This window comes from Chiloscyllium punctatum, unplaced genomic scaffold, assembly GCF_047496795.1.
Source record: "Chiloscyllium punctatum isolate Juve2018m unplaced genomic scaffold, sChiPun1.3 scaffold_54, whole genome shotgun sequence".
Lineage (NCBI taxonomy): Eukaryota > Metazoa > Chordata > Chondrichthyes > Orectolobiformes > Hemiscylliidae > Chiloscyllium > Chiloscyllium punctatum.
Genome location: NW_027309789.1, coordinates 611,898 through 751,673, shown reverse-complemented (window position 1 = coordinate 751,673; position 139,776 = coordinate 611,898).

The following is a 139,776-nucleotide window of genomic DNA, read 5'->3' as shown; positions in this document are numbered from 1 at the left end:
GCTGAATCGGAGGGGCTGAAACAGAGGGGCTGAAACAGAGGGGCTGAAACAGAGGGCAAGAAACAGAGGGGCTGAAACAGAGGGGCTGAAACAGAGGGGCAGAAACAGAGGGCGAGAAACAGAGGGGCTGAAACAGAGGGGCTGAAACAGAGGGCGAGAAACAGAGGGGCTGAATCAGAGGGGCTGAATCAGAGGGGCTGAAACAGAGGGGCTGAAACAGAGGGCGAGAAACTAAGGGACTGAATCAGAGGGGCTGAAACAGAGGGGCTGAAACAGACGGACTGAAACAGAGAGCCTGAAACAGAGGGGCTGAAACAGAGGGGCTGAAATAGAGGGGCTGAAACAGAGGGGCTGAATCAGAGGGGCTGAAACAGAGGGGCTGAATCAGAGGGGCTGAAACAGAGGGGCTGAAACAGACGGGCTGAAACAGAGAGCCTGAAACAGAGTGGCTGAAACAGAGGGGCTGAAACAGAGGGCGAGAAACAGAGAGGCTGAAACAGAGGGCGAGAAACAGAGGGGCTGAAACAGAGGGCAAGAAACAGAGGGGCTGAAACAGAGGGCGAGAAACAGAGGGGCTGAAACAGAGGGGCTGAAACAGAGGGGCTGAAACAGAGGGGCTGAAACAGAGGGCGAGAAACAGAGGGGCTGAAACAGAGGGCGAGAAACAGAGGGGCTGAAACAGAGGGCGAGAAACAGAGGGCGAGAAACAGAGGGACTGAAACAGAGGGTCTGAAACAGAGGGGCTGAAACAGAGGGCGAGAAACAGAGGGGCTGAAACAGAGGGCGAGAAACAGAGGGGCTGAATCAGAGGGGCTGAATCAGAGGGGCTGAAACAGAGGGGCTGAAACAGAGGGCGAGAAACAGAGGGGCTGAATCAGAGGGGCTGAATCAGAGGGGCTGAAACAGAGGGCCTGAAACAGAGGGCGAGAAACTAAGGGACTGAATCAGAGGGGCTGAAACAGAGGGGCTGAAACAGACGGGCTGAAACAGAGCGCCTGAAACAGAGGGGCTGAAACAGAGGGGCTGAAATAGAGGGGCTGAAACAGAGGGGCTGAAACAGAGGCCGAGAAACTAAGGTACTGAATCAGAGGGGCTGAAACAGAGGGGCTGAAACAGAGGGGCTGAAACAGACGGGCTGAAACAGAGAGCCTGAAACAGAGTGGCTGAAACAGAGGGGCTGAAATAGAGGGTCTGAAACAGAGGGGCTGAATCAGAGGGGCTGAAACAGAGGGGCTGAATCAGAGGGGCTGAAACAGAAGGGCTGAAACAGAGGGGCTGAAACAGAGGGCGAGGAACACAGGGGCTGAAACAAAGGGCGAGAAACAGAGGGGCTGAAACAGAGGGGCAGAAACAGAGGGGCTGAAACAGAGGGGCTGAATCGGAGGGGCTGAAACTGAGGGGCTGAAACAGAGGGGCTGAAACAGAGGGCAAGAAACAGAGGGGCTGAAACAGAGGGGCTGAAACAGAGGGGCAGAAACAGAGGGCGAGAAACTAAGGGACTGAATCAGAGGGGCTGAAACAGAGGCGCTGAAACAGACGGACTGAAACAGAGAGCCTGAAACAGAGGGGCTGAAAAGGAGGGGCTGAAATAGAGGGGCTGAAACAGAGGGGCTGAATCAGAGGGGCTGAAACAGAGGGGCTGAATCAGAGGGGCTGAAACAGAGGGCGAGAAACAGAGGGGCTGAAACAGAGGGGCTGAATCAGAGGGGCTGAAACAGAGGGGCTGAAACAGAGGGCGAGAAACAGAGAGGCTGAAACAGAGGGCGAGAAACAGAGGGGCTGAAACAGAGGGCAAGAAACAGAGGGGCTGAAACAGAGGGCGAGAAACAGAGGGGCTGAAACAGAGGGGCTGAAACAGAGGGGCTGAAACAGAGGGCGAGAAACAGAGGGGCTGAAACAGAGGGCGAGAAACAGAGGGGCTGAAACAGAGGGCGAGAAACAGAGGGCGAGAAACAGAGGGACTGAAACAGAGGGTCTGAAACAGAGGCGCTGAAACAGAGGGCGAGAAACAGAGGGGCTGAAACAGAGGGCGAGAAACAGAGGGGCTGAATCAGAGGGGCTGAATCAGAGGGGCTGAAACAGAGGGGCTGAAACAGAGGGCGAGAAACAGAGGGGCTGAATCAGAGGGGCTGAATCAGAGGGGCTGAAACAGAGGGGCAGAAACAGAGGGCGAGAAACAAAGGGACTGAATCAGAGGGGCTGAAACAGAGGGGCTGAAACAGACGGGCTGAAACAGAGAGCCTGAAACAGAGGGGCTGAAACAGAGGGGCTGAAATAGAGGGGCTGAAACAGAGGCGCTGAAACAGAGGGCGAGAAACTAAGGTACTGAATCAGAGGGGCTGAAACAGAGGGGCTGAAACAGAGGGGCTGAAACAGACGGGCTGAAACAGAGAGCCTGAAACAGAGTGGCTGAAACAGAGGGGCTGAAATAGAGGGTCTGAAACAGAGGGGCTGAATCAGAGGGGCTGAAACAGAGGGGCTGAATCAGAGGGGCTGAAACAGAGGGGCTGAAACAGAGGGCGAGAAACAGAGAGGCTGAAACAGAGGGCGAGAAACAGAGGGGCTGAAACAGAGGGCGAGAAACAGAGGGGCTGAAACAGAGGGGCTGAAACAGAGGGGCTGAAACAGAGGGCGAGAAACAGAGGGGCTGAAACAGATGGCGAGAAACAGAGGGGCTGAAACAGAGGGCGAGAAACAGAGGGGCTGAATCAGAGGGGCTGAAACAGAGGGCGAGAAACAGAGGGGCTGAAACAGAGGGCGAGAAACAGAGGGGCTGAAACAGAGGTGCTGAAACAGAGGGTGAGAAACAGAGGGGCTGAAACAGAGGGCGAGAAACAGAGGGGCTGAAACAGAGGGGCTGAAACAGAGGTGCTGATTCAGAGGGGCTGAAACAGAGGGGCTGAATCAGAGGGGCTGAAACAGAGGGCGAGAAACAGAGGGGCTGAAACAGAGGGCGAGAAACAGAGGAGTAGAAACAGAGGGCGAGAAACAGAGGGGCTGAAACAGAGGGGCTGAAACAGAGAGTGCGAAACAGAGGGGCTGAAACAGAGGGCGAGAAACAGAGGGGCTGAAACAGAGGGCGAGAAACAGAGGGGCTGAAACAGAGGGCAAGAAACAGAGGGGCTGAAACCGAGTGGCTGAAACAGAAGGGCTGAAACAGAGGTGCTGCAACAGAGGGCGAGAAACAGAGGGGCTGAATCAGAGGTGCTGAATCAGAGGGGCTGAAACAGAGGGGCTGAATCAGAGGGGCTGAAACAGAAGGCGAGAAACAGAGGTGCTGAAACAGAGGGCGAGAAACAGGGGGGCAGAAACAGAGGGCGAGAAACAGCGGGTCTGAAACAGAGGGGCTGAAACAGAGGGGCTGAAACAGAGGGCAAGAAACAGAGGGGCTGAAACAGAGGGCGAGAAACAGAGGGGCTGAAACAGAGGGGCTGAAACAGAGGGGCTGAAACAGAGGGCGAGAAACAGAGGGGCTGAAACAAAGGGCGAGAAACAGAGGGGCTGAAACAGAGGGGCAGAAACAGAGGGGCTGAAACAGAGGGGCTGAATCGGAGGGGCTGAAACAGAGGGGCTGAAACAGAGGGGCTGAAACAGAGGGCAAGAAACAGAGGGGCTGAAACAGAGGGGCTGAAACAGAGGGGCAGAAACAGAGGGCGAGAAACAGAGGGGCTGAAACAGAGGGGCTGAAACAGAGGGCGAGAAACAGAGGGGCTGAATCAGAGGGGCTGAATCAGAGGGGCTGAAACAGAGGGGCTGAAACAGAGGGCGAGAAACTAAGGGACTGAATCAGAGGGGCTGAAACAGAGGGGCTGAAACAGACGGACTGAAACAGAGAGCCTGAAACAGAGGGGCTGAAACAGAGGGGCTGAAATAGAGGGGCTGAAACAGAGGGGCTGAATCAGAGGGGCTGAAACAGAGGGGCTGAATCAGAGGGGCTGAAACAGAGGGGCTGAAACAGACGGGCTGAAACAGAGAGCCTGAAACAGAGTGGCTGAAACAGAGGGGCTGAAACAGAGGGCGAGAAACAGAGAGGCTGAAACAGAGGGCGAGAAACAGAGGGGCTGAAACAGAGGGCAAGAAACAGAGGGGCTGAAACAGAGGGCGAGAAACAGAGGGGCTGAAACAGAGGGGCTGAAACAGAGGGGCTGAAACAGAGGGGCTGAAACAGAGGGCGAGAAACAGAGGGGCTGAAACAGAGGGCGAGAAACAGAGGGGCTGAAACAGAGGGCGAGAAACAGAGGGCGAGAAACAGAGGGACTGAAACAGAGGGTCTGAAACAGAGGGGCTGAAACAGAGGGCGAGAAACAGAGGGGCTGAAACAGAGGGCGAGAAACAGAGGGGCTGAATCAGAGGGGCTGAATCAGAGGGGCTGAAACAGAGGGGCTGAAACAGAGGGCGAGAAACAGAGGGGCTGAATCAGAGGGGCTGAATCAGAGGGGCTGAAACAGAGGGCCTGAAACAGAGGGCGAGAAACTAAGGGACTGAATCAGAGGGGCTGAAACAGAGGGGCTGAAACAGACGGGCTGAAACAGAGCGCCTGAAACAGAGGGGCTGAAACAGAGGGGCTGAAATAGAGGGGCTGAAACAGAGGGGCTGAAACAGAGGCCGAGAAACTAAGGTACTGAATCAGAGGGGCTGAAACAGAGGGGCTGAAACAGAGCGGCTGAAACAGACGGGCTGAAACAGAGAGCCTGAAACAGAGTGGCTGAAACAGAGGGGCTGAAATAGAGGGTCTGAAACAGAGGGGCTGAATCAGAGGGGCTGAAACAGAGGGGCTGAATCAGAGGGGCTGAAACAGAAGGGCTGAAACAGAGGGCGAGAAACAGAGAGGCTGAAACAGAGGGCGAGAAACAGAGGGGCTGAAACAGAGGGCGAGAAACAGAGGGGCTGAAACAGAGGGGCTGAAACAGAGGGGCTGAAACAGAGGGCGAGAAACAGAGGGGCTGAAACAGATGGCGAGAAACAGAGGGGCTGAAACAGAGGGCGAGAAACAGAGGGGCTGAATCAGAGGGGCTGAAACAGAGGGCGAGAAACAGAGGGGCTGAAACAGAGGGCGAGAAACAGAGGGGCTGAAACAGAGGTGCTGAAACAGAGGGTGAGAAACAGAGGGGCTGAAACAGAGGGCGAGAAACAGAGGGGCTGAAACAGAGGGGCTAAAACAGAGGGGCTCATTCAGAGGGTCTGAAACAGAGGGGCTGAATCAGAGGGGCTGAAACAGAGGGCGAGAAACAGAGGGCGAGAAACAGAGGAGCAGAAACAGAGGGCGAGAAAAAGAGGGGCTGAAACAGAGGGGCTGAAACAGAGAGTGCGAAACAGAGGGGCTGAAACAGAGGGCGAGAAACAGAGGGGCTGAAACAGAGGGCGAGAAACAGAGGGGCTGAAACAGAGGGCAAGAAACAGAGGGGCTGAAACCGAGTGGCTGAAACAGAGGGGCTGAAACAGAGGGGCTGCAACAGAGGGCGAGAAACAGAGGGGCTGAATCAGAGGTGCTGAATCAGAGGGGCTGAAACAGAGGGGCTGAATCAGAGGGGCTGAAACAGAAGGCGAGAAACAGAGGGGCTGAAACAGAGGGCGAGAAACAGAGGGGCTGAAACAGAGGGCGAGAAACAGAGGGGCTGAAACAGAGGGGCTGAAACAGAGGGGCTGAAACAGAGGGCAAGAAACAGAGGGGCTGAAACAGAGGGCGAGAAACAGAGGGGCTGAAACAGAGGGGCTGAAACAGAGGGGCTGAAACAGAGGGCGAGAAACAGAGGGGCTGAAACAAAGGGCGAGAAACAGAGGGGCTGAAACAGAGGGGCAGAAACAGAGGGGCTGAAACAGAGGGGCTGAATCGGAGGGGCTGAAACAGAGGGGCTGAAACAGAGGGGCTGAAACAGAGGGCAAGAAACAGAGGGGCTGAAACAGAGGGGCTGAAACAGAGGGGCAGAAACAGAGGGCGAGAAACAGAGGGGCTGAAACAGAGGGGCTGAAACAGAGGGCGAGAAACAGAGGGGCTGAATCAGAGGGGCTGAATCAGAGGGGCTGAAACAGAGGGGCTGAAACAGAGGTCGAGAAACTAAGGGACTGAATCAGAGGGGCTGAAACAGAGGGGCTGAAACAGACGGACTGAAACAGAGAGCCTGAAACAGAGGGGCTGAAACAGAGGGGCTGAAATAGAGGGGCTGAAACATAGGGGCTGAATCAGAGGGGCTGAAACAGAGGGGCTGAATCAGAGGGGCTGAAACAGAGGGCGATAAACAGAGGGGCTGAAACAGAGGGGCTGAATCAGAGGGGCTGAAACAGAGGGGCTGAAACAGAGGGCGAGAAACAGAGAGGCTGAAACAGAGGGCGAGAAACAGAGGGGCTGAAACAGAAGGCGAGAAACAGAGGGGCTGAAACAGAGGGGCTGAAACAGAGGGGCTGAAACAGAGGGGCTGAAACAGAGGGCGAGAAACAGAGGGGCTGAAACAGAGGGCGAGAAACAGAGGGCGAGAAACAGAGGGCGAGAAACAGAGGGACTGAAACAGAGGGTCTGAAACAGAGGGGCTGAAACAGAGGGCGAGAAACAGAGGGGCTGAAACAGAGGGCGAGAAACAGAGGGGCTGAAACAGAGGGCGAGAAACAGAGGGGCTGAAACAGAGGGGCTGAAACAGTGGGGCTGAAACAGAGGGACTGAAACAGAGGGCGAGAAATAAAGGGGCTGAAACAGAGGGCGAGAAACAGAGGGGATGAAACAGATGGCGAGAATCAGAGGGGCTGAAACAGAGGGCGAGAAACAGAGGGGCTGAAACAGAGGGGCTGAAACAGAGGGGCTGAAACAGAGGGCAAGAAATAGAGGGGCTGAAAAAGAGGGCGAGAAACAGAGGGGCTGAAACAGAGGGTGAGAAACAGAGGGGCTGAATCAGAGGGGCTGAAACAGATGCCGAGAAACAGAGGGGCTGAAACAGAGGGCGAGAAACAGAGGGGCTGAAACAGAGGGGCTGAAACAGAGGGTGAGAAACAGAGGGGATGAAACAGAGGGCGAGAATCAGAGGGTCTGAAACAGAGGGCGAGAAACAGAGGGGCTGAATCAGAGTGGCTGATTCAGAGGGTCTGAAACAGAGGGGCTGAATCAGAGGGGCGGAAAAAGAGGGAGAGTAACAGAGGGGCAGAAACAGAGGGCAAGAAACAGAGGGACTGAAACAGAGGGGCTGAAACAGAGAGCGCGAAACAGAGGGACTGAAACAGAGGGCGAGAAACAGAGGGGCTGAAACAGAGGGCGAGAAACAGAGGGGCTGAAACAGAGGGCGAGAAACAGAGGGGCTGAAACAGAGGGCAAGAAACAGAGGGGCTGAAACAGAGTGGCTGAAACAGAGGGCGAGAAACAGAGGGGCTGAATCAGACAGGCTGAATCAGATGGGCTGAAACAGAGGGGCTGAAACAGAGGGCGAGAAACAGAGTGGCTGAATCAGAGGGCGAGAAACAGAGGGCGAGAAACAGAGGGGCTGAAAAAGTGGGGCTGAAACAAAGGGGCTGAAACAAAGCGCCTGATACAGAGGGCGAGAAACAGAGGGGCTGAAACAGAGGGCGAGAAACAGAGGGGCTGAAACAGAGGGGCTGAAACAGACGGGCTGAAACAGTGGGGCTGAAACAGAGGGCGAGAAACAGAGAGGCTGAAACACAGGGCGAGAAACAGAGAGGCTGAAACAGAGGGCGAGAAACAGAGGGGCTGAAACAGAGGGACTGAAACAGAGGGGCTGAAACAGAGGGGCTGAAACAGAGGGCGAGAAACAGAGTGGCTGAATCAGAGGGCGAGAAACAGAGTGGCTGAAACAGAGGGCGAGAAACAGAGGGGCTGAAACAGAGGGGCTGAAACAGAGGGGCGGAAACAGAGGGGCTGAAACAGAGAGCGAGAAACAGAGGGGCTGAAACAGAGGGCCAGAAACAGAGTGGCTTAAACAGAGGGCGAGAAACAGAGGGGCTGAAACAGAGGGGCTGAAACAGAGGGGCTGAAACAGAGGGCAAGAAATAGATGGGCTGAAAAAGAGGGCGAGAAACAGAGGGGCTGAAACAGTGGGTGAGAAACAGAGGGGCTGATTCAGAGGGGCTGAAACAGATGCCGAGAAACAGAGGGGCTGAAACAGAGGGCGAGAAACAGAGGGGCTGAAACAGAGGGGCTGAAACAGAGGGTGAGAAACAGAGGGGCTGAAACAGAGGGCGAGAAACAGAGGGGCTGAAACAGAGGGGCTGAAACAGAGGGGCTGAATCAGAGTGGCTGATTCAGGGGGTCTGAAACAGAGGGGCTGAATCAGAGGGGCGGAAAAAGAGGGCGAGAAACACAGGGCGAGAAATAAAGGGGCTGAAACAGAGGGCGAGAAACAGAGGGCGAGAAACAGAGGGACTGAAACAGAGGGTCTGAAACAGAGGGGCTGAAACAGAGGGCGAGAAACAGAGGGGCTGAAACAGAGGGCGAGAAACAGAGGGGCTGAAACAGAGGGCGAGAAACTGAGGGGCTGAAACAGAGGTGCTGAAACAGTGGGGCTGAAACAGTGGGGCTGAAACAGAGGGAGAGAAATAAAGGGGCTGAAACAGAGGGCGAGAAACAGAGGGGATGAAACAGAGGGCGAGAATCAGAGGGGCTGAAACAGAGGGCGAGAAACAGAGGGGCTGATACAGAGGGGCTGAAACAGAGGGGCTGAAACAGAGGGCAAGAAATAGAGGGGCTGAAAAAGAGGGCGAGAAACAGAGGGGCTGAAACAGAGGGTGAGAAACAGAGGGGCTGAATCAGAGGGGCTGAAACAGATGCCGAGAAACAGAGGGGCTGAAACAGAGGGCGAGAAACAGAGGGGCTGATACAGAGGGGCTGAAACAGAGGGTGAGAAACAGAGGGGCTGAAACAGAGGGCGAGAAACAGAGGGGCTGAAACAGAGGGGCTGAAACAGAGGGGCTGAATCAGAGTGGCTGATTCAGAGGGTCTGAAACAGAGGGGCTGAATCAGAGGGGCGGAAAAAGAAGGCGAGAAACAGAGGGGCAGAAACAGACGGCAAGAAACAGAGGGACTGAAACAGAGGGGCTGAAACAGAGAGCGCGAAACAGAGGGACTGAAACAGAGGGCGAGAAACAGAGGGGCTGAAACAGAGGGTGAGAAACAGAGGGGCTGAAACAGAGGGTGAGAAACAGAGGGGCTGAAACAGAGGGCAAGAAACAGAGGGGCTGTAACAGAGTGGCTGAAACAGAGGGCGAGAAACAGAGGGGCTGAATCAGACAGGCTGAATCAGATGGGCTGAAACAGAGGGGCTGAAACAGAGGGCGAGAAACAGAGTGGCTGAATCAGAGGGCGAGAAACAGAGGGCGAGAAACAGAGGGGCTGAAAATGTGGGGCTGAAACAAAGGGGCTGTAACAAAGCGCCTGATACAGAGGGCGAGAAACAGCGGGGCTGAAACAGAGGGCGAGAAACAGAGGGGCTGAAACAGTGGGGCTGAAACAGACGGGCTGAAACAGTGGGGCTGAAACAGAGGGCGAGAAACAGAGAGGCTGAAACACAGGGCGAGAAACAGAGGGGCTGAAACAGAGGGCGAGAAACAGAGGGGCTGAAACAGAGGGACTGAAACAGAGGGGCTGAAACAGAGGGGCTGAAACAGAGAGCGAGAAACAGAGTGGCTGAAACAGAGGGCGAGAAACAGAGTGGCTGAAACAGAGGGCGAGAAACAGAGGGGCTGAAACAGAGGGGCTGAAACAGAGGGGCGGAAACAGAGGGGCTGAAACACAGAGAGAGAAACAGAGGGGATGAAACAGAGGGCCAGAAACAGAGTGGCTGAAACAGAGTGCGAGAAACAGAGGGGCTGAAACAGAGGAGCTGAAACAGAGGGGCTGAAACAGAGGGCAAGAAATAGAGGGGCTGAAAAAGAGGGCGAGAAACAGAGGGGCTGAAACAGAGGGTGAGAAACAGAGGGGCTGAATCAGAGGGGCTGAAACAGATGCCGAGAAACAGAGGGGCTGAAACAGAGGGGCTGAAACAGAGGGGCTGAAACAGAGGGTGAGAAACAGAGGGGCTGAAACAGAGGGCGAGAAACAGAGGGGCTGAAACAGAGGGGCTGAAACAGAGGGGCTGAATCAGAGTGGCTGATTCAGAGGGTCTGAAACAGAGGGGCTGAATCAGAGGGGCGGAAATGGAGGGCGAGAAACAGAGGGGCAGAAACAGAGGGCAAGAAACAGAGGGACTGAAACAGAGGGGCTGAAACAGAGAGCGCGAAACAGAGGGACTGAAACAGAGGGCGAGAAACAGAGGGGCAGAAACAGAGGGCAAGAAACAGAGGGGCTGAATCAGAGGGGCGGAAAAAGAGGGCTAGAAACAGAGGGGCAGAAACAGAGGGCAAGAAACAGAGGGACTGAAACAGAGTGGCTGAAACAGAGAGCGCGAAACAGAGGGACTGAAACAGAGGGCGAGAAACAGAGGGGCTGAAACAGAGGGCGAGAAACAGAAGGGCTGAAACAGAGGGCGAGAAACAGAGGGGCTGAAACAGAGGGCAAGAAACAGAGGGGCTGAAACAGAGTGGCTGAAACAGAGGGCGAGAAACAGAGGGGCTGAATCAGACAGGCTGAATCAGATGGGCTGAAACAAAGGGGCTGAAACAGAGGGCGAGAAACAGAGTGGCTGAATCAGAGGGCGAGAAACAGAGGGCGAGAAACAGAGGGGCTGAAAAAGTGGGGATGAAACAAAGGGGCTGAAACAAAGCGCCTGATACAGAGGGCGAGAAACAGAGGGGCTGAAACAGAGGGCGAGAAACAGAGGGGCTGAAACAGAGGGGCTGAAACAGACGGGCTGAAACAGTGGGGCTGAAACAGAGGGCGAGAAACAGAGAGGCTGAAACACAGGGCGAGAAACAGAGAGGCTGAAACACAGGGCAAGAAACAGAGGGGCTGAAACAGAGGGCGAGAAACAGAGGGGCTGAAACAGAGTGGCTGAAACAGAGGGCGAGAAACAGAGTGGCTGAAACAGAGGGCGAGAAACAGAGTGGCTGAAACAGAGGGCGAGAAACAGAGGGGCTGAAACAGAGGGGCTGAAACAGAGGGGCGGAAACAGAGGGGCTGAAACAGAGGGCGAGAAACAGAGTGGCTGAAACAGAGGGCGAGAAACAGAGGGGCTGAAACAGAGGGGCTGAAACAGAGAGTGCGAAACAGAGGGGCTGAAACAGAGGGCGAGAAACAGAGGGGCAGAAACAGAGGGCGAGAAACAGTGGGGCTGAAACAGAGGGCAAGAAACAGAGGGGCTGAAACCGAGTGGCTGAAACAGAAGGGCTGAAACAGAGGGGCTGCAACAGAGGGCGAGAAACAGAGGGGCTGCATCAGAGGTGCTGAATCAGAGGGGCTGAAACAGAGGGGCTGAATCAGAGGTGCTGAAACAGAAGGCGAGAAACAGAGGGGCTGAAACAGAGGGCGAGAAACAGGGGGGCAGAAACAGAGGGCGAGAAACAGAGGGGCTGAAACAGAGGGGCTGAAACAGAGGGGCTGAAACAGAGGGCAAGAAACAGAGGGGCTGAAACAGAGGGCGAGAAACAGAGGGGCTGAAACAGAGGGGCTGAAACAGAGGGGCTGAAACAGAGGGCGAGAAACAGAGGGGCTGAAACAAAGGGCGAGAAACAGAGGGGCTGTAACAGAGGGGCAGAAACAGAGGGGCTGAAACAGAGGGGCTGAATCGGAGGGGCTGAAACAGAGGGGCTGAAACAGAGGGGCTGAAACAGAGGGCAAGAAACAGAGGGGCTGAAACAGAGGGGCTGAAACAGAGGGGCAGAAACAGAGGGCGAGAAACAGAGGGGCTGAAACAGAGGGGCTGAAACAGAGGGCGAGAAACAGAGTGGCTGAATCAGAGGGGCTGAATCAGAGGGGCTGAAACAGAGGTGCTGAAACAGAGGGCGAGAAACTAAGGGACTGAATCAGAGGGGCTGAAACAGAGGGGCTGAAACAGACGGACTGAAACAGAGAGCCTGAAACAGAGGGGCTGAAACAGAGGGGCTGAAACAGAGGGCGAGAAACAGAGAGGCTGAAACAGAGGGCGAGAAACAGAGGGGCTGAAACAGAGGGCAAGAAGCAGAGGGGCTGAAACAGAGGGCGAGAAACAGAGGGGCTGAAACAGAGGGGCTGAAACAGAGTGGCTGAAAAAGAGGGGCTGAATCAGAGGGGCTGAAACAGAGGGGCTGAAACAGACGGGCTGAAACAGAGAGCCTGAAACAGAGTGGCTGAAACAGAGGGGCTGAAACAGAGGGCGAGAAACAGAGAGGCTGAAACAGAGGGCGAGAAACAGAGGGGCTGAAACAGAGGGCAAGAAGCAGAGGGGCTGAAACAGAGGGCGAGAAACAGAGGGGCTGAAACAGAGGGGCTGAAACAGAGGGGCTGAAACAGAGGGGCTGAAACAGAGGGCGAGAAACAGAGGGGCTGAAACAGAGGGCGAGAAACAGAGGGGCTGAAACAGAGGGCGAGAAACAGAGGGCGAGAAACAGAGGGACTGAAACAGAGGGTCTGAAACAGAGGGGCTGAAACAGAGGGCGAGAAACAGAGGGGCTGAAATAGAGGGCGAGAAACAGAGGGGCTGAATCAGAGGGGCTGAATCAGAGGGGCTGAAACAGAGGGGCTGAAACAGAGGGCGAGAAACAGAGGGGCTGAATCAGAGGGGCTGAATCAGAGGGGCTGAAACAGAGGGCCTGAAACAGAGGGCGAGAAACTAAGGGACTGAATCAGAGGGGCTGAAACAGAGGGGCTGAAACAGACGGGCTGAAACAGAGCGCCTGAAACAGAGGGGCTGAAACAGAGGGGCTGAAATAGAGGGGCTGAAACAGAGGGGCTGAAACAGAGGGCGAGAAACTAAGGTACTGAATCAGAGGGGCTGAAACAGAGGGGCTGAAACAGAGGGGCTGAAACAGACGCCTGAAACAGAGAGCCTGAAACAGAGTGGCTGAAACAGAGGGGCTGAAATAGAGGGTCTGAAACAGAAGGGCTGAATCAGAGGGGCTGAAACAGAGGGGCTGAAACAGAGGGCGAGAAACAGAGAGGCTGAAACAGAGGGCGAGAAACAGAGGGGCTGAAACAGAGGGCGAGAAACAGAGGGGCTGAAACAGAGGGGCTGAAACAGAGGGGCTGAAACAGAGGGCGAGAAACAGAGGGGCTGAAACAGATGGCGAGAAACAGAGGGGCTGAAACAGAGGGCGAGAAACAGAGGGGCTGAATCAGAGGGGCTGAAACAGAGGGCGAGAAACAGAGGGGCTGAAACAGAGGGCGAGAAACAGAGGGGCTGAAACAGAGGTGCTGAAACAGAGGGTGAGAAACAGAGGGGCTGAAACAGAGGGCGAGAAACAGAGGGGCTGAAACAGAGGGGCTGAAACAGAGGGGCTGATTCAGAGGGGCTGAAACAGAGGGGCTGAATCAGAGGGGCTGAAACAGAGGGCGAGAAACAGAGGGGCTGAAACAGAGGGCGAGAAACAGAGGAGCAGAAACAGAGGGCGAGAAAAAGAGGGGCTGAAACAGAGGGACTGAAACAGAGGGTCTGAAACAGAGGGGCTGAAACAGAGGGCGAGAAACAGAGGGGCTGAAACAGAGGGCGAGAAACAGAGGGGCTGAAACAGAGGGCGAGAAACTGAGGGGCTGAAACAGAGGTGCTGAAACAGTGGGGCTGAAACAGAGGGGCTGAAACAGAGGGCGAGAAATAAAGGGGCTGAAACAGAGGGCGAGAAACAGAGGGGATGAAACAGAGGGCGAGAATCAGAGGGGCTGAAACAGAGGGCGAGAAACAGAGGGGCTGATACAGAGGGGCTGAAACAGAGGGGCTGAAACAGAGGGCAAGAAATAGAGGGGCTGAAAAAGAGGGCGAGAAACAGAGGGTCTGAAACAGAGGGTGAGAAACAGAGGGGCTGAATCAGAGGGGCTGAAACAGATGCCGAGAAACAGAGGGGCTGAAACAGAGGGCGAGAAACAGAGGGGCTGATACAGAGGGGCTGAAACAGAGGGTGAGAAACAGAGGGGCTGAAACACAGGGCGAGAAACAGAGGGGCTGAAGCAGAGGGGCTGAAACAGAGGGGCTGAATCAGAGTGGCTGATTCAGAGGGTCTGAAACAGAGGGGCTGAATCAGAGGGGCGGAAAAAGAAGGCGAGAAACAGAGGGGCAGAAACAGACGGCAAGAAACAGAGGGACTGAAACAGAGGGGCTGAAACAGAGAGCGCGAAACAGAGGGACTGAAACAGAGGGCGAGAAACAGAGGGGCTGAAACAGAGGGCGAGAAACAGAGGGGCTGAAACAGAGGGTGAGAAACAGAGGGGCTGAAACAGAGGGCAAGAAACAGAGGGGCTATAACAGAGTGGCTGAAACAGAGGGCGAGAAACAGAGGGGCTGAATCAGACAGGCTGAATCAGATGGGCTGAAACAGAGGGGCTGAAACAGAGGGCGAGAAACAGAGTGGCTGAATCAGAGGGCGAGAAACAGAGGGCGAGAAACAGAGGGGCTGAAAATGTGGGGCTGAAACAAAGGGGCTGAAACAAAGCGCCTGATACAGAGGGCGAGAAACAGCGGGGCTGAAACAGAGGGCGAGAAACAGAGGGGCTGAAACAGAGGGGCTGAAACAGACGGGCTGAAACAGTGGGGCTGAAACAGAGGGCGAGAAACAGAGAGGCTGAAACACAGGGCGAGAAACAGAGGGGCTGAAACAGAGGGCGAGAAACAGAGGGGCTGAAACAGAGGGACTGAAACAGAGGGGCTGAAACAGAGGGGCTGAAACAGAGGGGCTGAAACAGAGGGCAAGAAATAGAGGGGCTGAAAAAGAGGGCGAGAAACAGAGGGGCTGAAACAGAGGGTGAGAAACAGAGGGGCTGAATCAGAGGGGCTGAAACAGATGCCGAGAAACAGAGGGGCTGAAACAGAGGGGCTGAAACAGAGGAGCTGAAACAGAGGGTGAGAAACAGAGGGGCTGAAACAGAGGGCGAGAAACAGAGGGGCTGAAACAGAGGGGCTGAAACAGAGGGGCTGAATCAGAGTGGCTGATTCAGAGGGTCTGAAACAGAGGGGCTGAATCAGAGGGGCGGAAATAGAGGGCGAGAAACAGAGGGGCAGAAACAGAGGGCAAGAAACAGAGGGACTGAAACAGAGGGGCTGAAACAGAGGGCGAGAAACAGAGGGGCTGAAACAGAGGGACTGAAACAGAGGGGCTGAAACAGAGGGGCTGAAACAGAGGGCGAGAAACAGAGTGGCTGAAACAGAGGGCGAGAAACAGAGTGGCTGAAACAGAGGGCGAGAAACAGAGGGGCTGAAACAGAGGGGCTGAAACAGAGGGGCGGAAACAGAGGGGCTGAAACAGAGAGCGAGAAACAGAGGGGATGAAACAGAGGGCCAGAAACAGAGTGGCTGAAACAGAGTGCGAGAAACAGAGGGGCTGAAACAGAGGAGCTGAAACAGAGGGGCTGAAACAGAGGGCAAGAAATAGAGGGGCTGAAAAAGAGGGCGAGAAACAGAGGGGCTGAAACAGAGGGTGAGAAACAGAGGGGCTGAATCAGAGGGGCTGAAACAGATGCCGAGAAACAGAGGGGCTGAAACAGAGGGGCTGAAACAGAGGGGCTGAAACAGAGGGTGAGAAACAGAGGGGCTGAAACAGAGGGCGAGAAACAGAGGGGCTGAAACAGAGGGGCTGAAACAGAGGGGCTGAATCAGAGTGGCTGATTCAGAGGGCCTGAAACAGAGGGGCTGAATCAGAGGGGCGGAAATAGAGGGCGAGAAACAGAGGGGCAGAAACAGAGGGCAAGAAACAGAGGGACTGAAACAGAGGGGCTGAAACAGAGAGCGCGAAACAGAGGGACTGAAACAGAGGGCGAGAAACAGAGGGGCAGAAACAGAGGGCAAGAAACAGAGGGGCTGAATCAGAGGGGCGGAAAAAGAGGGCTAGAAACAGAGGGGCAGAAACAGAGGGCAAGAAACAGAGGGACTGAAACAGAGTGGCTGAAACAGAGAGCGCGAAACAGAGGGACTGAAACAGAGGGCGAGAAACAGAGGGGCTGAAACAGAGGGCGAGAAACAGAAGGGCTGAAACAGAGGGCGAGAAACAGAGGGGCTGAAACAGAGGGCAAGAAACAGAGGGGCTGAAACAGAGTGGCTGAAACAGAGGGCGAGAAACAGAGGGGCTGAATCAGACAGGCTGAATCAGATGGGCTGAAACAGAGGGGCTGAAATAGAGGGCGAGAAACAGAGGGGCTGAAACAGAGTGGCTGAAACAGAGGGCGAGAAACAGAGTGGCTGAAACAGAGGGCGAGAAACAGAGTGGCTGAAACAGAGGGCGAGAAACAGAGGGGCTGAAACAGAGGGGCTGAAACAGAGGGGCGGAAACAGAGGGGCTGAAACAGAGGGCGAGAAACAGAGTGGCTGAAACAGAGGGCGAGAAACAGAGGGGCTGAAACAGAGGGGCTGAAACAGAGAGTGCGAAACAGAGGGGCTGAAACAGAGGGCGCGAAACAGAGGGGCAGAAACAGAGGGCGAGAAACAGTGGGGCTGAGACAGAGGGCAAGAAACAGAGGGGCTGAAACCGAGTGGCTGAAACAGAAGGGCTGAAACAGAGGGGCTGCAACAGAGGGCGAGAAACAGAGGGGCTGCATCAGAGGTGCTGAATCAGAGGGGCTGAAACAGAGGGGCTGAATCAGAGGTGCTGAAACAGAAGGCGAGAAACAGAGGGGCTGAAACAGAGGGCGAGAAACAGGGGGGCAGAAACAGAGGGTGAGAAACAGAGGGGCTGAAACAGAGGGGCTGAAACAGAGGGGCTGAAACAGAGGGCAAGAAACAGAGGGGCTGAAACAGAGGGCGAGAAACAGAGGGGCTGAAACAGAGGGGCTGAAACAGAGGGGCTGAAACAGAGGGCGAGAAACAGAGGGGCTGAAACAAAGGGCGAGAAACAGAGGGGCTGTAACAGAGGGGCAGAAACAGAGGGGCTGAAACAGAGGGGCTGAATCGGAGGGGCTGAAACAGAGGGGCTGAAACAGAGGGGCTGAAACAGAGGGCAAGAAACAGAGGGGCTGAAACAGAGGGGCTGAAACAGAGGGGCAGAAACAGAGGGCGAGAAACAGAGGGGCTGAAACAGAGGGGCTGAAACAGAGGGCGAGAAACAGAGTGGCTGAATCAGAGGGGCTGAATCAGAGGGGCTGAAACAGAGGTGCTGAAACAGAGGGCGAGAAACTAAGGGACTGAATCAGAGGGGCTGAAACAGAGGGGCTGAAACAGACGGACTGAAACAGAGAGCCTGAAACAGAGGGGCTGAAACAGAGGGGCTGAAATAGAGGGGCTGAAACAGAGGGGCTGAATCAGAGGGGCTGAAACAGAGGGGCTGAATCAGAGGGGCTGAAACAGAGGGGCTGAAACAGACGGGCTGAAACAGAGAGCCTGAAACAGAGTGGCTGAAACAGAGGGGCTGAAACAGAGGGCGAGAAACAGAGAGGCTGAAACAGAGGGCGAGAAACAGAGGGGCTGAAACAGAGGGCAAGAAACAGAGGGGCTGAAACAGAGGGCGAGAAACAGAGGGGCTGAAACAGAGGGGCTGAAACAGAGGGGCTGAAACAGAGGGGCTGAAACAGAGGGCGAGAAACAGAGGGGCTGAAACAGAGGGCGAGAAACAGAGGGGCTGAAACAGAGGGCGAGAAACAGAGGGCGAGAAACAGAGGGGCTGAAACAGAGGGGCTGAAACAGAGGGCGAGAAACAGAGGGGCTGAAACAGAGGGCGAGAAACAGAGGGGCTGAAACAGAGGTGCTGAAACAGAGGGTGAGAAACAGAGGGGCTGAAACAGAGGGCGAGAAACAGAGGGGCTGAAACAGAGGGGCTGAAACAGAGGGGCTGAATCAGAGGGGCTGAAACAAATGGCGAGAAACAGAGGGTCTGAAACAGAGGGGCTGAAACAGAGGGCGAGAAACAGAGGGGCTGAAATAGAGGGCGAGAAACAGAGGGGCTGAAACAGAGGGCGAGAAACAGAGGGGCTGAAACAGAGGTGCTGAAACAGAGGGTGAGAAACAGAGGGGCTGAAACAGAGGGCGAGAAACAGAGGGGCTGAAACAGAGGGGCTGAAACAGAGGGGCTGAATCAGAGGGGCTGAAACAAATGGCGAGAAACAGAGGGTCTGAAACAGAGGGGCTGAAACAGAGGGCGAGAAACAGAGGGGCTGAAATAGAGGGCGAGAAACAGAGGGGCTGAATCAGAGGGGCTGAATCAGAGGGGCTGAAACAGAGGGGCTGAAACAGAGGGCGAGAAACAGAGGGGCTGAATCAGAGGGGCTGAATCAGAGGGCCTGAAACAGAGGGCCTGAAACAGAGAGCGAGAAACTAAGGGACTGAATCAGAGGGGCTGAAACAGAGGGGCTGAAACAGACGGGCTGAAACAGAGCGCCTGAAACAGAGGGGCTGAAACAGAGGGGCTGAAATAGAGGGGCTGAAACAGAGGGGCTGAAACAGAGGGCGAGAAACTAAGGTACTGAATCAGAGGGGCTGAAACAGAGGGGCTGAAACAGAGGGGCTGAAACAGACGCCTGAAACAGAGAGCCTGAAACAGAGTGGCTGAAACAGAGGGGCTGAAATAGAGGGTCTGAAACAGAGGGGCTGAATCAGAGGGGCTGAAACAGAGGGGCTGAATCAGAGGGGCTGAAACAGAGGGGCTGAAACAGAGGGCGAGAAACAGAGAGGCTGAAACCGAGGGCGAGAAACAGAGGGGCTGAAACAGAGGGCGAGAAACAGAGGGGCTGAAACAGAGGGGCTGAAACAGAGGGGCTGAAACAGAGGGCGAGAAACAGAGGGGCTGAAACAGATGGCGAGAAACAGAGGGGCTGAAACAGAGGGCGAGAAACAGAGGGGCTGAATCAGAGGGGCTGAAACAGAGGGCGAGAAACAGAGGGGCTGAAACAGAGGGCGAGAAACAGAGGGGCTGAAACAGAGGTGCTGAAACAGAGGGTGAGAAACAGAGGGGCTGAAACAGAGGGCGAGAAACAGAGGGGCTGAAACAGAGGGGCTGAAACAGAGGGGCTGATTCAGAGGGGCTGAAACAGAGGGGCTGAATCAGAGGGGCTGAAACAGAGGGCGAGAAACAGAGGGGCTGAAACAGAGGGCGAGAAACAGAGGAGCAGAAACAGAGGGCGAGAAACAGAGGGGCTGAAACAGAGGGGCTGAAACAGAGAGTGCGAAACAGAGGGGCTGAAACAGAGGGCGAGAAACAGAGGGGCTGAAACAGAGGGCGAGAAACAGAGGGGCTGAAACAGAGGGCAAGAAACAGAGGGGCTGAAACCGAGTGGCTGAAACAGAGGGGCTGAAACAGAGGGGCTGCAACAGAGGGCGAGAAACAGAGGGGCTGAATCAGAGGTGCTGAATCAGAGGGGCTGAAACAGAGGGGCTGAATCAGAGGGGCTGAAACAGAAGGCGAGAAACAGAGGGGCTGAAACAGAGGGCGAGAAACAGAGGGGCAGAAACAGAGGGCGAGAAACAGAGGGGCTGAAACAGAGGGGCTGAAACAGAGGGGCTGAAACAGAGGGCAAGAAACAGAGGGGCTGAAACAGAGGGCGAGAAACAGAGGGGCTGAAACAGAGGGGCTGAAACAGAGGGGCTGAAACAGAGGGCGAGAAACAGAGGGGCTGAAACAAATGGCGAGAAACAGAGGGGCTGATACAGAGGGGCAGAAACAGAGGGGCTGAAACAGAGGGGCTGAATCGGAGGGGCTGAAACAGAGGGGCTGAAACAGAGGGGCTGAAACAGAGGGCAAGAAACAGAGGGGCTGAAACAGAGGGGCTGAAACAGAGGGGCAGAAACAGAGGGCGAGAAACAGAGGGGCTGAAACAGAGGGGCTGAAACAGAGGGCGAGAAACAGAGGGGCTGAATCAGAGGGGCTGAATCAGAGGGGCTGAAACAGAGGGGCTGAAACAGAGGGCGAGAAACTAAGGGACTGAATCAGAGGGGCTGAAACAGAGGGGCTGAAACAGACGGACTGAAACAGAGAGCCTGAAACAGAGGGGCTGAAACAGAGGGGCTGAAATAGAGGGGCTGAAACAGAGGGGCTGAATCAGAGGGGCTGAAACAGAGGGGCTGAATCAGAGGGGCTGAAACAGAGGGCGAGAAACAGAGGGGCTGAAACAGAGGGGCTGAATCAGAGGGGCTGAAACAGAGGGGCTGAAACAGAGGGCGAGAAACAGAGAGGCTGAAACAGAGGGCGAGAAACAGAGGGGCTCAAACAGAGGGCGAGAAACAGAGGGGCTGAAACAGAGGGGCTGAAACAGAGGGGCTGAAACAGAGGGGCTGAAACAGAGGGCGAGAAACAGAGGGGCTGAAACAGAGGGCGAGAAACAGAGGGGCTGAAACAGAGGGCGAGAAACAGAGGGCCAGAAACAGAGGGACTGAAACAGAGGGTCTGAAACAGAGGGGCTGAAACAGAGGGCGAGAAACAGAGGGGCTGAAACAGAGGGCGAGAAACAGAGGGGCTGAAACAGAGGGCGAGAAACAGAGGGGCTGAAACAGAGGGGCTGAAACAGTGGGGCTGAAACAGAGGGGCTGAAACAGAGGGCGAGAAATAAAGGGGCTGAAACAGAGGGCGAGAAACAGAGGGGATGAAACAGAGGGCGAGAATCAGAGGGGCTGAAACAGAGGGCGAGAAACAGAGGGGCCGAAACAGAGGGGCTGAAACAGAGGGGCTGAAACAGAGGGCAAGAAATAGAGGGGCTGAAAAAGAGGGCGAGAAACAGAGGGGCTGAAACAGAGGGTGAGAAACAGAGGGGCTGAATCAGAGGGGCTGAAACAGAGGGGCTGAAACAGAGGGTGAGAAACAGAGGGGCTGAAACAGAGGGCGAGAAACAGAGGGGCTGAAACAGAGGGGCTGAATCAGAGGGGCGGAAAAAGAGGGCGAGAAACAGAGGGGCAGAAACAGAGGGCAAGAAACAGAGGGACTGAAACAGAGGGGCTGAAACAGAGAGCGCGAAACAGAGGGGCTGAATCAGAGTGGCTGATTCAGAGGGTCTGAAACAGAGGGGCTGAATCAGAGGGGCGGAAAAAGAGGGAGAGTAACAGAGGGGCAGAAACAGAGGGCAAGAAACAGAGGGACTGAAACAGAGGGGCTGAAACAGAGAGCGCGAAACAGAGGGACTGAAACAGAGGGCGAGAAACAGAGGGGCTGAAACAGAGGGCGAGAAACAGAGGGGCTGAAACAGAGGGCGAGAAACAGAGGGGCTGAAACAGAGGGCAAGAAACAGAGGGGCTGAAACAGAGTGGCTGAAACAGAGGGCGAGAAACAGAGGGGCTGAATCAGACAGGCTGAATCAGATGGGCTGAAACAGAGGGGCTGAAACAGAGGGCGAGAAACAGAGTGGCTGAATCAGAGGGCGAGAAACAGAGGGCGAGAAACAGAGGGGCTGAAAAAGTGGGGCTGAAACAAAGGGGCTGAAACAAAGCGCCTGATACAGAGGGCGAGAAACAGAGGGGCTGAAACAGAGGGCGAGAAACAGAGGGGCTGAAACAGAGGGGCTGAAACAGACGGGCTGAAACAGTGGGGCTGAAACAGAGGGCGAGAAACAGAGAGGCTGAAACACAGGGCGAGAAACAGAGAGGCTGAAACAGAGGGCGAGAAACAGATGGGCTGAAACAGAGGGACTGAAACAGAGGGGCTGAAACAGAGGGGCTGAAACAGAGGGCGAGAAACAGAGTGGCTGAATCAGAGGGCGAGAAACAGAGTGGCTGAAACAGAGGGCGAGAAACAGAGGGGCTGAAACAGAGGAGCTGAAACAGAGGGGCGGAAACAGAGGGGCTGAAACAGAGAGCGAGAAACAGAGGGGCTGAAACAGAGGGCCAGAAACAGAGTGGCTTAAACAGAGGGCGAGAAACAGAGGGGCTGAAACAGAGGGGCTGCAACAGAGGGGCTGAAACAGAGGGCAAGAAATAGATGGGCTGAAAAAGAGGGCGAGAAACAGAGGGGCTGAAACAGTGGGTGAGAAACAGAGGGGCTGATTCAGAGGGGCTGAAACAGATGCCGAGAAACAGAGGGGCTGAAACAGAGGGCGAGAAACAGAGGGGCTGAAACAGAGGGGCTGAAACAGAGGGTGAGAAACAGAGGGGCTGAAACAGAGGGCGAGAAACAGAGGGGCTGAAACAGAGGGGCTGAAACAGGGGGGCTGAATCAGAGTGGCTGATTCAGGGGGTCTGAAACAGAGGGGCTGAATCAGAGGGGCGGAAAAAGAGGGCGAGAAACACAGGGCGAGAAATAAAGGGGCTGAAACAGAGGGCGAGAAACAGAGGGCGAGAAACAGAGGGACTGAAACAGAGGGTCTGAAACAGAGGGGCTGAAACAGAGGGCGAGAAACAGAGGGGCTGAAACAGAGGGCGAGAAACAGAGGGGCTGAAACAGAGGGCGAGAAACTGAGGGGCTGAAACAGAGGTGCTGAAACAGTGGGGCTGAAACAGAGGGGCTGAAACAGAGGGCGAGAAATAAAGGGGCTGAAACAGAGGGCGAGAAACAGAGGGGATGAAACAGAGGGCGAGAATCAGAGGGGCTGAAACAGAGGGCGAGAAACAGAGGGGCTGATACAGAGGGGCTGAAACAGAGGGGCTGAAACAGAGGGCAAGAAATAGAGGGGCTGAAAAAGAGGGCGAGAAACAGAGGGGCTGAAACAGAGGGTGAGAAACAGAGGGGCTGAATCAGAGGGGCTGAAACAGATGCCGAGAAACAGAGGGGCTGAAACAGAGGGCGAGAAACAGAGGGGCTGATACAGAGGGGCTGAAACAGAGGGTGAGAAACAGAGGGGCTGATACAGAGGGGCTGAAACAGAGGGTGAGAAACAGAGGGGCTGAAACAGAGAGCGCGAAACAGAGGGACTGAAACAGAGGGCGAGAAACAGAGGGGCTGAAACAGAGGGCGAGAAACAGAGGGGCTGAAACAGAGGGCGAGAAACAGAGGGGCTGAAACAGAGGGCAAGAAACAGAGGGGCTGTAACAGAGTGGCTGAAACAGAGGGCGAGAAACAGAGGGGCTGAATCAGACAGGCTGAATCAGATGGGCTGAAACAGAGGGGCTGAAACAGAGGGCGAGAAACAGAGTGGCTGAATCAGAGGGCGAGAAACAGAGGGCGAGAAACAGAGGGGCTGAAAATGTGGGGCTGAAACAAAGGGGCTGAAACAAAGCGCCTGATACAGAGGGCGAGAAACAGCGGGGCTGAAACAGAGGGCGAGAAACAGAGGGGCTGAAACAGAGGGGCTGAAACAGACGGGCTGAAACAGTGGGGCTGAAACAGAGGGCGAGAAACAGAGAGGCTGAAACACAGGGCGAGAAACAGAGGGGCTGAAACAGAGGGCGAGAAACAGAGGGGCTGAAACAGAGGGACTGAAACAGAGGGGCTGAAACAGAGGGGCTGAAACAGAGGTCGAGAAACAGAGTGGCTGAAACAGAGGGCGAGAAACAGAGTGGCTGAAACAGAGGGCGCGAAACAGAGGGGCTGAAACAGAGGGGCTGAAACAGAGGGGCGGAAACAGAGGGGCTGAAACAGAGAGCGAGAAACAGAGGGGATGAAACAGAGGGCCAGAAACAGAGTGGCTGAAACAGAGTGCGAGAAACAGAGGGGCTGAAACAGAGGAGCTGAAACAGAGGGGCTGAAACAGAGGGCAAGAAATAGAGGGGCTGAAAAAGAGGGCGAGAAACAGAGGGGCTGAAACAGAGGGTGAGAAACAGAGGGGCTGAATCAGAGGGGCTGAAACAGATGCCGAGAAACAGAGGGGCTGAAACAGAGGGGCTGAAACAGAGGGGCTGAAACAGAGGGTGAGAAACAGAGGGGCTGAAACAGAGGGCGAGAAACAGAGGGGCTGAAACAGAGGGGCTGAAACAGAGGTGCTGAATCAGAGTGGCTGATTCAGAGGGTCTGAAACAGAGGGGCTGAATCAGAGGGGCGGAAATGGAGGGCGAGAAACAGAGGGGCAGAAACAGAGGGCAAGAAACAGAGGGACTGAAACAGAGGGGCTGAAACAGAGAGCGCGAAACAGAGGGACTGAAACAGAGGGCGAGAAACAGAGGGGCAGAAACAGAGGGCAAGAAACAGAGTGGCTGAATCAGAGGGGCGGAAAAAGAGGGCTAGAAACAGAGGGGCAGAAACAGAGGGCAAGAAACAGAGGGACTGAAACAGAGTGGCTGAAACAGAGAGCGCGAAACAGAGGGACTGAAACAGAGGGCGAGAAACAGAGGGGCTGAAACAGAGGGCGAGAAACAGAAGGGCTGAAACAGAGGGCGAGAAACAGAGGGGCTGAAACAGAGGGCAAGAAACAGAGGGGCTGAAACAGAGTGGCTGAAACAGAGGGCGAGAAACAGAGGGGCTGAATCAGACAGGCTGAATCAGATGGGCTGAAACAAAGGGGCTGAAACAGAGGGCGAGAAACAGAGTGGCTGAATCAGAGGGCGAGAAACAGAGGGCGAGAAACAGAGGGGCTGAAAAAGTGGGGATGAAACAAAGGGGCTGAAACAAAGCGCCTGATACAGAGGGCGAGAAACAGAGGGGCTGAAACAGAGGGCGAGAAACAGAGGGGCTGAAACAGAGGGGCTGAAACAGACGGGCTGAAACAGTGGGGCTGAAACAGAGGGCGAGAAACAGAGAGGCTGAAACACAGGGCGAGAAACAGAGAGGCTGAAACACAGGGCAAGAAACAGAGGGGCTGAAACAGAGGGCGAGAAACAGAGGGGCTGAAACAGAGTGGCTGAAACAGAGGGCGAGAAACAGAGTGGCTGAAACAGAGGGCGAGAAACAGAGTGGCTGAAACAGAGGGCGAGAAACAGAGTGGCTGAAACAGAGGGCGGGAAACAGAGGGGCTGAAACAGAGGGGCTGAAACAGAGGGGCGGAAACAGAGGGGCTGAAACAGAGGGCGAGAAACAGAGTGGCTGAAACAGAGGGCGAGGAACAGAGGGGCTGAAACAGAGGGGCTGAAACAGAGAGTGCGAAACAGAGGGGCTGAAACAGAGGGCGAGAAACAGAGGGGCAGAAACAGAGGGCGAGAAACAGTGGGGCTGAAACAGAGGGCAAGAAACAGAGGGGCTGAAACCGAGTGGCTGAAACAGAAGGGCTGAAACAGAGGGGCTGCAACAGAGGGCGAGAAACAGAGGGGCTGCATCAGAGGTGCTGAATCAGAGGGGCTGAAACAGAGGGGCTGAATCAGAGGTGCTGAAAGAGAAGGCGAGAAACAGAGGGGCTGAAACAGAGGGCGAGAAACAGGGGGGCAGAAACAGAGGGCGAGAAACAGAGGGGCTGAAACAGAGGGGCTGAAACAGAGGGGCTGAAACAGAGGGCAAGAAACAGAGGGGCTGAAACAGAGGGCGAGAAACAGAGGGGCTGAAACAGAGCGGCTGAAACAGAGGGGCTGAAACAGAGGGCGAGAAACAGAGGGGCTGAAACAAAGGGCGAGAAACAGAGGGGCTGTAACAGAGGGGCAGAAACAGAGGGGCTGAAACAGAGGGGCTGAATCGGAGGGGCTGAAACAGAGGGGCTGAAACAGAGGGGCTGAAACAGAGGGCAAGAAACAGAGGGGCTGAAACAGAGGGGCTGAAACAGAGGGGCAGAAACAGAGGGCGAGAAACAGAGGGGCTGAAACAGAGGGGCTGAAACAGAGGGCGAGAAACAGAGTGGCTGAATCAGAGGGGCTGAATCAGAGGGGCTGAAACAGAGGTGCTGAAACAGAGGGCGAGAAACTAAGGGACTGAATCAGAGGGGCTGAAACAGAGGGGCTGAAACAGACGGACTGAAACAGAGAGCCTGAAACAGAGGGGCTGAAACAGAGGGGCTGAAATAGAGGGGCTGAAACAGAGGGGCTGAATCAGAGGGGCTGAAACAGAGGGGCTGAATCAGAGGGGCTGAAACAGAGGGGCTGAAACAGACGGGCTGAAACAGAGAGCCTGAAACAGAGTGGCTGAAACAGAGGGGCTGAAACAGAGGGCGAGAAACAGAGAGGCTGAAACAGAGGGCGAGAAACAGAGGGGCTGAAACAGAGGGCAAGAAACAGAGGGGCTGAAACAGAGGGCGAGAAACAGAGGGCGAGAAACAGAGGGGCTGAAACAGAGGGGCTGAAACAGAGGGGCTGAAACAGAGGGCGAGAAACAGAGGGGCTGAAACAGAGGGCGAGAAACAGAGGGTCTGAAACAGAGGGCGAGAAACAGAGGGCGAGAAACAGAGGGACTGAAACAGAGGGTCTGAAACAGAGGGGCTGAAACAGAGGGCGAGAAACAGAGGGGCTGAAATAGAGGGCGAGAAACAGAGGGGCTGAATCAGAGGGGCTGAATCAGAGGGGCTGAAACAGACGGGCTGAAACAGAGGGCGAGAAACAGAGGGGCTGAATCAGAGGGGCTGAATCAGAGGGGCTGAAACAGAGGGCCTGAAACAGAGGGCGAGAAACTAAGGGACTGAATCAGAGGGGCTGAAACAGAGGGGCTGAAACAGACGGGCTGAAACAGAGCGCCTGAAACAGAGGGGCTGAAACAGAGGGGCTGAAATAGAGGGGCTGAAACAGAGGGGCTGAAACAGAGGGCGAGAAACTAAGGTACTGAATCAGAGGGGCTGAAACAGAGGGGCTGAAACAGAGGGGCTGAAACAGACGGGCTGAAACAGAGAGCCTGAAACAGAGTGGCTGAAACAGAGGGGCTGAAATAGAGGGTCTGAAACAGAGGGGCTGAATCAGAGGGGCTGAAACAGAGGGGCTGAATCAGAGGGGCTGAAACAGAGGGGCTGAAACAGAGGGCGAGAAACAGAGAGGCTGAAACAGAGGGCGAGAAACAGAGGGGCTGAAACAGAGGGCGAGAAACAGAGGGGCTGAAACAGAGGGGCTGAAACAGAGGGGCTGAAACAGAGGGCGAGAAACAGAGGGGCTGAAACAGATGGCGAGAAACAGAGGGGCTGAAACAGAGGGCGAGAAACAGAGGGGCTGAATCAGAGGGGCTGAAACAGAGTGCGAGAAACAGAGGGGCTGAAACAGAGGGCGAGAAACAGTGGGGCTGAAACAGAGGTGCTGAAACAGAGGGTGAGAAACAGAGGGGCTGAAACAGAGGGCGAGAAACAGAGGGGCTGAAACAGAGGGGCTGAAACAGAGGGGCTGATTCAGAGGGGCTGAAACAGAGGGGCTGAATCAGAGGGGCTGAAACAGAGGGCGAGAAACAGAGGGGCTGAAACAGAGGGCGAGAAACAGAGGAGCAGAAACAGAGGGCGAGAAAAAGAGGGGCTGAAACAGAGGGGCTGAAACAGAGAGTGCGAAACAGAGGGGCTGAAACAGAGGGCGAGAAACAGAGGGGCTGAAACAGAGGGCGAGAAACAGAGGGGCTGAAACAGAGGGCAAGAAACAGAGGGGCTGAAACCGAGTGGCTGAAACAGAGGGGCTGAAACAGAGGGGCTGCAACAGAGGGCGAGAAACAGAGGGGCTGAATCAGAGGTGCTGAATCAGAGGGGCTGAAACAGAGGGGCTGAATCAGAGGGGCTGAAACAGAAGGCGAGAAACAGAGGGGCTGAAACAGAGGGCGAGAAACAGAGGGGCAGAAACAGAGGGCGAGAAACAGAGGGGCTGAAACAGAGGGGCTGAAACAGAGGGCAAGAAACAGAGGGGCTGAAACAGAGGGCGAGAAACAGAGGGGCTGAAACAGAGGGGCTGAAACTGAGGGGCTGAAACAGAGGGCGAGAAACAGAGGGGCTGAAACAAATGGCGAGAAACAGAGGGGCTGAAACAGAGGGGCAGAAACAGAGGGGCTGAAACAGAGGGGCTGAATCGGAGGGGCTGAAACAGAGGGGCTGAAACAGAGGGGCTGAAACAGAGGGCAAGAAACAGAGGGGCTGAAACAGAGGGGCTGAAACAGAGGGGCAGAAACAGAGGGCGAGAAACAGAGGGGCTGAAACAGAGGGGCTGAAACAGAGGGCGAGAAACAGAGGGGCTGAATCAGAGGGGCTGAATCAGAGGGGCTGAAACAGAGGGGCTGAAACAGAGGGCGAGAAACTAAGGGACTGAATCAGAGGGGCTGAAACAGAGGGGCTGAAACAGACGGACTGAAACAGAGAGCCTGAAACAGAGGGGCTGAAACAGAGGGGCTGAAATAGAGGGGCTGAAACAGAGGGGCTGAATCAGAGGGGCTGAAACAGAGGGGCTGAATCAGAGGGGCTGAAACAGAGGGCGAGAAACAGAGGGGCTGAAACAGAGGGGCTGAATCAGAAGGGCTGAAACAGAGGGGCTGAAACAGAGGGCGAGAAACAGAGAGGCTGAAACAGAGGGCGAGAAACAGAGGGGCTCAAACAGAGGGCGAGAAACAGAGGGGCTGAAACAGAGGGGCTGAAACAGAGGGGCTGAAACAGAGGGGCTGAAACAGAGGGCGAGAAACAGAGGGGCTGAAACAGAGGGCGAGAAACAGAGGGGCTGAAACAGAGGGCGGTAAACAGAGGGCCAGAAACAGAGGGACTGAAACAGAGGGTCTGAAACAGAGGGGCTGAAACAGAGGGCGAGAAACAGTGGGGCTGAAACAGAGGGCGAGAAACAGAGGGGCTGAAACAGAGGGGCTGAAACAGTGGGGCTGAAACAGAGGGGCTGAAACAGAGGGCGAGAAATAAAGGGGCTGAAACAGAGGGCGAGAAACAGAGGGGATGAAACAGAGGGCGAGAATCAGAGGGGCTGAAACAGAGGGCGAGAAACAGAGGGGCCGAAACAGAGGGGCTGAAACAGAGGGGCTGAAACAGAGGGCAAGAAATAGAGGGGCTGAAAAAGAGGGCGAGAAACAGAGGGGCTGAAACAGAGGGTGAGAAACAGAGGGGCTGAATCAGAGGGGCTGAAACAGATGCCGAGAAACAGAGGGGCTGAAACAGAGGGCGAGAAACAGAGGGGCTGAAACAGAGGGGCTGAAACAGAGGGTGAGAAACAGAGGGGCTGAAACAGAGGGCGAGAAACAGAGGGGCTGAAACAGAGGGGCTGAATCAGAGGGGCGGAAAAAGAGGGCGAGAAACAGAGGGGCAGAAACAGAGGGCAAGAAACAGAGGGACTGAAACAGAGGGGCTGAAACAGAGAGCGCGAAACAGAGGGACTGAAACAGAGGGCGAGAAACAGAGGGGCTGAAACAGAGGGCGAGAAACAGAGGGGCTGAAACAGAGGGCGAGAAACAGAGGGGCTGAAACAGAGGGCAAGAAACAGAGGGGCTGAAACAGAGTGGCTGAAACAGAGGGCGAGAAACAGAGGGGCTGAATCAGACAGGCTGAATCAGATGGGCTGAAACAGAGGGGCTGAAACAGAGGGCGAGAAACAGAGTGGCTGAATCAGAGGGCGAGAAATAGAGGGCGAGAAACAGAGGGGCTGAAAAAGTGGGGCTGAAACAAAGGGGCTGAAACAAAGCGCCTGATACAGAGGGCGAGAAACAGAGGGGCTGAAACAGAGGGCGAGAAACAGAGGGGCTGAAACAGAGGGGCTGAAACAGACGGGCTGAAACAGTGGGGCTGAAACAGAGGGCGAGAAACAGAGAGGCTGAAACACAGGGCGAGAAACAGAGGGGCTGAAACAGAGGGCGAGAAACAGAGGGGCTGAAACAGAGGGACTGAAACAGAGGGGCTGAAACAGAGGGCGAGAAACAGAGTGGCTGAAACAGAGGGCGAGAAACAGAGTGGCTGAAACAGAGGGCGAGAAACAGAGGGGCTGAAACAGAGGGGCTGAAACAGAGGGGCGGAAACAGAGGGGCTGAAACAGAGGGTGAGAAACAGAGCGGCTGAAACAGAGGGCGAGAAACAGAGGGGCTGAAACAAAGGGGCTGAAACAGTGGGGCTGAAACAGAGGGGCTGAAACAGAGGGCGAGAAATAGAGGGGCTGAAACAGAGGGCGAGAAACAGAGTGGCTGAAACAGAGGGCGAGAAACAGAGGGGCTGAAACAGAGGGGCTGAAACAGAGGGGCTGAAACAGAGAGCGAGAAACAGAGGGGCTGAAACAGAGGGCCAGAAACAGAGTGGCTTAAACAGAGGGCGAGAAACAGAGGGGCTGAAACAGAGGGGCTGAAACAGAGGGGCTGAAACAGAGGGCAAGAAATAGATGGGCTGAAAAAGAGGGCGAGAAACAGAGGGGCTGAAACAGTGGGTGAGAAACCGAGGGGCTGAATCAGAGGGGCTGAAACAGATGCCGAGAAACAGAGGGGCTGAAACAGAGGGCGAGAAACAGAGGGGCTGAAACAGAGGGGCTGAAACAGAGGGTGAGAAACAGAGGGGCTGAAACAGAGGGCGAGAAACAGAGGGGCTGAAACAGAGGGGCTGAAACAGAGGGGCTGAATCAGAGTGGCTGATTCAGAGGGTCTGAAACAGAGGGGCTGAATCAGAGGGGCTGAAACAGAGGGCCTGAAACAGAGGGCGAGAAACTAAGGGACTGAATCAGAGGGGCTGAAACAGAGGGGCTGAAACAGACGGGCTGAAACAGAGCGCCTGAAACAGAGGGGCTGAAACAGAGGGGCTGAAATAGAGGGTCTGAAACAGAGGGGCTGAAACAGAGGGCGAGAAACTAAGGTACTGAATCAGAGGGGCAGAAACAGAGGGGCTGAAACAGAGGGGCTGAAACAGATGGGCTGAAACAGAGAGCCTGAAACAGAGTGGCTGAAACAGAGGGGCTGAAATAGAGGGTCTGAAACAGAGGGGCTGAATCAGAGGGGCTGAAACAGAGGGGCTGAATCAGAGGGGCTGAAACAGAGGGGCTGAAACAGAGGGCGAGAAACAGAGAGGCTGAAACAGAGGGCGAGAAACAGAGGGGCTGAAACAGAGGGCGAGAAACAGAGGGGCTGAAACAGAGGGGCTGAAACAGAGGGGCTGAAACAGAGGGCGAGAAACAGAGGGGCTGAAACAGATGGCGAGAAACAGAGGGGCTGAAACAGAGGGCGAGAAGCAGAGGGGCTGAATCAGAGGGGCTGAAACAGAGGGCGATCAACAGAGGGGCTGAAACAGAGGGCGAGAAACAGAGGGGCTGAAACAGAGGTGCTGAAACAGAGGGTGAGAAACAGAGGGGCTGAAACAGAGGGCGAGAAACAGAGGGGCTGAAACAGAGGGGCTGAAACAGAGGGGCTGAATCAGAGGGGCTGAAACAGAGGGAGAGAAACAGAGGGGCTGAAACAGATGGCGAGAAACAGAGGAGCAGAAACAGAGGGCGAGAAAAAGAGGGGCTGAAACAGAGGGGCTGAAACAGAGAGTGCGAAACAGAGGGGCTGAAACAGAGGGCGAGAAACAGAGGGGCTGAAACAGAGGGCGAGAAACAGAGGGGCTGAAACAGCGGGCAAGAAACAGAGGGGCTGAAACCGAGTGGCTGAAACAGAGGGGCTGAAACAGAGGGGCTGCAACAGAGGGCGAGAAATAGAGGGGCTGAATCAGAGGTGCTGAATCAGAGGGGCTGAAACAGAGGGGCTGAATCAGAGGGGCTGAAACAGAAGGCGAGAAACAGAGGGGCTGAAACAGAGGGCGAGAAACAGAGGGGCAGAAACAGAGGGCGAGAAACAGAGGGGCTGAAACAGAGGGGCTGAAACAGAGGGGCTGAAACCGAGGGCAAGAAACAGAGGGGCTGAAACAGAGGGCGAGAAACAGAGGGGCTGAAACAGCGGGGCTGAAACAGAGGGGCTGAAACAGAGGGCGAGAAACAGAGGGGCTGAAACAAATGGCGAGAAACAGAGGGGCTGAAACAGAGGGGCAGAAACAGAGGGGCTGAAACAGAGGGGCTGAATCGGAGGGGCTGAAACAGAGGGGCAGAAACAGAGGGCGAGAAACAGAGGGGCTGAAACAGAGGGGCTGAAACAGAGGGCGAGAAACAGAGGGGCTGAATCAGAGGGGCTGAATCAGAGGGGCTGAAACAGAGGGGCTGAAACAGAGGGCGAGAAACTAAGGGACTGAATCAGAGGGGCTGAAACAGAGGGGCTGAAACAGACGGACTGAAACAGAGAGCCTGAAACAGAGGGGCTGAAACAGAGGGGCTGAAATAGAGGGGCTGAAACAGAGGGGCTGAATCAGAGGGGCTGAAACAGAGGGGCTGAATCAGAGGGGCTGAAACAGAGGGCGAGAAACAGAGGGGCTGAAACAGAGGGGCTGAATCAGAGGGGCTGAAACAGAGGGGCTGAAACAGAGGGCGAGAAACAGAGAGGCTGAAACAGAGGGCGAGAAACAGAGGGGCTCAAACAGAGGGCGAGAAACAGAGGGGCTGAAACAGAGGGGCTGAAACAGAGGGGCTGAAACAGAGGGGCTGAAACAGAGGGCGAGAAACAGAGGGGCTGAAACAGAGGGCGAGAAACAGAGGGGCTGAAACAGAGGGCGAGAAACAGAGGGCCAGAAACAGAGGAACTGAATCAGAGGGTCTGAAACAGAGGGGCTGAAACAGAGGGCGAGAAACAGAGGGGCTGAACCAGAGGGCGAGAAACAGAGGGGCTGAAACAGAGGGCGAGAAACAGAGGGGCTGAAACAGAGGGGCTGAAACAGTGGGGCTGAAACAGAGGGGCTGAAACAGAGGGCGAGAAATAAAGGGGCTGAAACAGAGGGCGAGAAACAGAGGGGATGAAACAGAGGGCGAGAATCAGAGGGGCTGAAACAGAGGGCGAGAAACAGAGGGGCTGAAACAGAGGGGCTGAAACAGAGGGGCTGAAACAGAGGGCAAGAAATAGAGGGGCTGAAAAAGAGGGCGAGAAACAGAGGGGCTAAAACAGAGGGTGAGAAACAGAGGGGCTGAATCAGAGGGGCTGAAACAGATGCCGAGAAACAGAGGGGCTGAAACAGAGGGCGAGAAACAGAGGGGCTGAAACAGAGGGGCTGAAACAGAGGGTGAGAAACAGAGGGGCTGAAACAGAGGGCTAGAAACAGAGGGGCTGAAACAGAGGGGCTGAAACAGAGGGGCTGAATCAGAGTTGCTGATTCAGAGGGTCTGAAACAGAGGGGCTGAATCAGAGGGGCGGAAAAAGAGGGCGAGAAACAGAGGGGCAGAAACAGATGGCAAGAAACAGAGGGACTGAAACAGAGGGGCTGAAACAGAGAGCGCGAAACAGAGGGACTGAAACAGAGGGCGAGAAACAGAGGGGCTGAAACAGAGGGCGAGAAACAGAGGGGCTGAAACAGAGGGCGAGAAACAGAGGGGCTGAAACAGAGGGCAAGAAACAGAGGGGCTGAAACAGAGTGGCTGAAACAGAGGGCGAGAAACAGAGGGGCTGAATCAGACAGGCTGAATCAGATGGGCTGAAACAAAGGGGCTGAAACAGAGGGCGAGAAACAGAGTGGCTGAATCAGAGGGCGAGAAACAGAGGGCGAGAAACAGAGGGGCTGAAAAAGTGGGGCTGAAACAAAGGGGCTGAAACAAAGCGCCTGATACAGAGGGCGAGAAACAGAGGGGCTGAAACAGAGGGCGAGAAACAGAGGGGCTGAAACAGAGGGGCTGAAACAGACGGGCTGAAACAGTGGGGCTGAAACAGAGGGGCTGAAACAGAGGGCGAGAAACAGAGGGGCTGAAACAGAGGGACTGAAACAGAGGGGCTGAAACAGAGGGGCTGAAACAGAGGGCGAGAAACAGAGGGGCTGAAACAGAGGGGCTGAAAAAGTGGGGCTGAAACAAAGGGGCTGAAACAAAGCGCCTGATACAGAGGGCGAGAAACAGAGGGGCTGAAACAGAGGGCGAGAAACAGAGAGGCTGAAACAGAGGGCGAGAAACAGAGAGGCTGAAACACAGGGCGAGAAACAGAGGGGCTGAAACAGAGGGCGAGAAACAGAGGGGCTGAAACAGAGGGACTGAAACAGAGGGGCTGAAACAGAGGGGCTGAAACAGAGGGCGAGAAACAGAGTGGCTGAAACAGAGGGCGAGAAACAGAGTGGCTGAAACAGAGGGCGAGAAACAGAGGGGCTGAAACAGAGGGGCTGAAACAGAGGGGCGGAAACAGAGGGGCTGAAACAGAGGGTGTGAAACAGAGCGGCTGAAACAGAGGGCGAGAAACAGAGGGGCTGAAACAAAGGGGCTGAAACAGTGGGGCTGGAACAGAGGGGCTGAAACAGAGGGCGAGAAATAGAGGGGCTGAAACAGAGGGCGAGAAACAGAGGGGCTGAATCAGAGGGCGAGAAACAGAGAGGCTGAAACACAGGGCGAGAAACAGAGGGGCTGAAACAGAGGGCGAGAAACAGAGGGGCTGAAACAGAGGGACTGAAACAGAGGGGCTGAAACAGAGGGGCTGAAACAGAGGGCGAGAAACAGAGTGGCTGAAACAGAGGGCGAGAAACAGAGTGGCTGAAACAGAGGGCGAGAAACAGAGGGGCTGAAACAGAGGGGCTGAAACAGAGGGGCGGAAACAGAGGGGCTGAAACAGAGGGTGTGAAACAGAGCGGCTGAAACAGAGGGCGAGAAACAGAGGGGCTGAAACAAAGGGGCTGAAACAGTGGGGCTGGAACAGAGGGGCTGAAACAGAGGGCGAGAAATAGAGGGGCTGAAACAGAGGGCGAGAAACAGAGGGGCTGAATCAGAGGGCGAGAAACAGAGGGGCTGAAACAGAGGGGCTGAAACAGAGGGGCTGAAACAGAGAGCGAGAAACAGAGGGGCTGAAACAGAGGGCCAGAAACAGAGTGGCTTAAACAGAGGGCGAGAAACAGAGGGGCTGAAACAGAGGGGCTGAAACAGAGGGGCTGAAACAGAGGGCAAGAAATAGATGGGCTGAAAAAGAGGGCGAGAAACAGAGGGGCTGAAACAGTGGGTGAGAAACAGAGGGGCTGAATCAGAGGGGCTGAAACAGATGCCGAGAAACAGAGGGGCTGAAACAGAGGGCGAGAAACAGAGGGGCTGAAACAGAGGGGCTGAAACAGAGGGTGAGAAACAGAGGGGCTGAAACAGAGGGCGAGAAACAGAGGGGCTGAAACAGAGTGGCTGAAACAGAGGGGCTGAATCAGAGTGGCTGATTCAGAGGGTCTGAATCAGAGGGGCTGAATCAGAGGGGCGGAAAAAGAGGGCGAGAAACACAGGGCGAGAAATAAAGGGGCTGAAACAGAGGGCGAGAAACAGAGGGCGAGAAACAGAGGGACTGAAACAGAGGGTCTGAAACAGAGGGGCTGAAACAGAGGGCGAGAAACAGAGGGGCTGAAACAGAGGGCGAGAAACAGAGGGGCTGAAACAGAGGGCGAGAAACAGAGGGGCTGAAACAGAGGGGCTGAAACAGTGGGGCTGAAACAGAGGGGCTGAAACAGAGGGCGAGAAATAAAGGGGCTGAAACAGAGGGCGAGAAACAGAGGGGATGAAACAGCGGGCGAGAATCAGAGGGGCTGAAACAGAGGGCGAGAAACAGAGGGGCTGAAACAGAGGGGCTGAAACAGAGGGGCTGAAACAGAGGGCAAGAAATAGAGGGGCTGAAAAAGAGGGCGAGAAACAGAGGGGCTGAAACAGAGGGTGAGAAACAGAGGGGCTGAATCAGAGGGGCTGAAACAGATGCCGAGAAACAGAGGGGCTGAAACAGAGGGCGAGAAACAGAGGGGCTGAAACAGAGGGGCTGAAACAGAGGGTGAGAAACAGAGGGTCTGAAACAGAGGGCGAGAAACAGAGGGGCTGAAACAGAGGGGCTGAAACAGAGGGGCTGAATCAGAGTGGCTGATTCAGAGGGTCTGAAACAGAGGGGCTGAATCAGAGGGGCGGAAAAAGAGGGCGAGAAACAGAGGGGCAGAAACAGAGGGCAAGAAACAGAGGGACTGAAACAGAGGGGCTGAAACAGAGAGCGCGAAACAGAGGGACTGAAACAGAGGGCGAGAAACAGAGGGGCTGAAACAGAGGGCGAGAAACAGAGGGGCTGAAACAGAGGGCGAGAAACAGAGGGGCTGAAACAGAGGGCAAGAAACAGAGGGGCTGTAACAGAGTGGCTGAAACAGAGGGCGAGAAACAGAGTGGCTGAATCAGAGGGCGAGAAACAGAGGGCGAGAAACAGAGGGGCTGAAAAAGTGGGGCTGAAACAAAGGGGCTGAAACAAAGCGCCTGATACAGAGGGCGAGAAACAGAGGGGCTGAAACAGAGGGCGAGAAACAGAGGGGCTGAAACAGAGGGGCTGAAACAGACGGGCTGAAACAGTGGGGCTGAAACAGAGGGCGAGAAACAGAGAGGCTGTAACACAGGGCGAGAAACAGAGGGGCTGAAACAGAGGGCGAGAAACAGAGGGGCTGACACAGAGGGCGAGAAACAGAGGGGCTGAAACAGAGGGGCTGAAACAGAGGGCGAGAAACAGAGTGGCTGAAACAGAGGGCGAGAAACAGAGTGGCTGAAACAAAGGGCGAGAAACACAGGGGCTGAAACAGAGGGGCTGAAACAGAGGGGCGGAAACAGAGGGGCTAAAACAGAGAGCGAGAAACAGAGGGGCTGAAACAGAGGGCCAGAAACAGAGTGGCTGAAACAGAGGGCGAGAAACAGAGGGGCTGAAACAGAGGGGCTGAAACAGAGGGGCTGAAACAGAGGGCAAGAAATAGAGGGGCTGAAAAAGAGGGCGAGAAACAGAGGGGCTGAAACAGAGGGTGAGAAACAGAGGGGCTGAATCAGAGGGGCTGAAACAGATGCCGAGAAACAGAGGGGCTGAAACAGAGGGGCTGAAACAGAGGGGCTGAAACAGAGGGTGAGAAACAAAGGGGCTGAAACAGAGGGCGAGAAACAGAGGGGCTGAAACAGAGGGGCTGAAACAGAGGGGCTGAATCAGAGTGGCTGATTCAGAGGGTCTGAAACAGAGGGGCTGAATCAGAGGGGCGGAAAAAGAGGGCGAGAAACAGAGGGGCAGAAACAGAGGGCAAGAAACAGAGGGACTGAAACAGAGGGGCTGAAACAGAGAGCGCGAAACAGAGGGACTGAAACAGAGGGCGAGAAACAGAGGGGCTGAAACAGAGGGGCTGAAACAGAGGGGCTGAAACAGAGGGCAAGAAATAGAGGGGCTGAAAAAGAGGGCGAGAAACAGAGGGGCTGAAACAGAGGGTGAGAAACAGAGGGGCTGAATCAGAGGGGCTGAAACAGATGCCGAGAAACAGAGGGGCTGAAACAGAGGGGCTGAAACAGAGGGGCTGAAACAGAGGGTGAGAAACAGAGGGGCTGAAACAGAGGGCGAGAAACAGAGGGGCTGAAACAGAGGGGCTGAAACAGAGGGGCTGAATCAGAGTGGCTGATTCAGAGGGTCTGAAACAGAGGGGCTGAATCAGAGGGGCGGAAAAAGAGGGCGAGAAACAGAGGGGCAGAAACAGAGGGCAAGAAACAGAGGGACTGAAACAGAGGGGCTGAAACAGAGAGCGCGAAACAGAGGGACTGAAACAGAGGGCGAGAAACAGAGGGGCTGAAACAGAGGGCGAGAAACAGAAGGGCTGAAACAGAGGGCGAGAAACAGAGGGGCTGAAACAGAGGGCAAGAAACAGAGGGGCTGAAACAGAGTGGCTGAAACAGACAGGCTGAATCAGATGGGCTGAAACAGAGGGGCTGAAACAGAGGGCGAGAAACAGAGTGGCTGAATCAGAGGGCGAGAAACAGAGGGCGAGAAACAGAGGGACTGAAAAAGTGGGGCTGAAACAAAGGGGCTGAAGCAAAGCGCCTGATACAGAGGGAGAGAAACAGAGGGGCTGAAACAGAGGGCGAGAAACAGAGGGGCTGAAACAGAGGGGCTGAAACAGACGGGCTGAAACAGTGGGGCTGAAACAGAGGGCGAGAAACAGAGAGGCTGAAACACAGGGCGAGAAACAGAGAGGCTGAAACACAGGGCGAGAAACAGAGGGGCTGAAACAGAGGGCGAGAAACAGAGGGGCTGAAACAGAGTGGCTGAAACAGAGGGCGAGAAACAGAGTGGCTGAAACAGAGGGCGAGAAACAGAGTGGCTGAAACAGAGGGCGAGAAACAGAGGGGCTGAAACAGAGGGGCTGAAACAGAGGGGCGGAAACAGAGGGGCTGAAACAGAGGGCGAGAAACAGAGTGGCTGAAACAGAGGGCGAGAAACAGAGGGGCTGAAACAGAGGGGCTGAAACAGAGAGTGCGAAACAGAGGGGCTGAAACAGAGGGCGAGAAACAGAGGGGCTGAAACAGAGGGCGAGAAACAGAGGGGCTGAAACAGAGGGCAAGAAACAGAGGGGCTGAAACCGAGTGGCTGAAACAGAAGTGCTGAAACAGAGGGGCTGCAACAGAGGGCGAGAAACAGAGGGGCTGCATCAGAGGTGCTGAATCAGAGGGGCTGAAACAGAGGGGCTGAATCAGAGGGGCTGAAACAGAAGGCGAGAAACAGAGGGGCTGAAACAGAGGGCGAGAAACAGGGGGGCAGAAACAGAGGGCGAGAAACAGAGGGGCTGAAACAGAGGGGCTGAAACAGAGGGGCTGAAACAGAGGGCAAGAAACAGAGGGGCTGAAACAGAGGGCGAGAAACAGAGGGGCTGAAACAGAGGGGCTGAAACAGAGGGGCTGAAACAGAGGGCGAGAAACAGAGGGGCTGAAACAAAGGGCGAGAAACAGAGGGGCTGTAACAGAGGGGCAGAAACAGAGGGGCTGAAACAGAGGGGCTGAATCGGAGGGGCTGAAACAGAGGGGCTGAAAAAGAGGGGCTGAAACAGAGGGCAAGAAACAGAGGGGCTGAAACAGAGGGGCTGAAACAGAGGGGCTGAAACAGAGGGCGAGAAACAGAGGGGCTGAAACAGAGGGGCTGAAACAGAGGGCGAGAAACAGAGGGGCTGAATCAGAGGGGCTGAATCAGAGGGGCTGAAACAGAGGGGCTGAAACAGAGGGCGAGAAACTAAGGGACTGAATCAGAGTGGCTGAAACAGAGGGGCTGAAACAGACGGACTGAAACAGAGAGCCTGAAACAGAGGGGCTGAAACTGAGGGGCTGAAATAGAGGGGCTGAAACAGAGGGGCTGAATCAGAGGGGCTGAAACAGAGGGGCTGAATCAGAGGGGCTGAAACAGAGGGGCTGAAACAGACGGGCTGAAACAGAGAGCCTGAAACAGAGTGGCTGAAACAGAGGGGCTGAAACAGAGGGCGAGAAACAGAGAGGCTGAAACAGAGGGCGAGAAACAGAGGGGCTGAAACAGAGCGCAAGAAACAGAGGGGCTGAAACAGAGGGCGAGAAACAGAGGGGCTGAAACAGAGGGGCTGAAACAGAGGGGCTGAAACAGAGGGCGAGAAACAGAGGGGCTGAAACAGAGGGCGAGAAACAGAGGGGCTGAAACAGAGTGCGAGAAACAGAGGGCGACAAACAGAGGGACTGAAACAGAGGGTCTGAAACAGAGGGGCTGAAACAGAGGGCGAGAAACAGAGGGGCTGAAACAGAGGGCGAGAAACAGAGGGGCTGAATCAGAGGGGCTGAATCAGAGGGGCTGAAACAGAGGGGCTGAAACAGAGGGCGAGAAACAGAGGGGCTGAATCAGAGGGGCTGAATCAGAGGGGCTGAAACAGAGGGCCTGAAACAGAGGGCGAGAAACTAAGGGACTGAATCAGAGGGGCTGAAACAGAGGGGCTGAAACAGACGGGCTGAAACAGAGAGCCTGAAACAGAGGGGCTGAAACAGAGGGGCTGAAATAGAGGGGCTGAAAAAGAGGGCGAGAATCAGAGGGGCTGAAACAGAGGGCGAGAAACAGAGGGGCTGAAACAGAGGGGCTGAAACAGAGGGGCTGAAACAGAGGGCAAGAAATAGAGGGGCTGAAAAAGAGGGCGAGAAACAGAGGGTGAGAAACAGAGGGGCTGAATCAGAGGGGCTGAAACAGATGCCGAGAAACAGAGGGGCTGAAACAGAGGGCGAGAAACAGAGGGGCTGAAACAGAGGGGCTGAAACAGAGGGTGAGAAACAGAGGGGCTGAAACAGAGGGCGAGAAACAGAGGGGCTGAAACAGAGGGGCTGAAAGAGAGGGGCTGAATCAGAGTGGCTGATTCAGAGGGTCTGAAACAGAGGGGCTGAATCAGAGGGGCGGAAAAAGAGGGCGAGAAACAGAGGGGCAGAAACAGAGGGCAAGAAACAGAGGGACTGAAACAGAGGGGCTGAAACAGAGAGCGCGAAACAGAGGGACTGAAACAGAGGGCGAGAAACAGAGGGGCTGAAACAGAGGGCGAGAAACAGAGGGGCTGAAACAGAGTGCGAGAAACAGAGGGGCTGAAACAGAGGGCAAGAAACAGAGGGGCTGTAACAGAGTGGCTGAAACAGAGGGCGAGAAACAGAGGGGCTGAATCAGACAGGCTGAATCAGATGGGCTGAAACAGAGGGGCTGAAACCGAGGGCGAAATACAGAGTGGCTGAATCAGAGGGCGAGAAACAGAGGGCGAGAAACAGAGGGGCTGAAAAAGTGGGGCTGAAACAAAGGGGCTGAAACAAAGCGCCTGATACAGAGGGCGAGAAACAGAGGGGCTGAAACAGAGGGCGAGAAACAGAGGGGCTGAAACAGAGGGGCTGAAACAGACGGGCTGAAACAGTGGGGCTGAAACAGAGGGCGAGAAACAGAGAGGCTGAAACACAGGGCGAGAAACAGAGGGGCTGAAACAGAGGGCGAGAAACAGAGGGGCTGAAACAGAGGGATTGAAACAGAGGGGCTGAAACAGAGGGGCTGAAACAGAGGGCGAGAAACAGAGTGGCTGAAACAGAGGGCGAGAAACAGAGTGGCTGAAACAGAGGGCGAGAAACAGAGGGGCTGAAACAGAGGGGCTGAAACAGAGGGGCGGAAACAGAGGGGCTGAAACAGAGAGCGAGAAACAGAGGGGCTGAAACAGAGGGCCAGAAACAGAGTGGCTGAAACAGAGGGCGAGAAACAGAGGGGCTGAAACAGAGGGGCTGAAACAGAGGGGCTGAAACAGAGGGCAAGAAATAGAGGGGCTGAAAAAGAGGGCGAGAAACAGAGGGGCTGAAACAGAGGGTGAGAAACAGAGGGGCTGAATCAGAGGGGCTGAAACAGATGCCGAGAAACAGAGGGGCTGAAACAGAGGGGCTGAAACAGAGGGGCTGAAACAGAGGGTGAGAAACAGAGGGGCTGAAACAGAGGGCGAGAAACAGAGGGGCTGAAACAGAGGGGCTGAAACAGAGGGGCTGAATCAGAGTGGCTGATTCAGAGGGTCTGAAACAGAGGGGCTGAATCAGAGGGGCGGAAAAAGAGAGCGAGAAACAGAGGGGCAGAAACAGAGGGCAAGAAACAGAGGGCGAGAAACAGAGGGGCTGAAACAGAGGGGCTGAAACAGAGGGGCTGAAACAGAGGGCAAGAAATAGAGGGGCTGAAAAAGAGGGCGAGAAACAGAGGGGCTGAAACAGAGGGTGAGAAACAGAGGGGCTGAATCAGAGGGGCTGAAACAGATGCCGAGAAACAGAGGGGCTGAAACAGAGGGGCTGAAACAGAGGGGCTGAAACAGAGGGTGAGAAACAAAGGGGCTGAAACAGAGGGCGAGAAACAGAGGGGCTGAAACAGAGGGGCTGAAACAGAGGGGCTGAATCAGAGTGGCTGATTCAGAGGGTCTGAAACAGAGGGGCTGAATCAGAGGGGCGGAAAAGGAGGGCGAGAAACAGAGGGGCAGAAACAGAGGGCAAGAAACAGAGGGACTGAAACAGAGGGGCTGAAACAGAGAGCGCGAAACAGAGGGACTGAAACAGAGGGCGAGAAACAGAGGGGCTGAAACAGAGGGCGAGAAACAGAAGGGCTGAAACAGAGTGCGAGAAACAGAGGGGCTGAAACAGAGGGCAAGAAACAGAGGGGCTGAAACAGAGTGGCTGAAACAGAGGGCGAGAAACAGAGGGGCTGAATCAGACAGGCTGAATCAGATGGGCTGAAACAGAGGGGCTGAAACAGAGGGCGAGAAACAGAGTGGCTGAATCAGAGGGCGAGAAACAGAGGGCGAGAAACAGAGGGGCTGAAAAAGTGGGGCTGAAACAAAGGGGCTGAAACAAAGCGCCTGATACAGAGGGCGAGAAACAGAGGGGCTGAAACAGAGGGCGAGAAACAGAGGGGCTGAAACAGAGGGGCTGAAACAGACGGGCTGAAACAGTGGGGCTGAAACAGAGGGCGAGAAACAGAGAGGCTGAAACACAGGGCGAGAAACAGAGGGGCTGAAACAGAGGGCGAGAAACAGAGGGGCTGAAACAGAGGGGCTGAAACAGAGGGCGAGAAACAGAGTGGCTGAAACAGAGGGCGAGAAACAGAGTGGCTGAAACAGAGGGCGAGAAACAGAGGGGCTGAAACAGAGGGGCTGAAACAGAGGGCGAGAAACAGAGGGGCTGAAACAGAGGGCGAGAAACAGAGTGGCTGAAACAGAGGGCGAGAAACAGAGGGGCTGAAACAGAGGGGCTGAAACAGAGAGTGCGAAACAGAGGGGCTGAAACAGAGGGCGAGAAACAGAGGGGCTGAAACAGAGGGCGAGAAACAGAGGGGCTGAAACAGAGGGCAAGAAACAGAGGGGCTGAAACCGAGTGGCTGAAACAGAAGTGCTGAAACAGAGGGGCTGCAACAGAGGGCGAGAAACAGGGGGGCTGCATCAGAGGTGCTGAATCAGAGGGGCTGAAACAGAGGGGCTGAATCAGAGCGGCTGAAACAGAAGGCGAGAAACAGAGGGGCTGAAACAGAGGGCGAGAAACAGGGGGGCAGAAACAGAGGGCGAGAAACATAGGGGCTGAAACAGAGGGCAAGAAACAGAGGGGCTGAAACAGAGGGCGAGAAACAGAGGGGCTGAAACAGAGGGGCTGAAACAGAGGGGCTGAAACAGAGGGCGAGAAACAGAGGGGCTGAAACAAAGGGCGAGAAACAGAGGGGCTGTAACAGAGGGGCAGAAACAGAGGGGCTGAAACAGAGGGGCTGAATCGGAGGGGCTGAAACAGAGGGGCTGAAACAGAGGGGCTGAAACAGAGGGCAAGAAACAGAGGGGCTGAAACAGAGGGGCTGAAACAGAGGGGCAGAAACAGAGGGCGAGAAACAGAGGGGCTGACACAGAGGGGCTGAAACAGAGGGCGAGAAACAGAGGGGCTGAATCAGAGGGGCTGAATCAGAGGGGCTGAATCAGAGGGGCTGAAACAGAGGGGCTGAAACAGAGGGCGAGAAACAGAGGGGCTGAATCAGAGGGGCTGAATCAGAGGGGCTGAAACAGAGGGCCTGGAACAGAGGGCGAGAAACTAAGGGACTGAATCAGAGGGGCTGAAACAGAGGGGCTGAAACAGACGGGCTGAAACAGAGAGCCTGAAACAGAGGGGCTGAAACAGAGGGGCTGAAATAGAGGGGCTGAAAAAGAGGGCGAGAATCAGAGGGGCTGAAACAGAGGGCGAGAAACAGAGGGGCTGAAACAGAGGGGCTGAAACAGAGGGGCTGAAACAGAGGGCAAGAAATAGAGGGGCTGAAAAAGAGGGCGAGAAACAGACGGTGAGAAACAGAGGGGCTGAATCAGAGGGGCTGAAACAGATACCGAGAAACAGAGGGGCTGAAACAGAGGGCGAGAAACAGAGGGGCTGAAACAGAGGGGCTGAAACAGAGGGTGAGAAACAGAGGGGCTGAAACAGAGGGCGAGAAACAGAGGGTCTGAAACAGAGGGGCTGAAAGAGAGGGGCTGAATCAGAGTGGCTGATTCAGAGGGTCTGAAACAGAGGGGCTGAATCAGAGGGGCGGAAAAAGAGGTTGAGAAACAGAGGGCAAGAAACAGAGGGACTGAAACAGAGGGGCTGAAACAGAGAGCGCGAAACAGAGGGACTGAAACAGAGGGCGAGAAACAGAGGGGCTGAAACAGAGGGCGAGAAACAGAGGGGCTGAAACAGAGGGCGAGAAACAGAGGGGCTGAAACAGAGGGCAAGAAACAGAGGGGCTGTAACAGAGTGGCTGAAACAGAGGGCGAGAAACAGAGGGGCTGAATCAGACAGGCTGAATCAGATGGGCTGAAACAGAGGGGCTGAAACAGAGGGCGAGAAACAGAGTGGCTGAATCAGAGGGCGAGAAACAGAGGGCGAGAAACAGAGGGGCTGAAAAAGTGGGGCTGAAACAAAGGGGCTGAAACAAAGCGCCTGATACAGAGGGCGAGAAACAGAGGGGCTGAAACAGAGGGCGAGAAACAGAGGGGCTGAAACAGAGGGGCTGAAACAGACCGGCTGAAACAGTGGGGCTGAAACAGAGGGCGAGAAACAGAGAGGCTGAAACACAGGGCGAGAAACAGAGGGGCTGAAACAGAGGGCGAGAAACAGAGGGGCTGAAACAGAGGGACTGAAACAGAGGGGCTGAAACAGAGGGGCTGAAACAGAGGGCGAGAAACAGAGTGGCTGAAACAGAGGGCGAGAAACAGAGTGGCTGAAACAGAGGGCGAGAAACAGAGGGGCTGAAACAGAGGGGCTGAAACAGAGGGGCGGAAACAGAGGGGCTGAAACAGAGAGCGAGAAACAGAGGGGCTGAAACAGAGGGCCAGAAACAGAGTGGCTGAAACAGAGTGCGAGAAACAGAGGGGCTGAAACAGAGGGGCTGAAACAGAGGGGCTGAAACAGAGGGCAAGAAATAGAGGGGCTGAAAAAGAGGGCGAGAAACAGAGGGGCTGAAACAGAGGGTGAGAAACAGAGGGGCTGAATCAGAGGGGCTGAAACAGATGCCGAGAAACAGAGGGGCTGAAACAGAGGGGCTGAAACAGAGGGGCTGAAACAGAGGGTGAGAAACAGAGGGGCTGAAACAGAGGGCGAGAAACAGAGGGGCTGAAACAGAGGGGCTGAAACAGAGGGGCTGAATCAGAGTGGCTGATTCAGAGGGTCTGAAACAGAGGGGCTGAATCAGAGGGGCGGAAAAAGAGGGCGAGAAACAGAGGGGCAGAAACAGAGGGCAAGAAACAGAGGGACTGAAACAGAGGGGCTGAAACAGAGAGCGCGAAACAGAGGGACTGAAACAGAGGGCGAGAAACAGAGGGGCTGAAACAGAGGGGCTGAAACAGAGGGCAAGAAATAGAGGGGCTGAAAAAGAGGGCGAGAAACAGAGGGGCTGAAACAGAGGGTGAGAAACAGAGGGGCTGAATCAGAGGGGCTGAAACAGATGCCGAGAAACAGAGGGGCTGAAACAGAGGGGCTGAAACAGAGGTGCTGAAACAGAGGGTGAGAAACAAAGAGGCTGAAATAGAGGGCGAGAAACAGAGGGGCTGAAACAGAGGGGCTGAAACAGAGGGGCTGAATCAGAGTGGCTGATTCAGAGGGTCTGAAACAGAGGGGCTGAATCAGAGGGGCGGAAAAAGAGGGCGAGAAACAGAGGGGCAGAAACAGAGGGCAAGAAACAGAGGGACTGAAACAGAGGGGCTGAAACAGAGAGCGCGAAACAGAGGGACTGAAACAGAGGGCGAGAAACAGAGGGGCTGAAACAGAGGGCGAGAAACAGAAGGGGTGAAACAGAGGGCGAGAAACAGAGGGGCTGAAACAGAGGGCAAGAAACAGAGGGGCTGAAACAGAGTGGCTGAAACAGAGGGCGAGAAACAGAGGGGCTGAATCAGACAGGCTGAATCAGATGGGCTGAAACAGAGGGGCTGAAACAGAGGGCGAGAAACAGAGTGGCTGAATCAGAGGGCGAGAAACAGAGGGCGAGAAACAGAGGGGCTGAAAAAGTGGGGCTGAAACAAAGGGGCTGAAACAAAGCGCCTGATACAGAGGGCGAGAAACAGAGGGGCTGAAACAGAGGGCGAGAAACAGAGGGGCTGAAACAGAGGGGCTGAAACAGACGGGCTGAAACAGTGGGGCTGAAACAGAGGGCGAGAAACAGAGAGGCTGAAACACAGGGCGAGAAACAGAGAGGCTGAAACACAGGGCGAGAAACAGAGGGGCTGAAACAGAGGGCGAGAAACAGAGGGGCTGAAACAGAGGGGCTGAAACAGAGGGCGAGAAACAGAGTGGCTGAAACAGAGGGCGAGAAACAGAGTGGCTGAAACAGAGGGCGAGAAACAGAGGGGCTGAAACAGAGGGGCTGAAACAGAGGGGCGGAAACAGAGGGGCTGAAACAGAGGGCGAGAAACAGAGTGGCTGAAACAGAGGGCGAGAAACAGAGGGGCTGAAACAGAGCGGCTGAAACAGAGAGTGCGAAACAGAGGGGCTGAAACAGAGGGCGAGAAACAGAGGGGCTGAAACAGAGGGCGAGAAACAGAGGGGCTGAAACAGAGGGCAAGAAACAGAGGGGCTGAAACCGAGTGGCTGAAACAGAAGTGCTGAAACAGAGGGGCTGCAACAGAGGGCGAGAAACAGGGGGGCTGCATCAGAGGTGCTGAATCAGAGGGGCTGAAACAGAGGGGCTGAATCAGAGGGGCTGAAACAGAAGGCGAGAAACAGAGGGGCTGAAACAGAGGGCGAGAAACAGGGGGGCAGAAACAGAGGGCGAGAAACAGAGGGGCTGAAACAGAGGGCAAGAAACAGAGGGGCTGAAACAGAGGGCGAGAAACAGAGGGGCTGAAACAGAGGGGCTGAAACAGAGGGGCTGAAACAGAGGGCGAGAAACAGAGGGGCTGAAACAAAGGGCGAGAAACAGAGGGGCTGTAACAGAGGGGCTGAATCGGAGGGGCTGAATCGGAGGGGCTGAAACAGAGGGGCTGAAACAGAGGGCAAGAAACAGAGGGGCTGAAACAGAGGGGCTGAAACAGAGGGGCAGAAACAGAGGGCGAGAAACAGAGGGGCTGACACAGAGGGGCTGAAACAGAGGGCGAGAAACAGAGGGGCTGAATCAGAGGGGCTGAATCAGAGGGGCTGAAACAGAGGGGCTGAAACAGAGGGCGAGAAACTAAGGGACTGAATCAGAGGGGCTGAAACAGAGGGGCTGAAACAGACGGACTGAAACAGAGAGCCTGAAACAGAGGGGCTGAAACAGAGGGGCTGAAATAGAGGGGCTGAAACAGAGGGGCTGAATCAGAGGGGCTGAAACAGAGGGGCTGAATCAGAGGGGCTGAAACAGAGGGGCTGAAACAGACGGGCTGAAACAGAGAGCCTGAAACAGAGTGGCTGAAACAGAGGGGCTGAAACAGAGGGCGAGAAACAGAGAGGCTGAAACAGAGGGCGAGAAACAGAGGGGCTGAAACAGAGGGGCTGAAACAGAGGGGCTGAAACAGAGGGCGAGAAACAGAGGGGCTGAAACAGAGGGCGAGAAACAGAGGGGCTGAAACAGAGTGCGAGAAACAGAGGGGCTCAAACAGAGGGCGAGAAACAGAGGGGCTGAAACAAAGGGCGAGAAACAGAGGGGCTGTAACAGAGGGGCAGAAACAGAGGGGCTGAAACAGAGGGGCTGAATCGGAGGGGCTGAAACAGAGGGGCTGAAACAGAGGGGCTGAAACAGAGGGCAAGAAACAGAGGGGCTGAAACAGAGGGGCGGAAACAGAGGGGCAGAAACAGAGGGCGAGAAACAGAGGGGCTGAAACAGAGGGGCTGAAACAGAGGGCGAGAAACAGAGGGGCTGAATCAGAGGGGCTGAATCAGAGGGGCTGAAACAGAGGGGCTGAAACAGAGGGCGAGAAACTATGGGACTGAATCAGAGGGGCTGAAACAGAGGGGCTGAAACAGACGGACTGTAACAGAGAGCCTGAAACAGAGGGGCTGAAACAGAGGGGCTGAAATAGAGGGGCTGAAACAGAGGGGCTGAATCAGAGGGGCTGAAACAGAGGGGCTGAATCAGAGGGGCTGAAACAGAGGGGCTGAAACAGACGGGCTGAAACAGAGAGCCTGAAACAGAGTGGCTGAAACAGAGGGGCTGAAACAGAGGGCGAGAAACAGAGAGGCTGAAACAGAGGGCGAGAAACAGAGGGGCTGAAACAGAGGGCAAGAAACAGAGAGGCTGAAACAGAGGGCGAGAAACAGAGGGGCTGAAACAGAGGGCGAGAAACAGAGGGGCTGAAACAGAGGGGCTGAAACAGAGGGGCGGAAACAGAGGGGCTGAAACAGAGAGCGAGAAACAGAGGGGCTGAAACAGAGGGCCAGAAACAGAGTGGCTGAAACAGAGGGCGAGAAACAGAGGGGCTGAAACAGAGGGGCTGAAACAGAGGGGCTGAAACAGAGGGCAAGAAATAGAGGGGCTGAAAAAGAGGGCGAGAAACAGAGGGGCTGAAACAGAGGGTGAGAAACAGAGGGGCTGAATCAGAGGGGCTGAAACAGATGCCGAGAAACAGAGGGGCTGAAACAGAGGGGCTGAAACAGAGGGGCTGAAACAGAGGGTGAGAAACAGAGGGGCTGAAACAGAGGGCGAGAAACAGAGGGGCTGAAACAGAGGGGCTGAAACAGAGGGGCTGAATCAGAGTGGCTGATTCAGAGGGTCTGAAACAGAGGGGCTGAATCAGAGGGGCGGAAAAAGAGGGCGAGAAACAGAGGGGCAGAAACAGAGGGCAAGAAACAGAGGGACTGAAACAGAGGGGCTGAAACAGAGAGCGCGAAACAGAGGGACTGAAACAGAGGGCGAGAAACAGAGGGGCTGAAACAGAGGGGCTGAAACAGAGGGGCTGAAACAGAGGGCAAGAAATAGAGGGGCTGAAAAAGAGGGCGAGAAACAGAGGGGCTGAAACAGAGGGTGAGAAACAGAGGGGCTGAATCAGAGGGGCTGAAACAGATGCCGAGAAACAGAGGGGCTGAAACAGAGGGGCTGAAACAGAGGGGCTGAAACAGAGGGTGAGAAACAAAGAGGCTGAAATAGAGGGCGAGAAACAGAGGGGCTGAAACAGAGGGGCTGAAACAGAGGGGCTGAATCAGAGTGGCTGATTCAGAGGGTCTGAAACAGAGGGGCTGAATCAGAGGGGCGGAAAAAGAGGGCGAGAAACAGAGGGGCAGAAACAGAGGGCAAGAAACAGAGGGACTGAAACAGAGGGGCTGAAACAGAGAGCGCGAAACAGAGGGACTGAAACAGAGGGCGAGAAACAGAGGGGCTGAAACAGAGGGCGAGAAACAGAAGGGGTGAAACAGAGGGCGAGAAACAGTGGGGCTGAAACAGAGGGCAAGAAACAGAGGGGCTGAAACAGAGTGGCTGAAACAGAGGGCGAGAAACAGAGGGGCTGAATCAGACAGGCTGAATCAGATGGGCTGAAACAGAGGGGCTGAAACAGAGGGCGAGAAACAGAGTGGCTGAATCAGAGGGCGAGAAACAGAGGGCGAGAAACAGAGGGGCTGAAAAAGTGGGGCTGAAACAAAGGGGCTGAAACAAAGCGCCTGATACAGAGGGCGAGAAACAGAGGGGCTGAAACAGAGGGCGAGAAACAGAGGGGCTGAAACAGAGGGGCTGAAACAGACGGGCTGAAACAGTGGGGCTGAAACAGAGGGCGAGAAACAGAGAGGCTGAAACACAGGGCGAGAAACAGAGAGGCTGAAACACAGGGCGAGAAACAGAGGGGCTGAAACAGAGGGCGAGAAACAGAGGGGCTGAAACAGAGGGGCTGAAACAGAGGGCGAGAAACAGAGTGGCTGAAACAGAGGGCGAGAAACAGAGTGGCTGAAACAGAGGGCGAGAAACAGAGGGGCTGAAACAGAGGGGCTGAAACAGAGGGGCGGAAACAGAGGGGCTGAAACAGAGGGCGAGAAACAGAGTGGCTGAAACAGAGGGCGAGAAACAGAGGGGCTGAAACAGAGCGGCTGAAACAGAGAGTGCGAAACAGAGGGGCTGAAACAGAGGGCGAGAAACAGAGGGGCTGAAACAGAGGGCGAGAAACAGAGGGGCTGAAACAGAGGGCAAGAAACAGAGGGGCTGAAACCGAGTGGCTGAAACAGAAGTGCTGAAACAGAGGGGCTGCAACAGAGGGCGAGAAACAGGGGGGCTGCATCAGAGGTGCTGAATCAGAGGGGCTGAAACAGAGGGGCTGAATCAGAGGGGCTGAAACAGAAGGCGAGAAACAGAGGGGCTGAAACAGAGGGCGAGAAACAGGGGGGCAGAAACAGAGGGCGAGAAACAGAGGGGCTGAAACAGAGGGCAAGAAACAGAGGGGCTGAAACAGAGGGCGAGAAACAGAGGGGCTGAAACAGAGGGGCTGAAACAGAGGGGCTGAAACAGAGGGCGAGAAACAGAGGGGCTGAAACAAAGGGCGAGAAACAGAGGGGCTGTAACAGAGGGGCTGAATCGGAGGGGCTGAATCGGAGGGGCTGAAACAGAGGGGCTGAAACAGAGGGCAAGAAACAGAGGGGCTGAAACAGAGGGGCTGAAACAGAGGGGCAGAAACAGAGGGCGAGAAACAGAGGGGCTGACACAGAGGGGCTGAAACAGAGGGCGAGAAACAGAGGGGCTGAATCAGAGGGGCTGAATCAGAGGGGCTGAAACAGAGGGGCTGAAACAGAGGGCGAGAAACTAAGGGACTGAATCAGAGGGGCTGAAACAGAGGGGCTGAAACAGACGGACTGAAACAGAGAGCCTGAAACAGAGGGGCTGAAACAGAGGGGCTGAAATAGAGGGGCTGAAACAGAGGGGCTGAATCAGAGGGGCTGAAACAGAGGGGCTGAATCAGAGGGGCTGAAACAGAGGGGCTGAAACAGACGGGCTGAAACAGAGAGCCTGAAACAGAGTGGCTGAAACAGAGGGGCTGAAACAGAGGGCGAGAAACAGAGAGGCTGAAACAGAGGGCGAGAAACAGAGGGGCTGAAACAGAGGGGCTGAAACAGAGGGGCTGAAACAGAGGGCGAGAAACAGAGGGGCTGAAACAGAGGGCGAGAAACAGAGGGGCTGAAACAGAGTGCGAGAAACAGAGGGGCTCAAACAGAGGGCGAGAAACAGAGGGGCTGAAACAAAGGGCGAGAAACAGAGGGGCTGTAACAGAGGGGCAGAAACAGAGGGGCTGAAACAGAGGGGCTGAATCGGAGGGGCTGAAACAGAGGGGCTGAAACAGAGGGGCTGAAACAGAGGGCAAGAAACAGAGGGGCTGAAACAGAGGGGCGGAAACAGAGGGGCAGAAACAGAGGGCGAGAAACAGAGGGGCTGAAACAGAGGGGCTGAAACAGAGGGCGAGAAACAGAGGGGCTGAATCAGAGGGGCTGAATCAGAGGGGCTGAAACAGAGGGGCTGAAACAGAGGGCGAGAAACTAAGGGACTGAATCAGAGGGGCTGAAACAGAGGGGCTGAAACAGACGGACTGTAACAGAGAGCCTGAAACAGAGGGGCTGAAACAGAGGGGCTGAAATAGAGGGGCTGAAACAGAGGGGCTGAATCAGAGGGGCTGAAACAGAGGGGCTGAATCAGAGGGGCTGAAACAGAGGGGCTGAAACAGACGGGCTGAAACAGAGAGCCTGAAACAGAGTGGCTGAAACAGAGGGGCTGAAACAGAGGGCGAGAAACAGAGAGGCTGAAACAGAGGGCGAGAAACAGAGGGGCTGAAACAGAGGGCAAGAAACAGAGGGGCTGAAACAGAGGGCGAGAAACAGAGGGGCTGAAACAGAGGGGCTGAAACAGAGGGGCTGAAACAGAGGGCGAGAAACAGAGGGGCTGAATCAGAGGGGCTGAAACAGAAGGCGAGAAACAGAGGGGCTGAAACAGAGGGCGAGAAACAGGGGGGCAGAAACAGAGGGCGAGAAACAGAGGGGCTGAAACAGAGGGCAAGAAACAGAGGGGCTGAAACAGAGGGCGAGAAACAGAGGGGCTGAAACAGAGGGGCTGAAACAGAGGGGCTGAAACAGAGGGCGAGAAACAGAGGGGCTGAAACAAAGGGCGAGAAACAGAGGGGCTGTAACAGAGGGGCAGAAACAGAGGGGCTGAAACAGAGGGGCTGAATCGGAGGGGCTGAAACAGAGGGGCTGAAACAGAGGGGCTGAAACAGAGGGCAAGAAACAGAGGGGCTGAAACAGAGGGGCTGAAACAGAGGGGCAGAAACAGAGGGCGAGAAACAGAGGGGCTCACACAGAGGGGCTGAAACAGAGGGCGAGAAACAGAGGGGCTGAATCAGAGGGGCTGAATCAGAGGGGCTGAAACAGAGGGGCTGAAACAGAGGGCGAGAAACTAAGGGACTGAATCAGAGGGGCTGAAACAGAGGGGCTGAAACAGACGGACTGAAACAGAGAGCCTGAAACAGAGGGGCTGAAACAGAGGGGCTGAAATAGAGGGGCTGAAACAGAGGGCGAGAAACAGAGGGGCTGAAACAGAGCGCAAGAAACAGAGGGGCTGAAACAGAGGGCGAGAAACAGAGGGGCTGAAACAGAGGGGCTGAAACAGAGGGGCTGAAACAGAGGGCGAGAAACAGAGGGGCTGAAACAGAGGGCGAGAAACAGAGGGGCTGAAACAGAGTGCGAGAAACAGAGGGCGACAAACAGAGAGACTGAAACAGAGGGTCTGAAACAGAGGGGCTGAAACAGAGGGCGAGAAACAGAGGGGCTGAAACAGAGGGCGAGAAACAGAGGGGCTGAATCAGAGGGGCTGAATCAGAGGGGCTGAAACAGAGGGGCTGAAACAGAGGGCGAGAAACAGAGGGGCTGAATCAGAGGGGCTGAATCAGAGGGGCTGAAACAGAGGGCCTGGAACAGAGGGCGAGAAACTAAGGGACTGAATCAGAGGGGCTGAAACAGAGGGGCTGAAACAGACGGGCTGAAACAGAGAGCCTGAAACAGAGGGGCTGAAACAGAGGGGCTGAAATAGAGGGGCTGAAAAAGAGGGCGAGAATCAGAGGGGCTGAAACAGAGGGCGAGAAACAGAGGGGCTGAAACAGAGGGGCTGAAACAGAGTGGCTGAAACAGAGGGCAAGAAATAGAGGGGCTGAAAAAGAGGGCGAGAAACAGACGGTGAGAAACAGAGGGGCTGAATCAGAGGGGCTGAAACAGATGCCGAGAAACAGAGGGGCTGAAACAGAGGGCGAGAAACAGAGGGGCTGAAACAGAAGGGCTGAAACAGAGGGTGAGAAACAGAGGGGCTGAAACAGAGGGCGAGAAACAGAGGGGCTGAAACAGAGGGGCTGAAAGAGAGGGGCTGAATCAGAGTGGCTGATTCAGAGGGTCTGAAACAGAGGGGCTGAATCAGAGGGGCGGAAAAAGAGGGCGAGAAACAGAGGGGCAGAAACAGAGGGCAAGAAACAGAGGGACTGAAACAGAGGGGCTGAAACAGAGAGCGCGAAACAGAGGGACTGAAACAGAGGGCGAGAAACAGAGGGGCTGAAACAGAGGGCGAGAAACAGAGGGGCTGAAACAGAGGGCGAGAAACAGAGGGGCTGAAACAGAGGGCAAGAAACAGAGGGGCTGTAACAGAGTGGCTGAAACAGAGGGCGAGAAACAGAGGGGCTGAATCAGACAGGCTGAATCAGATGGGCTGAAACAGAGGGGCTGAAACAGAGGGCGAGAAACAGAGTGGCTGAATCAGAGGGCGAGAAACAGAGGGCGAGAAACAGAGGGGCTGAAAAAGTGGGGCTGAAACAAAGGGGCTGAAACAAAGCGCCTGATACAGAGGGCGAGAAACAGAGGGGCTGAAACAGAGGGCGAGAAACAGAGGGGCTGAAACAGAGGGGCTGAAACAGACGGGCTGAAACAGTGGGGCTGAAACAGAGGGCGAGAAACAGAGAGGCTGAAACACAGGGCGAGAAACAGAGGGGCTGAAACAGAGGGCGAGAAACAGAGGGGCTGAAACAGAGGGACTGAAACAGAGGGGCTGAAACAGAGGGGCTGAAACAGAGGGCGAGAAACAGAGTGGCTGAAACAGAGGTCGAGAAACAGAGTGGCTGAAACAGAGGGCGAGAAACAGAGGGGCTGAAACAGAGGGGCTGAAACAGAGGGGCGGAAACAGAGGGGCTGAAACAGAGAGCGAGAAACAGAGGGGCTGAAACAGAGGGCCAGAAACAGAGTGGCTGAAACAGAGGGCGAGAAACAGAGGGGCTGAATCAGAGGGGCTGAAACAGAGGGGCTGAAACAGAGGGCAAGAAATAGAGGGGCTGAAAAAGAGGGCGAGAAACAGAGGGGCTGAAACAGAGGGTGAGAAACAGAGGGGCTGAATCAGAGGGGCTGAAACAGATGCCGAGAAACAGAGGGGCTGAAACAGAGGGGCTGAAACAGAGGGGCTGAAACAGAGGGTGAGAAACAGAGGGGCTGAAACAGAGGGCGAGAAACAGAGGGGCTGAAACAGAGGGGCTGAAACAGAGGGGCTGAATCAGAGTGGCTGATTCAGAGGGTCTGAAACAGAGGGGCTGAATCAGAGGGGCGGAAAAAGAGGGCGAGAAACAGAGGGGCAGAAACAGAGGGCAAGAAACAGAGGGACTGAAACAGAGGGGCTGAAACAGAGAGCGCGAAACAGAGGGACTGAAACAGAGGGCGAGAAACAGAGGGGCTGAAACAGAGGGGCTGAAACAGAGGGGCTGAAACAGAGGGCAAGAAATAGAGGGGCTGAAAAAGAAGGCGAGAAACAGAGGGGCTGAAACAGAGGGTGAGAAACAGAGGGGCTGAATCAGAGGGGCTGAAACAGATGCCGAGAAACAGAGGGGCTGAAACAGAGGGGCTGAAACAGAGGGGCTGAAACAGAGGGTGAGAAACAAAGGGGCTGAAACAGAGGGCGAGAAACAGAGGGGCTGAAACAGAGGGGCTGAAACAGAGGGGCTGAATCAGAGTGGCTGATTCAGAGGGTCTGAAACAGAGGGGCTGAATCAGAGGGGTGGAAAAAGAGGGCGAGAAACAGAGGGGCAGAAACAGAGGGCAAGAAACAGAGGGACTGAAACAGAGGGGCTGAAACAGAGAGCGCGAAACAGAGGGACTGAAACAGAGGGCGAGAAACAGAGGGGCTGAAACAGAGGGCGAGAAACAGAAGGGGTGAAACAGAGGGCGAGAAACAGAGGGGCTGAAACAGAGGGCAAGAAACAGAGGGGCTGAAACAGAGTGGCTGAAACAGAGGGCGAGAAACAGAGGGGCTGAATCAGACAGGCTGAATCAGATGGGCTGAAACAGAGGGGCTGAAACAGAGGGCGAGAAACAGAGGGGCTGAAACAGAGGGCGAGAAACAGAGGGGCTGAAACAGAGGGGCTGAAACAGAGGGGCGGAAACAGAGGGGCTGAAACAGAGAGCGAGAAACAGAGGGGCTGAAACAGAGGGCCAGAAACAGAGTGGCTGAAACAGAGGGCGAGAAACAGAGGGGCTGAAACAGAGGGGCTGAAACAGAGGGGCTGAAACAGAGGGCAAGAAATAGAGGGGCTGAAAAAGAGGGCGAGAAACAGAGGGGCTGAAACAGAGGGTGAGAAACAGAGGGGCTGAATCAGAGGGGCTGAAACAGATGCCGAGAAACAGAGGGGCTGAAACAGAGGGGCTGAAACAGAGGGGCTGAAACAGAGGGTGAGAAACAGAGGGGCTGAAACAGAGGGCGAGAAACAGAGGGGCTGAAACAGAGGGGCTGAAACAGAGGGGCTGAATCAGAGTGGCTGATTCAGAGGGTCTGAAACAGAGGGGCTGAATCAGAGGGGCGGAAAAAGAGGGCGAGAAACAGAGGGGCAGAAACAGAGGGCAAGAAACAGAGGGACTGAAACAGAGGGGCTGAAACAGAGAGCGCGAAACAGAGGGACTGAAACAGAGGGCGAGAAACAGAGGGGCTGAAACAGAGGGGCTGAAACAGAGGGGCTGAAACAGAGGGCAAGAAATAGAGGGGCTGAAAAAGAGGGCGAGAAACAGAGGGGCTGAAACAGAGGGTGAGAAACAGAGGGGCTGAATCAGAGGGGCTGAAACAGATGCCGAGAAACAGAGGGGCTGAAACAGAGGGGCTGAAACAGAGGGGCTGAAACAGAGGGTGAGAAACAAAGAGGCTGAAATAGAGGGCGAGAAACAGAGGGGCTGAAACAGAGGGGCTGAAACAGAGGGGCTGAATCAGAGTGGCTGATTCAGAGGGTCTGAAACAGAGGGGCTGAATCAGAGGGGCGGAAAAAGAGGGCGAGAAACAGAGGGGCAGAAACAGAGGGCAAGAAACAGAGGGACTGAAACAGAGGGGCTGAAACAGAGAGCGCGAAACAGAGGGACTGAAACAGAGGGCGAGAAACAGAGGGGCTGAAACAGAGGGCGAGAAACAGAAGGGGTGAAACAGAGGGCGAGAAACAGTGGGGCTGAAACAGAGGGCAAGAAACAGAGGGGCTGAAACAGAGTGGCTGAAACAGAGGGCGAGAAACAGAGGGGCTGAATCAGACAGGCTGAATCAGATGGGCTGAAACAGAGGGGCTGAAACAGAGGGCGAGAAACAGAGTGGCTGAATCAGAGGGCGAGAAACAGAGGGCGAGAAACAGAGGGGCTGAAAAAGTGGGGCTGAAACAAAGGGGCTGAAACAAAGCGCCTGATACAGAGGGCGAGAAACAGAGGGGCTGAAACAGAGGGCGAGAAACAGAGGGGCTGAAACAGAGGGGCTGAAACAGACGGGCTGAAACAGTGGGGCTGAAACAGAGGGCGAGAAACAGAGAGGCTGAAACACAGGGCGAGAAACAGAGAGGCTGAAACACAGGGCGAGAAACAGAGGGGCTGAAACAGAGGGCGAGAAACAGAGGGGCTGAAACAGAGGGGCTGAAACAGAGGGCGAGAAACAGAGTGGCTGAAACAGAGGGCGAGAAACAGAGTGGCTGAAACAGAGGGCGAGAAACAGAGGGGCTGAAACAGAGGGGCTGAAACAGAGGGGCGGAAACAGAGGGGCTGAAACAGAGGGCGAGAAACAGAGTGGCTGAAACAGAGGGCGAGAAACAGAGGGGCTGAAACAGAGCGGCTGAAACAGAGAGTGCGAAACAGAGGGGCTGAAACAGAGGGCGAGAAACAGAGGGGCTGAAACAGAGGGCGAGAAACAGAGGGGCTGAAACAGAGGGCAAGAAACAGAGGGGCTGAAACCGAGTGGCTGAAACAGAAGTGCTGAAACAGAGGGGCTGCAACAGAGGGCGAGAAACAGGGGGGCTGCATCAGAGGTGCTGAATCAGAGGGGCTGAAACAGAGGGGCTGAATCAGAGGGGCTGAAACAGAAGGCGAGAAACAGAGGGGCTGAAACAGAGGGCGAGAAACAGGGGGGCAGAAACAGAGGGCGAGAAACAGAGGGGCTGAAACAGAGGGCAAGAAACAGAGGGGCTGAAACAGAGGGCGAGAAACAGAGGGGCTGAAACAGAGGGGCTGAAACAGAGGGGCTGAAACAGAGGGCGAGAAACAGAGGGGCTGAAACAAAGGGCGAGAAACAGAGGGGCTGTAACAGAGGGGCTGAATCGGAGGGGCTGAATCGGAGGGGCTGAAACAGAGGGGCTGAAACAGAGGGCAAGAAACAGAGGGGCTGAAACAGAGGGGCTGAAACAGAGGGGCAGAAACAGAGGGCGAGAAACAGAGGGGCTGACACAGAGGGGCTGAAACAGAGGGCGAGAAACAGAGGGGCTGAATCAGAGGGGCTGAATCAGAGGGGCTGAAACAGAGGGGCTGAAACAGAGGGCGAGAAACTAAGGGACTGAATCAGAGGGGCTGAAACAGAGGGGCTGAAACAGACGGACTGAAACAGAGAGCCTGAAACAGAGGGGCTGAAACAGAGGGGCTGAAATAGAGGGGCTGAAACAGAGGGGCTGAATCAGAGGGGCTGAAACAGAGGGGCTGAATCAGAGGGGCTGAAACAGAGGGGCTGAAACAGACGGGCTGAAACAGAGAGCCTGAAACAGAGTGGCTGAAACAGAGGGGCTGAAACAGAGGGCGAGAAACAGAGAGGCTGAAACAGAGGGCGAGAAACAGAGGGGCTGAAACAGAGGGGCTGAAACAGAGGGGCTGAAACAGAGGGCGAGAAACAGAGGGGCTGAAACAGAGGGCGAGAAACAGAGGGGCTGAAACAGAGTGCGAGAAACAGAGGGGCTCAAACAGAGGGCGAGAAACAGAGGGGCTGAAACAAAGGGCGAGAAACAGAGGGGCTGTAACAGAGGGGCAGAAACAGAGGGGCTGAAACAGAGGGGCTGAATCGGAGGGGCTGAAACAGAGGGGCTGAAACAGAGGGGCTGAAACAGAGGGCAAGAAACAGAGGGGCTGAAACAGAGGGGCGGAAACAGAGGGGCAGAAACAGAGGGCGAGAAACAGAGGGGCTGAAACAGAGGGGCTGAAACAGAGGGCGAGAAACAGAGGGGCTGAATCAGAGGGGCTGAATCAGAGGGGCTGAAACAGAGGGGCTGAAACAGAGGGCGAGAAACTAAGGGACTGAATCAGAGGGGCTGAAACAGAGGGGCTGAAACAGACGGACTGTAACAGAGAGCCTGAAACAGAGGGGCTGAAACAGAGGGGCTGAAATAGAGGGGCTGAAACAGAGGGGCTGAATCAGAGGGGCTGAAACAGAGGGGCTGAATCAGAGGGGCTGAAACAGAGGGGCTGAAACAGACGGGCTGAAACAGAGAGCCTGAAACAGAGTGGCTGAAACAGAGGGGCTGAAACAGAGGGCGAGAAACAGAGAGGCTGAAACAGAGGGCGAGAAACAGAGGGGCTGAAACAGAGGGCAAGAAACAGAGGGGCTGAAACAGAGGGCGAGAAACAGAGGGGCTGAAACAGAGGGGCTGAAACAGAGGGGCTGAAACAGAGGGCGAGAAACAGAGGGGCTGAATCAGAGGGGCTGAAACAGAAGGCGAGAAACAGAGGGGCTGAAACAGAGGGCGAGAAACAGGGGGGCAGAAACAGAGGGCGAGAAACAGAGGGGCTGAAACAGAGGGCAAGAAACAGAGGGGCTGAAACAGAGGGCGAGAAACAGAGGGGCTGAAACAGAGGGGCTGAAACAGAGGGGCTGAAACAGAGGGCGAGAAACAGAGGGGCTGAAACAAAGGGCGAGAAACAGAGGGGCTGTAACAGAGGGGCAGAAACAGAGGGGCTGAAACAGAGGGGCTGAATCGGAGGGGCTGAAACAGAGGGGCTGAAACAGAGGGGCTGAAACAGAGGGCAAGAAACAGAGGGGCTGAAACAGAGGGGCTGAAACAGAGGGGCAGAAACAGAGGGCGAGAAACAGAGGGGCTCACACAGAGGGGCTGAAACAGAGGGCGAGAAACAGAGGGGCTGAATCAGAGGGGCTGAATCAGAGGGGCTGAAACAGAGGGGCTGAAACAGAGGGCGAGAAACTAAGGGACTGAATCAGAGGGGCTGAAACAGAGGGGCTGAAACAGACGGACTGAAACAGAGAGCCTGAAACAGAGGGGCTGAAACAGAGGGGCTGAAATAGAGGGGCTGAAACAGAGGGCGAGAAACAGAGGGGCTGAAACAGAGCGCAAGAAACAGAGGGGCTGAAACAGAGGGCGAGAAACAGAGGGGCTGAAACAGAGGGGCTGAAACAGAGGGGCTGAAACAGAGGGCGAGAAACAGAGGGGCTGAAACAGAGGGCGAGAAACAGAGGGGCTGAAACAGAGTGCGAGAAACAGAGGGCGACAAACAGAGAGACTGAAACAGAGGGTCTGAAACAGAGGGGCTGAAACAGAGGGCGAGAAACAGAGGGGCTGAAACAGAGGGCGAGAAACAGAGGGGCTGAATCAGAGGGGCTGAATCAGAGGGGCTGAAACAGAGGGGCTGAAACAGAGGGCGAGAAACAGAGGGGCTGAATCAGAGGGGCTGAATCAGAGGGGCTGAAACAGAGGGCCTGGAACAGAGGGCGAGAAACTAAGGGACTGAATCAGAGGGGCTGAAACAGAGGGGCTGAAACAGACGGGCTGAAACAGAGAGCCTGAAACAGAGGGGCTGAAACAGAGGGGCTGAAATAGAGGGGCTGAAAAAGAGGGCGAGAATCAGAGGGGCTGAAACAGAGGGCGAGAAACAGAGGGGCTGAAACAGAGGGGCTGAAACAGAGTGGCTGAAACAGAGGGCAAGAAATAGAGGGGCTGAAAAAGAGGGCGAGAAACAGACGGTGAGAAACAGAGGGGCTGAATCAGAGGGGCTGAAACAGATGCCGAGAAACAGAGGGGCTGAAACAGAGGGCGAGAAACAGAGGGGCTGAAACAGAAGGGCTGAAACAGAGGGTGAGAAACAGAGGGGCTGAAACAGAGGGCGAGAAACAGAGGGGCTGAAACAGAGGGGCTGAAAGAGAGGGGCTGAATCAGAGTGGCTGATTCAGAGGGTCTGAAACAGAGGGGCTGAATCAGAGGGGCGGAAAAAGAGGGCGAGAAACAGAGGGGCAGAAACAGAGGGCAAGAAACAGAAGGACTGAAACAGAGGGGCTGAAACAGAGAGCGCGAAACAGAGGGACTGAAACAGAGGGCGAGAAACAGAGGGGCTGAAACAGAGGGCGAGAAACAGAGGGGCTGAAACAGAGGGCGAGAAACAGAGGGGCTGAAACAGAGGGCAAGAAACAGAGGGGCTGTAACAGAGTGGCTGAAACAGAGGGCGAGAAACAGAGGGGCTGAATCAGACAGGCTGAATCAGATGGGCTGAAACAGAGGGGCTGAAACAGAGGGCGAGAAACAGAGTGGCTGAATCAGAGGGCGAGAAACAGAGGGCGAGAAACAGAGGGGCTGAAAAAGTGGGGCTGAAACAAAGGGGCTGAAACAAAGCGCCTGATACAGAGGGCGAGAAACAGAGGGGCTGAAACAGAGGGCGAGAAACAGAGGGGCTGAAACAGAGGGGCTGAAACAGACGGGCTGAAACAGTGGGGCTGAAACAGAGGGCGAGAAACAGAGAGGCTGAAACACAGGGCGAGAAACAGAGGGGCTGAAACAGAGGGCGAGAAACAGAGGGGCTGAAACAGAGGGACTGAAACAGAGGGGCTGAAACAGAGGGGCTGAAACAGAGGGCGAGAAACAGAGTGGCTGAAACAGAGGTCGAGAAACAGAGTGGCTGAAACAGAGGGCGAGAAACAGAGGGGCTGAAACAGAGGGGCTGAAACAGAGGGGCGGAAACAGAGGGGCTGAAACAGAGAGCGAGAAACAGAGGGGCTGAAACAGAGGGCCAGAAACAGAGTGGCTGAAACAGAGGGCGAGAAACAGAGGGGCTGAATCAGAGGGGCTGAAACAGAGGGGCTGAAACAGAGGGCAAGAAATAGAGGGGCTGAAAAAGAGGGCGAGAAACAGAGGGGCTGAAACAGAGGGTGAGAAACAGAGGGGCTGAATCAGAGGGGCTGAAACAGATGCCGAGAAACAGAGGGGCTGAAACAGAGGGGCTGAAACAGAGGGGCTGAAACAGAGGGTGAGAAACAGAGGGGCTGAAACAGAGGGCGAGAAACAGAGGGGCTGAAACAGAGGGGCTGAAACAGAGGGGCTGAATCAGAGTGGCTGATTCAGAGGGTCTGAAACAGAGGGGCTGAATCAGAGGGGCGGAAAAAGAGGGCGAGAAACAGAGGGGCAGAAACAGAGGGCAAGAAACAGAGGGACTGAAACAGAGGGGCTGAAACAGAGAGCGCGAAACAGAGGGACTGAAACAGAGGGCGAGAAACAGAGGGGCTGAAACAGAGGGGCTGAAACAGAGGGGCTGAAACAGAGGGCAAGAAATAGAGGGGCTGAAAAAGAAGGCGAGAAACAGAGGGGCTGAAACAGAGGGTGAGAAACAGAGGGGCTGAATCAGAGGGGCTGAAACAGATGCCGAGAAACAGAGGGGCTGAAACAGAGGGGCTGAAACAGAGGGGCTGAAACAGAGGGTGAGAAACAAAGGGGCTGAAACAGAGGGCGAGAAACAGAGGGGCTGAAACAGAGGGGCTGAAACAGAGGGGCTGAATCAGAGTGGCTGATTCAGAGGGTCTGAAACAGAGGGGCTGAATCAGAGGGGTGGAAAAAGAGGGCGAGAAACAGAGGGGCAGAAACAGAGGGCAAGAAACAGAGGGACTGAAACAGAGGGGCTGAAACAGAGAGCGCGAAACAGAGGGACTGAAACAGAGGGCGAGAAACAGAGGGGCTGAAACAGAGGGCGAGAAACAGAAGGGGTGAAACAGAGGGCGAGAAACAGAGGGGCTGAAACAGAGGGCAAGAAACAGAGGGGCTGAAACAGAGTGGCTGAAACAGAGGGCGAGAAACAGAGGGGCTGAATCAGACAGGCTGAATCAGATGGGCTGAAACAGAGGGGCTGAAACAGAGGGCGAGAAACAGAGTGGCTGAATCAGAGGGCGAGAAACAGAGGGCGAGAAACAGAGGGGCTGAAAAAGTGGGGCTGAAACAAAGGGGCTGAAACAAAGCGCCTGATACAGAGGGCGAGAAACAGAGGGGCTGAAACAGAGGGCGAGAAACAGAGGGGCTGAAACAGAGGGGCTGAAACAGACGGGCTGAAACAGTGGGGCTGAAACAGAGGGCGAGAAACAGAGAGGCTGAAACACAGGGCGAGAAACAGAGAGCCTGAAACACAGGGCGAGAAACAGAGGGGCTGAAACAGAGGGCGAGAAACAGAGGGGCTGAAACAGAGGGGCTGAAACAGAGGGCGAGAAACAGAGTGGCTGAAACAGAGGGCGAGAAACAGAGTGGCTGAAACAGAGGGCGAGAAACAGAGGGGCTGAAACAGAGGGGCTGAAACAGAGGGGCGGAAACAGAGGGGCTGAAACAGAGGGCGAGAAACAGAGTGGCTGAAACAGAGGGCGAGAAACAGAGGGGCTGAAACAGAGGGGCTGAAACAGAGAGTGCGAAACAGAGGGGCTGAAACAGAGGGCGAGAAACAGAGGGGCTGAAACAGAGGGCGAGAAACAGAGGGGCTGAAACAGAGGGCAAGAAACAGAGGGGCTGAAACCGAGTGGCTGAAACAGAAGTGCTGAAACAGAGGGGCTGCAACAGAGGACGAGAAACAGGGGGGCTGCATCAGAGGTGCTGAATCAGAGGGGCTGAAACAGAGGGGCTGAATCAGAGGGGCTGAAACAGAAGGCGAGAAACAGAGGGGCTGAAACAGAGGGCGAGAAACAGGGGGGCAGAAACAGAGGGCGAGAAACAGAGGGGCTGAAACAGAGGGCAAGAAACAGAGGGGCTGAAACAGAGGGCGAGAAACAGAGGGGCTGAAACAGAGGGGCTGAAACAGAGGTGCTGAAACAGAGGGCGAGAAACAGAGGGGCTGAAACAAAGGGCGAGAAACAGAGGGGCTGTAACAGAGGGGCTGAATCGGAGGGGCTGAATCAGAGGGGCTGAAACAGAGGGGCTGAAACAGAGGGCAAGAAACAGAGGGGCTGAAACAGAGGGGCTGAAACAGAGGGTTAGAAACAGAGGGCGAGAAACAGAGGGGCTGACACAGAGGGGCTGAAACAGAGGGCGAGAAACAGAGGGGCTGAATCAGAGGGGCTGAATCAGAGGGGCTGAAACAGAGGGGCTGAAACAGAGGGCGAGAAACTAAGGGACTGAATCAGAGGGGCTGAAACAGAGGGGCTGAAACAGACGGACTGAAACAGAGAGCCTGAAACAGAGGGGCTGAAACAGAGGGGCTGAAATAGAGGGGCTGAAACAGAGGGGCTGAATCAGAGGGGCTGAAACAGAGGGGCTGAATCAGAGGGGCTGAAACAGAGGGGCTGAAACAGAGGGCGAGAAACAGAGAGGCTGAAACAGAGGGCGAGAAACAGAGGGGCTGAAACAGAGGGGCTGAAACAGAGGGGCTGAAACAGAGGGCGAGAAACAGAGGGGCTGAAACAGAGGGCGAGAAACAGAGGGGCTGAAACAGAGTGCGAGAAACAGAGGGGCTGAAACAGAGGGCGAGAAACAGAGGGGCTGAAACAAAGGGCGAGAAACAGAGGGGCTGTAACAGAGGGGCAGAAACAGAGGGGCTGAAACAGAGGGGCTGAATCGGAGGGGCTGAAACAGAGGGGCTGAAACAGAGGGGCTGAAACAGAGGGCAAGAAACAGAGGGGCTAAACAGAGGGGCGGAAACAGAGGGGCAGAAACAGAGGGCGAGAAACAGAGGGGCTGAAACAGAGGGGCTGAAACAGAGGGCGAGAAACAGAGGGGCTGAATCAGAGGGGCTGAATCAGAGGGGCTGAAACAGAGGGGCTGAAACAGAGGGCGAGAAACTAAGGGACTGAATCAGAGGGGCTGAAACAGAGGGGCTGAAACAGACGGACTGTAACAGAGAGCCTGAAACAGAGGGGCTGAAACAGAGGGGCTGAAATAGAGGGGCTGAAACAGAGGGGCTGAATCAGAGGGGCTGAAACAGAGGGGCTGAATCAGAGGGGCTGAAACAGAGGGGCTGAAACAGACGGGCTGAAACAGAGGGCGAGAAACAGAGAGGCTGAAACAGAGGGCGAGAAACAGAGGGGCTGAAACAGAGGGGCTGAAACAGACGGGCTGAAACAGAGAGCCTGAAACAGAGTGGCTGAAACAGAGGGGCTGAAACAGAGGGCGAGAAACACAGAGGCTGAAACAGAGGGGCTGAAACAGAGGGGCTGAAACAGAGGGCAAGAAACAGAGGGGCTGAAACAGAGGGCGAGAAACAGAGGGGCTGAAACAGAGGGGCTGAAACAGAGGGCGAGAAACAGAGGGGCTGAAACAGAGGGCGAGAAACAGAGGGGCTGAAACAGAGTGCGAGAAACAGAGGGCGAGAAACAGAGGGACTGAAACAGAGGGTCTGAAACAGAGGGGCTGAATCAGAGGGGCTGAAACAGAGGGGCTGAATCAGAGGGCGAGAAACAGAAGGGCTGAATCAGAGGGGCTGAATCAGAGGGGCTGAAACAGAGGGCCTGAAACAGAGGGCGAGAAACTAAGGGACTGAATCAGAGGGGCTGAAACAGAGGGGCTGAAACAGACGGGCTGAAACAGAGAGCCTGAAACAGAGGGGCTGAAACAGAGGGGCTGAAATAGAGGGGCTGAAACAGAGGAGCTGAAACAGAGGGCGAGAAACTAAGGTACTGAATCAGAGGGGCTGAAACAGAGGGGCTGAAACAGAGGGGCTGAAACAGACGGGCTGAAACAGAGAGCCTGAAACAGAGTGGATGAAACAGAGGGGCTGAAATAGAGGGTCTGAAACAGAGGGGCTGAATCAGAGGGGCTGAAACAGAGGGGCTGAATCAGAGGGGCTGAAACAGAGGGGCTGAAACAGAGGGCGAGAAACAGAGAGGCTGAAACAGAGGGCGAGAAACAGAGGGGCTGAAACAGAGGGCGAGAAACAGAGGGGCTGAAACAGAGGGGCTGAAACAGAGGGGCTGATTCAGAGGGGCTGAAACAGAGGGGCTGAATCAGAGGGGCTGAAACAGAGGGCGAGAAACAGAGGGGCTGAAACAGAGGGCGAGAAACAGAGGAGCAGAAACAGAGGGCGAGAAAAAGAGGGGCTGAAACAGAGGGGCTGAAACAGAGAGTGCGAAACAGAGGGGCTGAAACAGAGGGCGAGAAACAGAGGATCTGAAACAGAGGGCGAGAAACAGAGGGGCTGAAACAGAGGGCAAGAAACAGAGGGGCTGAAACCGAGTGGCTGAAACAGAAGGGCTGAAACAGAGGGGCTGCAACAGAGGGCGAGAAACAGAGGGGCTGAATCAGAGGTGCTGAATCAGAGGGGCTGAAAGAGAGGGGCTGAATCAGAGGGGCTGAAACAGAAGGCGAGAAACAGAGGGGCTGAAACAGAGGGCGAGAAACAGAGGGGCAGAAACAGAGGGCGAGAAACAGAGGGGCTGAAACAGAGGGGCTGAAACTGAGGGGCTGAAACAGAGGGCAAGAAACAGAGGGGCTGAAACAGAGGGCGAGAAACAGAGGGGCTGAAACAGAGGGGCTGAAACAGAGGGGCTGAAACAGAGGGCGAGAAACAGAGGGGCTGAAACAAAGGGCGAGAAACAGAGGGGCTGAAACAGAGGGGCAGAAACAGAGGGGCTGAAACAGGGGGGCTGAATCGGAGGGGCTGAAACAGAGGGGCTGAAACAGAGGGCGAGAAACTAAGGGACTGAATCAGAGGGGCTGAAACAGAGGGGCTGAAACAGACGGACTGAAACAGAGAGCCTGAAACAGAGGGGCTGAAACAGAGGGGCTGAAATAGAGGGGCTGAAACAGAGGGGCTGAATCAGAGGGGCTGAAACAGAGGGGCTGAATCAGAGGGGCTGAAACAGAGGGCGAGAAACAGAGGGGCTGAAACAGAGGGGCTGAATCAGAGGGGCTGAAACAGAGGGCGAGAAACAGAGAGGCTGAAACAGAGGGCGAGAAACAGAGGGGCTGAAACAGAGGGCAAGAAACAGGGGGGCTGAAACAGAGGGCGAGAAACAGAGGGGCTGAAACAGAGGGGCTGAAACAGAGGGGCTGAAACAGAGGGGCTGAAACATAGGGCGAGAAACAGAGGGGCTGAAACAGAGGGGCTGAAACAGAGGGCGAGAAACAGAGGGGCTGAATCAGAGGGGCTGAATCAGAGGGGCTGAAACAGAGGGGCTGAAACAGAGGGCGAGAAACTAAGGGATTGAATCAGAGGGGCTGAAACAGAGGGGCTGAAATAGACGGACTGAAACAGAGAGCCTGAAACAGAGGGGCTGAAACAGAGGGGCTGAAATAGAGGGGCTGAAACAGAGGGTGAGAAACAGAGGGGCTGAAACAGAGGGCGAGAAACAGAGGGGCTGAAACAGAGGGGCTGAAACAGAGGGGCTGAATCAGAGTGGCTGATTCAGAGGGTCTGAAACAGAGGGGCTGAATCAGAGGGGCGGAAAAAGAGGGCGAGAAACAGAGGGGCAGAAACAGAGGGCAAGAAACAGAGGGACTGAAACAGAGGGGCTGAAACAGAGAGCGCGAAACAGAGGGACTGAAACAGAGGGCGAGAAACAGAGGGGCTGAAACAGAGGGGCTGAAACAGAGAGTGCGAAACAGAGGGGCTGAAACAGAGGGCGAGAAACAGAGGGGCTGAAACAGAGGGCGAGAAACAGAGGGGCTGAAACAGAGGGCAAGAAACAGAGGGGCTGAAACCGAGTGGCTGAAACAGAAGGGCTGAAACAGAGGGGCTGCAACAGAGGGCGAGAAACAGAGGGGCTGAATCAGAGGTGCTGAATCAGAGGGGCTGAAACAGAGGGGCTGAATCAGAGGGGCTGAAACAGAAGGCGAGAAACAGAGGGGCTGAAACAGAGGGCGAGAAACAGAGGGGCAGAAACAGAGGGCGAGAAACAGAGGGGCTGAAACAGAGGGGCTGAAACTGAGGGGCTGAAACAGAGGGCAAGAAACAGAGGGGCTGAAACAGAGGGCGAGAAACAGAGGGGCTGAAACAGAGGGGCTGAAACAGAGGGGCTGAAACAGAGGGCGAGAAACAGAGGGGCTGAAACAAAGGGCGAGAAACAGAGGGGCTGAAACAGAGGGGCAGAAACAGAGGGGCTGAAACAGAGGGGCTGAATCGGAGGGGCTGAAACAGAGGGGCTGAAACAGAGGGCGAGAAACTAAGGGACTGAATCAGAGGGGCTGAAACAGAGGGGCTGAAACAGACGGACTGAAACAGAGAGCCTGAAACAGAGGGGCTGAAACAGAGGGGCTGAAATAGAGGGGCTGAAACAGAGGGGCTGAATCAGAGGGGCTGAAACAGAGGGGCTGAATCAGAGGGGCTGAAACAGAGGGCGAGAAACAGAGGGGCTGAAACAGAGGGGCTGAATCAGAGGGGCTGAAACAGAGGGCGAGAAACAGAGAGGCTGAAACAGAGGGCGAGAAACAGAGGGGCTGAAACAGAGGGCAAGAAACAGGGGGGCTGAAACAGAGGGCGAGAAACAGAGGGGCTGAAACAGAGGGGCTGAAACAGAGGGGCTGAAACAGAGGGGCTGAAACATAGGGCGAGAAACAGAGGGGCTGAAACAGAGGGTCTGAAACAGAGTGCGAGAAACAGAGGGGCTGAATCAGAGGGGCTGAATCAGAGGGGCTGAAACAGAGGGGCTGAAACAGAGGGCGAGAAACTAAGGTATTGAATCAGAGAGGCTGAAACAGAGGGGCTGAAATAGACGGACTGAAACAGAGAGCCTGAAACAGAGGGGCTGAAACAGAGGGGCTGAAATAGAGGGGCTGAAACAGAGGGTGAGAAACAGAGGGGCTGAAACAGAGGGCGAGAAACAGAGGGGCTGAAACAGAGGGGCTGAAACAGAGGGGCTGAATCAGAGTGGCTGATTCAGAGGGTCTGAAACAGAGGGGCTGAATCAGAGGGGCGGAAAAAGAGGGCGAGAAACAGAGGGGCAGAAACAGAGGGCAAGAAACAGAGGGACTGAAACAGAGGGGCTGAAACAGAGAGCGCGAAACAGAGGGACTGAAACAGAGGGCGAGAAACAGAGGGGCTGAAACAGAGGGGCTGAAACAGAGAGTGCGAAACAGACGGGCTGAAACAGAGGGCGAGAAACAGAGGGGCTGAAACAGAGGGCGAGAAACAGAGGGGCTGAAACAGAGGGCAAGAAACAGAGGGGCTGAAACCGAGTGGCTGAAACAGAAGGGCTGAAACAGAGGGGCTGCAACAGAGGGCGAGAAACAGAGGGGCTGAATCAGAGGTGCTGAATCAGAGGGGCTGAAACAGAGGGGCTGAATCAGAGGGGCTGAAACAGAAGGCGAGAAACAGAGGGGCTGAAACAGAGGGCGAGAAACAGAGGGGCAGAAACAGAGGGCGAGAAACAGAGGGGCTGAAACAGAGGGGCTGAAACTGAGGGGCTGAAACAGAGGGCAAGAAACAGAGGGGCTGAAACAGAGGGCGAGAAACAGAGGGGCTGAAACAGAGGGGCTGAAACAGAGGGGCTGAAACAGAGGGCGAGAAACAGAGGGGCTGAAACAAAGGGCGAGAAACAGAGGGGCTGAAACAGAGGGGCAGAAACAGAGGGGCTGAAACAGAGGGGCTGAATCGGAGGGGCTGAAACAGAGGGGCTGAAACAGAGGGCGAGAAACTAAGGGACTGAATCAGAGGGGCTGAAACAGAGGGGCTGAAACAGACGGACTGAAACAGAGAGCCTGAAACAGAGGGGCTGAAACAGAGGGGCTGAAATAGAGGGGCTGAAACAGAGGGGCTGAATCAGAGAGTGCGAAACAGAGGGGCTGAAACAGAGGGCGAGAAACAGAGGGGCTGAAACAGAGGGCGAGAAACAGAGGGGCTGAAACAGAGGGCAAGAAACAGAGGGGCTGAAACCGAGTGGCTGAAACAGAAGGGCTGAAACAGAGGGGCTGCAACAGAGGGCGAGAAACAGAGGGGCTGAATCAGAGGTGCTGAATCAGAGGGGCTGAAACAGAGGGGCTGAATCAGAGGGGCTGAAACAGAAGGCGAGAAACAGAGGGGCTGAAACAGAGGGCAAGAAACAGAGGGGCAGAAACAGAGGGCGAGAAACAGAGGGGCTGAAACAGAGGGGCTGAAACAGAGGGGCTGAAACAGAGGGCGAGAAACAGAGGGGCTGAAACAGAGGGGCTGAAACAGAGGGGCTGAAACAGAGGGCGAGAAACAGAGGGGCTGAAACAAAGGGCGAGAAACAGAGGGGCTGAAACAGAGGGGCAGAAACAGAGGGGCTGAAACAGAGGGGCTGAATCGGAGGGGCTGAAACAGAGGGGCTGAATCAGAGGGCGAGAAACTAAGGGACTGAATCAGAGGTGCTGAAACAGAGGGGCTGAAACAGACGGACTGAAACAGAGAGCCTGAAACAGAGGGGCTGAAACAGAGGGGCTGAAATAGAGGGGCTGAAACAGAGGGGCTGAATCAGAGGGGCTGAAACAGAGGGGCTGAATCAGAGGGGCTGAAACAGAGGGCGAGAAACAGAGGGGCAGAAACAGAGGGGCTGAATCAGAGGGGCTGAAACAGAGGGGCTGAAACAGAGGGGCTGAAACAGAGGGCGAGAAACAGAGAGGCTGAAACAGAGCGCGAGAAACAGAGGGGCTGAAACAGAGGGCAAGAAACAGAGGGGCTGAAACAGAGGGCGAGAAACAGAGGGGCTGAAACAGAGGGGCTGAAACATAGGGCGAGAAACAGAGGGGCAGAAACAGAGGGGCTGAAACAGAGGGCGAGAAACAGAGGGGCTGAATCAGAGGGGCTGAATCAGAGGGGCTGAAACAGAGGGGCTGAAACAGAGGGCGATAAACTAAGGGACTGAATCAGAGGGGCTGAAACAGAGGGGCTGAAACAGACGGACTGAAACAGAGAGCCTGAAACAGAGGGGCTGAAACAGAGGGGCTGAAATAGAGGGGCTGAAACAGAGGGGCTGAATCAGAGGGGCTGAAACAGAGGGGCTGAATCAGAGGGGCTGAAACAGAGGGCGAGAAACAGACGGGCAGAAACAGAGGGGCTGAATCAGAGGGGCTGAAACAGAGGGCGAGAAACAGACGGGCAGAAACAGAGGGGCTGAATCAGAGGGGCTGAAACAGAGGGGCTGAAACAGAGGGCGAGAAACAGAGAGGCTGAAACAGAGGGCGAGAAACAGAGGGGCTGAAACAGAGGGCAAGAAACAGAGGGGCTGAAACAGAGGGCGAGAAACAGAGGGGCTGAAACAGAGGGGCTGAAACAGAGGGGCTGAAACAGAGGGCGAGAAACAGAGGGCGAGAAACAGAGGGGCTGAAACAGAGGGCGAGAAACAGAGGGGCTGAAACAGAGGGCGAGAAACAGAGGGGCTGAAACAGAGGGGCTGAAACAGAGGGCGAGAAACAGACGGGCAGAAACAGAGGGGCTGAATCAGAGGGGCTGAAACAGAGGGGCTGAAACAGAGGGCGAGAAACAGAGAGGCTGAAACAGAGGGCGAGAAACAGAGGGGCTGAAACAGAGGGCGAGAAACAGAGGGGCTGAAACAGAGGGCGAGAAACAGAGGGCGAGAAACAGAGGGACTGAAACAGAGGGTCTGAAACAGAGGGGCTGAAACAGAGGGCGAGAAACAGAGGGGCTGAAACAGAGGGCGAGAAACAGAGGGGCTGAAACAGAGGGCGAGAAACAGAGGGGCTGAAACAGAGGGGCTGAAACAGTGGGGCTGAAACAGAGGGGCTGAAACAGAGGGCGAGAAATAAAGGGGCTGAAACAGAGGGCGAGAAACAGAGGGGATGAAACAGAGGGCGAGAATCAGAGGGGCTGAAACAGAGGGCGAGAAACAGAGGGGCTGAAACAGAGGGGCTGAAACAGAGGGGCTGAAACAGAGGGCAAGAAATAGAGGGGCTGAAAAAGAGGGCGAGAAACAGAGGGGCTGAATCAGAGGGGCTGAAACAGATGCCGAGAAACAGAGGGGCTGAAACAGAGGGCGAGAAACAGAGGGGCTGAAACAGAGGGTGAGAAACAGAGGGGCTGAAACAGAGGGCGAGAAACAGAGGGGCTGAAACAGAGGGGCTGAAACAGAGGGGCTGAATCAGAGTGGCTGATTCAGAGGGTCTGAAACAGAGGGGCTGAATCAGAGGGGCGGAAAAAGAGGGCGAGAAACAGAGGGGCAGAAACAGAGGGCAAGAAACAGAGGGACTGAAACAGAGGGGCTGAAACAGAGAGCGCGAAACAGAGGGACTGAAACAGAGGGCGAGAAACAGAGGGGCTGAAACAGAGGGCGAGAAACAGAGGGGCTGAAACAGAGGGCGAGAAACAGAGGGGCTGAAACAGAGGGCAAGAAACAGAGGGGCTGAAACAGAGTGGCTGAAACAGAGGGCGAGAAACAGAGGGGCTGAATCAGACAGGCTGAATCAGATGGGCTGAAACAGAGGGGCTGAAACAGAGGGCGAGAAACAGAGTGGCTGAATCAGAGGGCGAGAAACAGAGGGGCTGAAAAAGTGGGGCTGAAACAAAGGGGCTGAAACAAAGCGCCTGATACAGAGGGTGAGAAACAGAGGGGCTGAAACAGAGGGCGAGATACAGAGGGGCTGAAACAGAGGGGCTGAAACAGACGGGCTGAAACAGTGGGGCTGAAACAGAGGGCGAGAAACAGAGAGGCTGAAACACAGGGCGAGAAACAGAGGGGCTGAAACAGAGGGCGAGAAACAGAGGGGCTGAAACAGAGGGACTGAAACAGAGGGGCTGAAACAGAGGGCGAGAAACAGAGAGGCTGAAACAGAGGACGAGAAACAGAGGGGCTGAAACAGAGGGCAAGAAACAGAGGGGCTGAAACAGAGGGCGAGAAACTGAGGGGCTGAAACAGAGGGGCTGAAACAGAGGGGCTGAAACAGAGGGGCTGAAACAGAGGGCGAGAAACAGACGGGCTGAAACAGAGGGCGAGAAACAGAGGGGCTGAAACAGAGGGCGAGAAACAGAGGGCGAGAAACAGAGGGACTGAAACAGAGGGTCTGAAACAGAGGGGCTGAAACAGAGGGCGAGAAACAGAGGGGCTGAAACAGAGGGCGAGAAACAGAGGGGCTGAAACAGAGGGCGAGAAACAGAGGGGCTGAAACAGAGGGGCTGAAACAGTGGGGCTGAAACAGAGGGGCTGAAACAGAGGGCGAGAAATAAAGGGGCTGAAACAGAGGGCGAGAAACAGAGGGGATGAAACAGAGGGCGAGAATCAGAGGGGCTGAAACAGAGGGCGAGAAACAGAGGGGCTGAAACAGAGGGGCTGAAACAGAGGGCAAGAAATAGAGGGGCTGAAAAAGAGGGCGAGAAACAGAGTGGCTGAAACAGAGGGTGAGAAACAGAGGGGCTGAATCAGAGGGGCTTAAACAGATGCCGAGAAACAGAGGGGCTGAAACAGAGGGCGAGAAACAGAGGGGCTGAAACAGAGGGGCTGAAACAGAGGGTGAGAAACAGAGGGGCTGAAACAGAGGGCGAGAAACAGAGGGGCTGAAACAGAGGGGCTGAAACAGAGGGGCTGAATCAGAGTGGCTGATTCAGAGGGTCTGAAACAGAGGGGCTGAATCAGAGGGGCGGAAAAAGAGGGCGAGAAACAGAGGGGCAGAAACAGAGGGCAAGAAACAGAGGGACTGAAACAGAGGGGATGAAACAGAGAGCGCGAAACAGAGGGACTGAAACAGAGGGCGAGAAACAGAGGGGCTGAAACAGAGGGCGAGAAACAGAGGAGCTGAAACAGAGGGCGAGAAACAGAGGGGCTGAAACAGAGGGCAAGAATCAGAGGGGCTGAAACAGAGTGGTTGAAACAGAGGGCGAGAAACAGAGGGGCTGAATCAGACAGGCTGAATCAGATGGGCTGAAACAGAGGGGCTGAAACAGAGGGCGAGAAACAGAGTGGCTGAATCAGAGGGCGAGAAACAGAGGGCGAGAAACAGAGGGGCTGAAAAAGTGGGGCTGAAACAAAGGGGCTGAAACAAAGCGCCTGATACAGAGGGCGAGAAACAGAGGGGCTGAAACAGAGGGCGAGAAACAGAGGGGCTGAAACAGAGGGGCTGAAACAGACGGGCTGAAACAGTGGGGCTGAAACAGAGGGCGAGAAACAGAGAGGCTGAAACACAGGGCGAGAAACAGAGGGGCTGAAACAGAGGGCGAGAAACAGAGGGGCTGAAACAGAGGGACTGAAACAGAGGGGCTGAAACAGAGGGGCTGAAACAGAGGGCGAGAAACAGAGTGGCTGAAACAGAGGGCGAGAAACAGAGTGGCTGAAACAGAGGGCGAGAAACAGAGGGGCTGAAACAGAGGGGCTGAAACAGAGGGGCGGAAACAGAGGGGCTGAAACAGAGAGCGAGAAACAGAGGGGCTGAATCAGAGGGCCAGAAACAGAGTGGCTTAAACAGAGGTCGAGAAACAGAGGGGCTGAAACAGAGGGGCTGAAACAGAGGGGCTGAAACAGAGGGCAAGAAATAGATGGGTTGAAAAAGAGGGCGAGAAACAGAGGGGCTGAAACAGTGGGTGAGAAACAGAGGGGCTGAATCAGAGGGGCTGAAACAGATGCCGAGAAACAGAGGGGCTGAAACAGAGGGCGAGAAACAGAGGGGCTGAAACAGAGGGGCTGAAACAGAGGGTGAGAAACAGAGGGGCTGAAACAGAGGGCGAGAAACAGAGGGGCTGAAACAGAGGGGCTGAAACAGAGGGGCTGAATCAGAGTGGCTGATTCAGAGGGTCTGAAACAGAGGGGCTGAATCAGAGGGGCGGAAAAACAGGGCGAGAAACAGAGGGCGAGAAATAAAGGGGCTGAAACAGAGGGGCTGAAACAGAGGGCGAGAAACAGAGGGGCTGAAACAGAGGGCGAGAAACAGAGGGGCTGAAACAGAGGGCGAGAAACAGAGGGGCTGAAACAGAGGGGCTGAAACAGTGGGGCTGAAACAGAGGGGCTGAAACAGAGGGCGAGAAATAAAGGGGCTGAAACAGAGGGCGAGAAACAGAGGGGATGAAACAGAGGGCGAGAATCAGAGGGGCTGAAACAGAGGGCGAGAAACAGAGGGGCTGAAACAGAGGGGCTGAAACAGAGGGGCTGAAACAGAGGGCAAGAAATAGAGGGGCTGAAAAAGAGGGCGAGAAACAGAGGGGCTGAAACAGAGGGTGAGAAACAGAGGGGCTGAATCAGAGGGGCTGAAACAGATGCCGAGAAACAGAGGGGCTGAAACAGAGGGCGAGAAACAGAGGGTGAGAAACAGAGGGGCTGAAACAGAGGGCGAGAAACAGAGGGGCTGAAACAGAGGGGCTGAAACAGAGGGGCTGAATCAGAGTGGCTGATTCAGAGGGTCTGAAACAGAGGGGCTGAATCAGAGGGGCGGAAAAAGAGGGCGAGAAACAGAGGGGCAGAAACAGAGGGCAAGAAACAGAGGGACTGAAACAGAGGGGCTGAAACAGAGAGCGCGAAACAGAGGGACTGAAACAGAGGGCGAGAAACAGAGGGGCTGAAACAGAGGGCGAGAAACAGAGGGGCTGAAACAGAGGGCGAGAAACAGAGAGGCTGAAACAGAGGGCAAGAAACAGAGGGGCTGTAACAGAGTGGCTGAAACAGAGGGCGAGAAACAGAGGGGCTGAATCAGAGGGGCTGAAACAGAGGGCGAGAAACAGAGTGGCTGAATCAGAGGGCGAGAAACAGAGTGGCTGAATCAGAGGGCGAGAAACAGAGGGCGAGAAACAGAGGGGCTGAAAAAGTGGGGCTGAAACAAAGGGGCTGAAACAAAGCGCCTGATACAGAGGGCGAGAAACAGAGGGGCTGAAACAGAGGGCGAGAAACAGAGGGGCTGAAACAGAGGGGCTGAAACAGACGGGCTGAAACAGTGGGGCTGAAACAGAGGGCGAGAAACAGAGAGGCTGAAACACAGGGCGAGAAACAGAGGGGCTGAAACAGAGGGCGAGAAACAGAGGGGCTGAAACAGAGGGACTGAAACAGAGGGGCTGAAACAGAGGGGCTGAAACAGAGGGCGAGAAACAGAGTGTCTGAAACAGAGGGCGAGAAACAGAGTGGCTGAAACAGAGGGCGAGAAACAGAGGGGCTGAAACAGAGGGGCTGAAACAGGGGGGCGGAAACAGAGGGGCTGAAACAGAGAGCGAGAAACAGAGGGGCTGAAACAGAGGGCCAGAAACAGAGTGGCTGAAACAGAGGGCGAGAAACAGAGGGGCTGAATCAGAGGGGCTGAAACAGAGGGGCTGAAACAGAGGGCGAGAAACAGAGAGGCTGAAACAGGGGGCGAGAAACAGAGGGGCTGAAACAGAGGGCAAGAAACAGAGGGGCTGAAACAGAGGGCGAGAAACAGAGGGGCTGAAACAGAGGGGCTGAAACAGAGGGGCTGAAACAGAGGGGCTGAAACAGAGGGCGAGAAACAGAGGGGCTGAAACAGAGGGCGAGAAACAGAGGGGCTGAAACAGAGGGCGAGAAACAGAGGGCGAGAAACAGAGGGACTGAAACAGAGGGTCTGAAACAGAGGGGCTGAAACAGAGGGCGAGAAACAGAGGGGCTGAAACAGAGGGCGAGAAACAGAGGGGCTGAAACAGAGGGCGAGAAACAGAGGGGCTGAAACAGAGGGGCTGAAACAGTGGGGCTGAAACAGAGGGGCTGAAACAGAGGGCGAGAAATAAAGGGGCTGAAACAGAGGGCGAGAAACAGAGGGGATGAAACAGAGGGCGAGAATCAGAGGGGCTGAAACAGAGGGCGAGAAACAGAGGGGCTGAAACAGAGGGGCTGAAACAGAGGGGCTGAAACAGAGGGCAAGAAATAGAGGGGCTGAAAAAGAGGGCGAGAAACAGAGTGGCTGAAACAGAGGGTGAGAAACAGAGGGGCTGAATCAGAGGGGCTTAAACAGATGCCGAGAAACAGAGGGGCTGAAACAGAGGGCGAGAAACAGAGGGGCTGAAACAGAGGGGCTGAAACAGAGGGTGAGAAACAGAGGGGCTGAAACAGAGGGCGAGAAACAGAGGGGCTGAAACAGAGGGGCTGAAACAGAGGGGCTGAATCAGAGTGGCTGATTCAGAGGGTCTGAAACAGAGGGGCTGAATCAGAGGGGCGGAAAAGGAGGGCGAGAAACAGAGGGGCAGAAACAGAGGGCAAGAAACAGAGGGACTGAAACAGAGGGGCTGAAACAGAGAGCGCGAAACAGAGGGACTGAAACAGAGGGCGAGAAACAGAGGGGCTGAAACAGAGGGCGAGAAACAGAGGGGCTGAAACAGAGGGCGAGAAACAGAGGGGCTGAAACAGAGGGCAAGAAACAGAGGGGCTGAAACAGAGTGGCTGAAACAGAGGGCGAGAAACAGAGGGGCTGAATCAGACAGGCTGAATCAGAGGGGCTGAATCAGAGGGGCTGAAACAGAAGGCGAGAAACAGAGGGGCTGAAACAGAGGGCGAGAAACAGAGGGGCAGAAACAGAGGGCGAGAAACAGAGGGGCTGAAACAGAGGGGCTGAAACTGAGGGGCTGAAACAGAGGGCAAGAAACAGAGGGGCTGAAACAGAGGGCGAGAAACAGAGGGGCTGAAACAGAGGGGCTGAAACAGAGGGGCTGAAACAGAGGGCGAGAAACAGAGGGGCTGAAACAAAGGGCGAGAAACAGAGGGGCTGAAACAGAGGGGCAGAAACAGAGGGGCTGAAACAGAGGGGCTGAATCGGAGGGGCTGAAACAGAGGGGCTGAAACAGAGGGCGAGAAACTAAGGGACTGAATCAGAGGGGCTGAAACAGAGGGGCTGAAACAGACGGACTGAAACAGAGAGCCTGAAACAGAGGGGCTGAAACAGAGGGGCTGAAATAGAGGGGCTGAAACAGAGGGGCTGAATCAGAGGGGCTGAAACAGAGGGGCTGAATCAGAGGGGCTGAAACAGAGGGCGAGAAACAGAGGGGCTGAAACAGAGGGGCTGAATCAGAGGGGCTGAAACAGAGGGCGAGAAACAGAGAGGCTGAAACAGAGGGCGTGAAACAGAGGTGCTGAAACAGAGGGCAAGAAACAGGGGGGCTGAAACAGAGGGCGAGAAACAGAGGGGCTGAAACAGAGGGGCTGAAACAGAGGGGCTGAAACAGAGGGGCTGAAACATAGGGCGAGAAACAGAGGGGCTGAAACAGAGGGGCTGAAACAGAGGGCGAGAAACAGAGGGGCTGAATCAGAGGGGCTGAATCAGAGGGGCTGAAACAGAGGGGCTGAAACAGAGGGCGAGAAACTAAGGGATTGAATCAGAGGGGCTGAAACAGAGGGGCTGAAATAGACGGACTGAAACAGAGAGCCTGAAACAGAGGGGCTGAAACAGAGGGGCTGAAATAGAGGGGCTGAAACAGAGGGTGAGAAACAGAGGGCGAGAAACAGAGGGGCTGAAACAGAGGGGCTGAAACAGAGGGGCTGAATCAGAGTGGCTGATTCAGAGGGTCTGAAACAGAGGGGCTGAATCAGAGGGGCGGAAAAAGAGGGCGAGAAACAGAGGGGCAGAAACAGAGGGCAAGAAACAGAGGGACTGAAACAGAGGGGCTGAAACAGAGAGCGCGAAACAGAGGGACTGAAACAGAGGGCGAGAAACAGAGGGGCTGAAACAGAGGGGCTGAAACAGAGAGTGCGAAACAGACGGGCTGAAACAGAGGGCGAGAAACAGAGGGGCTGAAACAGACGGCGAGAAACAGAGGGGCTGAAACAGAGGGCAAGAAACAGAGGGGCTGAAACCGAGTGGCTGAAACAGAAGGGCTGAAACAGAGGGGCTGCAACAGAGGGCGAGAAACAGAGGGGCTGAATCAGAGGTGCTGAATCAGAGGGGCTGAAACAGAGGGGCTGAATCAGAGGGGCTGAAACAGAAGGCGAGAAACAGAGGGGCTGAAACAGAGGGCGAGAAACAGAGGGGCAGAAACAGAGGGCGAGAAACAGAGGGGCTGAAACAGAGGGGCTGAAACTGAGGGGCTGAAACAGAGGGCAAGAAACAGAGGGGCTGAAACATAGGGCGAGAAACAGAGGGGCTGAAACAGAGGGGCTGAAACAGAGGGGCTGAAACAGAGGGCGAGAAACAGAGGGGCTGAAACAAAGGGCGAGAAACAGAGGGGCTGAAACAGAGGGGCAGAAACAGAGGGGCTGAAACAGAGGGGCTGAATCGGAGGGGCTGAAACAGAGGGGCTGAAACAGAGGGCGAGAAACTAAGGGACTGAATCAGAGGGGCTGAAACAGAGGGGCTGAAACAGACGGACTGAAACAGAGAGCCTGAAACAGAGGGGCTGAAACAGAGGGGCTGAAATAGAGGGGCTGAAACAGAGGGGCTGAATCAGAGGGGCTGAAACAGAGGGGCTGAATCAGAGGGGCTGAAACAGAGGGCGAGAAACAGAGGGGCTGAAACAGAGGGGCTGAATCAGAGGGGCTGAAACAGAGGGCGAGAAACAGAGAGGCTGAAACAGAGGGCGAGAAACAGAGGGGCTGAAACAGAGGGCAAGAAACAGGGGGGCTGAAACAGAGGGCGAGAAACAGAGGGGCTGAAACAGAGGGGCTGAAACAGAGGGGCTGAAACAGAGGGGCTGAAACATAGGGCGAGAAACAGAGGGGCTGAAACAGAGGGGCTGAAACAGAGTGCGAGAAACAGAGGGGCTGAATCAGAGGGGCTGAATCAGAGGGGCTGAAACAGAGGGGCTGAAACAGAGGGCGAGAAACTAAGGTATTGAATCAGAGGGGCTGAAACAGAGGGGCTGAAATAGACGGACTGAAACAGAGAGCCTGAAACAGAGGGGCTGAAACAGAGGGGCTGAAATAGAGGGGCTGAAACAGAGGGTGAGAAACAGAGGGGCTGAAACAGAGGGCGAGAAACAGAGGGGCTGAAACAGAGGGGCTGAAACAGAGGGGCTGAATCAGAGTGGCTGATTCAGAGGGTCTGAAACAGAGGGGCTGAATCAGAGGGGCGGAAAAAGAGGGCGAGAAACAGAGGGGCAGAAACAGAGGGCAAGAAACAGAGGGACTGAAACAGAGGGGCTGAAACAGAGAGCGCGAAACAGAGGGACTGAAACAGAGGGCGAGAAACAGAGGGGCTGAAACAGAGGGGCTGAAACAGAGAGTGCGAAACAGACGGGCTGAAACAGAGGGCGAGAAACAGAGGGGCTGAAACAGACGGCGAGAAACAGAGGGGCTGAAACAGAGGGCAAGAAACAGAGGGGCTGAAACCGAGTGGCTGAAACAGAAGGGCTGAAACAGAGGGGCTGCAACAGAGGGCGAGAAACAGAGGGGCTGAATCAGAGGTGCTGAATCAGAGGGGCTGAAACAGAGGGGCTGAATCAGAGGGGCTGAAACAGAAGGCGAGAAACAGAGGGGCTGAAACAGAGGGCGAGAAACAGAGGGGCAGAAACAGAGGGCGAGAAACAGAGGGGCTGAAACAGAGGGGCTGAAACTGAGGGGCTGAAACAGAGGGCAAGAAACAGAGGGGCTGAAACAGAGGGCGAGAAACAGAGGGGCTGAAACAGAGGGGCTGAAACAGAGGGGCTGAAACAGAGGGCGAGAAACAGAGGGGCTGAAACAAAGGGCGAGAAACAGAGGGGCTGAAACAGAGGGGCAGAAACAGAGGGGCTGAAACAGAGGGGCTGAATCGGAGGGGCTGAAACAGAGGGGCTGAAACAGAGGGCGAGAAACTAAGGGACTGAATCAGAGGGGCTGAAACAGAGGGGCTGAAACAGACGGACTGAAACAGAGAGCCTGAAACAGAGGGGCTGAAACAGAGGGGCTGAAATAGAGGGGCTGAAACAGAGGGGCTGAATCAGAGAGCCTGAAACAGAGGGGCTGAAACAGAGGGCAAGAAACAGAGGGGCTGAAACCGAGTGGCTGAAACAGAAGGGCTGAAACAGAGGGGCTGCAACAGAGGGCGAGAAACAGAGGGGCTGAATCAGAGGTGCTGAATCAGAGGGGCTGAAACAGAGGGGCTGAATCAGAGGGGCTGAAACAGAAGGCGAGAAACAGAGGGGCTGAAACAGAGGGCAAGAAACAGAGGGGCAGAAACAGAGGGCGAGAAACAGAGGGGCTGAAACAGAGGGGCTGAAACAGAGGGGCTGAAACAGAGGGCGAGAAACAGAGGGGCTGAAACAGAGGGGCTGAAACATAGGGCGAGAAACAGAGGGGCAGAAACAGAGGGGCTGAAACAGAGGGCGAGAAACAGAGGGGCTGAATCAGAGGGGCTGAATCAGAGGGGCTGAAACAGAGGGGCTGAAACAGAGGGCGATAAACTAAGGGACTGAATCAGAGGGGCTGAAACAGAGGGGCTGAAACAGACGGACTGAAACAGAGAGCCTGAAACAGAGGGGCTGAAACAGAGGGGCTGAAATAGAGGGGCTGAAACAGAGGGGCTGAATCAGAGGGGCTGAAACAGAGGGGCTGAATCAGAGGGGCTGAAACAGAGGGGCTGAATCAGAGGGGCTGAAACAGAGGGCGAGAAACAGAGGGGCAGAAACAGAGGGGCTGAATCAGAGGGGCTGAAACAGAGGGGCTGAAACAGAGGGGCTGAAACAGAGGGCGAGAAACAGAGAGGCTGAAACAGAGCGCGAGAAACAGAGGGGCTGAAACAGAGGGCAAGAAACAGAGGGGCTGAAACAGAGGGCGAGAAACAGAGGGGCTGAAACAGAGGGGCTGAAACATAGGGCGAGAAACAGAGGGGCAGAAACAGAGGGGCTGAAACAGAGGGCGAGAAACAGAGGGGCTGAATCAGAGGGGCTGAATCAGAGGGGCTGAAACAGAGGGGCTGAAACAGAGGGCGATAAACTAAGGGACTGAATCAGAGGGGCTGAAACAGAGGGGCTGAAACAGACGGACTGAAACAGAGAGCCTGAAACAGAGGGGCTGAAACAGAGGGGCTGAAATAGAGGGGCTGAAACAGAGGGGCTGAATCAGAGGGGCTGAAACAGAGGGGCTGAATCAGAGGGGCTGAAACAGAGGGCGAGAAACAGACGGGCAGAAACAGAGGGGCTGAATCAGAGGGGCTGAAACAGAGGGCGAGAAACAGACGGGCAGAAACAGAGGGGCTGAATCAGAGGGGCTGAAACAGAGGGGCTGAAACAGAGGGCGAGAAACAGAGAGGCTGAAACAGAGGGCGAGAAACAGAGGGGCTGAAACAGAGGGCAAGAAACAGAGGGGCTGAAACAGAGGGCGAGAAACAGAGGGGCTGAAACAGAGGGGCTGAAACAGAGGGGCTGAAACAGAGGGCGAGAAACAGAGGGCGAGAAACAGAGGGGCTGAAACAGAGGGCGAGAAACAGAGGGGCTGAAACAGAGGGCGAGAAACAGAGGGGCTGAAACAGAGGGGCTGAAACAGAGGGCGAGAAACAGACGGGCAGAAACAGAGGGGCTGAATCAGAGGGGCTGAAACAGAGGGGCTGAAACAGAGGGCGAGAAACAGAGAGGCTGAAACAGAGGGCGAGAAACAGAGGGGCTGAAACAGAGGGCGAGAAACAGAGGGGCTGAAACAGAGGGCGAGAAACAGAGGGCGAGAAACAGAGGGACTGAAACAGAGGGTCTGAAACAGAGGGGCTGAAACAGAGGGCGAGAAACAGAGGGGCTGAAACAGAGGGCGAGAAACAGAGGGGCTGAAACAGAGGGCGAGAAACAGAGGGGCTGAAACAGAGGGGCTGAAACAGTGGGGCTGAAACAGAGGGGCTGAAACAGAGGGCGAGAAATAAAGGGGCTGAAACAGTGGGCGAGAAACAGAGGGGATGAAACAGAGGGCGAGAATCAGAGGGGCTGAAACAGAGGGCGAGAAACAGAGGGGCTGAAACAGAGGGGCTGAAACAGAGGGGCTGAAACAGAGGGCAAGAAATAGAGGGGCTGAAAAAGAGGGCGAGAAACAGAGGGGCTGAAACAGAGGGTGAGAAACAGAGGGGCTGAATCAGAGGGGCTGAAACAGATGCCGAGAAACAGAGGGGCTGAAACAGAGGGCGAGAAACAGAGGGGCTGAAACAGAGGGTGAGAAACAGAGGGGCTGAAACAGAGGGCGAGAAACAGAGGGGCTGAAACAGAGGGGCTGAAACAGAGGGGCTGAATCAGAGTGGCTGATTCAAAGGGTCTGAAATAGAGGGGCTGAATCAGAGGGGCGGAAAAAGAGGGCGAGAAACAGAGGGGCAGAAACAGAGGGCAAGAAACAGAGGGACTGAAACAGAGGGGCTGAAACAGAGAGCGCGAAACAGAGGGACTGAAACAGAGGGCGAGAAACAGAGGGGCTGAAACAGAGGGCGAGAAACAGAGGGGCTGAAACAGAGGGCGAGAAACAGAGGGGCTGAAACAGAGGGCAAGAAACAGAGGGGCTGAAACAGAGTGGCTGAAACAGAGGGCGAGAAACAGAGGGGCTGAATCAGACAGGCTGAATCAGATGGGCTGAAACAGAGGGGCTGAAACAGAGGGCGAGAAACAGAGTGGCTGAATCAGAGGGCGAGAAACAGAGGGGCTGAAAAAGTGGGGCTGAAACAAAGGGGCTGAAACAAAGCGCCTGATACAGAGGGTGAGAAACAGAGGGGCTGAAACAGAGGGCGAGATACAGAGGGGCTGAAACAGAGGGGCTGAAACAGACGGGCTGAAACAGTGGGGCTGAAACAGAGGGCGAGAAACAGAGAGGCTGAAACACAGGGCGAGAAACAGAGGGGCTGAAACAGAGGGCGAGAAACAGAGGGGCTGAAACAGAGGGACTGAAACAGAGGGGCTGAAACAGAGGGCGAGAAACAGAGAGGCTGAAACAGAGGACGAGAAACAGAGGGGCTGAAACAGAGGGCAAGAAACAGAGGGGCTGAAACAGAGGGCGAGAAACTGAGGGGCTGAAACAGAGGGGCTGAAACAGAGGGGCTGAAACAGAGGGGCTGAAACAGAGGGCGAGAAACAGACGGGCTGAAACAGAGGGCGAGAAACAGAGGGGCTGAAACAGAGGGCGAGAAACAGAGGGCGAGAAACAGAGGGACTCAAACAGAGGGTCTGAAACAGAGGGGCTGAAACAGAGGGCGAGAAACAGAGGGGCTGAAACAGAGGGCGAGAAACAGAGGGGCTGAAACAGAGGGCGAGAAACAGAGGGGCTGAAACAGAGGGGCTGAAACAGTGGGGCTGAAACAGAGGGGCTGAAACAGAGGGCGAGAAATAAAGGGGCTGAAACAGAGGGCGAGAAACAGAGGGGATGAAACAGAGGGCGAGAATCAGAGGGGCTGAAACAGAGGGCGAGAAACAGAGGGGCTGAAACAGAGGGGCTGAAACAGAGGGCAAGAAATAGAGGGGCTGAAAAAGAGGGCGAGAAACAGAGTGGCTGAAACAGAGGGTGAGAAACAGAGGGGCTGAATCAGAGGGGCTTAAACAGATGCCGAGAAACAGAGGGGCTGAAACAGAGGGCGAGAAACAGAGGGGCTGAAACAGAGGGGCTGAAACAGAGGGTGAGAAACAGAGGGGCTGAAACAGAGGGCGAGAAACAGAGGGGCTGAAACAGAGGGGCTGAAACAGAGGGGCTGAATCAGAGTGGCTGATTCAGAGGGTCTGAAACAGAGGGGCTGAATCAGAGGGGCGGAAAAAGAGGGCGAGAAACAGAGGGGCAGAAACAGAGGGCAAGAAACAGAGGGACTGAAACAGAGGGGCTGAAACAGAGAGCGCGAAACAGAGGGACTGAAACAGAGGGCGAGAAACAGAGGGGCTGAAACAGAGGGCGAGAAACAGAGGAGCTGAAACAGAGGGCGAGAAACAGAGGGGCTGAAACAGAGGGCAAGAATCAGAGGGGCTGAAACAGAGTGGTTGAAACAGAGGGCGAGAAACAGAGGGGCTGAATCAGACAGGCTGAATCAGATGGGCTGAAACAGAGGGGCTGAAACAGAGGGCGAGAAACAGAGTGGCTGAATCAGAGGGCGAGAAACAGAGGGCGAGAAACAGAGGGGCTGAAAAAGTGGGGCTGAAACAAAGGGGCTGAAACAAAGCGCCTGATACAGAGGGCGAGAAACAGAGGGGCTGAAACAGAGGGCGAGAAACAGAGGGGCTGAAACAGAGGGGCTGAAACAGACGGGCTGAAACAGTGGGGCTGAAACAGAGGGCGAGAAACAGAGAGGCTGAAACACAGGGCGAGAAACAGAGGGGCTGAAACAGAGGGCGAGAAACAGAGGGGCTGAAACAGAGGGACTGAAACAGAGGGGCTGAAACAGAGGGGCTGAAACAGAGGGCGAGAAACAGAGTGGCTGAAACAGAGGGCGAGAAACAGAGTGGCTGAAACAGAGGGCGAGAAACAGAGGGGCTGAAACAGAGGGGCTGAAACAGAGGGGCGGAAACAGAGGGGCTGAAACAGAGAGCGAGAAACAGAGGGGCTGAATCAGAGGGCCAGAAACAGAGTGGCTTAAACAGAGGTCGAGAAACAGAGGGGCTGAAACAGAGGGGCTGAAACAGAGGGCAAGAAATAGATGGGTTGAAAAAGAGGGCGAGAAACAGAGGGGCTGAAACAGAGGGCGAGAAACAGAGGGGCTGAATCAGAGGGGCTGAAACAGATGCCGAGAAACAGAGGGGCTGAAACAGAGGGCGAGAAACAGAGGGGCTGAAACAGAGGGGCTGAAACAGAGGGTGAGAAACAGAGGGGCTGAAACAGAGGGCGAGAAACAGAGGGGCTGAAACAGAGGGGCTGAAACAGAGGGGCTGAATCAGAGTGGCTGATTCAGAGGGTCTGAAACAGAGGGGCTGAATCAGAGGGGCGGAAAAACAGGGCGAGAAACAGAGGGCGAGAAATAAAGGGGCTGAAACAGAGGGGCTGAAACAGAGGGCGAGAAACAGAGGGGCTGAAACAGAGGGCGAGAAACAGAGGGGCTGAAACATAGGGCGAGAAACAGACGGGCTGAAACAGAGGGGCTGAAACAGTGGGGCTGAAACAGAGGGGCTGAAACAGAGGGCGAGAAATAAAGGGGCTGAAACAGAGGGCGAGAAACAGAGGGGATGAAACAGAGGGCGAGAATCAGAGGGGCTGAAACAGAGGGCGAGAAACAGAGGGGCTGAAACAGAGGGGCTGAAACAGAGGGGCTGAAACAGAGGGCAAGAAATAGAGGGGCTGAAAAAGAGGGCGAGAAACAGAGGGGCTGAAACAGAGGGTGAGAAACAGAGGGGCTGAATCAGAGGGGCTGAAACAGATGCCGAGAAACAGAGGGGCTGAAACAGAGGGCGAGAAACAGAGGGTGAGAAACAGAGGGGCTGAAACAGAGGGCGAGAAACAGAGGGGCTGAAACAGAGGGGCTGAAACAGAGGGGCTGAATCAGAGTGGCTGATTCAGAGGGTCTGAAACAGAGGGGCTGAATCAGAGGGGCGGAAAAAGAGGGCGAGAAACAGAGGGGCAGAAACAGAGGGCAAGAAACAGAGGGACTGAAACAGAGGGGCTGAAACAGAGAGCGCGAAACAGAGGGACTGAAACAGAGGGCGAGAAACAGAGGGGCTGAAACAGAGGGCGAGAAACAGAGGGGCTGAAACAGAGGGCGAGAAACAGAGAGGCTGAAACAGAGGGCAAGAAACAGAGGGGCTGTAACAGAGTGGCTGAAACAGAGGGCGAGAAACAGAGGGGCTGAATCAGAGGGGCTGAAACAGAGGGCGAGAAACAGAGTGGCTGAATCAGAGGGCGAGAAACAGAGTGGCTGAATCAGAGGGCGAGAAACAGAGGGCGAGAAACAGAGGGGCTGAAAAAGTGGGGCTGAAACAAAGGGGCTGAAACAAAGCGCCTGATACAGAGGGCGAGAAACAGAGGGGCTGAAACAGAGGGCGAGAAACAGAGGGGCTGAAACAGAGGGGCTGAAACAGACGGGCTGAAACAGTGGGGCTGAAACAGAGGGCGAGAAACAGAGAGGCTGAAACACAGGGCGAGAAACAGAGGGGCTGAAACAGAGGGCGAGAAACAGAGGGGCTGAAACAGAGGGACTGAAACAGAGGGGCTGAAACAGAGGGGCTGAAACAGAGGGCGAGAAACAGAGTGTCTGAAACAGAGGGCGAGAAACAGAGTGGCTGAAACAGAGGGCGAGAAACAGAGGGGCTGAAACAGAGGGGCTGAAACAGGGGGGCGGAAACAGAGGGGCTGAAACAGAGAGCGAGAAACAGAGGGGCTGAAACAGAGGGCCAGAAACAGAGTGGCTGAAACAGAGGGCGAGAAACAGAGGGGCTGAATCAGAGGGGCTGAAACAGAGGGGCTGAAACAGAGGGCGAGAAACAGAGAGGCTGAAACAGGGGGCGAGAAACAGAGGGGCTGAAACAGAGGGCAAGAAACAGAGGGGCTGAAACAGAGGGCGAGAAACAGAGGGGCTGAAACAGAGGGGCTGAAACAGAGGGGCTGAAACAGAGGGGCTGAAACAGAGGGCGAGAAACAGAGGGGCTGAAACAGAGGGCGAGAAACAGAGGGGCTGAAACAGAGGGCGAGAAACAGAGGGCGAGAAACAGAGGGACTGAAACAGAGGGTCTGAAACAGAGGGGCTGAAACAGAGGGCGAGAAACAGAGGGGCTGAAACAGAGGGCGAGAAACAGAGGGGCTGAAACAGAGGGCGAGAAACAGAGGGGCTGAAACAGAGGGGCTGAAACAGTGGGGCTGAAACAGAGGGGCTGAAACAGAGGGCGAGAAATAAAGGGGCTGAAACAGAGGGCGAGAAACAGAGGGGATGAAACAGAGGGCGAGAATCAGAGGGGCTGAAACAGAGGGCGAGAAACAGAGGGGCTGAAACAGAGGGGCTGAAACAGAGGGGCTGAAACAGAGGGCAAGAAATAGAGGGGCTGAAAAAGAGGGCGAGAAACAGAGTGGCTGAAACAGAGGGTGAGAAACAGAGGGGCTGAATCAGAGGGGCTTAAACAGATGCCGAGAAACAGAGGGGCTGAAACAGAGGGCGAGAAACAGAGGGGCTGAAACAGAGGGGCTGAAACAGAGGGTGAGAAACAGAGGGGCTGAAACAGAGGGCGAGAAACAGAGGGGCTGAAACAGAGGGGCTGAAACAGAGGGGCTGAATCAGAGTGGCTGATTCAGAGGGTCTGAAACAGAGGGGCTGAATCAGAGGGGCGGAAAAGGAGGGCGAGAAACAGAGGGGCAGAAACAGAGGGCAAGAAACAGAGGGACTGAAACAGAGGGGCTGAAACAGAGAGCGCGAAACAGAGGGACTGAAACAGAGGGCGAGAAACAGAGGGGCTGAAACAGAGGGCGAGAAACAGAGGGGCTGAAACAGAGGGCGAGAAACAGAGGGGCTGAAACAGAGGGCAAGAAACAGAGGGGCTGAAACAGAGTGGCTGAAACAGAGGGCGAGAAACAGAGGGGCTGAATCAGACAGGCTGAATCAGATGGGCTGAAACAGAGGGGCTGAAACAGAGGGCGAGAAACAGAGTGGCTGAATCAGAGGGCGAGAAACAGAGGGCGAGAAACAGAGGGGCTGAAAAAGTGGGGCTGAAACAAAGGGGCTGAAACAAAGCGCCTGATACAGAGGGTGAGAAACAGAGGGGCTGAAACAGAGGGCGAGATACAGAGGGGCTGAAACAGAGGGGCTGAAACAGACGGGCTGAAACAGTGGGGCTGAAACAGAGGGCGAGAAACAGAGAGGCTGAAACACAGGGCGAGAAACAGAGGGGCTGAAACAGAGGGCGAGAAACAGAGGGGCTGAAACAGAGGGACTGAAACAGAGGGGGTGAAACAGAGGGCGAGAAACAGAGAGGCTGAAACAGAGGGCGAGAAACAGATGGGCTGAAACAGAGGGCAAGAAACAGAGGGGCTGAAACAGAGGGCGAGAAACTGAGGGGCTGAAACAGAGGGGCTGAAACAGAGGGGCTGAAACAGAGGGGCTGAAACAGAGGGCGAGAAACAGACGGGCTGAAACAGAGGGCGAGAAACAGAGGGGCTGAAACAGAGGGCGAGAAACAGAGGGCGAGAAACAGAGGGACTGAAACAGAGGGTCTGAAACAGAGGGGCTGAAACAGAGGGCGAGAAACAGAGGGGCTGAAACAGAGGGCGAGAAACAGAGGGGCTGAAACAGAGGGCGAGAAACAGAGGGGCTGAAACAGAGGGGCTGAAACAGTGGGGCTGAAACAGAGGGGCTGAAACAGAGGGCGAGAAATAAAGGGGCTGAAACAGAGGGCGAGAAACAGAGGGGATGAAACAGAGGGCGAGAATCAGAGGGGCTGAAACAGAGGGCGAGAAACAGAGGGGCTGAAACAGAGGGGCTGAAACAGAGGGGCTGAAACAGAGGGCAAGAAATAGAGGGGCTGAAAAAGAGGGCGAGAAACAGAGGGGCTGAAACAGAGGGTGAGAAACAGAGGGGCTGAATCAGAGGGGCTTAAACAGATGCCGAGAAACAGAGGGGCTGAAACAGAGGGCGAGAAACAGAGGGGCTGAAACAGAGGGGCTGAAACAGAGGGTGAGAAACAGAGGGGCTGAAACAGAGGGCGAGAAACAGAGGGGCTGAAACAGAGGGGCTGAAACAGAGGGGCTGAATCAGAGTGGCTGATTCAGAGGGGCTGAATCAGAGGGGCGGAAAAAGAGGGCGAGAAACAGAGGGGCAGAAACAGAGGGCAAGAAACAGAGGGACTGAAACAGAGGGGCTGAAACAGAGAGCGCGAAACAGAGGGACTGAAACAGAGGGCGAGAAACAGAGGGGCTGAAACAGAGGGCGAGAAACAGAGGGGCTGAAACAGAGGGCGAGAAACAGAGGGGCTGAAACAGAGGGCAAGAAACAGAGGGGCTGAAACAGAGTGGTTGAAACAGAGGGCGAGAAACAGAGGGGCTGAATCAGACAGGCTGAATCAGATGGGCTGAAACAGAGGGGCTGAAACAGAGGGCGAGAAACAGAGTGGCTGAATCAGAGGGCGAGAAACAGAGGGCGAGAAACAGAGGGGCTGAAAAAGTGGGGCTGAAACAAAGGGGCTGAAACAAAGCGCCTGATACAGAGGGCGAGAAACAGAGGGGCTGAAACAGAGGGCGAGAAACAGAGGGGCTGAAACAGAGGGGCTGAAACAGACGGGCTGAAACAGTGGGGCTGAAAAAGAGGGCGAGAAACAGAGAGGCTGAAACACAGGGCGAGAAACAGAGGGGCTGAAACAGAGGGCGAGAAACAGAGGGGCTGAAACAGAGGGCGAGAATCAGAGGGGCTGAAACAGAGGGCGAGAAACAGAGGGGCTGAAACAGAGGGGCTGAAACAGAGGGGCTGAAACAGAGGGCAAGAAATAGAGGGGCTGAAAAAGAGGGCGAGAAACAGAGGGGCTGAAACAGAGGGTGAGAAACAGAGGGGCTGAATCAGAGGGGCTTAAACAGATGCCGAGAAACAGAGGGGCTGAAACAGAGGGCGAGAAACAGAGGGGCTGAAACAGAGGGGCTGAAACAGAGGGTGAGAAACAGAGGGGCTGAAACAGAGGGCGAGAAACAGAGGGGCTGAAACAGAGGGGCTGAAACAGAGGGGCTGAATCAGAGTGGCTGATTCAGAGGGGCTGAATCAGAGGGGCGGAAAAAGAGGGCGAGAAACAGAGGGGCAGAAACAGAGGGCAAGAAACAGAGGGACTGAAACAGAGGGGCTGAAACAGAGAGCGCGAAACAGAGGGACTGAAACAGAGGGCGAGAAACAGAGGGGCTGAAACAGAGGGCGAGAAACAGAGGGGCTGAAACAGAGGGCGAGAAACAGAGGGGCTGAAACAGAGGGCAAGAAACAGAGGGGCTGAAACAGAGTGGTTGAAACAGAGGGCGAGAAACAGAGGGGCTGAATCAGACAGGCTGAATCAGATGGGCTGAAACAGAGGGGCTGAAACAGAGGGCGAGAAACAGAGTGGCTGAATCAGAGGGCGAGAAACAGAGGGCGAGAAACAGAGGGGCTGAAAAAGTGGGGCTGAAACAAAGGGGCTGAAACAAAGCGCCTGATACAGAGGGCGAGAAACAGAGGGGCTGAAACAGAGGGCGAGAAACAGAGGGGCTGAAACAGAGGGGCTGAAACAGACGGGCTGAAACAGTGGGGCTGAAAAAGAGGGCGAGAAACAGAGAGGCTGAAACACAGGGCGAGAAACAGAGGGGCTGAAACAGAGGGCGAGAAACAGAGGGGCTGAAACAGAGGGACTGAAACAGAGGGGCTGAAACAGAGGGGCTGAAACAGAGGGCGAGAAACAGAGTGGCTGAAACAGAGGGCGAGAAACAGAGTGGCTGAAACAGAGGGCGAGAAACAGAGGGGCTGAAACAGAGGGGCTGAAACAGAGGGGCGGAAACAGAGGGGCTGAAACAGAGAGCGAGAAACAGAGGGGCTGAAACAGAGGGCCAGAAACAGAGTGGCTTAAACAGAGGGCGAGAAACAGAGGGGCTGAAACAGAGGGGCTGAAACAGAGGGGCTGAAACAGAGGGCAAGAAATAGATGGGTTGAAAAAGAGGGCGAGAAACAGAGGGGCTGAAACAGTGGGTGAGAAACAGAGGGGCTGAATCAGAGGGGCTGAAACAGATGCCGAGAAACAGAGGGGCTGAAACAGAGGGCGAGAAACAGAGGGGCTGAAACAGAGGGGCTGAAACAGAGGGTGAGAAACAGAGGGGCTGAAACAGAGGGCGAGAAACAGAGGGGCTGAAACAGAGGGGCTGAAACAGAGGGGCTGAATCAGAGTGGCTGATTCAGAGGGTCTGAAACAGAGGGGCTGAATCAGAGGGGCGGAAAAAGAGGGCGAGAAACAGAGGGCGAGAAATAAAGGGGCTGAAACAGAGGGGCTGAAACAGAGGGCGAGAAACAGAGGGGCTGAAACAGAGGGCGAGAAACAGAGGGGCTGAAACAGAGGGCGAGAAACAGAGGGGCTGAAACAGAGGGGCTGAAAGAGTGGGGCTGAAACAGAGGGGCTGAAACAGAGGGCGAGAAATAAAGGGGCTGAAACAGAGGGCGAGAAACAGAGGGGATGAAACAGAGGGCGAGAATCAGAGGGGCTGAAACAGAGGGCGAGAAACAGAGGGGCTGAAACAGAGGGGCTGAAACAGAGGGGCTGAAACAGAGGGCAAGAAATAGAGGGGCTGAAAAAGAGGGCGAGAAACAGAGGGGCTGAAACAGAGGGTGAGAAACAGAGGGGCTGAATCAGAGGGGCTGAAACAGATGCCGAGAAACAGAGGGGCTGAAACAGAGGGCGAGAAACAGAGGGGCTGAAACAGAGGGGCTGAAACAGAGGGTGAGAAACAGAGGGACTGAAACAGAGGGCGAGAAACAGAGGGGCTGAAACAGAGAGGCTGAAACAGAGGGGCTGAATCAGAGTGGCTGATTCAGAGGGTATTAAACAGAGGGGCTGAATCAGAGGGGCGGAAAAAGAGGGCGAGAAACAGAGGGGCAGAAACAGAGGGCAAGAAACAGAGGGACTGAAACAGAGGGGCTGAAACAGAGAGCGCGAAACAGAGGGACTGAAACAGAGGGCGAGAAACAGAGGGGCTGAAACAGAGGGCGAGAAACAGAGGGGCTGAAACAGAGGGCGAGAAACAGAGGGGCTGAAACAGAGGGCAAGAAACAGAGGGGCTGTAACAGAGTGGCTGAAACAGAGGGCGAGAAACAGAGGGGCTGAATCAGAGGGGCTGAAACAGAGGGCGAGAAACAGAGTGGCTGAATCAGAGGGCGAGAAACAGAGTGGCTGAATCAGAGGGCGAGAAACAGAGGGCGAGAAACAGAGGGGCTGAAAAAGTGGGGCTGAAACAAAGGGGCTGAAACAAAGCGCCTGATACAGAGGGCGAGAAACAGAGGGGCTGAAACAGAGGGCGAGAAACAGAGGGGCTGAAACAGAGGGGCTGAAACAGACGGGCTGAAACAGTGGGGCTGAAACAGAGGGCGAGAAACAGAGAGGCTGAAACACAGGGCGAGAAACAGAGGGGCTGAAACAGAGGGCGAGAAACAGAGGGGCTGAAACAGAGGGACTGAAACAGAGGGGCTGAAACAGAGGGGCTGAAACAGAGGGCGAGAAACAGAGTGTCTGAAACAGAGGGCGAGAAACAGAGTGGCTGAAACAGAGGGCGAGAAACAGAGGGGCTGAAACAGAGGGGCTGAAACAGGGGGGCGGAAACAGAGGGGCTGAAACAGAGAGCGAGAAACAGAGGGGCTGAAACAGAGGGCCAGAAACAGAGTGGCTGAAACAGAGGGCGAGAAACAGAGGGGCTGAATCAGAGGGGCTGAAACAGAGGGGCTGAAACAGAGGGCAAGAAATAGAGGGGCTGAAAAAGAGGGCGAGAAACAGAGGGGCTGAAACAGAGGGTGAGAAACAGAGGGGCTGAATCAGAGGGGCTGAAACAGATGCCGAGAAACAGAGGGGCTGAAACAGAGGGGCTGAAACAGAGGGTGAGAAACAGAGGGGCTGAAACAGAGGGCGAGAAACAGAGGGGCTGAAACAGAGGGGCTGAAACAGAGGGGCTGAATCAGAGTGGCTGAAACAGAGAGGCTGAAACACAGGGCGAGAAACAGAGAGGCTGAAACACAGGGCGAGAAACAGAGGGGCTGAAACAGAGGGCGAGAAACAGAGGGGCTGAAACAGAGGGGCTGAAACAGACGGGCTGAAACAGTGGGGCTGAAACAGAGGGCGAGAAACAGAGAGGCTGAAACACAGGGCGAGAAACAGAGAGGCTGAAACACAGGGCGAGAAACAGAGGGGCTGAAACAGAGGGCGAGAAACAGAGGGGCTGAAACAGAGGGACTGAAACAGAGGGGCTGAAACAGAGGGGCTGAAACAGAGGGCGAGAAACAGAGTGGCTGAAACAGAGGGCGAGAAACAGAGTGGCTGAAACAGAGGGCGAGAAACAGAGGGGCTGAAACAGACGGGCTGAAACAGAGGGGCTGAAACAGAGGGGCTGAAACAGAGAGCGAGAAACAGAGGGGCTGAAACAGAGGGCCAGAAACAGAGTGGCTGAAACAGAGGGCGAGAAACAGAGGGGCTGAAACAGAGGGGCTGAAACAGAGGGGCTGAAACAGAGGGCAAGAAATACATGGGCTGAAAAAGAGGGCGAGAAACAGAGGGGCTGAAACAGTGGGTGAGAAACAGAGGGGCTGAATCAGAGGGGCTGAAACAGATACCGAGAAACAGAGGGGCTGAAACAGAGGGCGAGAAACAGAGGGGCTGAAACAGAGGGGCTGAAACAGAGGGTGAGAAACAGAGGGGCTGAAACAGAGGGCGAGAAACAGAGGGGCTGAACCAGAGGGGCTGAAACAGAAGGGCTGAATCAGAGTGGCTGATTCAGAGGGTCTGAAACACAGGGGCTGAATCAGAGGGGCGGAAAAAGAGGGCGAGAAACAGAGGGGCAGAAACAGAGGGCAAGAAACAGAGGGACTGAAACAGAGGGGCTGAAACAGAGAGCGCGAAACAGAGGGACTGAAACAGAGGGCGAGAAACAGAGGGGCTGAAACAGAGGGCGAGAAACAGAGGGGCTGAAACAGAGGGCAAGAAACAGAGGGGCTGAAACAGAGTGGCTGAAAATGAGGGCGAGAAACAGAGGGGCTGAATCAGACAGGCTGAATCAGATGGGCTGAAACAGAGGGGCTGAAACAGAGGGCGAGAAACAGAGTGGCTGAATCAGAGGGCGAGAAACAGAGGGCGAGAAACAGAGGGGCTGAAAAAGTGGGGCTGAAACAAAGGGGCTGAAACAAAGCGCCTGATACAGAGGGCGAGAAACAGAGGGGCTGAAACAGAGGGCGAGAAACAGAGGGGCTGAAACAGATGGGCTGAAACAGACGGGCTGAAACAGTGGGGCTGAAACAGAGGGCGAGAAACAGAGAGGCTGAAACACAGGGCGAGAAACAGAGGGGCTGAAACAGAGGGCGAGAAACAGAGGGGCTGAAACAGAGGGACTGAAACAGAGGGGCTGAAACAGAGGGGCTGAAACAGAGGGCGAGAAACAGAGTGGCTGAAACAGAGGGCGAGAAACAGAGTGGCTGAAACAGAGGGCGAGAAACAGAGGGGCTGAAACAGAGGGGCTGAAACAGAGGGGCGGAAACAGAGGGGCTGAAACAGAGAGCGAGAAACAGAGGGGCTGAAACAGAGGGCCAGAAACAGAGTGGCTTAAACAGAGGGCGAGAAACAGAGGGCCTGAAACAGAGGGGCTGAAACAGAGGGGCTGAAACAGAGGGCAAGAAATAGATGGGTTGAAAAAGAGGGCGAGAAACAGAGGGGCTGAAACAGTGGGTGAGAAACAGAGGGGCTGAATCAGAGGGGCTGAAACAGATGCCGAGAAACAGAGGAGCTGAAACAGAGGGCGAGAAACAGAGGGGCTGAAACAGAGGGGCTGAAACAGAGGGTGAGAAACAGAGGGGCTGAAACAGAGGGCGAGAAACAGAGGGGCTGAAACAGAGGGGCTGAAACAGAGGGGTTGAATCAGAGTGGCTGATTCAGAGGGTCTGAAACAGAGGGGCTGAATCAGAGGGGCGGAAAAAGAGGGCGGGAAACACAGGGCGAGAAATAAAGGGGCTGAAACAGAGGGGCTGAAACAGAGGGCGAGAAACAGAGGGGCTGAAACAGAGGGCGAGAAACAGAGGGGCTGAAACAGAGGGCGAGAAACAGAGGGGCTGAAACAGAGGAGCTGAAACAGTGGGGCTGAAACAGAGGGGCTGAAACAGAGGGCGAGAAATAAAGGGTCTGAAACAGAGGGCGAGAAACAGAGGGGATGAAACAGAGGGCGAGAATCAGAGGGGCTGAAACAGAGGGCGAGAAACAGAGGGGCTGAAACAGAGGGGCTGAAAAAGAGGGCGAGAAACAGAGGGGCTGAAACAGAGGGTGAGAAACAGAGGGGCTGAATCAGATGGGCTGAAACAGATGCCGAGAAACAGAGGGGCTGAAACAGAGGGCGAGAAACAGAGGGGCTGAAACAGAGGGGCTGAAACAGAGGGTGAGAAACAGAGGGGCTGAAACAGAGGGCGAGAAACAGAGGGGCTGAAACAGAGGGGCTGAAACAGAGGGGCTGAATCAGAGTGGCTGATTCAGAGGGTCTGAAACAGAGGGGCTGAATCAGAGGGGCGGAAAAAGAGGGCGAGAAACAGAGGGGCAGAAACAGAGGGCATGAAACAGAGGGACTGAAACAGAGGGGCTGAAACAGAGAGCGCGAAACAGAGGGACTGAAACAGAGGGCGAGAAACAGAGGGGCTGAAACAGAGGGTGAGAAACAGAGGGGCTGAAACAGAGGGCGAGAAACAGAGGGGCTGAAACAGAGGGCAAGAAACAGAGGGGCTGTAACAGAGTGGCTGAAACAGAGGGCGAGAAACAGAGGGGCTGAATCAGAGGGGCTGAAACAGAGGGCGAGAAACAGAGTGGCTGAATCAGAGGGCGAGAAACAGAGTGGCTGAATCAGAGGGCGAGAAACAGAGGGCGAGAAACAGAGGGGCTGAAAAAGTGGGGCTGAAACAAAGGGGCTGAAACAAAGCGCCTGATACAGAGGGCGAGAAACAGAGGGGCTGAAACAGAGGGCGAGAAACAGAGGGGCTGAAACAGAGGGGCTGAAACAGACGGGCTGAAACAGTGGGGCTGAAACAGAGGGCGAGAAACAGAGAGGCTGAAACACAGGGCGAGAAACAGAGGGGCTGAAACAGAGGGCGAGAAACAGAGGGGCTGAAACAGAGGGACTGAAACAGAGGGGCTGAAACAGAGGGGCTGAAACAGAGGGCGAGAAACAGAGTGGCTGAAACAGAGGGCGAGAAACAGAGTGGCTGAAACAGAGGGCGAGAAACAGAGGGGCTGAAACAGAGGGGTTGAAACAGAGGGGCGGAAACAGAGGTGCTGAAACAGAGAGCGAGAAACAGAGGGGCTGAAACAGAGGGCCAGAAACAGAGTGGCTGAAACAGAGGGCGAGAAACAGAGGGGCTGAAACAGAGGGGCTGAAACAGAGGGGCTGAAACAGAGGGCAAGAAATAGAGGGGCTGAAAAAGAGGGCGAGAAACAGAGGGGCTGAAACAGAGGGTGAGAAACAGAGGGGCTGAATCAGAGGGGCTGAAACAGATGCCGAGAAACAGAGGGGCTGAAACAGAGGGGCTGAAACAGAGGGGCTGAAACAGAGGGTGAGAAACAGAGGGGCTGAAACAGAGGGCGAGAAACAGAGGGGCTGAATCAGAGTGGCTGATTCAGAGGGTCTGAAACAGAGGGGCTGAATCAGAGGGGCGGAAAAAGAGGGCGAGAAACAGAGGGGCAGAAGCAGAGGGCAAGAAACAGAGGGACTGAAACAGAGGGGCTGAAACAGAGAGCGCGAAACAGAGGGACTGAAACAGAGGGCGAGAAACAGAGGGGCTGAAACAGAGGGCGAGAAACAGAGGGGCTGAAACAGAGGGCAAGAAACAGAGGGGCTGAAACAGAGTGGCTGAAACAGAGGGCGAGAAACAGAGGGGCTGAATCAGACAGGCTGAATCAGATGGGCTGAAACAGAGGGGCTGAAACATAGGGCGAGAAACAGAGTGGCAGAATCAGAGGGCGAGAAACAGAGGGCGAGAAACAGAGGGGCTGAAAAAGTGAGGCTGAAACAAAGGGGCTGAAACAAAGCGCCTGATACAGAGGGCGAGAAACAGAGGGGCTGAAACAGAGGGCGAGAAACAGAGGGGCTGAAACAGAGGGGCTGAAACAGACAGGCTGAAACAGTGGGGCTGAAACAGAGGGCGAGAAACAGAGAGGCTGAAACACAGGGCGAGAAACAGAGAGGCTGAAACACAGGGCGAGAAACAGAGGGGCTGAAACAGAGGGACTGAAACAGAGGGGCTGAAACAGAGGGGCTGAAACAGAGGGCGAGAAACAGAGTGGCTGAAACAGAGGGCGAGAAACAGAGTGGCTGAAACAGAGGGCGAGAAACAGAGGGGCTGAAACAGAGGGGCTGAAACAGAGGGGCTGAAACAGAGGGGCTGAAACAGAGAGCGAGAAACAGAGGGGCTGAAACAGAGGGCCAGAAACAGAGTGGCTGAAACAGAGGGCGAGAAACAGAGGGGCTGAAACAGAGGGGCTGAAACAGAGGGGCTGAAACAGAGGGCAAGAAATACATGGGCTGAAAAAGAGGGCGAGAAACAGATGGGCTGAAACAGTGGGTGAGAAACAGAGGGGCTGAATCAGAGGGGCTGAAACAGATGCCGAGAAACAGAGGGGCTGAAACAGAGGGCGAGAAACAGAGGGGCTGAAACAGAGGGGCTGAAACAGAGGGTGAGAAACAGAGGGGCTGAAACAGAGGGCGAGAAACAGAGGGGCTGAACCAGAGGGGCTGAAACAGAAGGGCTGAATCAGAGTGGCTGATTCAGAGGGTCTGAAACAGAGGGGCTGAATCAGAGGGGCGGAAAAAGAGGGCGAGAAACAGAGGGGCAGAAACAGAGGGCAAGAAACAGAGGGACTGAAACAGAGGGGCTGAAACAGAGAGCGCGAAACAGAGGGACTGAAACAGAGGGCGAGAAACAGAGGGGCTGAAACAGAGGGCCAGAAACAGAGGTGCTGAAACAGAGGGCGAGAAACAGAGGGGCTGAAACAGAGGGCAAGAAACAGAGGGGCTGAAACAGAGTGGCTGAAACAGAGGGCGAGAAACAGAGGGGCTGAATCAGACAGGCTGAATCAGATGGGCTGAAACAGAGGGGCTGAAACAGAGGGCGAGAAACAGAGTGGCTGAATCAGAGGGCGAGAAACAGAGGGCGAGAAACAGAGGGGCTGAAAAAGTGAGGCTGAAACAAAGGGGCTGAAACAAAGCGCCTGATACAGAGGGCGAGAAACAGAGGGGCTGAAACAGAGGGCGAGAAACAGAGGGGCTGAAACAGAGGGGCTGAAACAGACGGGCTGAAACAGTGGGGCTGAAACAGAGGGGGAGAAACAGAGAGGCTGAAACACAGGGCGAGAAACAGAGGGGCTGAAACAGAGGGCGAGAAACAGAGGAGCTGAAACAGAGGGACTGAAACAGAGGGGCTGAAACAGAGGGGCTGAAACAGAGGGCGAGAAACAGAGTGTCTGAAACAGAGGGCGAGAAACAGAGTGGCTGAAACAGAGGGCGAGAAACAGAGGGGCTGAAACAGAGGGGCTGAAACAGAGGGGCGGAAACAGAGTGGCTGAAACAGAGGGCGAGAAACAGAGGGGCTGAAACAGAGGGGCTGAATCAGAGTGGCTGATTCAGAGGGTCTGAAACAGAGGGGCTGAATCAGAGGGGCGGAAAAAGAGGGCGGGAAACAGAGGGCGAGAAACAGAGAGGCTGAAACACAGGGCGAGAAACAGAGGGGCTGAAACAGAGGGCGAGAAACAGAGGGGCTGAAACAGAGGGCGAGAAACAGAGGGGCTGAAACAGAGGGCGAGAAACAGAGGGGTAGAAACAGAGGGGCTGAAACAGTGGGGCTGAAACAGAGGGGCTGAAACAGAGGGCGAGAAACAGAGGGGCTGAAACAGAGGGGCTGAAACAGACGGGCTGAAACAGTGGGGCTGAAACAGAGGGCGAGAAACAGAGAGGCTGAAACACAGGGCGAGAAACAGAGGGGCTGAAACAGAGGGCGAGAAACAGAGGGGCTGAAACAGAGGGACTGAAACAGAGGGGCTGAAACAGAGGGGCTGAAACAGAGGGCGAGAAACAGAGTGGCTGAAACAGAGGGCGAGAAACAGAGTGGCTGAAACAGAGGGCGAGAAACAGAGGGGCTGAAACAGAGGGGCTGAAACAGAGGGGCGGAAACAGAGGTGCTGAAACAGAGAGCGAGAAACAGAGGGGCTGAAACAGAGGGCCAGAAACAGAGTGGCTTAAACAGAGGTCGAGAAACAGAGGGGCTGAAACAGAGGGGCTGAAACAGAGGGGCTGAAATAGAGGGCAAGAAATAGATGGGTTGAAAAAGAGGGCGAGAAACAGAGGGGCTGAAACAGTGGGTGAGAAACAGAGGGGCTGAATCAGAGGGGCTGAAACAGATGCCGAGAAACAGAGGGGCTGAAACAGAGGGCGAGAAACAGAGGGGCTGAAACAGAGGGGCTGAAACAGAGGGTGAGAAACAGAGGGGCTGAAACAGAGGGCGAGAAACAGAGGGGCTGAAACAGAGGGGCTGAAACAGAGGGGCTGAATCAGAGTGGCTGATTCAGAGGGTCTGAAACAGAGGGGCTGAATCAGAGGGGCGGAAAAAGAGGGCGGGAAACAGAGGGCGAGAAATAAAGGGGCTGAAACAGAGGGGCTGAAACAGAGGGCGAGAAACAGAGGGGCTGAAACAGAGGGCGAGAAACAGAGGGGCTGAAACAGAGGGCGAGAAACAGAGGGGCTGAAACAGAGGGGCTGAAACAGAGGGCGAGAAATAAAGGGGCTGAAACAGAGGGCGAGAAACAGAGGGGATGAAACAGAGGGCGAGAATCAGAGGGGCTGAAACAGAGGGCGAGAAACAGAGGGGCTGAAACAGAGGGGCTGAAACAGAGGGGCTGAAACAGAGGGCAAGAAATAGAGGGGCTGAAAAAGAGGGCGAGAAACAGAGGGGCTGAAACAGAGGGTGAGAAACAGAGGGGCTGAATCAGAGAGGCTGAAACAGATGCCGAGAAACAGAGGGGCTGAAACAGAGGGCGAGAAACAGAGGGGCTGAAACAGAGGGGCTGAAACAGAGGGTGAGAAACAGAGGGGCTGAAACAGAGGGCGAGAAACAGAGGGGCTGAAACAGAGGGGCTGAAACAGAGGGGCTGAATCAGAGTGGCTGATTCAGAGGGTCTGAAACAGAGGGGCTGAATCAGAGGGGCGGAAAAAGAGGGCGAGAAACAGAGGGGCAGAAACAGAGGGCATGAAACAGAGGGACTGAAACAGAGGGGCTGAAACAGAGAGCGCGAAACAGAGGGACTGAAACAGAGGGCGAGAAACAGAGGGGCTGAAACAGAGGGTGAGAAACAGAGGGGCTGAAACAGAGGGCGAGAAACAGAGGGGCTGAAACAGAGGGCAAGAAACAGAGGGGCTGTAACAGAGTGGCTGAAACAGAGGGCGAGAAACAGAGGGGCTGAATCAGAGGGGCTGAAACAGAGGGCGAGAAACAGAGTGGCTGAATCAGAGGGCGAGAAACAGAGTGGCTGAATCAGAGGGCGAGAAACAGAGGGCGAGAAACAGAGGGGCTGAAAAAGTGGGGCTGAAACAAAGGGGCTGAAACAAAGCGCCTGATACAGAGGGCGAGAAACAGAGGGGCTGAAACAGAGGGCGAGAAACAGAGGGGCTGAAACAGAGGGGCTGAAACAGAGGGGCTGAAACAGAGGGGCTGAAACAGTGGGGCTGAAACAGAGGGCGAGAAACAGAGAGGCTGAAAGACAGGGCGAGAAACAGAGGGGCTGAAACAGAGGGGCTGAAACAGAGGGGCTGAAACAGAGGGGCTGAAACAGTGGGGCTGAAACAGAGGGCGAGAAACAGAGAGGCTGAAACACAGGGCGAGAAACAGAGGGGCTGAAACAGAGGGCGAGAAACAGAGGGGCTGAAACAGAGGGACTGAAACAGAGGGGCTGAAACAGAGGGGCTGAAACAGAGGGCGAGAAACAGAGTGGCTGAAACAGAGGGCGAGAAACAGAGTGGCTGAAACAGAGGGCGAGAAACAGAGGGGCTGAAACAGAGGGGCTGAAACAGAGGGGCGGAAACAGAGGGGCTGAAACAGAGAGCGAGAAACAGAGGGGCTGAAACAGAGGGCCAGAAACAGAGTGGCTGAAACAGAGAGCGAGAAACAGAGGGGCTGAAACAGAGGGGCTGAAACAGAGGGGCTGAAACAGAGGGCAAGAAATAGAGGGGCTGAAAAAGAGGGCGAGAAACAGAGGGGCTGAAACAGAGGGTGAGAAACAGAGGGGCTGAATCAGAGGGGCTGAAACAGATGCCGAGAAACAGAGGGGCTGAAACAGAGGTGCTGAAACAGAGGGGCTGAAACAGAGGGTGAGAAACAGAGGGGCTGAAACAGAGGGCGAGAAACAGAGGGGCTGAATCAGAGTGGCTGATTCAGAGGGTCTGAAACAGAGGGGCTGAATCAGAGGGGCGGAAAAAGAGGGCGAGAAACAGAGGGGCTGAAACAGAGGGGCTGAAACAGAGGGCAAGAAATAGATGGGTTGAAAAAGAGGGCGAGAAACAGAGGGGCTGAAACAGTGGGTGAGAAACAGAGGGGCTGAATCAGAGGGGCTGAAACAGATGCCGAGAAACAGAGGAGCTGAAACAGAGGGCGAGAAACAGAGGGGCTGAAACAGAGGGGCTGAAACAGAGGGTGAGAAACAGAGGGGCTGAAACAGAGGGCGAGAAACAGAGGGGCTGAAACAGAGGGGCTGAAACAGAGGGGCTGAATCAGAGTGGCTGATTCAGAGGGTCTGAAACAGAGGGGCTGAATCAGAGGGGCGGAAAAAGAGGGCGGGAAACACAGGGCGAGAAATAAAGGGGCTGAAACAGAGGGGCTGAAACAGAGGGCGAGAAACAGAGGGGCTGAAACAGAGGGCGAGAAACAGAGGGGCTGAAACAGAGGGCGAGAAACAGAGGGGCTGAAACAGAGGAGCTGAAACAGTGGGGCTGAAACAGAGGGGCTGAAACAGAGGGCGAGAAATAAAGGGTCTGAAACAGAGGGCGAGAAACAGAGGGGATGAAACAGAGGGCGAGAATCAGAGGGGCTGAAACAGAGGGCGAGAAACAGAGGGGCTGAAACAGAGGGGCTGAAAAAGAGGGCGAGAAACAGAGGGGCTGAAACAGAGGGTGAGAAACAGAGGGGCTGAATCAGAGGGGCTGAAACAGATGCCGAGAAACAGAGGGGCTGAAACAGAGGGCGAGAAACAGAGGGGCTGAAACAGAGGGGCTGAAACAGAGGGTGAGAAACAGAGGGGCTGAAACAGAGGGCGAGAAACAGAGGGGCTGAAACAGAGGGGCTGAAACAGAGGGGCTGAATCAGAGTGGCTGATTCAGAGGGTCTGAAACAGAGGGGCTGAATCAGAGGGGCGGAAAAAGAGGGCGAGAAACAGAGGGGCAGAAACAGAGGGCATGAAACAGAGGGACTGAAACAGAGGGGCTGAAACAGAGAGCGCGAAACAGAGGGACTGAAACAGAGGGCGAGAAACAGAGGGGCTGAAACAGAGGGTGAGAAACAGAGGGGCTGAAACAGAGGGCGAGAAACAGAGGGGCTGAAACAGAGGGCAAGAAACAGAGGGGCTGTAACAGAGTGGCTGAAACAGAGGGCGAGAAACAGAGGGGCTGAATCAGAGGGGCTGAAACAGAGGGCGAGAAACAGAGTGGCTGAATCAGAGGGCGAGAAACAGAGTGGCTGAATCAGAGGGCGAGAAACAGAGGGCGAGAAACAGAGGGGCTGAAAAAGTGGGGCTGAAACAAAGGGGCTGAAACAAAGCGCCTGATACAGAGGGCGAGAAACAGAGGGGCTGAAACAGAGGGCGAGAAACAGAGGGGCTGAAACAGAGGGGCTGAAACAGACGGGCTGAAACAGTGGGGCTGAAACAGAGGGCGAGAAACAGAGAGGCTGAAACACAGGGCGAGAAACAGAGGGGCTGAAACAGAGGGCGAGAAACAGAGGGGCTGAAACAGAGGGACTGAAACAGAGGGGCTGAAACAGAGGGGCTGAAACAGAGGGCGAGAAACAGAGTGGCTGAAACAGAGGGCGAGAAACAGAGTGGCTGAAACAGAGGGCGAGAAACAGAGGGGCTGAAACAGAGGGGCTGAAACAGAGGGGCGGAAACAGAGGGGCTGAAACAGAGAGCGAGAAACAGAGGGGCTGAAACAGAGGGCCAGAAACAGAGTGGCTGAAACAGAGGGCGAGAAACAGAGGGGCTGAAACAGAGGGGCTGAAACAGAGGGGCTGAAACAGAGGGCAAGAAATAGAGGGGCTGAAAAAGAGGGCGAGAAACAGAGGGGCTGAAACAGAGGGTGAGAAACAGAGGGGCTGAATCAGAGGGGCTGAAACAGATGCCGAGAAACAGAGGGGCTGAAACAGAGGGGCTGAAACAGAGGGGCTGAAACAGAGGGTGAGAAACAGAGGGGCTGAAACAGAGGGCGAGAAACAGAGGGGCTGAATCAGAGTGGCTGATTCAGAGGGTCTGAAACAGAGGGGCTGAATCAGAGGGGCGGAAAAAGAGGGCGAGAAACAGAGGGGCAGAAGCAGAGGGCAAGAAACAGAGGGACTGAAACAGAGGGGCTGAAACAGAGAGCGCGAAACAGAGGGACTGAAACAGAGGGCGAGAAACAGAGGGGCTGAAACAGAGGGCGAGAAACAGAGGGGCTGAAACAGAGGGCAAGAAACAGAGGGGCTGAAACAGAGTGGCTGAAACAGAGGGCGAGAAACAGAGGGGCTGAATCAGACAGGCTGAATCAGATGGGCTGAAACAGAGGGGCTGAAACATAGGGCGAGAAACAGAGTGGCAGAATCAGAGGGCGAGAAACAGAGGGCGAGAAACAGAGGGGCTGAAAAAGTGAGGCTGAAACAAAGGGGCTGAAACAAAGCGCCTGATACAGAGGGCGAGAAACAGAGGGGCTGAAACAGAGGGCGAGAAACAGAGGGGCTGAAACAGAGGGGCTGAAACAGACGGGCTGAAACAGTGGGGCTGAAACAGAGGGCGAGAAACAGAGAGGCTGAAACACAGGGCGAGAAACAGAGAGGCTGAAACACAGGGCGAGAAACAGAGGGGCTGAAACAGAGGGACTGAAACAGAGGGGCTGAAACAGAGGGGCTGAAACAGAGGGCGAGAAACAGAGTGGCTGAAACAGAGGGCGAGAAACAGAGTGGCTGAAACAGAGGGCGAGAAACAGAGGGGCTGAAACAGAGGGGCTGAAACAGAGGGGCTGAAACAGAGGGGCTGAAACAGAGAGCGAGAAACAGAGGGGCTGAAACAGAGGGCCAGAAACAGAGTGGCTGAAACAGAGGGCGAGAAACAGAGGGGCTGAAACAGAGGGGCTGAAACAGAGGGGCTGAAACAGAGGGCAAGAAATACATGGGCTGAAAAAGAGGGCGAGAAACAGATGGGCTGAAACAGTGGGTGAGAAACAGAGGGGCTGAATCAGAGGGGCTGAAACAGATGCCGAGAAACAGAGGGGCTGAAACAGAGGGCGAGAAACAGAGGGGCTGAAACAGAGGGGCTGAAACAGAGGGTGAGAAACAGAGGGGCTGAAACAGAGGGCGAGAAACAGAGGGGCTGAACCAGAGGGGCTGAAACAGAAGGGCTGAATCAGAGTGGCTGATTCAGAGGGTCTGAAACAGAGGGGCTGAATCAGAGGGGCGGAAAAAGAGGGCGAGAAACAGAGGGGCAGAAACAGAGGGCAAGAAACAGAGGGACTGAAACAGAGGGGCTGAAACAGAGAGCGCGAAACAGAGGGACTGAAACAGAGGGCGAGAAACAGAGGGGCTGAAACAGAGGGCCAGAAACAGAGGTGCTGAAACAGAGGGCGAGAAACAGAGGGGCTGAAACAGAGGGCAAGAAACAGAGGGGCTGAAACAGAGTGGCTGAAACAGAGGGCGAGAAACAGAGGGGCTGAATCAGACAGGCTGAATCAGATGGGCTGAAACAGAGGGGCTGAAACAGAGGGCGAGAAACAGAGTGGCTGAATCAGAGGGCGAGAAACAGAGGGCGAGAAACAGAGGGGCTGAAAAAGTGGGGCTGAAACAAAGGGGCTGAAACAAAGCGCCTGATACAGAGGGCGAGAAACAGAGGGGCTGAAACAGAGGGCGAGAAACAGAGGGGCTGAAACAGAGGGGCTGAAACAGACGGGCTGAAACAGTGGGGCTGAAACAGAGGGCGAGAAACAGAGAGGCTGAAACACAGGGCGAGAAACAGAGGGGCTGAAACAGAGGGCGAGAAACAGAGGAGCTGAAACAGAGGGACTGAAACAGAGGGGCTGAAACAGAGGGGCTGAAACAGAGGGCGAGAAACAGAGTGTCTGAAACAGAGGGCGAGAAACAGAGTGGCTGAAACAGAGGGCGAGAAACAGAGGGGCTGAAACAGAGGGGCTGAAACAGAGGGGCGGAAACAGAGTGGCTGAAACAGAGGGCGAGAAACAGAGGGGCTGAAACAGAGGGGCTGAATCAGAGTGGCTGATTCAGAGGGTCTGAAACAGAGGGGCTGAATCAGAGGGGCGGAAAAAGAGGGCGGGAAACAGAGGGCGAGAAACAGAGAGGCTGAAACACAGGGCGAGAAACAGAGGGGCTGAAACAGAGGGCGAGAAACAGAGGGGCTGAAACAGAGGGCGAGAAACAGAGGGGCTGAAACAGAGGGCGAGAAACAGAGGGGTAGAAACAGAGGGGCTGAAACAGTGGGGCTGAAACAGAGGGGCTGAAACAGAGGGCGAGAAACAGAGGGGCTGAAACAGAGGGGCTGAAACAGACGGGCTGAAACAGTGGGGCTGAAACAGAGGGCGAGAAACAGAGAGGCTGAAACACAGGGCGAGAAACAGAGGGGCTGAAACAGAGGGCGAGAAACAGAGGGGCTGAAACAGAGGGACTGAAACAGAGGGGCTGAAACAGAGGGGCTGAAACAGAGGGCGAGAAACAGAGTGGCTGAAACAGAGGGCGAGAAACAGAGTGGCTGAAACAGAGGGCGAGAAACAGAGGGGCTGAAACAGAGGGGCTGAAACAGAGGGGCGGAAACAGAGGTGCTGAAACAGAGAGCGAGAAACAGAGGGGCTGAAACAGAGGGCCAGAAACAGAGTGGCTTAAACAGAGGTCGAGAAACAGAGGGGCTGAAACAGAGGGGCTGAAACAGAGGGGCTGAAATAGAGGGCAAGAAATAGATGGGTTGAAAAAGAGGGCGAGAAACAGAGGGGCTGAAACAGTGGGTGAGAAACAGAGGGGCTGAATCAGAGGGGCTGAAACAGATGCCGAGAAACAGAGGGGCTGAAACAGAGGGCGAGAAACAGAGGGGCTGAAACAGAGGGGCTGAAACAGAGGGTGAGAAACAGAGGGGCTGAAACAGAGGGCGAGAAACAGAGGGGCTGAAACAGAGGGGCTGAAACAGAGGGGCTGAATCAGAGTGGCTGATTCAGAGGGTCTGAAACAGAGGGGCTGAATCAGAGGGGCGGAAAAAGAGGGCGGGAAACAGAGGGCGAGAAATAAAGGGGCTGAAACAGAGGGGCTGAAACAGAGGGCGAGAAACAGAGGGGCTGAAACAGAGGGCGAGAAACAGAGGGGCTGAAACAGAGGGCGAGAAACAGAGGGGCTGAAACAGAGGGGCTGAAACAGAGGGCGAGAAATAAAGGGGCTGAAACAGAGGGCGAGAAACAGAGGGGATGAAACAGAGGGCGAGAATCAGAGGGGCTGAAACAGAGGGCGAGAAACAGAGGGGCTGAAACAGAGGGGCTGAAACAGAGGGGCTGAAACAGAGGGCAAGAAATAGAGGGGCTGAAAAAGAGGGCGAGAAACAGAGGGGCTGAAACAGAGGGTGAGAAACAGAGGGGCTGAATCAGAGAGGCTGAAACAGATGCCGAGAAACAGAGGGGCTGAAACAGAGGGCGAGAAACAGAGGGGCTGAAACAGAGGGGCTGAAACAGAGGGTGAGAAACAGAGGGGCTGAAACAGAGGGCGAGAAACAGAGGGGCTGAAACAGAGGGGCTGAAACAGAGGGGCTGAATCAGAGTGGCTGATTCAGAGGGTCTGAAACAGAGGGGCTGAATCAGAGGGGCGGAAAAAGAGGGCGAGAAACAGAGGGGCAGAAACAGAGGGCATGAAACAGAGGGACTGAAACAGAGGGGCTGAAACAGAGAGCGCGAAACAGAGGGACTGAAACAGAGGGCGAGAAACAGAGGGGCTGAAACAGAGGGTGAGAAACAGAGGGGCTGAAACAGAGGGCGAGAAACAGAGGGGCTGAAACAGAGGGCAAGAAACAGAGGGGCTGTAACAGAGTGGCTGAAACAGAGGGCGAGAAACAGAGGGGCTGAATCAGAGGGGCTGAAACAGAGGGCGAGAAACAGAGTGGCTGAATCAGAGGGCGAGAAACAGAGTGGCTGAATCAGAGGGCGAGAAACAGAGGGCGAGAAACAGAGGGGCTGAAAAAGTGGGGCTGAAACAAAGGGGCTGAAACAAAGCGCCTGATACAGAGGGCGAGAAACAGAGGGGCTGAAACAGAGGGCGAGAAACAGAGGGGCTGAAACAGAGGGGCTGAAACAGAGGGGCTGAAACAGAGGGGCTGAAACAGTGGGGCTGAAACAGAGGGCGAGAAACAGAGAGGCTGAAAGACAGGGCGAGAAACAGAGGGGCTGAAACAGAGGGGCTGAAACAGAGGGGCTGAAACAGAGGGGCTGAAACAGTGGGGCTGAAACAGAGGGCGAGAAACAGAGAGGCTGAAACACAGGGCGAGAAACAGAGGGGCTGAAACAGAGGGCGAGAAACAGAGGGGCTGAAACAGAGGGACTGAAACAGAGGGGCTGAAACAGAGGGGCTGAAACAGAGGGCGAGAAACAGAGTGGCTGAAACAGAGGGCGAGAAACAGAGTGGCTGAAACAGAGGGCGAGAAACAGAGGGGCTGAAACAGAGGGGCTGAAACAGAGGGGCGGAAACAGAGGGGCTGAAACAGAGAGCGAGAAACAGAGGGGCTGAAACAGAGGGCCAGAAACAGAGTGGCTGAAACAGAGGGCGAGAAACAGAGGGGCTGAAACAGAGGGGCTGAAACAGAGGGGCTGAAACAGAGGGCAAGAAATAGAGGGGCTGAAAAAGAGGGCGAGAAACAGAGGGGCTGAAACAGAGGGTGAGAAACAGAGGGGCTAAATCAGAGGGGCTGAAACAGATGCCGAGAAACAGAGGGGCTGAAACAGAGGTGCTGAAACAGAGGGGCTGAAACAGAGGGTGAGAAACAGAGGGGCTGAAACAGAGGGCGAGAAACAGAGGGGCTGAATCAGAGTGGCTGATTCAGAGGGTCTGAAACAGAGGGGCTGAATCAGAGGGGCGGAAAAAGAGGGCGAGAAACAGAGGGGCAGAAACAGAGGGCAAAAAACAGAGGGACTGAAACAGAGGGGCTGAAACAGAGAGCGCGAAACAGAGGGACTGAAACAGAGGGCGAGAAACAGAGGGGCTGAAACAGAGGGCGAGAAACAGAGGGGCTGAAACAGAGGGCGAGAAACAGAGGGGCTGAAACAGAGGGCAAGAAACAGAGGGGCTGAAACAGAGTGGCTGAAACAGAGGGCGAGAAACAGAGGGGCTGAATCAGACAGGCTGAATCAGATGGGCTGAAACAGAGGGGCTGAAACAGAGGGCGAGAATCAGAGTGGCAGAATCAGAGGGCGAGAAACAGAGGGCGAGAAACAGAGGGGCTGAAAAAGTGAGGCTGAAACAAAGGGGCTGAAACAAAGCGCCTGATACAGAGGGCGAGAAACAGAGGGGCTGAAACAGAGGGCGAGAAACAGAGGGGCTGAAACAGAGGGGCTGAAACAGACGGGCTGAAACAGTGGGGCTGAAACAGAGGGCGAGAAACAGAGAGGCTGAAACACAGGGCGAGAAACAGAGAGGCTGAAACACAGGGCGAGAAACAGAGGGGCTGAAACAGAGGGCGAGAAACAGAGGGGCTGAAACAGAGGGACTGAAACAGAGGGGCTGAAACAGAGGGGCTGAAACAGAGGGCGAGAAACAGAGTGGCTGAAACAGAGGGCGAGAAACAGAGTGGCTGAAACAGAGGGCGAGAAACAGAGGGGCTGAAACAGAGGGGCTGAAACAGAGGGGCTGAAACAGAGAGCGAGAAACAGAGGGGCTGAAACAGAGGGCCAGAAACAGAGTGGCTGAAACAGAGGGCGAGAAACAGAGGGGCTGAAACAGAGGGGCTGAAACAGAGTGGCTGAAACAGAGGGCAAGAAATACATGGGCTGAAAAAGAGGGGGAAAACAGAGGGGCTGAAACAGTGGGTGAGAAACAGAGGGGCTGAATCAGAGGGGCTGAAACAGATGCCGAGAAACAGAGGGGCTGAAACAGAGGGCGAGAAACAGAGGGGCTGAAACAGAGGGGCTGAAACAGAGGGTGAGAAACAGAGGGGCTGAAACAGAGGGCGAGAAACAGAGGGGCTGAAACAGAGGGGCTGAAACAGAGGGGCTGAATCAGAGTGGCTGATTCAGAGGGTCTGAAACAGAGGGGCTGAATCAGAGGGGCGGAAAAAGAGGGCGAGAAACAGAGGGGCAGAAACAGAGGGCAAGAAACAGAGGGACTGAAACAGAGGGGCTGAAACAGAGAGCGCGAAACAGAGGGACTGAAACAGAGGGCGAGAAACAGAGGGGCTGAAACAGAGGGCGAGAAACAGAGGGGCTGAAACAGAGGGCGAGAAACAGAGGGGCTGAAACAGAGGGCAAGAAACAGAGGGGCTGTAACAGAGTGGCTGAAACAGAGGGCGAGAAACAGAGGGGCTGAATCAGAGGGGCTGAAACAGAGGGTGAGAAACAGAGTGGCTGAATCAGAGGGCGAGAAACAGAGTGGCTGAATCAGAGGGCGAGAAACAGAGGGCGAGAAACAGAGGGGCAGAAACACAGGGCGAGAAACAGAGGGGCTGAAACAGAGGGCGAGAAACAGAGGGGCTGAAACAGAGGGACTGAAACAGAGGGGCTGAAACAGAGGGGCTGAAACAGAGGGCGAGAAACAGAGTGGCTGAAACAGAGGGCGAGAAACAGAGTGGCTGAAACAGAGGGCGAGAAACAGAGGGGCTGAAACAGAGGGGCTGAAACAGAGGGGCGGAAACAGAGGGGCTGAAACAGAGAGCGAGAAACAGAGGGGCTGAAACAGAGGGCCAGAAACAGAGTGGCTGAAACAGAGGGCGAGAAACAGAGGGGCTGAAACAGAGGGGCTGAAACAGAGGGGCTGAAACAGAGGGCAAGAAATAGAGGGGCTGAAAAAGAGGGCGAGAAACTGAGGGGCTGAAACAGAGGGTGAGAAACAGAGGGGCTGAATCAGAGGGGCTGAAACAGATGCCGAGAAACAGAGGGGCTGAAACAGAGGGGCTGAAACAGAGGGTGAGAAACAGAGGGGCTGAAACAGAGGGCGAGAAACAGAGGGGCTGAAACAGAGGGGCTGAAACAGAGGGGCTGAATCAGAGTGGCTGATTCAGAGGGTCTGAAACAGAGGGGCTGAATCAGAGGGGCGGAAAAAGAGGGCGAGAAACAGAGGGGCAGAAACAGAGGGCAAGAAACAGAGGGACTGAAACATAGGGGCTGAAACAGAGAGCGCGAAACAGAGGGACTGAAACAGAGGGCGAGAAACAGAGGGGCTGAAACAGAGGGCGAGAAACAGAGTGGCTGAAACAGAGGGCGAGAAACAGAGGGGCTGAATCAGACAGGCTGAATCAGATGGGCTGAAACAGAGGGGCTGAAACATAGGGCGAGAAACAGAGTGGCTGAATCAGAGGGCGAGAAACAGAGGACGAGAAACAGAGGGGCTGAAAAAGTGGGGCTGAAACAAAGGGGCTGAAACAAAGCGCCTGATACAGAGGGCGAGAAACAGAGGGGCTGAAACAGAGGGCGAGAAACAGAGGGGCTGAAACAGAGGGGCTGAAACAGACGGGCTGAAACAGTGTGGCTGAAACAGAGGGCGAGAAACAGAGAGGCTGAAACACAGGGCGAGAAACAGAGAGGCTGAAACACAGGGCGAGAAACAGAGGGGCTGAAACAGAGGGCGAGAAACAGAGTGGCTGAAACAGAGGGACTGAAACAGAGGGGCTGAAACAGAGGGGCTGAAACAGAGGGCGAGAAACAGAGTGGCTGAAACAGAGGGCGAGAAACAGAGTGGCTGAAACAGAGGGCGAGAAACAGAGGGGCTGAAACAGAGGGGCTGAAACAGAGGGGCTGAAACAGAGGGGCTGAAACAGAGAGCGAGAAACAGAGGGGCTGAAACAGAGAGCCAGAAACAGAGTGGCTGAAACAGAGGGCGAGAAACAGAGGGGCTGAAACAGAGGGGCTGAAACAGAGGGGCTGAAACAGAGGGGCTGAAACAGAGGGCAAGAAATAGAGGGGCTGAAAAAGAGGGCGAGAAACAGAGGGGCTGAAACATAGGGCGAGAAACAGAGGGGCTGAATCAGAGGGGCTGAAACAGATGCCGAGAAACAGAGGGGCTGAAACAGAGGGCGAGAAACAGAGTGGCTGAAACAGAGGGGCTGAAACAGAGGGTGAGAAACAGAGGGGCTGAAACAGAGGGCGAGAAACAGAGGGGCTGAAACAGAGGGCGCGAAACAGAGGGCGAGAAACAGAGGGACTGAAACAGAGGGTCTGAAACAGAGGGGCTGAATCAGAGGGGCGGAAAAAGAGGGCGAGAAACAGAGGGGCAGAAACAGAGGGCAAGAAACAGAGGGACTGAAACAGAGGGGCTGAAACAGAGAGCGCGAAACAGAGGGACTGAAACAGAGGGTGAGAAACAGAGGGGCTGAAACAGAGGGCGAGAAACAGAGGGGCTGAAACAGAGGGCGAGAAACAGAGGGGCTGAAACAGAGGGCAAGAAACAGAGGGGCTGAAACAGAGTGGCTGAAACAGAGGGCGAGAAACAGAGGGGCTGAATCAGACAGTCTGAATCAGATGGGCTGAAACAGAGGGGCTGAAACAGAGGGCGAGAAACAGAGTGGCTGAATCAGAGGGCGAGAAACAGAGGGCGAGAAACAGAGGGGCTGAAAAAGTGGGGCTGAAACAAAGGGGCTGAAACAAAGCGCCTGATACAGAGGGCGAGAAACAGAGGGGCTGAAACAGAGGGCGAGAAACAGAGGGGCTGAAACAGAGGGGCTGAAACAGTCGGGCTGAAACAGTGGGGCTGAAACAGAGGGCGAGAAACAGAGAGGCTGAAACACAGGGCGAGAAACAGAGGGGCTGAAACAGAGGGCGAGAAACAGAGGGGCTGAAACAGAGGGACTGAAACAGAGGGGCTGAAACAGAGGGGCTGAAACAGAGGGCGAGAAACAGAGGGGCTGAAACAGAGGGCGAGAAACAGAGGGGCTGAAACAGAGGGCGAGAAACAGAGGGGCTGAAACAGAGGGGCTGAAACAGAGGGGCGGAAACAGAGGTGCTGAAACAGAGAGCGAGAAACAGAGGGGCTGAAACAGAGGGCCAGAAACAGAGTGGCTGAAACAGAGGGCGAGAAACAGAGGGGCTGAAACAGAGGGCAAGAAACAGAGGGGCTGAAACAGAGGGCGAGAAACAGAGGGGCTGAAACAGAGGGGCTGAAACAGAGGGGCGGAAACAGAGGGGCTGAAACAGAGAGCGAGAAACAGAGGGGCTGTAACAGAGGGGCGGAAACAGAGGGGCTGAAACAGAGGGCGAGAAACAGTGGCTGAAACAAAGGGGCTGAAACAGTGGGGCTAAAATAGAGGGGCTGAAACAGAGGGCGAGAAATAGAGGGGCTGAAACAGAGGGCGAGAAACCGAGGGGCTGCAACAGAGGGCGAGAAACAGAGGGGCTGAAACAGAGGGCGAGAAACAGAGGGGCTGAAACAGAGGGGCTGAAACAGAGGGCGAGAAACAGAGGGGCTGAAACAAAGGGCGAGAAACAGAGGGGCTGAAACAGAGGGCGAGAAACAGAGGGGCTGAAACAGAGGGCGAAAAACAGAGGGGCTGAAACAGAGGGGCTGAAACGGAGGGGCGGAAACAGAGGGCAAGAAACAGAGAGGCTGAAACAGAGGGCGAGAAACAGAGGGGCTGAATCAGAGGGGCTGAAACAGAGGGCGAGAAACAGAGGGGCTGAAACAGAGGGGCTGAAACAGAGGGGCTGAAACAGAGGGGCTGAAACAGAGGGCGAGAAACAGAGAGGCTGAAACAGAGGGCGAGAAACAGAGTTGCTGAAACAGAGGGCAAGAAACAGAGGGGCTGAAACAGAGGGCGAGAAACAGAGGGGCTGAAACAGAGGGGCTGAAACAGAGGGGCTGAAACAGAGAGCGAGAAACAGAGGGGCTGAAACAGAGGGCCATAAACAGAGGGCGAGAAACAGAGGGACTGAATCAGTTGGGCTGAAACAGAGGGGCTGATACAGAGGGCGAGAAACAGAGCGGTTGAAACAGCGGGCGAGAAACAGAGGGGCTGAAACAAAGGGGCTGAAACAGTGGGGCTAAAACAGAGGGGCTGAAACAGAGGGCGAGAAATAGAGGGGCTGAAACAGAGGGCGAGAAACAGAGGGGCTGAAACGGAGGGCGAGAAACAGAGGGGCTGAAACAGAAGGCGAGAAACAGAGGGGCTGAAACAGAGGGGCTGCAACAGAGGGCGAGAAACAGAGGGGCTGAAACAGAGGGCGAGAAACAGAGGGGCTGAATCAGAGGGGCTGAAACAGAGGGCGAGAAACAGAGGGGCTGAAATAGAGGGCGAGAAACAGAGGGGCTGAAACAGAGGGGCTGAATCAGAGGGGCTGATTCAGAGGGGCTGAAACAGAGGGGCTTAATCAGAGGGGCTGAAACAGAGGGCGAGAAACAGAGGGGCAGAAACAGAGGGCGAGAAACAGAGGAGCTGAAACAGAGGGGCTGAAACAGAGAGCGCGAAACAGAGGGGCTGAAACAGATGGCGAGAAACAGAGGGACTGAAACAGAGGTCGAGAAACAGAGCGGCTGAAACAGAGGGCAAGAAACAGAGGGGCTGAAACAGAGTGGCTGAAACAGAAGGGCTGAAACAGAGGGGCTGAAACAGAGGGCGAGAAACAGAGGGGCTGAATCAGAGGGGCTGAATCAGAGGGGCTGAAACAGAGGGGCTGAATCAGAGGGGCTGAAACAGAAGGCGAGAAACAGAGGGGCTGAAACAGAGGGCGAGAAACTGAGGGGCAGAAACAGAGTGCGAGAAACAGAGGGGCTGAAACAGAGGGGCTGAAACAGAGGGCGAGAAACAGAGTGGCTGAAACAGAGGGCGAGAAACAGAGGGGCAGAAACTGAGGGCGAGAAACAGAGGGGCTGAAACAGAGGGGCTGAAACAGAGGGGCTGAATCAGAGGGGCTGAATCAGAGGGGCTGAAACAGAGGGCGAGAAACAAAGGGGCTGAAACAGCGGGCGAGAAACAGAGGGCAAGAAACAGAGGGGCTGAAACAGACGGGCTGAAACAGAGAGCCTGAAACAGAGGGGCTGAAACAGAGGGCGAAAAACAGAGGGGCTGAAACAGAGGGCGAGAAACAGAGCGGCTGAAACAGAGGGGCAGAAACAGAGGGGCTGAAACAGAGGGGCTGAAACAGAGGGCGAGAAACAGAGGGGCTGAATCAGAGGGGCTGAATCAGAGGGACTGAAACAGAGGGGCTGAAACAGAGGGCGAGAAACAAAGGGGCTGAAACAGCGGGCGAGAAACAGAGGGCGAGAAACAGAGGGGCTGAAACAGAGGGGCTGAAGCAGACGGGCTGAAACAGAGAGCCTGAAACAGAGGGCGAGAAACAGAGGGGCTGAAACAGAGGGCGAAAAACAGAGGGGCTGAAACAGAGGGCGAGAAACAGAGGGTGAGAAACAGAGGGCGAGAAACAGAGTGGATGAAACAGAGGGGCTGAAACAAAGGGGCTGAAATAGAGGGGCTGAAACAGAGGGGCTGAATCAGAGTGGCTGAATCAGAGGGGCTGAAACAGAGGGTGAGAAACAGAGGGGCTGAAACAGAGGGCGAGAAACAGAGGGGCTGAATCAGAGGGGCTGAAACAGAGGGGCTGAAACAGAGGGGCTGAATCCGAGGGCAAGAAACAGAGAGGCTGAAACAGAGGGCGATAACCAGAGGGGCTGAAACAGAGGGCAAGAAACAGAGGGGCTGAAACAGAGGGCGAGAAACAGAGGGGCTGAAACAGAGGGGCTGAAACAGAGGGGCTGAAACAGAGGGGCTGAAACAGTGGGCGAGAAACAGAGGGCGAGAAACAGAGGGGCTGAAAAAGAGGGGCTGAAACAGAGGGGCTGAAACAAAGCGGCTGAAAAAGAGGGTCTGAAACAGAGGGGCTGAAACAAAGTGGCTGATACAGAGGGCGAGAAACAGAGGGGCTGAAACAGAGGGCGAGATACAGAGGGGCTGAAAGAGAGGGGCTGAAACAGAGGGCGAGAAACAGAGAGGCTGAAACAGAGGGCGAGAAACAGAGGGCCTGAAACAGAGGGCGAGAAACAGAGGGCTGAAACAGAGGGGCTGAAACAGAGGGGCTGAAACAGAGGGGCTGAAACAGAGGGCGAGATACAGAGAGGCTGAAACAGAGGGCGAGAAACAGAGTGGCTGACACAGAGGGCAAGAAACAGAGGGGCTGAAACAGAGGGCGAGAAACAGAGGGGCTGAAACAGAGGGGCTGAAACAGAGGGCGAGAAACAGAGGGACTGAAACATAGGGGCTGAAACAGAGGGGCTGATACAGAGGGCGAGAAACAGAGCGGCTGAAACAGAGGGCGAGAAACAGAGGGGCTGAAACAAAGGGGCTGAAACAGAGGGCGAGAAACAGAGGGTCTGAAACAGAGGGGCTGAAACAGAGGGCGAGATACAGAGAGGCTGAAACAGAGGGCGAGAAACAGAGTGGCTGAAACAGAGGGCAAGAAACAGAGGGGCTGAAACAGAGGGCGAGAAACAGAGGGGCTGAAACAGAGGGGCTGAAACAGAGGGCGAGAAACAGAGGGACTGAAACAGAGGGGCTAAAACAGAGGGGCTGAAACAGAGGGCGAGAAATAGTGGGGCTGAAACAGAGGGCGAGAAACAGAGGGACTGAAACAGAGGGCGAGAAACATAGGGGCTGAAACAGAGGGGCTGAAACAGAGGGGCTGAAACAGAGGGCGAGAAACAGAGGGGCTGAATCAGAGGGGCTGAAACAGAGGGCGAGAAACAGAGGGGCTGAAACAGAAGGCGAGAAACAGAGGGGCAGAAACAGAGGGTGAGAAACAGAGGAGCAGAAACAGAGGGGCTGAAACAGAGAGCGCGAAACAGAGGGGCTGAAACAGAGGGGCTGAAACAGAGGGGCTGAAACAGAGGGCGAGAAACAGAGGGGCTGAATCAGAGGGGCTGAAACAGAGGGCGAGAAACAGAGGGGCTGAAACAGAAGGCGAGAAACAGAGGGGCAGAAACAGAGGGTGAGAAACAGAGGAGCAGAAACAGAGGGGCTGAAACAGAGAGCGCGAAACAGAGGGGCTGAAACAGATGGCGAGAAACAGAGGGACTGAAACAGAGTTCGAGAAACAGAGGGGCTGAAACAGGGGCAAGAAACAGAGGGGCTGAAACAGAGAGGCTGAAACAGAAGCGCAGAAACAGAGAGGCTGAAACAGAGGGCGAGAAACAGAGGGGCTGAATCAGAGGGGCTGAATCAGAAGGGCTGAAACAGAGGGCAAGAAACAGTGGGGCTGAAACAGAGTGGCTGGAACAGAGGGCGAGAAACAGAGGGGCTGAATCAGACGGGCTGAATCAGAGGGGCTGAAACCGAGGGGCTGAAACAGAGGGCGAGAAACAGAGGGGCTGAAACAGAGGGCGAGAAACAGAGGGCGAGAAACAGAGGGGCTGAAAAAGAGGGGCTGAAACAGAGGGGCTGAAAAAAAGCGGCTGATGCAGAGGGCGAGAAATAGAGGGGCTGAAACAGAGGGGCTGAAACAGAGGGCGAGAAACAGAGAGGCTGAAACAGAGGGCGAGAAACAGAGGGGCTGAAACAGAGGGCGAGAAACAGAGGGGCTGAAACAGAGGGGCTGAAACAGAGGGGCTGAAACAGAGGGTCTGAAACAGAGGGCTAGAAACAGAGGGGCTGAAACAGAGGGGCTGAAACAGAGTGGCTGAAACAGAGGGGCTGAAACAGTGAGCGAGAAACAGAGGGGCTGAAACAGAGGGCCAGAAACAGAGGGCGAGAAACAGAGGGACTGAAACAGTGGGTCTGAAACAGAGGGGCTGATACAGAGGGCGAGAAACAGAGCGGCTGAAACAGAGGGCGAGAAACAGAGGGGCTGAAACAAAGGGGCTGAAACAGTGGGGCTAAAACAGAGGGGCTGAAACAGAGGGCGTGAAATAGAGGGGCTGAAACAGAGGGCGAGAAACAGAGGGGCTGAAACAGAGGGCGAGAAACAGAGGGGCTGAAACAGAGGGCGAGAAACAGAGGGGCTGAAACAGAGGGGCTGAAATAGAGGGCGAGAAACAGAGGGGCTGAAACAGAGGGCGAGAAACAGAGGGGCTGAAACAGAGGGCGAGAAACAGAGGGGCTGAATCAGAGGGGCTGAAACAGAAGGCGAGAAACAGAGGGGCTGAAACAGAGGGCGAGAAACTGAGGGGCAGAAACAGAGTGCGAGAAACAGAGGGACTGAAACAGAGGGGCTGAAACAGAGGACGAGAAACAGAGGGGCTGAAACAGAGGGCGAGAAACAGAGGGGCAGAAACTGAGGGCGAGAAACAGAGGGGCTGAAAGAGAGGGGCTGAAACAGAGGGGCTGAATCAGAGGGGCTGAAACAGAGGGGCTGAAACAGAGGGCGAGAAACAAAGGGGCTGAAACAGCGGGTGAGAAACAGAGGGCAAGAAACGGAGGGGCTGAAACAGAGGGGCTGAAACAGACGGGCTGAAACAGAGAGCCTGAAACAGAGGGGCTGAAACTGAGGGCGAAAAACAGAGGGGCTGAAACAGAGGGCGAGAAACAGAGCGGCTGAAACAGAGGGGCAGAAACAGAGGGGCTGAAACAGAGGGGCTGAAACAGAGGGCGAGAAACAGAGGGGCTGAATCAGAGGGGCTGAATCAGAGGGACTGAAACAGAGGGGCTGAAACAGAGGGCGAGAAACAAAGGGGCTGAAACAGCGTGCGAGAAACAGAGGGCGAGAAACAGAGGGGCTGAAACAGAGGGGCTGAAACAGACGGGCTGAAACAGAGAGCCTGAAAGAGAGGGCGAGAAACAGAGGGGCTGAAACAGAGGGCGAAAAACAGAGGGGCTGAAACAGAGGGCGAGAAACAGAGGGTGAGAAACAGAGGGCGAGAAACAGAGTGGATGAAACAGAGGGGCTGAAACAAAGGGGCTGAAATAGAGGGGCTGAAACAGAGGGGCTGAATCAGAGGGGCTGAAACAGAGTGGCTGAATCAGAGGGGCTGAAACAGAGGGCGAGAAACAGAGGGGCTGAAACAGAGGGCGAGAAACAGAGGGGCTGAAACAGAGGGGCTGAAACAGAGGGTGTGAAACAGAGAGGCTGAAACAGAAGGGCAGAAACAGAGGGGCTAAATCAGAGGGGCTGAATCAGAAGGGCTGAAACAGAGGGCAAGAAACAGAGGGGCTGAAACAGAGTGGCTGGAACACAGGGCGAGAAACAGAGGGGCTGAATCAGACGGGCTGAATCAGAGGGGCTGAAACAGAGGGGCTGAAACAGAGGGCGAGAAACAGAGGGGCTGAAACAGAGGGCGAGAAACAGAGGGCGAGAAACAGAGGGGCTGAAAAAGTGGGGCTGAAACAGAGGGGCTGAAAAAAAGCGGCTGATGCAGAGAGCGAGAAATAGAGGGGCTGAAACAGAGTGGCAGAAACAGAGGGCGAGAAACAGAGGGCCAGAAACAGAGTGGCTGAAACAGAGGGCGAGAAACAGAGGGCGAGAAACAGAGGGGCTGAAAAAGAGGGGCTGAAACAGAGGGGCTGAAAAAAAGCGGCTGATGCAGAGGGTGAGAAATAGAGGGGCTGAAACAGAGGGGCTGAAACAGAGGGCAAGAAACAGAGAGGCTGAAACAGAGGGCGAGAAACAGAGGGGCTGAAACAGAGGGCGAGAAACAGAGGGGCTGAAACAGAGGGGCTGAAACAGAGGGGCTGAAACAGAGGGTCTGAAACAGAGGGCTAGAAACAGAGGGGCTGAAACAGAGGGGCTGAAACAGAGTGGCTGAAACAGAGGGGCTGAAACAGTGAGCGAGAAACAGAGGGGCTGAAACAGAGGGCCAGAAACAGAGGGCGAGAAACGGAGGGACTGAAACAGTGGGTCTGAAACAGAGGGGCTGATACAGAGGGCGAGAAACAGAGCGGCTGAAACAGAGGGCGAGAAACAGAGGGGCTGAAACAAAGGGGCTGAAACAGTGGGGCTAAAACAGAGGGGCTGAAACAGAGGGCGTGAAATAGAGGGGCTGAAACAGAGGGCGAGAAACAGAGGGGCTGAAACAGAGGGCGAGAAACAGAGGGGCTGAAACAGAGGGCGAGAAACAGAGGGGCTGAAACAGAGGGGCTGAAATAGAGGGCGAGAAACAGAGGGGCTGAAACAGAGGGCGAGAAACAGAGGGGCTGAAACAGAGGGCGAGAAACAGAGGGGCTGAATCAGAGGGGCTGAAACAGAAGGCGAGAAACAGAGGGGCTGAAACAGAGGGCGAGAAACTGAGGGGCAGAAACAGAGTGCGAGAAACAGAGGGACTGAAACAGAGGGGCTGAAACAGAGGGCGAGAAACAGAGGGGCTGAAACAGAGGGCGAGAAACAGAGGGGCAGAAACTGAGGGCGAGAAACAGAGGGGCTGAAAGAGAGGGGCTGAAACAGAGGGGCTGAATCAGAGGGGCTGAAACAGAGGGGCTGAAACAGAGGGCGAGAAACAAAGGGGCTGAAACAGCGGGTGAGAAACAGAGGGCAAGAATCAGAGGGGCTGAAACAGAGGAGCTGAAACAGACGGGCTGAAACAGAGAGCCTGAAACAGAGGGGCTGAAACAGAGGGCGAAAAACAGAGGGGCTGAAACAGAGGGCGAGAAACAGAGCGGCTGAAACAGAGGGGCAGAAACAGAGGGGCTGAAACAGAGGGGCTGAAACAGAGAGCGAGAAACAGAGGGGCTGAATCAGAGGGGCTGAATCAGAGGGACTGAAACAGAGGGGCTGAAACAGAGGGCGAGAAACAAAGGGGCTGAAACAGCGTGCGAGAAACAGAGGGCGAGAAACAGAGGGGCTGAAACAGAGGGGCTGAAACAGACGGGCTGAAACAGAGAGCCTGAAAGAGAGGGCGAGAAACAGAGGGCAAAAAACAGAGGGGCTGAAACAGAGGGCGAGAAACAGAGGGTGAGAAACAGAGGGCGAGAAACAGAGTGGATGAAACAGAGGGGCTGAAACAAAGGGGCTGAAATAGAGGGGCTGAAACAGAGGGGCTGAATCAGAGGGGCTGAAACAGAGTGGCTGAATCAGAGGGGCTGAAACAGAGGGCGAGAAACAGAGGGGCTGAAACAGAGGGCGAGAAACAGAGGGGCTGAAACAGAGGGGCTGAAACAGAGGGTGTGAAACAGAGAGGCTGAAACAGAAGGGCAGAAACAGAGAGGCTGAAACAGAGGGCGAGAAACAGAGGGGCTAAATCAGAGGGGCTGAATCAGAAGGGCTGAAACAGAGGGCAAGAAACAGAGGGGCTGAAACAGAGTGGCTGGAACACAGGGCGAGAAACAGAGGGGCTGAATCAGACGGGCTGAATCAGAGGGGCTGAAACAGAGGGGCTGAAACAGAGGGCGAGAAACAGAGGGGCTGAAACAGAGGGCGAGAAACAGAGGGCGAGAAACAGAGGGGCTGAAAAAGTGGGGCTGAAACAGAGGGTCTGAAAAAAAGCGGCTGATGCAGAAGGCGAGAAATAGAGGGGCTGAAACAGAGGGGCTGAAACAGAGGGGCTGAAACAGAGGGCGAGAAACAGAGAGGCTGAAACAGAGGGCGAGAAACAGAGGGGCTGAAACAGAGGGCGAGAAACAGAGGGGCTGAAACAGAGGGGCTGAAACAGAGGGGCTGAAACAGAGGGTCTGAAACAGAGGGCGAGAAACAGAGGGGCTGAAACAAAGGGGCTGAAACAGAGGGGCTGAAACAGAGGGGCTGAAACAGAGAGCGAGAAACAGCGGGGCTGAAACAGAGGGCCAGAAACAGAGGGCGAGAAACTGAGGGACTGAAACAGTGGGTCTGAAACAGAGGGGCTGATACAGAGGGCGAGAAACAGAGCGGCTGAAACAGAGGGCGAGAAACAGAGGGGCTGAAACAAAGGGGCTGAAACAGTGGGGCTAAAACAGAGGGGCTGAAACAGAGGGCGAGAAATAGAGGGGCTGAAACAGAGGGCGAGAAACAGAGGGGCTGAAACAGAGGGCGAGAAACAGAGGGGCTGAAACAGAGGGCGAGAAACAGAGGGGCTGAAACAGAGGGGCTGCAACAGAGGGGCTGAAACAGAGGGCGAGAAACAGAGGGGCTGAAACACAGGGCGAGAAACAGAGGGGCTGAAACAGAGGGCGAGAAACAGAGGGGCTGAATCAGAGGGGCTGAAACAGAAGGCGAGAAACAGAGGGGCTGAAACAGAGGGCGAGAAACTGAGGGGCAGAAACAGAGTGCGAGAAACAGAGGGGCTGAAACAGAGGGGCTGAAACAGAGGGCGAGAAACAGAGGGGCTGAAACAGAGGGCGAGAAACAGAGGGGCAGAAACTGTGGGCGAGAAACAGAGGGGCTGAAACAGAGGGGCTGAAACAGAGGGGCTGAATCAGAGGGGCTGAAACAGAGGGGCAGAAACTGAGGGCGAGAAACAGAGGGGCTGAAACAGAGGGGCTGAAACAGAGGGGCTGAATCAGAGGGGCTGAAACAGAGGGGCTGAAACAGAGGGGCTGAATCAGAGGGGCTGAAACAGAGGGGCTGAAACAGAGGGCAAGAAACAGAGGGGCTGAAACAGAGGGGCTGAAACAGACGGGCTGAAACAGAGAGCCTGAAACAGAGGGGTTGAAACAGAGGGCGGAAAACAGAGGGGCTGAAACAGAGGGCGAGAAACAGAGCGGCTGAAACAGAGGGTCAGAAACAGAGGGGCTGAAACAGAGGGGCTGAAACAGAGGGCGAGAAACAGAGGGGCTGAATCAGAGGGGCTGAATCAGAGGGACTGAAACAGAGGGGCTGAAACAGAGGGCGAGAAACAAAGGGGCTGAAACAGCGGGCGAGAAACAGAGGGCGAGAAACAGAGGAGTTGAAACAGAGGGGCTGAAACAGACGGGCTGAAACAGAGAGCCTGAAACAGAGGGCGAGAAACAGAGGGGCTGAAACAGACGGGCTGAAACAGAGAGAATGAAACAGAGGGCGAGAAACAGAGGGGCTGAAACAGAGGGCGAAAAACAGAGGGGCTGAAACAGAGGGTGAGAAACAGAGGGTGAGAAACAGAGGGCGAGAAACAGAGTGGATGAACCAGAGGGGCTGAAACAAAGGGGCTGAAATAGAGGGGCTGAAACAGAGAGGCTGAATCAGAGGGGCTGAAACAGAGGGCGAGAAACAGAGGGGCTGAAACAGAGGGCGAGAAACAGAGGGGCTGAAACAGAGGGGCTGAAACAGAGGGGCTGAATCCGAGGGCAAGAAACAGAGAGGCTGAAACAGAGGGCGAGAAACAGAGGGGCTGAAACAGAGGGGCTGAAACAGAGGGCGAGAAACAGAGGGCCTGAAACAGAGGGCGAGAAACAGAGGGGCTGAAACAGAGGGCGAGAAACAGAGGGGCTGAAACAGAGGGGCTGAAACAGAGGGGCTGAAACAGAGGGCGAGAAACAGAGGGCGAGAAACAGAGGGGCAGAAAAAGAGGGGCTGAAACAGAGGGGCTGAAACAAAGCGGCTGATACAGAGGGCGAGAAACAGAAGGGCTGAAACAGAGGGCGAGATACAGAGGGGCTGAAAGAGAGGGGCTGAAACAGAGGGCGAGAAACAGAGAGGCTGAAACAGAGGGCGAGAAACAGAGGGCCTGAAACAGAGGGCGAGAAACAGAGGGCTGAAACAGAGGGGCTGTAACAGAGGGGCTGAAACAGAGGGGCTGAAACAGAGGGCGAGATACAGAGAGGCTGAAACAGAGGGCGAGAAACAGAGTGGCTGAAACAGAGGGCAAGAAACAGAGGAGCTGAAACCGAGGGCGAGAAACAGAGGGGCTGAAACAGAGGGGCTGAAACAGAGGGCGAGAAACAGAGGGACTGAAACAGAGGGGCTGAAACAGAGGGGCTGATACAGAGGGCGAGAAACAGACCGGCTGAAACAGATGGCGAGAAACAGAGGGGCTGAAACAAAGGGGCTGAAACAGTGGGGCTAAAACAGAGGGGCTGAAACAGAGGGCGAGAAATAGAGGGGCTGAAACAGAGGGCGAGAAACAGAGGGGCTTAAAGAGAGGGGCTGAAACAGAGGGCGAGAAACAGAGAGGCTGAAACAGAGGGCGAGAAACAGAGGGCCTGAAACAGAGGGTGAGAAACAGAGGGCTGAAACAGAGGGGCTGAAACAGAGGGGCTGAAACAGAGGGCGAGATACAGAGAGGCTGAAACAGAGGGCGAGAAACAGGGTGGCTGAAACAGAGGGCAAGAAATAGAGGGGCTGAAACAGAGGGCGAGAAACAGAGGGGCTGAATCAGAGGGGCTGAAACAGAGGGCGAGAAACAGATGGGCTGAAACAGAGAGCGAGAAACAGAGGGGCTGAAACAGAGGGGCTGAAACAGAGGGCGAGAAACAGAGGTGCTGAAACAGAGGGCGAAAAACAGAGGGGCTGAATCAGAGGGGCTGATTCAGAGGGGCTGAATCAGAGGAGCTTAATCAGAGGGGCTGAAACAGAGGGGCTTAATCAGAGGGGCTGAAACAGAGGGCGAGAAACAGAGGGGCTGAAACAGTGGGCGAGAAACAGAGGGGCAGAAACAGAGGGCGAGAAACAGAGGAGCAGAAACAGAGGGGCTGAAACAGAGAGCGCGAAACAGAGGGGCTGAAACAGATGGCGAGAAACAGAGGGACTGAAACAGAGTTCGAGAAACAGAGGGGCTGAAACAGAGGGCAAGAAACAGAGGGGCTGAAACAGAGAGGCTGAAACAGAAGGGCAGAAACAGAGGGGCTGAAACAGAGGGCGAGAAACAGAGGGGCTGAATCAGAGGGGCTGAATCAGAAGGGCAGAAACAGAGGGCAAGAAACAGAGGGGCTGAAACAGAGTGGCTGGAACAGAGGGCGAGAAACAGAGGGGCTGAATCAGATGGACTGAATCAGAGGGGCTGAAACAGAGGGGCTGAAACAGAGGGCGAGAAACAGAGGGGCTGAAACAGAGGGCGAGAAACAGAGGGGCTGAAAAAGAGGGGCTGAAACAGAGGGGCTGAAACAAAGCGGCTGATGCAGAGGGCGAGAAATAGAGGGGCTGAAACAGAGGGGCTGAAACAGAGGGTCTGAAACAGAGGGCGAGAAACAGAGAGGCTGAAACAGAGGGCGAGAAACAGAGGGGCTGAAACAGAGGGCGAGAAACAGAGGGGCTGAAACAGAGGGGCTGAAACAGAGGGGCTGAAACAGGGTCTGAAACAGAGGACGAGAAACAGAGAGGCTGAAACAGAGGGCGAGAAACAGAGTGGCTGAAACAGAGGGCAAGAAACAGAGGGGCTGAAACAGAGGGCGAGAAACAGAGGGGCTGAAACAGAGGGGCTGAAACAGAGGGGCTGAATCAGAGGAGCTGATTCAGAGGGGCTGAAACAGAGGGGCTTAATCAGAGGGGCTGAAACAGAGGGCGAGAAACAGAGGGGCTGAAACAGAGGGCGAGAAACAGAGGGGCAGAAAAAGAGGGCGAGAAACAGAGGAGCTGAAACCGAGGGGCTGAAACAGAGAGCGCGAAACAGAGGGGCTGAAACAGATGGCGAGAAACAGAGGGACTGAAACAGAGGTCGAGAAACAGAGGGGCTGAAACAGAGGGCAAGAAACAGAGGGGCTGAAACAGAGGGGCTGAAACAGAAGGGCTGAAACAGAGGTGCTGAAATAGAGGGCGAGAAACAGAGGGGCTGAATCAGAGGGGCTGAATCAGAAGGGCTGAAACTGAGGGGCTGAATCAGAGGGGCTGAAACAGAAGGCGAGAAACAGAGGGGCTGAAACAGAGGGCGAGAAACTGAGGGGCAGAAACAGAGGGCGAGAAACAGAGGGGCTGAAACAGAGGGTCTGAAACAGAGGGTGAGAAACAGAGGGGCTGAAACAGAGGGCGAGAAACAGAGGGGCTGAAACAGAGGGGCTGAAACAGAGGGCGAGAAACAGAGGGGCAGAAACTGAGGGCGAGAAACAGAGGGGCTGAAACAGAGGGGCTGAAACAGAGGGTAGGAATCAGAGGGGCTGAAACAGAGGGGCTGAAACAGAGGGCGAGAAACAAAGGGGCTGAAACAGCGGGCGAGAAACAGAGGGCGAGAAACAGAGGGGCTGAAGCAGAGGGGCTGAAACAGAGGGGCTGAAACAGAGGGCGAGAAACAGAGGGGCTGAAACAGAGGGCGAAAAACAGAAGGGCTGAAACAGAGGGCGAGAAACAGAGGGGCAGAAACAGAGGGGCTGAAACAGAGGGGCTGAAACAGAGGTCGAGAAACAGAGGGGCTGAATCAGAGGGGCTGAATCAGAGGGACTGAAACAGAGGGTCTGAAACAGTGGGCGAGAAACAAAGGGGCTGAAACAGCGGGCGAGAAACAGAGGGCGAGAAACAGAGGGGCTGAAACAGAGGGGCTGAAACAGACGGGCTGAAACAGAGAGCCTGAAACAGAGGGCGAGAAACAGAGGGGCTGAAACAGTGGGCGAAAAACAGAGGGGCTGAAACAGAGGGCGAGAAACAGAGGGTGAGAAACAGAGGGCGAGAAACAGAGTGGATGAAACAGAGGGGCTGAAACAAAGGGGCTGAAATAGAGGGGCTGAAACAGAGGGGCTGAATCAGAGGGGCTGAAACAGAGTGGCTGAATCAGAGGAGCTGAAACAGAGGGCGAGAAACAGAGGGGCTGAAACAGAGGGCGAGAAACAGAGGGGCTGAAACAGAGGGCCTGAAACAGAGGGGCTGAAACAGAGGGGCTGAATCCGAGGGCGAGAAACAGAGAGGCTGAAACAGAGGGCGAGAAACAGAGGGGCTGAAACAGAGGGCAAGAAACAGAGGGGCTGAAACAGTGGGCGAGAAACAGAGGGGCTGAAACAGAGGGGCTGAAACAGAGGGGCTGAAACAGAGGGCGAGAAACAGAGGTGCTGGAACAGAGGGTGAGAAACAGAGTGGCTGAAACAGGGGGCGAGAAACAGAGGGCGAGAAACAGAGGGACTGAAACAGAGGGGCTGAAACAGAGGGGCTGAAACAGAGGGCGAGAAACAGAGGGGCTGAAACAGAGGGGCTGAAACAGAGGGGCTGAAACAGAGGGCGTGAAACAGAGGGGCTGAAACAGAGGGGCTGAAACAGTGGGGCTGAAACAGAGCGGCTGAAACAGAGGGCGAGAAATAGAGGGGCTGAAACACAGGGCGAGAAACAGAGGGGCTGAAACAGAGGGCGAGAAACAGAGGGGCAGAAACAGAGGGGCTGAAACAGAGGGGCTGAAACAGAGGGCGAGAAACAGAGGGGCTGAAAAAGAGTGCGAGAAACAGCGTGGCTGAAACAGAGGGCGAGAAATAGAGGGGCTGAATCAGAGGAGCTGAAACAGAGGGCGAGAAACAGAGGGGCTGAAACAGAGGGCGAGGAACAGTGGGGCTGAAACAGAGGGGCTGAAACAGAGGGTGAGAAACAGAGGGGCTGAAACAGAGGGTCTGAAACAGAGGGGCTGAATCAGAGGGGCTGATTCAGAGGGGCTGAAACAGTGGGGCTGAATAAGAGGGGCTGAAACAGAGGGCGAAAAAGAGAGGGGCTGAAACAAAGGGGCTGAAACAGTGGAGCTGAAACAGAGGGCGAGAAATAGAGGGGCTGAAACAGAGGGCGAGAAACAGAGGGGCTGAAACAGAGGGCGAGAAACAGAGGGGCTGAAACAGAGGGGCTGAAACAGAGGGGCTGAAACAGAGGGCGAGAAACAGAGGGGCTGAATCAGAGGGGCTGAAACAGAGGGCAAGAAACAGAGGGGCTGAAACAGAGGTCGAGAAACAGAGGGGCTGAAACAGAGGTGCTGAAACAGAGGGTGAGAAACAGAGGGGCTGAAACAGAGGGCGAGAAACAGAGGGGCTGAAACAGAGGGGCTGAAACAGAGGGGCTGATTCAGAGGGGCTGAAACAGAGGGGCTGAATCGGAGGGGCTGAAACAGAGGGCGAGAAACAGAGGGGCTGAAACAGAGGGCGAGAAACAGTGGAGCAGAAACAGAGGGCGAGAAACAGAGGGGCTGAAACAGAGGGGCTGAAACAGAGAGTGCGAAAGAGAGGGGCTGAAACAGAGGGCGAGAAACAGAGGGGCTGAAACAGAGGGTCTGAAACAGAGGGGCTGAAACAGAGGGCAAGAAACAGAGGGGCTGAAACCGAGTGGCTGAAACAGAAGGGCTGAAACAGAGGGGCTGAAACAGAGGTCGAGAAACAGAGGGGCTGAATCAGAGGGGCTGAATCAGAGGGGCTGAAACAGAGGGCCTGAATCAGAGGGGCTGAAACAGAAGGCGAGAAACAGAGGGGCTGAAACAGAGTGCGAGAAACAGAGGGGCAGAAACAAAGGGCGAGAAACAGAGGGGCTGAAACAGAGTGGATGAAACAGAGGGCAAGAAACAGAGGGGCTGAAACAGAGGGCGAGAAACAGAGGGGCTGAAACTGAGGGGCTGAAACAGAGGGGCTGAAACAGAGGGCGAGAAACAGAGGGGCTGAAACAGAGGGCGACAAACAGAGGGGCTGAAACAAAGGGCGAGAAACAGAGGGGCTGAAACAGAGGGGCTGAACCAGAGGGGCTGCAACAGAGGGGCTGAAACGGAGGGGCTGAAACAGAGGGGCTGGAACAGAGGGGCTGAAACAGAGGGCAAGAAACAGTGGGGCTGAAACAGAGGGGCTGAAACAGATGGGAAGAAACAGAGGGCGAGAAACAGAGGGTGAGAAACAGAGGGGCTGAATCAGAGGGGGTGAAACAGAGGGCGAGAAACAGAGGGGCTGAATCAGAGGGGCTGAATCAGAGGGGCTGAAACAGAGGGGCTGAAACAGAGGGCGAGAAACTAAGGTACTGAATCAGAGGGGCTGAAACAGAGGGGCTGAAACAGATGGGCTGAAACAGAGAGCCTGAAACAGAGTGGCTGAAACAGAGGGGCTGAAATAGAGGGTCTGAAACAGAGGGGCTGAATCAGAGGGGCTGAAACAGAGGGCGAGAAACAGAGGGGCTGAAACAGAGGGGCTGAATCAGAGGGGTTGAAACAGAGGGGCTGACACAGAGGGCGAGAAACAGAGAGGCTGAAACAGAGGGCGAGAAACAGAGGGGCTGAAACAGAGGGCGAGAAACAGAGGGGCTGAAACAGAGGGGCTGAAACAGAGGGCGAGAAACAGAGTGGCTGAAACAGATGTGGAGAAACAGAGGGGCTGAAACAGAGGGCGAGAAACAGAGAGGCTGAATCACAGGGGCTGAAACAGAGGGCGAGAAACAGAGGGGCTGAAACAGAGGGCGAGAAACAGAGGGGCTGAAACAGAGGTGCTGAAACAGAGGGTGAGAAACAGAGGGGCTGAAACAGTGGGCGAGAAACAGAGGGGCTGAAACAGAGGGCCTGAAACAGAGGGGCTGATTCAGAGGGGCTGAAACAGAGGGGCTGAATCAGAGGGGCTGAAACAGAGGGCGAGAAACAGAGGGGCTGAAACAGAGGGCGAGAAACAGAGGAGCAGAAACAGAGGGTGAGAAACAGAGGGGCTGAAACAGAGGGGCTGAAACAGAGAGTGCGAAACAGAGGGGCTGAAACAGAGGGCGAGAAACAGAGGGGCTGAAACAGAGGTCGAGAAACAGAGGGGCTGAAACAGAGGGCAAGAAACAGAGGGGCTGAAACCGAGTGGCTGAAACAGAAGGGCTGAAACAGAGGGGCTGAAACAGAGGGCGAGAAACAGAGGGGCTGAATCAGAGGGCTGAATCAGAGGGGCTGAAACAGAGGGCCTGAATCAGAGGGGCTGAAACAGAAGGCGAGAAACAGAGGGGCTGAAACAGAGGGCGAGAAACAGAGGGGCAGAAACAGAGAGCGAGAAACAGTGGGGCTGAAACAGAGGGCCTGAAACAGAGGGCAAGAAACAGAGGGGCTGAAACAGAGGGCGAGAAACAGAGGGGCTGAAACAGTGGGGCTGAAGCAGAGGGGCTGAAACAGAGGGCGAGAAACAGAGGGGCTGAAACAAAGGGCGAGAAACAGAGGGGCTGAAACAGAGGGGCAGAAACAGAGGGGCTGAAACAGAGGGGCTGAATCGGAGGGGCTGAAACAGAGGGGCTGAAACAGAGGGGCTGAAAAAGAGGGCAAGAAACAGAGGGGCTGAAACAGAGGGGCTGAAACAGAGGGGCAGAAACAGAGGGCGAGAAACAGAGGGGCTGAATCAGAGGGGCTGCATCAGAGGGGCTGAATCAGAGGGGCTGAAACAGAGGGGCTGAAACAGAGGGCGAGAAACTAAGGTACTGAATCAGAGGGGCTGAAACAGAGGGGCTGAAACAGAGGGGCTGAAACAGACGGCTGAAACAGAGAGCCTGAAACAGAGTGGCTGAAACAGAGGGGCTGAAATAGAGGGTCTGAAACAGAGGGGCTGAATCAGAGGGGCTGAAACAGAGGGGCTGAAACAGAGGGCGAGAAAGAGAGGGGCTGAAACAGAGGGGCTGAATCAGAGGGGCTGAAACAGAGGGGCTGAAACAGAGGGCGAGAAACAGAGAGGGTGAAACAGAGGGCGAGAAACAGAGGGGCTGAAACAGAGGGCGAGAAACAGAGGGGCTGAAACAGAGGGGCTGAAACAGAGGGGCTGAAACAGAGGGCGAGAAACAGAGGGGCTGAAACAAAGGGCGAGAAACAGAGGGGCTGAAACAGAGGGGCAGAAACAGAGGGGCTGAATCAGAGGGGCTGAAACAGAGGGCGAGAAACAGAGGGGCTGAAACAGAGGGCGAGAAACAGAGGGGCTGAAACAGAGGTGCTGAAACAGAGGGTGAGAAACAGAGGGGCTGAAACAGAGGGCGAGAAACAGAGGGGCTGAAACAGAGGGGCTGAAACAGAGGGGCTGATTCAGAGGGGCTGAAACAGAGGGGCTGAATCAGAGGGGTTGAAACAGAGGGCGAGAAACAGAGCGGCTGAAACAGAGGGCGAGAAACAGAGGAGCAGAAACAGAGGGCGAGAAACAGAGGGGCTGAAACAGAGGGGCTGAAACAGAGAGTGCGAAACAGAGGGGCTGAAACAGAGGGCGAGAAACAGAGGGGCTGAAACAGAGGGCGAGAAACAGAGGGGCTGAAACAGAGGGCAAGAAACAGAGGGGCTGAAACCGAGTGGCTGAAACAGAAGGGCTGAAACAGAGGGGCTGAAACAGAGGGCGAGAAACAGAGGGGCTGAATCAGAGGGGCTGAATCAGAGGGGCTGAAACAGAGGGGCTGAATCAGAGGGGCTGAAACAGAAGGCGAGAAACAGAGGGGCTGAAACAGAGGGCGAGAAACAGAGGGGCTGAAACAGAGGGGCTGAAACAGAGGGCAAGAAACAGAGGGGCTGAAACAGAGGGCGAGAAACAGAGGGGCTGAAACAGAGGGGCTGAAACAGAGCGGCTGAAACAGAGGGCGAGAAACAGAGGGGCTGAAACAAAGGGCGAGAAACAGAGGGGCTGAAACAGAGGGGCAGAAACAGAGGGGCTGAAACAGAGGGGCTGAATCGGAGTGGCTGAAACAGAGGGGCTGAAACAGAGGGGCTGAAACAGAGGGCGAGAAACAGAGGGGCTGAATCAGAGGGGCTGAATCAGAGGGGCTGAAACAGAGGGGCGGAAACAGAGGGCGAGAAACAGAGGGGCTGAAACAGAGGGCGAGAAACAGAGGGGCTGAAACAGAGGGGCTGAAATAGAGGGGCTGAAACAGAGGGGCTGAAACAGAGGGCGTGAAACTAAGGTACTGAATCAGAGGGGCTGAAACAGAGGGGCTGAAACAGAGGGGCTGAAACAGAGGGGCTGAAATAGAGGGGCTGAAACAGAGGGACTGAAACAGAGGGCGTGAAACTAAGGTACTGAATCAGAGGGGCTGAAACAGAGGGGCTGAAACAGAGGGCGTGAAACTAAGGTACTGAATCAGAGGGGCTGAAACAGAGGGGCTGAAACAGACTGGCTGAAACAGAGGGGCTGATTCAGAGTGGCTGAAACAGAGGGGCTGAAATAGAGGGTCTGAAACAGAGGGGCTGATTCAGAGGGGCTGAAACAGAGGGGCTGAATCAGAGGGGCTGAAACAGAGGGGCTGAAACAGAGGGCGAGAAACAGAGAGGCTGAAATAGAGGGCGAGAATCAGAGGGGCTGAAACCGAGTGGCTGAAACAGAAGGGCTGAAACAGAGGGGCTGAAACAGAGGGCGAGAAACAGAGGGGCTGAATCAGAGGGGCTGAATCAGAGGGGCTGAAACAGAGGGGCTGAATCAGAGGGGCTGAAACAGAAGGCGAGAAACAGAGGGGCTGAAACAGAGGGCGAGAAACAGAGGGGCAGAAACAGAGGGCGAGAAACAGAGGGGCTGAAACAGAGGGGCTGAAACAGAGGGCAAGAAACAGAGTGGCTGAAACAGAGGGCGAGAAACAGAGGGGCTGAAACAGAGGGGCTGAAACAGAGCGGCTGAAACAGAGGGCGAGAAACAGAGGGGCTGAAACAAAGGGCGAGAAACAGAGGGGCTGAAACAGAGGGGCAGAAACAGAGGGGCTGAAACAGAGGGGCTGAATCGGAGGGGCTGAAACAGAGGGGCTGAAACAGAGGGGCTGAAACAGAGGGGCTGAAACAGAGGGCGAGAAACAGAGGGGCTGAATCAGAGGGGCTGAATCAGAGGGGCTGAAACAGAGGGGCGGAAACAGAGGGCGAGAAACAGAGGGGCTGAAACAGAGGGCGAGAAACAGAGGGGCTGAAACAGAGGGGCTGAAATAGAGGGGCTGAAACAGAGGGGCTGAAACAGAGGGCGTGAAACTAAGGTACTGAATCAGAGGGGCTGAAACAGAGGGGCTGAAACAGAGGGGCTGAAACAGAGGGGCTGAAATAGAGGGGCTGAAACAGAGGGACTGAAACAGAGGCGCGAAACTAAGGTACTGAATCAGAGGGGCTGAAACAGAGGGGCTGAAACAGAGGGCGTGAAACTAAGGTACTGAATCAGAGGGGCTGAAACAGAGGGGCTGAAACAGACTGGCTGAAACAGAGGGGCTGATTCAGAGTGGCTGAAACAGAGGGGCTGAAATAGAGGGTCTGAAACAGAGGGGCTGATTCAGAGGGGCTGAAACAGAGGGGCTGAATCAGAGGGGCTGAAACAGAGGGGCTGAAACAGAGGGCGAGAAACAGAGAGGCTGAAATAGAGGGCGAGAATCAGAGGGGCTGAAACAGAGGGCGAGAAACAGAGGGGCTGAAACAGAGGGGCTGAAACAGAGGGGCTGAAACAGAAGGCGAGAAACAGAGGGGCTGAAACAGATGGCGAGAAACAGAGGGGCTGAAACAGAGGGCGAGAAACAGAGGGGCTGAATCAGAGGGGCTGAAACAGAGGGCGAGAAACAGAGGGGCTGAAACAGAGGGGCTGAAACAGAGGGGCTGAAACAGTGGGCGAGAAACAGAGGGGCTGAAACAGAGGGCGAGAAACAGAGGGTCTGAATCAGAGGGGCAGAAACAGAGAGCGAGAAACAGTGGGGCTGAAACAGAGGGCCTGAAACAGAGGGCAAGAAACAGAGGGGCTGAAACAGAGGGCGAGAAACAGAGGGGCTGAAACAGTGGGGCTGAAGCAGAGGGGCTGAAACAGAGGGCGAGAAACAGAGGGGCTGAAACAGAGGGGCTGAAACAGAGGGCAAGAAACAGAGGGGCTGAAACCGAGTGGCTGAAACAGAAGGGCTGAAACAGAGGGGCTGAAACAGAGGGCGAGAAACAGAGGGGCTGAATCAGAGGGCGAGAAACAGAGGGGCTGAAACAGAGGGCGAGAAACAGAGGGGCTGAATCAGAGGGGCAGAAACAGAGAGCGAGAAACAGTGGGGCTGAAACAGAGGGCCTGAAACAGAGGGCAAGAAACAGAGGGGCTGAAACAGAGGGCGAGAAACAGAGGGGCTGAAACAGTGGGGCTGAAGCAGAGGGGCTGAAACAGAGGGCGAGAAACAGAGGGGCTGAAACAGAGGGGCTGAAACAGAGGGGCTGAAACAGTGGGGCTGAAGCAGAGGGGCTGAAACAGAGGGCGAGAAACAGAGGGGCTGAAACAGAGCGGCTGAAACAGAGGGGCTGAAACAGAGGGCAAGAAACAGAGGGGCTGAAACCGAGTGGCTGAAACAGAAGGGCTGAAACAGAGGGGCTGAAACAGAGGGCGAGAAACAGAGGGGCTGAAACAGTGGGCGAGAAACAGAGGGGCTGAAACAGAGGGCGAGAAACAGAGGGGCTGAATCAGAGGGGCAGAAACAGAAGGCGAGAAACAGAGGGGCTGAAACAGAGGGCGAGAAACAGAGGGGCAGAAACAGAGAGCGAGAAACAGTGGGGCTGAAACAGAGGGCCTGAAACAGAGGGCAAGAAACAGAGGGGCTGAAACAGAGGGCGAGAAACAGAGGGGCTGAAACAGTGGGGCTGAAGCAGAGGGGCTGAAACAGAGGGCGAGAAACAGAGGGGCTGAAACAAAGGGCGAGAAACAGAGGGGCTGAAACAGAGGGGCAGAAACAGAGGGGCTGAAACAGAGGGGCTGAATCGGAGGGGCTGGAACAGAGGGGCTGAAACAGAGGGGCTGAAAAAGAGGGCAAGAAACAGAGGGGCTGAAACAGAGGGGCTGAAACAGAGGGGCAGAAACAGAGGGCGAGAAACAGAGGGGCTGAATCAGAGGGGCTGCATCAGAGGGGCTGAATCAGAGGGGCTGAAACAGAGGGGCTGAAACAGAGGGCGAGAAACTAAGGTACTGAATCAGAGGGGCTGAAACAGAGGGGCTGAAACAGAGGGGCTGAAACAGACGGCTGAAACAGAGAGCCTGAAACAGAGTGGCTGAAACAGAGGGGCTGAAATAGAGGGTCTGAAACAGAGGGGCTGAATCAGAGGGGCTGAAACAGAGGGGCTGAAACAGAGGGCGAGAAAGAGAGGGGCTGAAACAGAGGGGCTGAATCAGAGGGGCTGAAACAGAGGGGCTGAAACAGAGGGCGAGAAACAGAGAGGGTGAAACAGAGGGCGAGAAACAGAGGGGCTGAAACAGAGGGCGAGAAACAGAGGGGCTGAAACAGAGGGGCTGAAACAGAGGGGCTGAAACAGAGGGCGAGAAACAGAGGGGCTGAAACAAAGGGCGAGAAACAGAGGGGCTGAAACAGAGGGGCAGAAACAGAGGGGCTGAATCAGAGGGGCTGAAACAGAGGGCGAGAAACAGAGGGGCTGAAACAGAGGGCGAGAAACAGAGGGGCTGAAACAGAGGTGCTGAAACAGAGGGTGAGAAACAGAGGGGCTGAAACAGAGGGCGAGAAACAGAGGGGCTGAAACAGAGGGGCTGAAACAGAGGGGCTGATTCAGAGGGGCTGAAACAGAGGGGCTGAATCAGAGGGGTTGAAACAGAGGGCGAGAAACAGAGCGGCTGAAACAGAGGGCGAGAAACAGAGGAGCAGAAACAGAGGGCGAGAAACAGAGGGGCTGAAACAGAGGGGCTGAAACAGAGAGTGCGAAACAGAGGGGCTGAAACAGAGGGCGAGAAACAGAGGGGCTGAAACAGAGGGCGAGAAACAGAGGGGCTGAAACAGAGGGCAAGAAACAGAGGGGCTGAAACCGAGTGGCTGAAACAGAAGGGCTGAAACAGAGGGGCTGAAACAGAGGGCGAGAAACAGAGGGGCTGAATCAGAGGGGCTGAATCAGAGGGGCTGAAACAGAGGGGCTGAATCAGAGGGGCTGAAACAGAAGGCGAGAAACAGAGGGGCTGAAACAGAGGGCGAGAAACAGAGGGGCTGAAACAGAGGGGCTGAAACAGAGGGCAAGAAACAGAGGGGCTGAAACAGAGGGCGAGAAACAGAGGGGCTGAAACAGAGGGGCTGAAACAGAGCGGCTGAAACAGAGGGCGAGAAACAGAGGGGCTGAAACAAAGGGCGAGAAACAGAGGGGCTGAAACAGAGGGGCAGAAACAGAGGGGCTGAAACAGAGGGGCTGAATCGGAGGGGCTGAAACAGAGGGGCTGAAACAGAGGGGCTGAAACAGAGGGGCTGAAACAGAGGGCGAGAAACAGAGGGGCTGAATCAGAGGGGCTGAATCAGAGGGGCTGAAACAGAGGGGCGGAAACAGAGGGCGAGAAACAGAGGGGCTGAAACAGAGGGCGAGAAACAGAGGGGCTGAAACAGAGGGGCTGAAATAGAGGGGCTGAAACAGAGGGGCTGAAACAGAGGGCGTGAAACTAAGGTACTGAATCAGAGGGGCTGAAACAGAGGGGCTGAAACAGAGGGGCTGAAACAGAGGGGCTGAAATAGAGGGGCTGAAACAGAGGGGCTGAAATAGAGGGGCTGAAACAGAGGGGCTGAAACAGAGGGCGTGAAACTAAGGTACTGAATCAGAGGGGCTGAAACAGAGGGGCTGAAACAGAGGGGCTGAAACAGAGGGGCTGAAATAGAGGGGCTGAAACAGAGGGACTGAAACAGAGGGCGTGAAACTAAGGTACTGAATCAGAGGGGCTGAAACAGAGGGGCTGAAACAGACTGGCTGAAATAGAGGGTCTGAAACAGAGGGGCTGATTCAGAGGGGCTGAAACAGAGGGGCTGAATCAGAGGGGCTGAAACAGAGGGGCTGAAACAGAGGGCGAGAAACAGAGAGGCTGAAATAGAGGGCGAGAATCAGAGGGGCTGAAACCGAGTGGCTGAAACAGAAGGGCTGAAACAGAGGGGCTGAAACAGAGGGCGAGAAACAGAGGGGCTGAATCAGAGGGGCTGAATCAGAGGGGCTGAAACAGAGGGGCTGAATCAGAGGGGCTGAAACAGAAGGCGAGAAACAGAGGGGCTGAAACAGAGGGCGAGAAACAGAGGGGCAGAAACAGAGGGCGAGAAACAGAGGGGCTGAAACAGAGGGGCTGAAACAGAGGGCAAGAAACAGAGGGGCTGAAACAGAGGGCGAGAAACAGAGGGGCTGAAACAGAGGGGCTGAAACAGAGCGGCTGAAACAGAGGGCGAGAAACAGAGGGGCTGAAACAAAGGGCGAGAAACAGAGGGGCTGAAACAGAGGGGCAGAAACAGAGGGGCTGAAACAGAGGGGCTGAATCGGAGGGGCTGAAACAGAGGGGCTGAAACAGAGGGGCTGAAACAGAGGGGCTGAAACAGAGGGCGAGAAACAGAGGGGCTGAATCAGAGGGGCTGAATCAGAGGGGCTGAAACAGAGGGGCGGAAACAGAGGGCGAGAAACAGAGGGGCTGAAACAGAGGGCGAGAAACAGAGGGGCTGAAACAGAGGGGCTGAAATAGAGGGGCTGAAACAGAGGGGCTGAAACAGAGGGCGTGAAACTAAGGTACTGAATCAGAGGGGCTGAAACAGAAGGGCTGAAACAGAGGGGCTGAAACAGAGGGGCTGAAATAGAGGGGCTGAAACAGAGGGACTGAAACAGAGGGCGTGAAACTAAGGTACTGAATCAGAGGGGCTGAAACAGAGGGGCTGAAACAGAGGGCGTGAAACTAAGGTACTGAATCAGAGGGGCTGAAACAGAGGGGCTGAAACAGACTGGCTGAAACAGAGGGGCTGATTCAGAGTGGCTGAAACAGAGGGGCTGAAATAGAGGGTCTGAAACAGAGGGGCTGATTCAGAGGGGCTGAAACAGAGGGGCTGAATCAGAGGGGCTGAAACAGAGGGGCTGAAACAGAGGGCGAGAAACAGAGAGGCTGAAATAGAGGGCGAGAATCAGAGGGGCTGAAACAGAGGGCGAGAAACAGAGGGGCTGAAACAGAGGGGCTGAAACAGAGGGGCTGAAACAGAAGGCGAGAAACAGAGGGGCTGAAACAGATGGCGAGAAACAGAGGGGCTGAAACAGAGGGCGAGAAACAGAGGGGCTGAATCAGAGGGGCTGAAACAGAGGGCGAGAAACAGAGGGGCTGAAACAGAGGGGCTGAAACAGAGGGGCTGAAACAGTGGGCGAGAAACAGAGGGGCTGAAACAGAGGGCGAGAAACAGAGGGGCTGAATCAGAGGGGCAGAAACAGAGAGCGAGAAACAGTGGGGCTGAAACAGAGGGACTGAAACAGAGGGCAAGAAACAGAGGGGCTGAAACAGAGGGCGAGAAACAGAGGGGCTGAAACAGTGGGGCTGAAGCAGAGGGGCTGAAACAGAGGGCGAGAAACAGAGGGGCTGAAACAAAGGGCGAGAAACAGAGGGGCTGAAACAGAGGGGCAGAAACAGAGGGGCTGAAACAGAGGGGCTGAATCGGAGGGGCTGAAACAGAGGGGCTGAAACAGAGGGGCTGAAAAAGAGGGCAAGAAACAGAGGGGCTGAAACAGAGGGGCTGAAACAGAGGGGCAGAAACAGAGGGCGAGAAACAGAGGGGCTGAATCAGAGGGGCTGCATCAGAGGGGCTGAATCAGAGGGGCTGAAACAGAGGGGCTGAAACAGAGGGCGAGAAACTAAGGTACTGAATCAGAGGGGCTGAAACAGAGGGGCTGAAACAGAGGGGCTGAAACAGACGGCTGAAACAGAGAGCCTGAAACAGAGTGGCTGAAACAGAGGGGCTGAAATAGAGGGTCTGAAACAGAGGGGCTGAATCAGAGGGGCTGAAACAGAGGGGCTGAATCAGAGGGGCTGAAACAGAGGGCGAGAAAGAGAGGGGCTGAAACAGAGGGGCTGAATCAGAGGGGCTGAAACAGAGGGGCTGAAACAGAGGGCGAGAAACAGTGAGTGTGAAACAGAGGGCGAGAAACAGAGGGGCTGAAACAGAGGGCGAGAAACAGAGGGGCTGAAACAGAGGGGCTGAAACAGAGGGGCTGAAACAGAGGGCGAGAAACAGAGGGGGTGAAACAGATGGAGAGAAACAGAGGGGCTGAAACAGAGGGCGAGAAAAAGAGTGGCTGAATCAGAGGGGCTGAAACAGAGGGCGAGAAACAGAGGGGCTGAAACAGAGGGCGAGAAACAGAGGGGCTGAAACAGAGGTGCTGAAACAGAGGGTGAGAAACAGAGGGGCTGAAACAGAGGGCGAGAAACAGAGGAGCAGAAACAGAGGGCGAGAAACAGAGGGGCTGAAACAGAGGGGCTGAAACAGAGAGTGCGAAACAGAGGGGCTGAAACAGAGGGCGAGAAACAGAGGGGCTGAAACAGAGGGCGAGAAACAGAGGGGCTGAAACAGAGGGCAAGAAACAGAGGGGCTGAAACCGAGTGGCTGAAACAGAAGGGCTGAAACAGAGGGGCTGAAACAGAGGGCGAGAAACAGAGAGTGTGAAACAGAGGGCGAGAAACAGAGGGGCTGAAACAGAGGGCGAGAAACAGAGGGGCTGAAACAGAGGGGCTGAAACAGAGGGGCTGAAACAGAGGGCGAGAAACAGAGGGGGTGAAACAGATGGAGAGAAACAGAGGGGCTGAAACAGAGGGCGAGAAAAAGAGTGGCTGAATCAGAGGGGCTGAAACAGAGGGCGAGAAACAGAGGGGCTGATTCAGAGGGGCTGAAACAGAAGGGCTGAATCAGAGGGGTTGAAACAGAGGGCGAGAAACAGAGCGGCTGAAACAGAGGGCGAGAAACAGAGGAGCAGAAACAGAGGGCGAGAAACAGAGGGGCTGAAACAGAGGGGCTGAAACAGAGAGTGCGAAACAGAGGGGCTGAAACAGAGGGCGAGAAACAGAGGGGCTGAAACAGAGGGCGAGAAACAGAGGGGCTGAAACAGAGGGCAAGAAACAGAGGGGCTGAAACCGAGTGGCTGAAACAGAAGGGCTGAAACAGAGGGGCTGAAACAGAGGGCGAGAAACAGAGGGGCTGAATCAGAGTGGCTGAATCAGAGGGGCTGAAACAGAGGGGCTGAATCAGAGGGGCTGAAACAGAAGGCGAGAAACAGAGGGGCTGAAACAGAGGGCGAGAAACAGAGGGGCAGAAACAGAGGGCGAGAAACAGAGGGGCTGAAACAGAGGGGCTGAAACAGAGGGCAAGAAACAGAGGGGCTGAAACAGAGGGCGAGAAACAGAGGGGCTGAAACAGAGGGGCTGAAACAGAGGGGCTGAAACAGAGGGCGAGAAACAGAGGGGCTGAAACAAAGGGCGAGAAACAGAGGGGCTGAAACAGAGGGGCAGAAACAGAGGGGCTGAAACAGAGGGGCTGAATCGGAGGGGCTGAAACAGAGGGGCTGAAACAGAGGGGCTGAAACAGAGGGGCTGAAACAGAGGGCGAGAAACAGAGGGGCTGAATCAGAGGGGCTGAATCAGAGGGGCTGAAACAGAGGGGCGGAAACAGAGGGCGAGAAACAGAGGGGCTGAAACAGAGGGCGAGAAACAGAGGGGCTGAAACAGAGGGGCTGAAATAGAGGGGCTGAAACAGAGGGGCTGAAACAGAGGGCGTGAAACTAAGGTACTGAATCAGAGGGGCTGAAACAGAGGGGCTGAAACAGAGGGGCTGAAACAGAGGGGCTGAAATAGAGGGGCTGAAACAGAGGGGCTGAAACAGAGGGCGTGAAACTAAGGTACTGAATCAGAGGGGCTGAAACAGAGGGGCTGAAACAGAGGGCGTGAAACTAAGGTACTGAATCAGAGGGGCTGAAACAGAGGGGCTGAAACAGACTGGCTGAAACAGAGGGGCTGATTCAGAGTGGCTGAAACAGAGGGGCTGAAATAGAGGATCTGAAACAGAGGGGCTGATTCAGAGGGGCTGAAACAGAGGGGCTGAATCAGAGGGGCTGAAACAGAGGGGCTGAAACAGAGGGCGAGAAACAGAGAGGCTGAAATAGAGGGCGAGAATCAGAGGGGCTGAAACAGAGGGCGAGAAACAGAGGGGCTGAAATAGAGGGGCTGAAACAGAGGGGCTGAAACAGAGGGCGTGAAACTAAGGTACTGAATCAGAGGGGCTGAAACAGAGGGGCTGAAACAGAGGGGCTGAAACAGAGGGGCTGAAATAGAGGGGCTGAAACAGAGGGGCTGAAACAGAGGGCGTGAAACTAAGGTACTGATTCAGAGGGGCTGAAACAGAGGGGCTGAATCAGAGGGGCTGAAACAGAGGGGCTGAAACAGAGGGCGAGAAACAGAGAGGCTGAAATAGAGGGCGAGAATCAGAGGGGCTGAAACAGAGGGCGAGAAACAGAGGGGCTGAAACAGAGGGGCTGAAACAGAGGGGCTGAAACAGAAGGCGAGAAACAGAGGGGCTGAAACAGATGGCGAGAAACAGAGGGGCTGAAACAGAGGGCGAGAAACAGAGGGGCTGAATCAGAGGGGCTGAAACAGAGGGCGAGAAACAGAGGGGCTGAAACAGAGGGGCTGAAACAGAGGGGCTGAAACAGTGGGCGAGAAACAGAGGGGCTGAAACAGAGGGCGAGAAACAGAGGGGCTGAATCAGAGGGGCTGAAACAGAGGGCGAGAAACAGAGGGGCTGAAACAGAGGTGCTGAAACAGAGGGGCTGAAACAGAGGGGCTGAAACAGAGGGCGAGAAACAGAGAGGCT